The sequence below is a fragment of the Amblyraja radiata genome, chromosome 21 (assembly GCF_010909765.2).
Source record: "Amblyraja radiata isolate CabotCenter1 chromosome 21, sAmbRad1.1.pri, whole genome shotgun sequence".
Classification (NCBI taxonomy): domain Eukaryota; kingdom Metazoa; phylum Chordata; class Chondrichthyes; order Rajiformes; family Rajidae; genus Amblyraja; species Amblyraja radiata.
Genome location: NC_045976.1, coordinates 34,528,453 through 34,653,316, shown reverse-complemented (window position 1 = coordinate 34,653,316; position 124,864 = coordinate 34,528,453). Strand labels below are relative to the sequence as shown.

The following is a 124,864-nucleotide window of genomic DNA, read 5'->3' as shown; positions in this document are numbered from 1 at the left end:
CTGCGACCCGACCCCCGGAGATTCGGAGGCTGCAACTGCGGGTTTGGCGGGCGGCACCGGGAGCCCGCGGGTCCCTGGAGGGAGACCGCTTTTCGGGGCTTCCGCAGCGGCGACTTCTCCCGCCCGAGTTGCGGGGTTGAAGAGCTCCTGGAGCGGGGCCTTACATCATCGCCCCGCGCGGCTTGGAATGGCGGCGGGTCTCTGCGAGCGCACGCCGGGGGCTCTAACATCAAGACCCGGTGTGCGGCCTTGCATCACCCGGCGTGGCTTTAATGGCCGCGGGACAATCGCCATCGCCCGCCGGGGGCTTTGACTTTGACTCTGACATCGGGGGGGGGGGGGGAGTACAGTGGAGAGAGAAGTTTTTTTGGCCATCCATCACAGCAATGTGATGGATGTTTATGTAAATTATGTTGTGTATTGGGTCTATTTGTTTGTAATGTATGGCTGCAGAAACGGAATTTCGTTTGGACCTCAAGGGGTCCAAATGACAATAAATTGAATTGTATTGTATTGTATTGTATGTCACTGCAAAGGCTCTCTGAGATAGGCAACATTACGTGGAATTACTGTCACTGGACACTGATGGGCTAGGCCCTGCATAATTAGCTCCCAAATAGTTGGGAAATTAAGAAAAGACGCATTGATAAAATACAACCACCGTAAAAAAATATATGGATGTTGGATATACGAAATATATAACATAAATGAAAATGTTAGATATTGCGTGCTGACAACCCAATATCTTATATTATGTTGTTTTCCCATTTTATGGGACCTCTTTATTTGAAAAATACTAGCAGAAATAATTCTGCCAGTATTTTAATTTTTTCTTCGTAGAGTATTCCTTCGAAGAGCTTTAATTTTTTTAAAGCATTTCCCAAACCAATTAACCTACAAACCTGTACATCTTTGGACCGTGGGAGTAAACCGAATCTTGGAGAAAACCCATGCAGGTCACGGGGAGAACGTACAAACTCCGTGTAGACAGAACTCCGGTGATACATTCGCTGTAAGGCAGCAACTCTACTGCTGCACCACCGTGATGTAGAAAAGAAACGTTTAAGGAAGTTGTTTCAGAGGAAGTGATGCAGGGGTATGGAGCTGCAACACATTCTCCTTGTCTGGAATATCAATCATGGTGACTTTGTTCTTCTGAAGATATTTGTTAATATTTGCGTTTATCTTTCCTATCCTTACCCGGGTGTCTACATCAGGTATGGTACTCTCATCTCCCAGGTCTTTCAGAATGGATTTCAATATTTTGCACAGCCACTCTGTGCCGTAACTCTGCTCAAGGGAGGGAAGCATTTGAACATGATTTTCAACTCGGAGTAAGAGCTCTTCATCGTCTCTGATTTTAGTGATGATCTTTAGCCCGTGACACAGCTTTTCGACTTGTTGAATGTTTTTCTGTTCAACGTCATCAAGTTTGTTTGCACATAAACTGAAAGCAACAAGGCAATGAAAATTAGCGAATGCTTCAATCGTATTTAAATCAGGAATTAGAAAATTAAATTCCAACCATCTCATTCACGTTGTCTTAATAATCATCAAATTCTACAATGAGGAAGTGGCCATTCAGCATCATGACTGTGCAGACCTATAGGGAGCTTTGTACTTGCTCACTCTTTCTACTCTTTCTCTAATCCATGCAAATGTTTCTTCAAATTATTATTATTCCCGTTTGAAAATTTGAACACAAAAGTTCCCTTATATCCCAATTTCATTTTACTCATCTAAACTATTTCCAAACCCACAACCCGTTTCTTTTATTTATTACTCAATTAAGAATGTGCCTGGTTCCTTCCGAAAGGCGTAATCTTTGTCAGCTAATCTTAGTACAAATGCTAATGGTGATTCAGCCACAGTCTTGAGTTAGAATGCTCTCTCAATCATTGCTCCTTTCCTGCCGCTCCTTCACACTGAAACAAAAACATATGGACATTTCTGGAACAGCAGTGTTCCTTGTGTGGTAGAGGGTCCCATGGAGACAGGGAAAGGGAAAAAAAGCCACATTTATACAAGGAAAGACACAAAATGTTGGAGTAACTCAGCTGGTCAGTCAGCATCCCTGGAGAACATGGATATATAATGTTACTAGTCGGGATCCTTCTTCAGTTTAATCAGTCTGAATTGATCAATCAGATCTAACTGATCAATCAGATTCATCAAACTTGCAGGTCGGGACACTTCTTCAGACTAATCGGTCTGAGCAAAGGGTCTTGTCCCAAAACGTCACCTATCCATGTTCTCCAGGAATGCTGCCCGACCCGCTGCAATACTCCAGCTTTTTGTGTCTTTCCCGGGTAAACTAGCATCTGCCGCGCCTTGTTTCTACATGTTCACATTTACATAACACTACTCAAACTCACCAACGCCAACACAATTGCACATAAACCAATCCGTGTGAGCATTTATCAAATATACTGCTTATGTTCTCACATCTACCAGCTACTTACAAGAGTTTCTGGAGAGTTTTGTTGCATGTCAGGTACTGAGTCATGTTCTCTGTGCATTCAACTGTGATCCCATTGTCATACAGGCGAAGGATTTTGAGACTTCTGTTTCGTGCCAGAGCTTTCCACAGAATCTGAGCTCCCGCCGAACCAAAAGAGTTTGTACCACACCTGAAAACAGAACCAAATGGCAAATGTCAGCGATTAGAAGCTCTATAGAAACTTGGAGAATTTTACAAGAGGATTTATGTGATGAAAAATCTCACGATAATGTCTCAATCCTGCACTTTGGGTCTTCAAGGACGGCACTCAAACTCTTTGCTGACTTTACAGTCAGTTTGTTGGAGCTTACCCTGGAAACACAAGACGTTGAAAACAATTAGTGACCTGAGTGCCTGGGGACAGAACACAATCCTCACAAACTGCTGCCTGCAAAGGCAGCTGCAAAATAAACAGTTGTGGCACTGCTGGGAGTGCAGAGCCTAACCGTGGTCTAACACGTGTGTCTGGGCAATGATTTTTGAACGATAGTGCAAATAGGGCTTTAAATGACTTCAGGTAATTACATCGTTTAAGAGATCCTTTGTTTCTGCTTGAGCACTTTCTAATACACAAAATCAATTCAACCTTGTTTATAATAATCAATGTTTGGATATTTGGATATACAAGAGACAGCAAACGCAGGAATCTGGAGCAAAAACAAACTGGTGGAGGAACTCAGCGGGTTAAGCAGCATCGGTGGCGGCAGACAGACAGTCGATGTTTGCGGTCGAGGATTTAGAGCATAAAGCCAAGTCAAGTCAAGTTTATTCGTCACATACACATACGAGATGTGCAGTGAAATGAAAAGTGGCAATGCTCGCGGACTTTGTGCAAAAAGACAAACAAACAAAGAAACTACAAACAGAATGGAACAGAATCACATATTCTTTTACATATTGTGGGCGGAAGGAAAAAGGGAAAAAAACAGCAATTTTTAAAAAAGCAGTAGAGTGGTACAGTAAAAGAGGAAACAAGGAACTGTAGATGCCGATTTACACAAAAGAACACAAAATGCTGTAGTAACTCAGCAGGTCAGGCAGCATCTCTGGAAAACATAATAGATTATGTTTCATGTCAGGATTCTTCTTCAAACTAATGATCAGTCTGCAGTGGGGTCCCGAACTGAAACGTCAGCGATCCGTGTTCTCCAAAGATGCTGCCTGACCCGCTGAGTTGCCCCAGCACTTTGTGTCCTTAAGTAACAGGTGGGTCCAGATGAGGAATGCTGAGATGAACCTGTAGCTGAGGAGGTGATAATGGGTACAAAGGACTGTAGATTATAGAATCTGATAAGAAAGGATAATGGTGAGTGGAACCACATTAGGGTGGGATGGTGGGCAAAAGGGGAACAGTGGAGGGAATTGGGAAATCAAGTGGATGTAATGTGCAAGTGATACACTGATGGAATCATTTGGGATGGGGTAGGGTGATTACAGAAACTGAGAGTAAGAGGGGTTGGGTTTGAAAAGAAGGGGCATATGAGACAAGTAAGTAAGTTAGTAAGTAAGTTTATTGGCCAAGTATTCACAAACAAGGAATTAGCCTAGGTGCTCCGCCCACAAGTAACAACATGACATACAGTGACATACAGACAATCTAGGTGTATCAGGAGACAACAAATAGACAGAGGGGTTACGTGAATTTGATGTTCATACCATTAGGTTGTAGACCACCCAGGTGAGATAGGAGATGCTGTTCCTCTAGATTCATGAATACCTGTCCATTGACACTGCTGCGTTGGAAATGGGGTGGGGCAAGATTTACAGAAAGGTCAAACCCCCAACAGGTGTATTTGCAGATAAAGCAAACTGCCCCCAAGTCTTTTTATAGTGATCAATGCAAGTGTGTTCATAAGAACAACAACTAGAGTGAATGCATAGAATTAAATCCCTGCCCTTGTGGTTATTACAATGCAGCTCTGTGACTCATCGCAGCTCTGTGGCTCTACAGGGCAACATTGGAGGAGGGTGGGGTTACCATAGAACAGTGTAGTTGAGGGAGATAATTGCACAAATTGTTTCCATTCTAGTCTTGAAGAGTAGTATCTCCATTTGTATATATTTCACTACAACTTTCAGGCACAAATATTAGCTGGGCTAGAATAAATCAGGACATGCAGAGCATAAAATGTGACAAAAATATAAAACATGTCGACAAACATTGTGCATGCAAGAAGGTAGATTTGTGCAACTGGAGCTTAATATTCTGTTGAAAATCATTACTCACAAAAGAGTTCTGCACTTGACTAGTATTTCTTGGAGCTGCTTTATTCCTTTATCACCAATGCTACAGAGCCTCAAATCCATCTCCTCCACGGTGGAATGATTGAGACAGTAGCACAAAGCACGCAGATCGAGTGGGCTCAGAGAAACGTTGTGAAAATCCACATGTTGCATGCAAGGAGATACTTCTGCCGTTACAGTGGCATCATTCAGTTCAAAGAGACAATGCATCAAATTCAGCAATTCTGCCTTCTTAATGTCTCGCTGAAGGCTGTTTTTGAACCATGTTGTGAGAGCTCTGGCTGTAGAAGGGGGGAGAGGAGTTGTATAGTTCCACAACTTGCCATCTCTTCCTGCGGTTAAGAAGCCAGTGAGAAACCTCAGAAAATTGTACAGTTTCTCTGTGTGGTCAGGTTGAAAAGATTGCAAATAAAATTGGCTCATTTGATTTAGTGGCCTTTTCCCAAAGCACCACAGATCCAGACACTTGACCAACTCTTCAGCTTCATTGTTGAGTAAAGTAGCGCAATATAAAGCTGCAAATTGTTCCTTCAGCACTGCATGGTGGAACTCAAAGACTCCTTGGCATTTACATTCCAGCACAAGATTTGAGAGATATTTTGAAAGGATGTCTGGGTCTATTCCATAGGTCTTCAGATCAGTCACATTTATTTTAAGTTTCCCTGATAGCAGAGAGTTGAAGGATAGTTCTCCCAGTTTCAGGATGGTGTCTTTAAACAATTTCTTCTCCTCTTCACTCTTATTCTCAGCGTCTGTTTCTGTACTCGTGCTGCAGTTAAACCGACTGTACAGCAACAATGTAAACACTTTGCTATTTGTCACTGGTACATTTGCAGGCACTCGTTGAGAGCTGGTACACTTGTCCAAAATATTGCACAGAATGAAGCTGTTGAGGGGATTGGAAGCCAGACATTTGATGGTCGCATTTTCTGTAATGCATTGAAACATTTCTTCCGCCTTTTGCTGCTCTCCACAAAACACCTCACAATATCTTTTCAGCTGATCATTGGTAAAGCCAGAGATAACAAAAAGCTGATCAAAGTACTTCTTGTTAAATTCAATCTGCTTGGTATTCCACCGGGAGGTAACCAACACCTGGGCTTCTGGAAGGAGGTTCTTGGATATTAGTTTGGAAACAAGAACACCTACTTCAGCCTCACCATCCAGGTTGAAATCACAGCCTGAAGGATTCCATTGCAACTGATGGGCGAATTCATCCAGCCCGTCCAAAATGATCAACACATCTTGAGGGTTCGAGAGGAGTTCGGTTAGGACTGATGACAAAGGTGTGCAATGCTTCTTCAGCAGATCCCGGAGAGATGTTTTTCCTTTAACCTCATTCAAGTCACGGAATCTGAGAACAAAGACGCACCTCAAGTGGTGGGTTGGTTGAGATGCCCACTCTTGCTCCATGCTGACAACAGTCCAACTCTTCCCTACTCCTGCATCACCTACCAGCAGGACTCGCTTTGAGAAGTTTTCTTCCCGAAGCAAAGTCAGCAGTTGTGAAATTTGTACTTCTTGTGAATTATTTGAGTCATCGCTCCTGATAAGATCACCATCTAGGTCTTGTTCCTTCGGGTTGGTAACGTTGATGGTTCTGGCAAGCGAATAGTTTGCTAATCGCCGTTGTGATAATGGACAACATAAATGCATTTTATCTTTCAAGATGTACTCTTTATAGTTCTGAATGGCATCTGAAGGAAAAAAACACATTTCTCAGAACGAGCAAGTATTTTATTATCATGGATTAACAAAATGTGAGAACTGTGAGCATCAGATATCCATCAAGTTGCTGATCCCCTTTAAGAGTTGTGTTATTAATAGTTTATTCTATTTTTCTAATTTCTTTCTTTCTTTATTTTCTTCTATCGATAAATATAAATAAACCAGACCAAGTGCAGACCCGTTGGGTCTGTTCCCCCAACGTGCGGTTGTGGGGGGGGAGGCGGCATGCAGCGTCACACACACTAACTACCCCCCCCCCCCCCCCACACTAATGGAGGGGAGGAGGGGGGGGAGAGAGAGAGAGAGAGAGAGAGAGAGAGAGAGAGAGGGGGGGGGGGAGGGGAGAGGGGGGGGGAGAGAGGGGGATGGGGAGAGAGAGAGGGGGAGAGGGGGGCGAAGAGAGGGTGGGGAGGGGAGAGGGGAGGGGGAAGACGGAGAGGGGAGGAAGAGGGGAGGGTGGAGTGGACATGAGGGGGATGGTGAGAGGAGGAGGGGGGGAGAGGAGAGGAGAGGGAGGGTGGGAGAGGAGAGGCGGGGGGAGAGGAGGAGAGGGGGAGGGGCGAGAGGATAGGGAGGGGGGGCAGAAGGCAGAGGGGGGAGCGCGGGAGAGGGGAGGGGGGAGAGCGGAGGGAGGGGGGGAGAGGAGAGGGACGGGGCGGGAGAGGAGAGGGAGGGGAGAGGAGAGGAGGGGGGAGGAGAGGGGGGGAGAGGGAGGGGGGGGAGAGGAGAGGGGGGAGGAGGGGAGGCGGGGGGAGAGAGGGGAGAGGGGAGGGGGGGGAGAGGAGAGGCGAGGGGTGGGGGAGGAGAGGAGAGGGGGGGGGAGGGAGGAGAGGAGAGGGGGGAGAGGAGAGGGGGGAAGAGGAGGGGGGGGGGGGAGAGGAGAGGGAGAGGGAGAGGAGAGGGGGGAGAGGAGAGGGGGGGGAGAGGAGAGGGAGGGGGGGAGAGGGGGGAGGGGGAGAGGAGAGGGAGGGGGGAGAGGGAGGGGGGGAGAGGAGAGAGGAGAGGAGAGGCGAGGGGGAGAGGGAGGGGGGGGGAGAGGAGAGGGGTGGAGAGGAGAGGGAGGGGGGAGAGAAGAGGGGGGAGAGGAGAGGGGGGGGGAGAGGAGAGGAGAGGGGTGGGGAGAGGAGCGGGGGGGGGCGAGGAGAGGGGGAGGAGAGGAGAGGGGGGAGAGGGGGGAAGAGGAGAGGGGGGAAGAGGAGAGGGGGGAAGAGGGGAGGGGGGAAGAGGAGAGGGGGGGGGGGGAGAGGATCGAGGGAGAGGGAGAGGAGAGGGAGGGGGGAGAGGAGAGGGGGTGGAGAGGAGAGGGAGGGGGGGGAGAAGAGGGGGGAGAGGAGAGGGGGGGAGAGGAGAGGAGCGGAGTGGGGGAGAGGAAGTGGGGGGAGAGGAGAGTGGGGGGAGAGGAGAGGGAGGGGAGAGGAGAGGGAGGGAGAGGGGGAGAGGAGAGGGAGGGGGGGGGAGAGGGGAGGGAGGGGGGGGAGAGGAGAGGGAGGGGGGGAGAGGAGAGGGAGGGGGGGGAGAGGAGAGGGAGGGGGGAGAGGAGAGGGAGGGGGGTGGAGAGAGGGTGCCTTTTTATTTCAACCCAAACAACCATTTGCAGGCAGTGCTTTTTTACCTCTAACCATATTTTCATTTTCAAACCAAATTAAGGGTACTCACACTGCTGTAGATATTTGTCAGTGTCATTCAGAGCTCTGATTGAGGCACACCACTTGCAGAGACTGATTGAGGCACACCACTCCCTGGTTTTATAGTCCCTCCCCCTCCCTCCAGCAGGGGCAGCAGAGAGAATGGGGAATTTTATAACAACATTAATATCTCTGTCAATTTTCATCGACGGGAAACATCCTCGGCACACATGCGGCGGAGGGGGGCTCTGAGCGAGGTGGCCAAAAATGACGGCCGTAGGTGGCGGCGTACTCTCAGAAATCGCAGCACAGAAAGCCAAAACCGGTCAAGAACAGACTTTTAGTAATATAGAAGATAATTAGAGGCAATGTTAATAGGTAACCGATAAAGGGGGAGGATCCCAGCTACTTTGGTAACTGGGTCCCTGGATACCTGGATACTTAATATGTAACCGATAAACAAAGTCTGTACTGGTTTGGATTATGATATGCAGATGCCTCTAATAAAAAATTTAAAAAAAGAATTCTCACATCGCTTCAGGTTTAAGTTGTCAGAGTTATGCAGCACAGAAACAGCCTCTTCAGCCCACCTTGTCCATGCCAATCATCAAGTAACCATCTATACTATTCCATTTGCCAACTGTTGGTCAGTATGTCCTGCTGACCCAAGTATTAAAATCTTGCAGATTTTCCATTCGTCATGGTCACCAGCTTTTGGTTGGCACTTTGTTACACAATTCAAAATATCCATATTATGAAAATATTTCACATAATACAATCTGATACAGTTTGAAGGTGAACCTTGGATTGCTGGGTGCTTGGGGATGATGCAGAATGACGATCCTCCTGCCAGATAATACTCAATGGCTAGATTATGGTCTTCCAGCATGCAACTCCATTGTAGAATAGATCCATGATTTGGAGGGCAGCAAAACGGAGTGAGAAACAAGGGACTATCCTTGCACCCAACACTACAGTACCATTCAGGGCATACTGGTGGGACTCTACGTTGGTCACCGTATGATTACACCAAACCAAGGGGTGAGGGACACTGATTGAACCAATGGTGTCAAGGTTCACTATGAGGCTGTACAGAGAGGAGTAGGGCAAGCAGTGGAGTATGCTGGCATAGTGATTAACATCTACTGGCTTGGACCATTGATCAAGTGACATCGGCCTAAATCCCACCACTGCAGCTGTGGAATTGAAGATTCAAACAATCTCAGTAATGGTGATCCATCTGCATCAATAATTTCAGTTATCTGCCATTCTAGCCTGATGTGGCTTAAAAAGTCAAACAGCTGCTGAATGAGCTGTGAGACTGGATGGGCTTCCTGAAAAGAATAAAATTAATTTCTTGTTAAGATACTTTGCTCAAACATGTCTGGACATGTCTCGAAGGGCCGAATGGCCTACTCCTGCACCTATTTTCTATGTTTCTATGTCTATGTTTATATATATTTTGTATGTTCTTTGTTTCAACATTCATAATTATTTAATTGTTTTATTCATTCAACGACCACATTCTAAAAACAATTATTTCACACCCTTCTGAAGATTCATTCCATGGCAGATTCCAGTAGTGGACAAGGAGACCACTTCTACTATTGTGGGCAGAAACTACTGCATAACTTAAGAAAATCTCAATGGAGGTTGGTTCTTTACCTTTTATATTGTCTTCCAGTAAATGAATCACTAAAAAGAAATAGAATAAACCACATGTTAGAGTATGTTCCTCTCAAAGGATGTCATATACACTGTGGCTGAAAGTGCCTAGAAATCCATTCCCAATGGAGTGTTCTGAACACATTCTCGAATAGGTATTCAGTTTGTGTGATTAATGGCCAAAATCTTAAACATTTTACTCACTCTCTTCAATATCAGGTTTCTTCTTGTTTTTCATTTGCCAAAACAAAATTCCAACTGCAATTAAAATGACAAGTAGCACTGGAAGTACGAGTACAAGCTTTTTCCTTTCTGAAGCTGGATCGGGGCCACCGGATGTATTATTCTCCGATATATCTACGATGTTCAGAACACAAAAGAGCAAATGGTTAGTATTCAATTAAGAATTGAGCTAAACCACGCTTTCAAATGTAAGATATATTATAATGTAATTAATTGTATAATTCGCATTTGGGAACAGGATTGTGAAAATCTGATGGACCCTTTTTTATTGCAAGTGTAATAGTAGTGTAAGTCTTCTATTTTGAATACAACTTTTTATAAGCAACAAGTGCTCACACGATACAAACCTGTCACAAATGGACCATGACCATAATCTCCAGATCAACAGTGCAGCTATGTGCGTTCACATGGGCTAAGCTATGCCTGTCTTTTTGTGGGATATAGGAAGCTGTCACTGTTTTGGGGGCAACTCTGGCACATCCCTCAACTCATCTTCTAGTACATCGACGATTATATCAGTGCTGCTGCCTGCACTCAGGCACAACTCAAATGCCTTCCTTTTTGCTTCCAATTTACAGCATCCGACACTCCCCTTCTCCTTCTGGATCTCTATCGTCAGTTCAGGGCTTAGTCTAGCGACAAACTGATATTGCAGTCTGAACAGAAAGGTCTCGATCTGAAACGTCACCTATTCCTTTTCTCCAGAGATGCTGCCCGACCCACTGAGTTGATCCAGCTTTTTGTGTCGATCATTGGTTTAAACCAGCACCTGCAGTTCCTTCCTACACAACAGTTCCCTGGACCCAGTTGTCTCTCCGTTCAATGGATCATCTTTGCCAATTCCAGCAGCTCCAACAAGACTTGACCACCAAACATATATTTTCCTCTGTGCAGGAAAGAACTGCAGATGCTGGTTTAAATCGAAGGTAGACACAAAATGCTGGAGTAACTCAGCAGGGCAGGCAGCATCTCTGGAGAGAAGGAATGGGTGACGTTTCGGGTCGAGACCCTTCTTCAGACTGCTTTCCTCTCCTCCCTTTTCAGCATTTTGAAGAAAGTTTGAGTGCAGGCAGAGGGCAGTTATTTTAACCTGACATCATGTTTGGCGTGGACATTGCAGGCCGAATGTCCTGTTCCTGTGCTGCACTGTTTTACATTCTATGTATTTCCCTGGTCTTCTGTATTGATCAATCGCTCCCAAGATTGGGAAACTCTCTCATGCAACCGCAGAAGTTGCAAAACCTGCCTTTTCATCTCTTCCCTTCCCACTGTCCAGGGATACAGTCTTCCTAGATGAGGCACTTATTCACTTGCACTTCCAATCCTATCACCAGAGATAGCAAAACACAAATCGGATGGTCCCTTTGCTTTCATAGGCCAGGGCAATGACTGCAAGAGTTGGAACATCATGTTGGAACTGTACTAAACACTGCTTACACTGCATTTGGAATACTGAGTGCAGTTCCAGTTGTCACGTTACAGGAAGTGTTATTGTAAAAGCATTCACAAGATATTCAGCACATGTCGCCCAGAATAGTGGACTGTAATTATAAGGAGAAAATGGAAAGGCTGGTTTTTCACTCACTGGAATGCCAGACAACAGGGTATTCTGCCTCTACCAGTTTAAATTGGATATCAATGGGATATAGTCAGAGTCTTTTTCCACAGGGAGCCAGAACTAGAAGGCACAGGTTTAATGGGGATGCAAGTTGTGACAGATGCTGGAATCTTGATCAAAATACAAAATGCAGGAGAAACTCGACATCCACGGAGGGAAATGGACAGATAAGATTGCGGGTCGAGACAAAGGTGAGAGGGGAGACTTTTAAAAGAGATCTGATGCGAAGGTTTTCACATAGGACGATAATGTCTGGGATGAGCTTCCAGAGGAGGTAGTAGAAAGTGATACTATGACAATGTTTGAAAGACATTTGGAAAGGTACTTGGATGGGAAAGACACTGGTCTAATGCAGACAAATGGGATTTGCAGAGAATGGCATTAGCATGAGACGGCCAAAAGATTCCCTTTCTGTGCTTTATAATTCTATGAAATTTACACAACAAAACATCGATCTATCTGTCATAAGATGCACTCACCATTTAATTTTAGTTCCACCACGTTCTTAATGTGTGGCATTCCATCGTCCACAGTTACAAAGCAAGTGTAGTTTCCCACATCCGATAACAACATTCTTTCCAATTTCAGGCTCGCATTCCCTTTGCAGAATTCGGAGAGAAATAGTTGAGTGCGGCCCAGGAATGCTTTGTCGTGATACTCCGGATGGATTGTTCCAGAATAGAAACTGTAAACCACGGCGAGACTGTCTGTCCGCTGCCATGTGATGATGAGATTTTTCAGATTGAAGTTGGATGAAGCATGGAAGGCGCTGGGCAGCAGGATGTCTTTATTCAACATCCCGTAGGATCGAGAGAAAGACCCTTCAGCTGGGAAAATAGAGGAAATGAAAATGCATGCGTTAACTTGCAGATAAAGTTGGAGTCATCTACCTCCAAACTTCCTGTGCTCCAACCGAATATCACTCAGTTCAGTTTATTTATTGTCACATGTACCGAGGCACAGTGAAATACTTTTGTTGCGTGCTATCCAGTCAATAGAAAGACAATACACGATAACAATTGAGCCAGACAGTGTACAGTTTATTTACAGTGTATTACAGTGCAGTACAAGGGAATAATGTTTTGTGCAAGGTAAAGCCAGCAAAGTCCGAACAAGGAAAGTCTGACGGTCACCAAAGAGGTAGATAGTATTTCAGCACTGTTCTCTGGCTGTGGTACGCTAAAGCTTCCAGCATGCCACAAATCCAATCCACTGACATGTTTCCATATTGACTGACTCTATCACACTTTACAAGATATTACTTTAGTTACAAAAGGAAATGAAGGGAAAAAGGAATGTTAGGGTTGAAATTAAGGTAAAAGCAGGGAATAATGTCACCGCAATAGGCAAATAAGCAATGAAAGAAAAATTGTGAGTATTTATTATATTGTTGAGCAAAGGGTTTACACTTCAATCTTAAATTAGGCAATGAATAAAACAGGAAACTTAATTGCCTAAAGATCAGATTCATAACAGATCAGAAGCAGCCAGCGAGCGGATGACAAATGTACACAATCTCCCCATTGAGATGAACACTCACCCAAGCTAGGGAACAGCAGCAATGACAACAGCATCTTTCTCAACGTACAATCCATTGCCTTGAAGATTAAAAATAGAACAAGTTATTTTTTTGAGCATCTTCTCCAAATCTTCAGGAACAGTGCCTCGGGAGCGATGGATAACAACCCAAGTTGATACGAAATTTCCATCAGAAGAATGCTCTAAAGAACTAATAATGGTCCCATTCCTCCAGGGTCACAGGGTTAACCTATTGTCAGAGGGGCACTGCTTTTGACACGGCTGGGCTAACACTGGCCCCTTGCCCTGCGGATGTGATCCTAAGGACTCGATGATCTCATGTGCTTCAGTGCATGTCAATACTCATGACTGTGCATGAGCCAATACCACATGGTAGGCTGCTTCTGGAAGTTTAATTCACATGGGATCCATGGAGAGATAGTTGAATGGATTAGAAAATTAGCTTATTGGAAGGAGCAGATGGTGATGGTGGAAGGCTGCTTCTTGGTGGACTGGAGGTCTGTGACTAGTGGTGTGCCTCAGGTTAAGTGCTGACCCTTCATATTTGGTATCATTTCAATGATTTGCATGAGTATCTCAATTGCCAGTGGCGGACTGAGTCTAAAATATGGTTGCCAGGAGACCAAGGGGGGCCCACTTGATATCCCCCCCCACCCCCTCCCCCCCAATTGCCTCCCCCCCCCCCCCCCCCACATGTACATGGCAACGTTAACAATTTGCGATGAACCGCCAACCCTCCTCGTTCTGGAACTTGAAATGTTCGGGGCGCGAATGCGAAGGTGAACCCAACAGCGAACTATCGGCGTTAAAGCAAGATGATCCAAACACAAACTCACAAAGTATTTTGATCGCATTTATCCTCTCCCTTTGGGTTGTCCGGAGCCTGGTGTCGTCTTATTAAATCAGCTCGACTACATCTTTCATTCGCGGCAGGGGACTGTCCGGAGACGAACCCGAAAGACGCTCAACGACTCCACCTGTTTATTAGTGTTATAAATGAACAAAAGGCTGGGGTCAGGCAGCTTCTCTGGAGAACATAGATAGGCGACGTTTTGTTTCGGGACCCTTCTTAAGATTCGTTTATCCATGTTCTCCAGAAATGCTGCATGACCCGCTGAGTTACTCCAAAACTATGTGTCTCTTTCTCCAGCATCTGCAGTTCCTTGTCTTTTCTTGCTTTTCTTGTCTGACTACTTTCAAACGGCCTAACACTCAAACATTTTTATAAAATGCGACTCATTTACCAATATCTGCAGTGGTCGGCGGATCATAGGGTCACACATGCTGTACCAATCCCTGAACACTGTACTAAGTCGTTAACTCCAAAGATCCTATAGCGGAGCTATAATATCTTTGGTTAACTCGCTCTCATTGCAGTAGTTTATTGTGTCCGGGCATTTGAAAACAACATTGTTTGCGGTCCGTTTGCAGTCAGACATTTTGCTGCCCCGCCTATAGAAAGTGGCGGGGAAGAGCAGGACTCAACCTTGTGTGGAGCCCGAGGTCGCAAGAGAGGATTAAACATGTTTATTTGTATTCGCCATATTAGTTGATACGTTTTGTGAGGGCGTATCAGACAATGCCCTATGCTGTAAATGGTGGTACAACCAATACTGAGAAACAAAGGGACCTAGAGGTCACATTTCACAATCACCAACGGCAGCAGCACAGTTGTTGACACAAGGAACTGCAGATGCTGTTTTTACCAAAGATCCTATAGCGGAATACACAAACTTCTGGAGCAACTCATCGGGTCGCGCAGTTTGTAAAGTGTTCTGGTGAACAACACGGCCTCGCTAAACACCAGTCTGTGGAATCTGTTGCCTATTACTATATAGTTTCATCGCGTCCCTCTTTCCCCACTCGCTCTTCATCCTCCCCTCTGTCCTTCTCCCCATGTACCACCTTCTCCCCATGTACCACCCCCTCCCCATGTACCACCCCCTCCCCATGCCCCGTCCCCGCTTCCCCCTCCCCATGCCCCGTCCCCGCTTCCCCCTCCCCTTGCCCTGTCCCCGCTGTCCCGTCGCCTTTCCCTCCCTGCCCATTGCCGCCCGTCCCGCGCAACTCTTCCTCCCCAAACTCTTACCCCTCGTCCCCCTTTGCTCCGTCACCCGCTCACCCTCCTCGCCCTTGAACCTGAAATGTTCGAGCCGTGAATGTGAAACCAACAGCGAACTATCAGTTTCCTGCCACGTCAACCGAAACACACTCACTAATTGTGTTCAAAAGGGAACTGCAGATGCTGCATCCGCACTCACTAATGATTCGGTTTGCATTTGTCCTCTCCTTTTGGGTTGGCAGGACACTAAAACCCTCATTTGAAAAATCGCGGTCATCTCTACAGCGTTGGATACGTTTTCGCAACAGCAGGACGCGGTGCAAAGTAAATAAAGCAAACCGGGAAACAAACAGCTATATATATATATATCAACGGCAAATATGCGACACGCCCACTTGTTTTTCTCTGACGAATTTCAAAAGTCCTGAGCCGTCACATTTCATAAAATGCGTCTCATAGACAATTTCTGCAACGGTTGAGGGAGCCTTTTTCCGGGCACTCGAATCACACGCTGCACCATGCCCTGACAATGCTGCACTAAGTTCTTAACTAGGTCTCATTGAGACAGTTCACTGTTCGGGCAGTTTCCGTGGAGCACAATCGAGCCGAGTGTGTAGCCATTAGCGTGGACTTGGCCATTTCTCATCTGTATTCACCATGTTAGGGGATGTGTTTTGAGAGACGGGGAAGGCCATATTCGGTAAAATGTAGAACTCCGCAAGTACAGAGGGACAGACGGACTTCAGTGCGCATATGAAAGGATCCCCAACTGTAACAACACAAGTAGATACATTATAGACACAAGGAGCTGTACATGTTGGTTTACAAAAAGTGACACAAAGTGCTGCAGTAATTCCGCGGCTCAGACATCATCTCTGGAGAAGGTGGAAAGACCACACTCTGGTCAGGACCCTTCTTCAAGTCGAATAACTAAAATTGTCCAGCAAGCACTTTGGATACTAGTTTTATTCGCTTTGTAAGGGTAGAAAGGGTACCGTACAACTATTTAGAAGTTCGTAAGTTCATAAGTTATAGAAGCAGAATTAGGCCATTTGACTCATCGAGTCTACTTCGTCACTCAATGCTGGCTAATCTATCACTTTCAATTCCATTCTCCAACCTTCTCCCTGTAATCCTTTGACACCCTTATGCCAATTTCTGTTTTAAAATACCCAATGACAGCCTCCATAGCCGTCCTGTAACAATGAATTCCAGATTCACCACCCTCTGACTAAAGATATTGATTTTTATTCTAAGGTCTGGTCCCAGACTCCCCCATTAGTGGAACTATCCTGTCCACATCCAATCTATGCAGGCATATCTTTGCTTTTCACTATTCAGTAAGTTTCAATTAGGTCCCTCCCTCATCCTTATAAACTCAAGCAAATACAGGCCCAGTGTCGTCAATCGCTCATCACATGTTAATCCATTCATCCCCAAGATCATTCTCGTAAACCTCCTCTGGACCCTCTCCAATGCCAGCACATCCCTCTGCCAATACGAGGCCCAAAACCGCTCACAATATTCCAAATGCGGTATGAGCAGTGCCTTATAATAGCAATGTTACAAAATTTTGAGATTTTAAAAATCAAGTCTGCAATTTATCCCATCAGATAAAGCATAAACATAAGTTTAATTTGACACCTAATTCACTTTCATATCTCAAGTATTTAAAAAGTTATGGCCATTTTCATACTGGGAAATGAGCATCTTGTTCCCTATTGATTTTCTATGGACATAACAAAAAAGCTGTGATCGTGAACAGTCAAAAGCCCATAACTTTCTTAAAAATTAAGAGAACTGAATGAAATTTTCAGTTATCATAGATTGAAGCATTCTGAAACAAATATAAAATAATCTTACTTGGATGACCTGAAATTAAAGCATATAATTAGTTAGTTACCCAATTGTAGCTAATTTCAAACTTCAATTACTAGATCTAAACATCTATCCGTTTCTTAATAAATGATTAACATTTTTAAATAGCCTAAATGTCCAAATAATATTCACAAATAATTCACAATAAAACATGATTTTTAAATCTCATTTACATTAATTTATAGGCCAAATGGAAGGAATTTAGTGTTTAATTGCTGTAAATAAATGCCCATTTAAATCAGCTTTCCAGTGGGTCCCTGTGGAACGCGCTGGTTTAGAACGTTCACATTGCGGTAGATTTGTGCCTCAAATGCCGAGAAAAATACTGCGCGATGTAATGGGCCCAAATGAGCTGCTCGCAATATTAAACTTTGTATAAAGGGATCTTTAGAAGCCCTTTTTAATGTAAAAATATACAGCTTACCTTCAGTTGGCTGCTTTATGAGACCCTGCGGTTGCTGGTGTTCGCGGGTTTAGAGGTCGATTTTTAAACTACTATAACTATTTTACGAGGCCTTTAAAACTAATAATAGCTCTTGCGACGGGGTCTTCCAGCGATTTTTCGTTAATAATTAACTAGGCTGAAAAACCTCGATTTGAACAGCCTAGAGAAAATCGCGTTTTAAACCCGCCCCCTCTAAACGGCGCCAAAATCGCGCACACGGGCTGGGGCAGAATTTCAACGACGCTTCAGGTAGGCTTTGCAACATACCTACTTATAAACCCTCAGCATTCCCATCCTTGTTTTTATATTCTAGTTCTCTCCAAATAAATGCTAACATTGCATTTGCCTTCCTTACTAACAATTTAACTTGCAAATTAACCCTTTGGGAATCGTGCACCAGCACTTCCAAGTCCCTTTAAACGTCCAATTTCTGAATCCCCATTTAGAAAATAATCTACACCTTCATTCCTACTACCAAAGTGCGTGTCCGCACACTTTGCTACACTGTATTCCATCTGCCACTTCTTTGCCCGCTGTCCCAACCTGTCTTAGGTCCTTCTGCAAACTCCCTGCTTCCTCAATACTACCTACTCCTCCACCTATCTTTGTATCATCCACAAACATGGCCACTGCCATCAAATCCATCATCCAAATTATTTGATTGATTCGTTGAAAAAAAAACCTAGCATCAAGTACTTTGTCGCAACTCCATGCTGACCTTCAATCGCCCATTCACACCAGTTCTAACTCGTCACATTTCCTCATCCACTGCCTACACAAGAAGGGTAATATACAGAGCCCCATTACCTTATTGTAATAGGGAGGTTGCACGAAAGGTCACTGGGTCATAGGGCTCGACGCACGGAGCCGCTAAATCCAACTGGAAGACATCCCGGTATGTGTTATTATATAAATACTTCCGGTATGTGTTATTAATGCTAGAAACGCGTACTTTCCTACCTGTTAAAAACCGCCAAAATGTTGAATTTTTGCGCTGAAAAAAATTGTGGGAGTCGGGGTAAGTGTGAGAGACATGTACCCAACTTCAGAATTCCAAACGTGAAGCGAAATGAAGGTATAGAGAAGCGAGAACTGAAGGGACAACAGCAGCTAAAGTGCTTGGTAAACATTGAAAATATTGGGAATTATCGCTTTTGCTCACTGCATTTCATCAAGTAAGGCATTATTTGTGTTTTTTCTTGATTCCTTTGGTATCTAAAAATTCTCAGAAGTGATAAATCTGGCTGCAAATTTTTCTTCAGATGCGTTTTCATTTTGTATGTAAAAACCCACGAGAGCCATGGGCGATTAAAAAAAAATACAGCCAGATTTATCACTTCTGAAAGTTTTTAGATGCCAAAGGAATCAAGAAAAAACACAAATAATGCCTTACCGTTGATGAAATGCAGTGAGCAAACGGCCAATGTTCGCCAAGCACTCTGGCTGTTGTTGTCCCTTCAGCTCTCGTTTTTATCTAACGTCATTTCTCCTCACTTTTGGAATTCTGAAGTATGCTAAATGTCTCTCACGCTTATCCCGATTAACATAATTATTTACAGCGCAAAAATTGACAATTTCAGCGGGTTTTAACGGGCCCGCTACGCTGGAAATAATGGCAAGTGCCTACCTGCAGTACATCGCGTGTAATCCATTTGGAGTAGCGTAGCAACAGTACGGGTCATGGGTCGTGACCCGACTGCCGTGAAACCTCCCTATATGTCAGTCTATAGTCTGTCCCCTGTTATGAAGACAGATCAAGAAATGGGGAGAGGTAGAATTTGGGGGCAGAGAGGTATCAGAGACTATTTTTCACCCCTCTTCCCTAAAACTCGTGCACATCCAACACGAGGATACTTCCCCTGATCTTCACAACCACCCCACCAGTCTCTGCATCCAACACGTCTTTCTCCGACATTTCCATCACCTTCAACATGATCCCACCACCACTCACATCTTCCCATCTCCACTTCTTTTTGCCTTCCACAGAACCGCTTCCTTCGCATCTCCTTGCTTCACTCATCCCTTCCCTCCCAATCCACTCCATTCCCAGGTATTTGCACCTACATTCACAGGCGATCCAACCTCGTCTCCATCCAGGCACCCAGCAATGCTTCCAAGTAAGACAATGGTTCACGTGCGCCTTCCCTGCAGCGGCAGCCAAAGCGCGCCAGCGTCCACTCTCTCTTCACGGCAGCCATCTCATCATCTGCATCTGGTGTTCCTAACGTGGCCTCCTGCATATTGCCAAGAGCAAGCCCAGAATCGATGACCATTTTGCCGAACACTTGCGCTTGGACAGCAAAGGCCTACTGGATCTCCCGGTGTCTCACCATTTTAACCCCTCCCTCCCCCTCACCTCTTCCCATTCCCACACTGACCTTTCTTTCCTAGGCCTCCACCATTGCCAGAGCGAGGCCACATACAAACTGAAGGGACAACACCTCATATTCTGCTTGGATAACTTACAACCCAGTGGTATGCGCATTTAAATCTCCAATTTTAGGTAACCCCTATAAACCACCGCCACCCTCCTACCCCTCCTTTTCTACCACGCTTTTTTTTAAAAAACCATCGCCAGAGTCTCCCCATCACCTGCCACACTGCGTCCAGCGTCTCCTCGCTCCCTGCTTTCTTTTACCCCCATTTCAATCCGCCTGAAGAAGAGTCCTGACTGAAAAGTCACACGTCCACGTTCTCCAGAGTTACCGCCCGACTCGCCGAGTGTCTCCGGCACTGAGTCTGTTTTGTCAGCCACAGTGTGCAGTTCCTTGCGTTTCAATGAATTTGTTTTGAAACACAAGCACACAGAAACATTATAAGCAAGAGGTGGAGCCTATGGACGTATCCTATTGGTCCCGTTCGTAGTCTCCACCTCTTGTACCACTCTGCTGAGAAACATATACTCTGGTAAACAACACACGTTACTGAACACCAGGCTGATGCGCGATAAAATCTGTTGCGCCCTTCCCGTCCGTCATCTCTACCTCGTCAACCCTTGTGCCTGCCCCGCGCAACTCTCTCCCTCCCCCCTCCCCCTTGTGCCCCGCTTACACTACCCCCCCCCCCCCCCCCCCCCTTATGCCCCGCTCCTATTTCTCGCCAACCCTCCCCGCCCATGAACTTGAAACGTCGAGGCTGTGAATGTGAAGGCGGGATCAACAGTGAGACACAAAATGCCGGAGTAACTCAGTGGGACAGGCAGCATTTCTGGATAGAAGGAACGGGAGACGTTTCGGGTCGAGACCCTTCTTCAGACCGTCAGGTCACCCATTCCTTCTCTCCAGAGATGCTGCCTGTCCCGCTGAGTTACTGCAGCATTTTGTGTCTATCTTCGATTTAAACTAGCATCTGCAGTTCCTTCCAACACCGTGATCTATCAGCTTTTATCCACGGTGATCTAAATACACACGTTATTTTAATCGAATTGAGCCTCTCCCCCTTGGTTTGTTCGGACACTAAAACTTCCTGAAACAGAAATAACTCGGCCACCTCCACAAAGTTAAACACTTTTTCGTTTACAGCAGGACGCTGTGCAAAATAAATAAATAGCTAATTTTGAGTGCGCAATGGCAACACGGAAGCAGTTCTGCGGATCCACCCTTTCACATTTAAGAAAATAGAACTCATGGATAATTTCTGCAACGACTGAGGTAGCATTTTACCGGGTACTTGGGTCACACGCCGAACCATGCCCTGAAAACGGTGTACTTAGTTGTTAACCCGGTCACATTACGGTAGAGTTCATTGTGTCCGGGCAGTTTCAGTTAGGGCCCCGTCGAGACCAGTGTGCCCGACGTGAGGATGTGGACGTTTCACATCCGCATTCACCATGTTAGGGGACATGTCTTATGTTTTAGGAGGACTGATAAGGCAATACACAGTAAATGGTAAGTATTGAGGAACAGACGGGCTTCAATGCCCATATCTAAGGATCCCCAACTATAACAACACATGTAGATAAATTGTTGCCACAAGGAACTAGTTTACAAAAAGAGGCATAAAGTGCTTCAGTAACCCAGCGGGTCAGACACTATTTCTGGAGAACTTGGGAAGACGACGTCTCGGGTCAGGCGCCATCTTCAGCCAAATAGAAGAATTAAATAAATTATCAAACATGAACATTGGACACTTGTTTTCATTAACTCTGCAAGTGCAGAAAGTTTATGGTACAACTATTTGATTGAAAGAAAGAGCATTAAAACAGGCCCTTTATCCCACCAACCGCCTATTCAAGCCAGATCAATGTTATTCCACTTCCTCATCAACTCCCTACACGAAGGGTGATTTGCAAAGGCTAATTAACCTAATTGTTTGTAGTGGACGTTAGTCCGTAGTCTGTCCCCTGTGATGGAGACAGAGAGATCAAAAAAGGGGAGAGAGGTTTCAGAGATAGTCTCTGATAACCCCCTGCTCTGATCTCTGACACAAAGCTAGACTTCCCCTGATCCTCACCACCACCCATTCAACACATCATCCTGCAACATTTCCATCACCTCCAACATGATCCCACCACCAGTCACATCCACCCAGTCTTTCTTTAGGCACATTTATTCACTTTAGAATCTCCTGTATTAATCAGCTCTTCATTTAAACTTGGTTTCAAAGTAAAGGAATAAACTGAAGCCATGGTTTGGAAAAGCAGAAGTTCTCCAGGGGAAATTGCTTCTCTTGATCTTTGCTGTAAAACTGAACAAAGGCTGAAGGTTTATTTGTTACCCCTGACTTCTATGCTTGTGGATTGCAATGCAGAATAGTAAGATTAAATGAGAACTTACCAGTTTGAAGTTTGATCTTTATTTTATGAGGAGTTACGTCGAGGGACTACGTGAAGAAGGCCGTCCAGGCGCACGCGCGTCAAACTTCAAAGCAGCAGTGTGAAATCACAGATGATATATACCGAAGCCTAATAGTAAGGTACATGATACAAACTTAACTTGCCTTTGATCTTTATTAGGGTGGGAGCGGAGGGCACGTAGTCCCTCGACGTAACTCCTCATAAAATATAGATCAAACTTCAAACTGGTAAGTTCTCGTTTAATCTTATTATTTTACTTCGGAGTCACGTGAGTGACTACGTGAAGATTTTAAAGCTTCTGTGATTTCAGGCCGTAGATTCAATTCCGGCGTATCACTGCATTTAGATTGACTCTATGAGTGAAAAACAGTCAATAACATGCAACCATAACATTTGTTAATCAGTTAATGGTTTGTTTTATGATAAACATTATGTCCCATTTTAATCACTGGGAACATTTAATACTGAATCCAAACTGTACCACCAATTACACCAGGGTCTGCAATCTCTTTGTGGTAATATTTGTAAACATCCTTTCATTTGACCATCCTGCGGCCGTGAGGATATGGTCTATTGGAACGTCCAAATCCTTGGCCGCCGATGTTGCCATCGCCCTGGTGGAATAAGATTAAAACATTTTCAGTATCAATTCCTGAATCCAATAGCACCTTATTCAACCATCTTGAAATTGTTTGTGTTGTCACTTTTTTGTGTGGTTATTTATGGTTGATAAATAATGCAGATTCTACACCTCTAAGGTGCTTGGTGGTCTCAATGTAGTGTTTCAAATATGTAACTACACCTAGTCTTTTCTGTAGGATATACTGAAAACCAATTTACACCCCGAGACTCCTGGTCTGCTCTGTTTTAGCAGGTCATAGACATAGAATGTAATTTCCTCTTCTGCCATTCCCATTCTGTCTACTCGTAACTTGTGTAAAGTTTGTACTCTTTGGGCTGAGACTAAAGCCATTAACATGACTACTTTCATAGTGATTTTGTCTAAAGACAAATTTGAGATGGGACTCCAATCCCTAAGTAGTGTGAGTACATCCCTTACATTCCAGATTTCCGTATATCTCGGTCTGGGAGGTTTAGCATTAAAGATGCCCTTCATATATCTACAAATCAAGGGGTGTGATCCTAGAACTTGTTGTTCCGATGTTCTCGATAATATGCAGAGAGGGCACTCCTTGCAGCGTTGATCGCACTATACTTAAATTAGCATCAAAATGTAATGTTGACAAGAATTCTACAACATCTGACTTGTGTGCAGTATGATAATATTTTGTGTTGAACAAACTGCTCCCATTTCTTAATGTAAGAGATATACTGCTTCTGGGTATTATCCCTCCAGGATCCTGTAATTACATACATACTGCGATCCGTTAGTCTCTTCCAAGATATGGCCTTTTTTGAATCTGCAAATCAATAAATCAATACGATCATGTAAATGATGAAATCACCAGTTACAGGGTGCACGAGTAGGTTTTCTTGTCTTGAGACATGCATTATAGGTTCTGTCATCATTTTTAACACTAGTTGATACCATGGTTGTGTGGCCAGTCTGGAACCACGAACAATCCTGAAGCATTATCTTGTTTGATCTTCTGTAGACTCTACTGATCAGACAAAAGGGAGGAAATGCATATAAACATTCCACCCCAATTTAACGTAAACACATGTACCCTTGTTGCACCTAGGTCTGGTTCCCACAACCATATTGAGGTAACTGGTGGTTCAATCTGGATGCAAACAAGTCAATTTCTGGTTTCCCAAATTTATTCACAATCTTATGGAAAATGTCACCGTTTAACAGTATACTGCGTTGGATGATCAGCCATGATCATATTGAATGGGGGTGCAGGCTCGAAGGGCCGAATGCCCTACTCCTGCACCTATTTTCTATGTTTCTAACATCCATTCTGTATTGTCATTAAATTTTTGTGACCTAGTGTCTGCAATATATTGAATTTACCTGGTAGGTAAATTTCAGAACCAAATGTCTCTCTTAATGCACCAGTGCCAATTCCTGTTTGCTAATCTGTCAAATGCTTCTGATTTGATTCCACCCATATGATTGACATATCCAGATAAATTTCAAATATCTACGATCTTACCTTGCACAGCTGTGTCACATAAATTTCAAATATCTACGATCTTACCTTGCACAGCCGTGACACGTTGTCACATTTCCTTCTTCCAGGTCTCTGGCAATGCCGTGATGCTTGACCACATTCTTAGTACCCGCTGTAATCTCATTTCTTGAATGCATACTACAGTGCCCATAACTCCACACTTCACTGTTGACAGATAGGACTACTAGCAGATCGCAATTCTGCGGGATTTCATATTTGTTCTCAATCTCATCCATCCTTGGTTCTTCCAAATGATGGGAAAGCAAGTATTTCACCTGGATATTCATCATCAGGTATTTCATGCGATGGCTCTCTCATAAGCCTATGCTTTTTTTGTCCCTCTTTGGAGTACATCAAGCTCTTCCATTGAGCTGTATATTGGCAGCCCACTTTTGGGTGCTGCTCCATATTCTGGGTCTCCTGTAGACCAACGCCTGTATTGTCTTTCAGACATTTCTGGTGCTGCCTCCGTGTCAGGTCAGCCCATATATTCATCTTTATCATCAGGCATTTCGGTCGCTGGCTCAAATCTGGGCCAACGTTTCCCAGAACCTCTTCTGGGTGTTCCATGCGGTTGCTCTTTAAGCCCGCGTTTTTTATACTCCTTCTGGAGATTGTTGTACCCATGAGGAATTCCAGTTTATAAATTCTATAGTTCAGACTCCTTTGAGTCTTCCAGGCCTATTATTTCTTTATGCCCTTGCTCCCTGTGGGAGTTACAACGGGACTTTTTCCCCCGTGTAAAATAGTTATTACTTTACAATCGACTTTACAATCGACTTTACAATGCGTCTGACAAGACGACGCGTGTGCGCCTGGACGGCCTTCTTCACGTAGTCACTCACGTGACTCCGAAGTAAAATTCAGAAATTTACTGCAGATCACATGCTGACAAATGTAACCGCTTTTGACTGCAGTACTAATTTTAAAGTGGAATTTGGAGTGGGGTTTGGGGAAGAGTAGGCTGGTGTGACGATTATGCTCAATATGTGAATAGAGTGATCACTGAATGTCAGTAAGCCTTGGCAATCTTTAAAAACAGGGCTCAACGTAGAAGTAAAATTTATAGATGGTGATGCAGTTCAATTTTGTTCTTATATGTAACCCATAAAGTGGCGATCTGCCAGGTCTTGAGTTTGGCTGTGACGGACTGGCTCAGCGGGCTCCCCCTAAGGCCGCGATCCATCGGTTCTTGAGTATGGCCACACAAGAGCCGCAGACTCCTGGGGGCTTAAGCTGTGCACGTCCAATTGCCTATCAAAGTGGTTTTGTGGGTGGGGTTGCCCGTTACAAACAGAAAGGTATTTTTGGCTGTGTTGGGCTTCGCTGTGTTCACCTGATATCAGCTGACCTGAAGAGGTTCACATCTGTGATTTACATCAAGAGTGTGCTTTAGTGGGCAGGGAAATAATCGCAGCAAGTTGCTCCTTGTTAGGATTTATATTTAATTCTAGCTGAAGCACTTAGATACTTGGTTTTAAAGATTCTTAAAATAAATATTTACACAGTGGCTAAAATAATCATTGTTTTATGTTACATGTTCATGATTGTATGCTTGTACATAATAATAATACATGACACTGGGACACCACTGATGACAAAACTAGAACTTCCAGCACATAACCGATCCATAAAGGTGAAAGGAGCACAAAGGCAGCTCATACAAAACAGGCAAAATATTCATCCAAGCACAGCTCAAAGAGGAATGTTAGAAAACCTACAAACATGACTTACATCTAATCAACGAAGTAAACAGAATTAAGAGAAATACATTGAGAATGATCACATAGGAAGATTTGGATGCAAAGGTTTGATCCAAGGTTTATTTGTATTGAACTGTTTCATTATTTGCAGCTGCCCTCTCCATTAGTCTTTCACTGAAGAACTGGGCTGTACACAGTCTCCTCCTCCTCCTCCTCCTCCTTTCTAGCTCTCCGTGTCATTGCCCATTGCAGTTTGGCATAGCAGATCTCTTCCTCATTGGTTTCATTCTACAAAATAGGCAAAACACAATGCATTAACTTTTGTCTTTGTCTATGGTTTAATGTGCCAACCACTCAGCATGTTCTCAGTCATCTTAGTCTCAGTCATCAACAAAGTGTTGGGAAGCGCCAGTGAAGCTGCACTGACTCTCTAATAAATGGTTCACTGATGTCCAGTTTAGGTTTTGCCAGATTTTCACAGCTTCTGTCCTCACCACCTTTCAGAGGTGAGAAGATTGACTTTGCAGATGGCCAGGTACGATATTCTAGATCCTTGGCCAGTCAAAAGTTAATGGGCATCAACGAGAAAGCACTCCAATATGCAATCATACTTCAAAGAAAGCAAAATGGTACTGTTGCTGATCACTTATACCAGTCATCAGATATCTCATCAGGGGTTCCTCCAGGCAATGTGCTATGCCCAACAATCGTTTGCCACTTCAAGCGAAATTAACCATTTGCACTGACCATATCCAACAAGTGTGACAGTAACCACCTACCCGTGACATTTAATGGCATTACCATTGATGAATCATCTAGTTTTGTTTCATTTATTATTGTTATATTATTTACCAAAAAATCCATAGGATCACTCATTTAATTACTGTTTCCTCACCATGTGATACATAGTAGCATGACTAACCTACCAGTAGCAGGCACGGGTTATTGATTGGGGACGATCAGCCATGATCACAATGAATGGCGGTGCTGGCTCGAAGGGCTGAATGGCCTCCTCCTGCATATTCTATGTTTCTATGTTTCTATTTCTAATGAGTTGTTTGCTTGATTTTGTAATTGCAATTAAAACTTTGCAGGAGTATCCAAGGTCCACATCAGGCTTTTAAACATTGCCATACATACATTCAAACTCACAAGCCTGCTTCTCCTGGTCTGTTTATGTGGAAATCCCAGAGAATTCTGAGAAGGGACAGACAGTCCAACATTTGCGTTGAATAAGTAACCAAAGAAGACTAAATATACATTATCTTTTTTAAAAATCAAATATTTACCATGCTATTCCATTCAAGGTTCAAAGTTCGATTACTTTGAATTCTTGTTTGCTCTTGCATTCCTTTCCTTTCTATGAGAAATAATAATGAAGTGGAATAATTAGTTTTAAAGTCTTTGTAGTAAAGTGAACTATAGAATAAGTAAGTAAGTAAGTAAGTAGGTTTACTGGCCAAGTATTCACACACAAGGAATTTACCTTCGTGCTCTGCCCTCAAGTAACAACATGACATACAGTGACAGTTACGAACGACTCAAAAAACACTAAACAATAATAATAAAACATTAATGATAAAACACCATTGATCAAGCATGTAAATCAACATAAAACCAGATATCTTATGTCATGTTAGGAATATATTATGTAGCTTCAAAAGTAGACATATCTAATAATTTACTTCATATTATTATGTCAATTTTAAAAAGTGGGGCAATAGATGCAAACACGGAATTAATGAAGTGAGAATCACTGTACAGAATCAGGATAACACCTAAAAGTGGATTGTTTGCTTTCGGGAAAGTTGGCTGTGAAGTCACTTACTGCATGCACATTTTATAAGGAAGAACACAAGAGGGAAAAGGCAAGCTGTTCCTCCACTTATGGAAAGTAAAATGGAAATCCAGGTACTCCATTTATGATCTGTGGAAAATTGGAATTGTTAAATCACGTTATGCATGGTCCATTTAAACAACTCTCCAGAACGATTTCAAGTTCAATACGTTTAATCATTTTATTTATGGAAACTTTTATTAATTTCCCTGCGCTTTACACTTTCTTTTCTCTACCAATTAATCATTACCAAAGTATAATTGCAGTATTAATAATAATTTATAGTTTGCGTCGTCTCAAAGCCGTTTTCCTTTTGTATAAATGTACAAAGTTCTGTACAAATATAATTTAAGTTATCAATCAGAATATTTTGGCTTGGCCAGTTTATAATGCCATTTCACCCCATTTGAATTTGATAAAAACTGGAGTTTGATTTCAACTTGTAAAAACCCATTGGGCCTGAAAAGCCAATGAAGATCCTGGGAAAAGTTCTCAAAGAGTGAGGCTTCATTTGTTGTTCAAAATAATGAAAATACAGATTAGATTATTGTTATAGACTCCAGCAGGACACTGAAATTCTTAGTTTGCATGAAGCTCATAGAGTAAACAATAAATACATGAACAATAAATGCAGTGGCGAATGCAAAACATGAGAATGGTGTAAAGATTATAGTGCAATCTGAAAATAGTACAAAAAAAGTGTAAAAGTGGAAAACCGAGTGAGATAGAGTTAAGAATAAGATTACATGGCAGCACCTCTGGGGAAAGGGGTGTGAAATGAGATGATTAGTTCAGACGTTGGATAGCAATGGGAAAGTTGTTGTTATTAAGTCCGGATGTCTGAGCTTTCAAGGTCCAACTGGGAATGATCAGGATGGCATGTTAATGACTGATCTTTTCTGCTTCTATAATATCATCAACATTAACAAGAGTGGGTTAGCAGATTACCTCATTCAGCAAAGCAAGGGCGTACAGTTTTATAAAAAGCAAAGTCCATCTGACAAAGACGTGGATCTGAATGGTTCTCTGAAAGATTGCGGAAATCATCTTTCTGAAAACAGCTCTCCCAAAATATCTCAGATGACGTTACAGTTTCAGGGTAAGTCTATTTATGGTTGAGGTTGTGCAGCGGAGATGAGCACCACCTACACAAAACCTTCACAGAGGTTCTGACACATGCTCTTAACTCTTCCTCATTTGGCGATTCCATTATCTAGTCCCAGGACTGTTACCAAAGTTGATCGTTGACCTAAGGAAATAGGGCTGGTGAGGGGATGAACCCAACCCTGTCCTCATTAACTGAGCGGCTGTGAAGATGGTCGACAGCTTAATGTTTCTTTGTATCTGTATCAGCAACAACCTAACCTGGTCCTTTGACACTAATGCAGTGATCAGGAAAGCTCATCAGTACATTTACTCTCTTATGTGCCTGAGAAGATTCAACGTGTCTTTTTCATGAGGATTTTCTTAAACTTCTATAGATGCATTACCGGATGCATTGTGAAGGGTGCATCTCAGAATGGTATGGGATCTGCTCTGTTCTTGACCATCTGAACCTGCAGAGAGTACTGAACACAAAACAGTCCATCACAGGACACAAAATGCTGGAGTACTGTAACTCAGCAGGTCAGGCAGCATCTTTGGAGAAGATGGGTAGGCGCTGTTTCAGATCGGGACCCTTCTTCAGACTCACTCACCCTGACCGTTATTGTTGACTGTTACACTGTGAGCTTCATATGAACAAGGAACAAGGAACACCCTCTTGGAGATGATAATAAACTAATCTGATCTGAACTTGGGACCAAACATTTGAAGGCTTTTTATTTATAACTTCCACCACATTTAAAAATCAATCCACCTCTCCATTCAAATGTTGTGCTCAGGTTTTCCATTTTCTATAACTATTTTCAATTGTTATGTTCATTTAAGTCCTTTTCTTTCTTGCTGTTAGTTTATGAAATTATTTTATAGTGAGATCTTTAATTTTGATTACATAAAGTTATTTGATTTCACTAATTCCTAGTTAATTTATTTTTAAAAGCTTTAACATATTTGAATTATTTCATCAGTATATTCACCTTCCAGATCGGGGTTTATGCTTTTCATTTTCTTTAAAAATAACAAGTGCACAAAGTTATTTGACTGGATTAGACCTGGTCATACATAAACTGAACTAAAAGATCAATTTGCTGACCTTTAGAAATAGCACAACACCAAAAACCACAAAACATGTTTTTCATGAATAGAGGAAATGGAAATGTGTGCGGAAAATGTTTGCACAATTTGTAGGTCATGTAAAGTGACGAAGTTTCGTAATTCCTCAATTTAGTTTAGAGGGGTTGAGAGGAGAGGGAGGGGGGAGAGGAAAGGGAGGGGGAGAGGAGAGGGAGGGGGGAGAGGAGAGGGATGGGGGAGAGGAGAAGGAGGGGGGAGAGGAGAGGGAGGGGGGGGGCGAGTGCCTTTTTATTTTTTTATTTTATTTTTTAATAATATTTTTATTAGAAGTAGACATATTATAAAGTATAGTTGCATATTATAGTAAAAAAACTTTTCATATACATCAGTCATACATTATTAAAATTTTCAATTGTCGATTACTTCTACTTCTAGTGGGTTTTTTTATATAGAAAAGGAGAGAAAGAGAGAGAAAAGTTACAAATATCAAAAAAACAAAAAAGGTGGAATAGATTACTTATAATACATCATTGGAGATAGGTTCGTAGATTATAAAGTATGACTTTTCATCTAATCCTGAGTTCAAGTTTCAGTTGGGTTTTCGTGCCGGGCCAATCTATCCCGTCAGATAATTAATGAATGGAGCCCATATTTTATCAAAAAGTTCTTGTTTGTCCATTAAGACAAGTCTAATTCTTTCTAGATATAGGGTCTCCGACATTTCCACAATCCACATTTTAATTGTGGGGGTCGTAGAGCCTTTCCAAAATTTTAATATTAATTTTTTCCCGGTTATTATACTGTAGTCGAGGAAATTTATTTGGCTTGTTGTGAGTGTTAAACTTTGCTCTGATATTCCAAGTATTATTAATTTTGAGTTTGGATCCAGTTTTGTATTAATAACCTGAAATTATTTCAAAAATATCAGTCCAGAAATGTTTAATTTTTATACAATTTGCAAACGTATGTGTTAAATTAGCATCTAGATGTAGACATTTATCACAAATAGGAGAGAGTTGTGGGAAGATTCTATTTAGTTTTATTTTAGAGTAGTGTAATCTATGTAAGATTTTAAATTCTATTAAAGCATGTCTGGCATTTAACGAACATTGATGTATATGTTGTAAACTTCCGTCCCACAAATCTTTCGTTATAGGATGACCTAATTCATTTTCCCATGTATGTCTATATGGTTCCGTCGGTGGTACCTCGTTGTTTAGGAGGGTGTTATAAATATAAGCTATTAATTTTTCAGTGTTAGGATGCTTGTTCAAACATTCATCAAGGATTTCTGGTTCCCTAGTCCTGTAGACTTGTGTGTTAGATTTAACATAATCTCTAATTTGTAGATATCTGAAGAGATTATTTGAGTGCAGTCCATGATTCTGTTGTAACTCCTGAAATGAAAGTAAAGTGCCTTCCCCATAAAGATGTCCAATCTTTTTAATTCCATAATTTTTCCATTGTGTGAAACCCTTATCCAAAAAGGATGGTTTGAATAAGGGATTATTTACAATGGGAAGGCATAGTGGTATATTATTCAATTTTAAAACTTTTTTAAATTGTTTCCAAATTCGTATTCCACTATGTATTATGGGGTTTTCCTTATAGGTTTTTTTGTGCAGTTTTGTGGTAGCAAATATGATCGGTCCAATTTCAAAAGGTAAACAGTCTTCCTTTTCCATCCTTAACCAATCTGGTTGTTGATCCAATTCTTCCAGCCAGAAATTCATGTTTTTAATATGGACTGACCAGAAATAAAACAAGAAATTTGGCAAAGCCAAACCTCCATTTATCTTTGACTTACATAAATGTTTTTTACTTATTCTATGATTCTTATAATCCCAGATAAAACTTGTAACAATGGAGTCGACTTTTTTGAAAAAGGTTTTTGGGATATACAGGTGCACAACCTTTTATCCGATGATCCAAATAACGAAAACCTCCGAATAGCGGACATTTTTTCGGTCCTTGAAGAAAGGTCCTTGAAAACGTTCACCGAGGGCGGCCCGCAGAGGTGACAGCGGAACCTCCGGTCGGTCCTCGAAGAAAGGGGAACTAAATCCCCATTCATAAAAGAGAAGGTGAGGGTATATTGCGCGGGAGGGTTAATAATTGACAATATGCTGCTGCCTGCCCGCTGAGTTAAAAAGTATATCGGGATTAATTGAAATAGGTACAGTAGTTGCGGTAAGAAGATCATTTTTATAGCATTAATTCTACCAAGCATTGAAATGGGAAGTGTTTTCCAGTATTGAATATTCTTGTGTAGTTTATTCAGTAAGGGTGGAAAATGTAGTTTAAATAAAGAGGTATATGTCTTAGTTACATAGATTCCTAAGTATTTAAATCTATCTTTAACTATTTTAAAAGGGGATTGTTGTAATGTATGTAGATTGAGTTTTGTTATTGGCATGATTTCGCTTTTATTCCAATTAATTCTATATCCTGAGAACTGACCAAATTGAGTTATTAAATTTAATAGATTTGGAATACTAGTTTCTAACTTTGTAATATATATTAGTACATCATCTGCATATAAGGAAATTTTATTCCTTGTTTCTCTAGTGTTATATCCGTATATTCCTGTATGGGTTCTAACGCTTTCTGCTAAGGGTTCGATTGCAAGAGCAAATAATAGTGGGGATAGTGAACATCCTTGTCTACAACCTCTAGAGAGGTTAAATTTAGTTGATAACATTTGGTTTGTTAATATTCTAGCTGTTGGATTAGAGTATAACAATTTAACCCATGTACAGTACTTCTCTCCCAATTGAAATTTTTCCATCACCGAAAATAAATATGGCCATTCAACCTGGTCAAATGCTTTTTCAGCATCTAACGAAATAATTGCTAGATCTGCATTAGGAATTCTTTTGGAGTATATAATATTGAATAGTCTTCTCAGATTATAAAATGAATAACGTTTTGGAATAAAACCTGTTTGGTCGGGGTGTATTAATTTGTTAATCACTAAGCTCAATCTATGAGATAGAATTTTAGTTAGTATTTTCTGATCAGTATTTAAAAGGGCTATTGCTCTATATGAACCTGGGTCTTCAAGATCCTTATCCGTTTTTGGTATGAGTATGATTGTAGATTCATTTAGAGTTTCTGGGAGTTTCTGTTGAGTGTAAGCATATTTGTACAGTGTCTGTAGGCGTGTAGAAACCAGATCATAATTTTTTAAATAAAATTCAGAACTTAGACCATCAGGACCTGCAGCCTTTCCATTTTTTAAAGATTTAATTGACTCTTCGATGTCTTTTATCGTAATTTCAGTACCTAGTGATTCTCTCTCTTTCTGATCTAAACCCAAAAGCTTACATTTCTGTAGAAATGTTTCCATTCCTGCTGATTGTTCTGTCATTTTAGACGAGTACAATTTTTGATAGTATTGTAAAAATCTATCATTAATATCTTTAGGCAGTGTTAGTGTTTCTCCCTTGTCTGTTCTAATTTTGTAAATTGTTTTTTCCCCGTCCAGTTTACGAAGTTGTCGCGCTAATAGTTTGTGGTTTATCACCAAATTCAAAATTTAATTGTTTTGTATGTTGATAAAGTTTTATAACTTGGTCTGAGTATATCTTGTTCAATTTATATTTCAGTACTGCAATTTTATTGTGTTTTATCATGGATGGTGCTGCTGCATTTTCTATGTCTAATTGCCTTATTTCCATTTCCAATTTCTGTTGTTTGGCCCTATTCTCTTTGTTAAGAAATGATTGAGAAGAGATTAATGCTCCTCGCACAAATGCTTTAAATGTTTCCCAAAGAAGGGAAGCAGAGATTTCAGTGCTATCATTAGCCTCAAAAAGCATATTAATCTGTTTTACGAGGTATTCATTACATACCCTTTCTTTTAAGATTTGGGGATTAAGTCTCCATTGTGGCTGTGTCTCTACCATTCCGTTTAGTTTAATCATAAATGTTAATGGAGCATGGTCTGAGATTATGATATTGCGAGTTATAGGTAAATGGGATAAGTTTTGAGTCTACTAAAAAATAATCTATCCTTGAGTAGGTTTTATGTACTGGTGAGTAAAATGAATATTCTCGACCCGATGGATTTTCAATTCTCCAAACATCCTTAATGTTGGTAGTATTAATATATGAGTTTAGAAATTCACTTGATTGGGATTTTAGTTTTCTTTGAGTTGATGATCTATCCAAATAAGCATCCAATGTACAATTTAAGTCTCCACCGATTATTAAGTTTTGTTGTGTACATTCCGGGATATTGTTGAGTATTCTCTTAAAAAACAGGGGGCTATTAAAATTTGGTCCATACACATTAAGGAGAGTCACCTTTTTTGAGTATAACCCCTATTATTACAATATATCTGCCTTCAATATCTTCTATCGTTGATATATGTTTAAAGGGTATACCTTTACGAATTAATATTGCAACCCCTCTAGATTTATGTGTGAATGAGGAGTGGTATGCTTTAGCAATCCATTTTGCTTTCATTCTATGTTGTGCTTCCTTTTTCAGGTGTGTCTCCTGGAGAAATATTATATCTGTTTTCAATGATTTTAAATGAGCTAACACTTTGCCTCTTTTAATAGGTTCATTAATTCCCTTAACATTCCAACTACAGAATTTAATTCCTTCACCCCCAATTTTCCTATTCACGTCTTGCATCTTGTGATTAGAGTGGTTAGAGCAGATGGCTCAGCACCCTCAACCCTACCTTATACTCGAACATCAGGTTAAGTCTCGTCTGTTTTCCATCCGAACATATCTCCCTAAATAAAATATGTAATTCCACTCCAAATACAAAATATAATATATCATAAGGTAGAAGAGGTAATAAAAAATTGTATTAGTAATGTGTAAGATGGCATCCCAGGGAGAGTATTGCGGGACTGTGCAGACCAGTTTGCGGAGGTTTTCAGCGACATCTTCAACCTCTCTCTGTCAACGTGCACTGTCCCTAAATGCTTTAAGACTGCTACCATCGTGCCTGTACCCAAAAAAACAGCCATTACCAGCTTGAATGACTATAGACCTGTTGCTCTCACTTCAACGGTAATGAAGTGTTTTGAACGGCTGGTCCTGGCCCACATTAAGTCCTCACTCCCATCCACCCTGGATCAGCATCAGTTTGCATATAGAGCTAATAGGTCAACGGAGGATGCCATCAACATAGCTCTACATTCTGCACTGACACATCTGGAGCGTCCTGGTTCATATGTGAGGATGTTATTTGTAGATTTTAGTTCTGCATTTAATTCAATCATCCCCAGCAGAATGGTGGACAAACTGTCTGATCTGGGTGTTAATGCAAACACATGCGGATGGATTAAGGACTTTTTAACAGATCGCCCACAGACTGTCAGGATGGGGTCCAATTACTCCCCAGTCCTGAAGCTCAGCACAGGAGCGCCACAAGGTTGTGTGCTGAGTCCCATCTTGTATACAATATACACTTATGACTGTATACCAACACACAGTACAAACAGGATCATCAAGTTTGCGGACGACACGACTGTGGTGGGACTGATAAACAACAACGACGAGTCTGCCTACAGGGATGAAGTCCAAAAACTGACTGTCTGGTGTACCAAAAACAACCTGGTACTCAACCCATCAAAGACAAAAGAGCTGGTTGTTGACTTCAGGAGGAAGAGGAGAGAGGAACCTGCTCCCTTATACATCAAAGGAGACATGGTGGAGAGAGTCACTGGCTTTAAGTTCCTGGGAATAAACATCTCCCAGGACCTCAAATGGCAAATTAACACCGTCACTCTCGTGAAGAAGTCACATCAGCGGCTGTATTTCCTGAGGTCTCTGCGGAGAGCAAACGTCTCACAGCCGCTGCTGTTGTCCTTCTACCGATGCGCCGTGGAGAGTATCCTCTCCTATGGAATCCTGGTGTGGTTTGCTAGCTGTACTGTGGCTGAGAGGAGGGCGCTGCAGGGAATTATAAAAACTGCGCAGAGCATTACAAACGCTCAACTGCCCTCCTTGGATGACATATATAGGGCCCGATGCTTGCGCCGGGCCACAAATATCAAGCAGGACACATCCCACCCTGCCAACCACCTTTTCACTCTGCTACCCTCTGGGAGGCGATTCAGGACTCTGAAGGCTCGCACCGGTAGACTAAAAAATAGTTTCTACCCATGTGCGATAATAGAGCTAAATTCCAACAGAGAACGCTGGGGAAGCAAAATGTAATTCCAAGAAATGCCGCCAAATTCTTTTAAATTCTTTTAAAATACCTATTTATTATTTACTAATAAGTGTACATATGTGTTAATGGTTGTCGTGTTTGTATTTTTTTTAACCGGAGGAGATGTAATGGAATTTCGTTGCACAGTATTGTGCAATGACAATAAACGTATTCATTCATTCATTCATTCATTCATAAAAGGTTGAAAAAGAAAAAAACTACAGCTAAGATTAGTGCAGTTAATGATAGCCACCCTAATGTGGCTAAGCATCTAAGGACTTCCGTAGCTTTTGGTAAAAAAAAAAAATTTACTAGCTCCGTACTTTCCTTAAAAGAAAAGTTTCAAATTCAGTGCAAGCAATTTATGGGGGGGGGGGGAAGGAAATAATGGTTATATTCCATTAATTATATAATTATTAGTCTCAAATTGAAATGTTAGTCTCGTATAACATAAACATTTATCAAAGAATACTCAAAATCAAAAATATCAGAGAGAGAACCACTATACATTTTTAATTATAAAATACCTGGATCATACTTTACTTATATTTCATACTTTTAGAGAGTGCCTTTTTGAAAAAGTTACTTTTATAACTACTAAACCAGGTTCGCTTCTTAATAAACAGACACCACACAACTGTTTGGTAGACCAGTTCAAAACTTTACTTAACATCGGCCGATGGAAGGGAGGGAGAACTCCAGTCAAGTGACCAAGGTAGACACTTAACTGTGCTCAGCCACCTTCTCTGAGCAACAGAATTACATTGCATTAAATAGGGGTTTTTTTGTCCCCTTAGCACATTCCACAGACATTAGTCATGGTCAGAGGTACAGGAAAAGGTTTCCACAGAATGCATCACATCAAAGGCCTTTTGTTTACATAGTACAAGATAACATTGGCCATTTGGTTTACGACATTTTATCTTCACAGAGATCACCCTAGCTCTTTCGCTGCTTCCTCTCTGTCATTTGGTCCTTCATAAACATAGGCCATTTGGTTTATGGCATCTTACTTCAAAGATGTGACTAGCTCTTTCTCTGCTTGTCACTTGGGAGACAATGTTATAGGATTTATTATCTCACACACCGCAACCTGAGGCAAGCCTAATTTGAGACTAAATATAAGCTGTAAGCTAGCCCAGAAGCCAATTTAATATCTTCTTATATTTTTAACTAAAATTCGGCTTCATCATTCCATCCTTTTATCAAAATGTTGATAACAACTACAGTCCTTGCTGAGTACATACGAAAGACCATAAGCATCTCATCAGACAAATTAATAGTACACTAGTAACACAATCAATTCATAGTGGACAATCGTTCCACAAGTCCCTCCAAACATTTTAAATGGCCACCAACCTCCCCCGAACGTGACACTAAGATACTACCATAGGACAGGAAAAGGATCATAAAAATTGCTCAGCCTTTATTCGGCTTCGCTTGGAACTCCCCTTGTGCTGGTGTAACTGGTTCATGCTTCTTTTGTGTGGCACCGCATTTGCAACATAACAATGCCCTGTCACAAATATACTGTTTCCTAAAAATACACCAGTGCCTTGGTTGTGGCAAAAACAGGTAGATTTAACTGGCCTTTGCAGACCTCTTACGGTCTGTAGTCAGGATATCTTTGCCGCGCTTGTCATGTTTGACTTCAATCTTGTTTAAAAGGAGGTGTGTACCATCCTTTAAATGTGGGTTAGTCCGCAAGTTTTCCATTCTGAAGAAAGTTCAGTCCATGTGGGCTGGGCCACCCCAGAATAAAGGGAGCATCAATAGCCCATCGTCCTTGTTTCCACAAACTGTTCACAGTCAATCAAATGTATCCAGCGACGATGATCTTCAATCTTTACAGCAGTTCATGTTGTTAGCAACACTTGGTTGTTCTTTTCAACACAATCTCAATTTCTTCTTGTCCCTGCACCATCATCGTATAGCTTTTATGGCCTTGGTCACCGGTTTCCAGCAAAAACTCCTCCAACCTGGGAATGTAGATCTGGCAAGACATGGGTTAATTGCCGACCATACATAATTAGTTAATTGCCCAGGGCCTGTAAGTGGCTTTTCCTGTATCAATAAAAAGTTGTAAATCTTGTTCCCAGATGAGTTTCTCCAGCACTTTTGTCTTCCTTTGATCTGCCAGCATCTCCAGTTCCTTCTTAACACTTCCCTGTGAACTTATTCTTTAATCCAATTATATCCGAAGAGGCTCTCTCCACCTGAATATTCAATTCTCCAAATATGTTCTCTTCCCCAATCTACTTTATCCTCTCACCTTTCATCCCTCATTGTGAGTTCCCTCAAACCCTCTTTTGTAAGTCATGACAATTTTTCATCTACCTAATTTCCCTCACACAGCACATGCTTCAACATCTTTTTGTTTGCTTGAAAACAGTAATCTTGCTTCATTTGCATTTTAAAAGACAACCTCTGTTATCATATCAAAACAATCTTTCCCAAAAGAACTCACTCAGAATCAGTAATCAATAATACATTTTCTTTTTCTCTGTAATTTTGACATTTCCAATCTCATTTAACATTTTAATCGGGATGAGTCTTTTTTTTTTAAACTTGGTTCAAAAGATTTATAATCAACCAACATTTTATCATTCGAGTATAGCTCCGCCCCCCATTCATGCCTGTTTCTTAACGGAGCACACCATAAACTGTCCATTTGCATTTTAAAGGACAAACTTCTTAAAGCGACACACAACTTTGCTCATTGCTTCGAATTTCACACATTCCGCATACAAAAAACATTGCTTTACAATCAGTACATATACAAAAACATTGTTTTACCAGCAGTATATAATTTCATCTTCAAAGACGTCTCTTTGTAATTTACTTTCCCTTTTTCTGACAAGACTTCTGTTTACCAAAATCCTGGTTACCTAACCCTAATTGGACATTGATCCAGATCATGATTAGTCAGACTCCCCTTGACTTTTCAGTCTCCCTAGCTCTTTCCTCATTTCTCCATCAAATTTCCCTTCATCTCCAATTTTTTTTATAACATAGTTGCCTGTCAGAAAAAGGATTTACCTCCGGGGTAATTTTGTTTTGCAATCCCCATTGACTCTTTCCACCATCCCAGACGCCTGTGGGTGGTGTATACAGTGAAATTGCTGTCGAATATTACAATGTGCACATTTTTCCTTATTAATAGTGGCAATAAAATGAGGACCATTGTCTGAGCTTATGGCAGTAGCTAGGCCAAACCTGGGAATAACTTCTCTTAACAACAATGTTACCATAGTTTCAGCAGTATTATTAGTGGTTGGTAGAGCTTCACTCTACCTGCTAAATAAATCTAAAATCACTAAGCAATATTTATAACACTAGGCCCTTGGCATTTCAATAAAATCAATCTGTATGCATTCAAACGATCGTGATGGCATTGGCGTCACCGCTGAGGGTATCTTAAAATGGTTTGCCTGGATTACTTCGTTGGCAAATTTTACATTCAGAGGCCTGCCACCACATTTCCTTTGTTATCCTATCATTCCCTCCTTACCAGCATGGGTAAGACGGGTAAAAATATATTGTATACACCAACTTGTCCAAGCGGGGTGTGCTGAATCAATGGCACAGCCCTCTTGTTTCCATAGTTATTTTTATATATAAGAGGCGTCCCTCTGTAATGTACATACCTCCTTCATGTTTGGCAGGACCGTTCTATTTGCTAGCATCTGTTTACGTGCTGTCACTACGCATTTGGATGTACAGGCTGCCTGTTTGGATACACTATCAGCAACTCATTGCCTTTTGCTATAGGGTCCCCAGCACCAGTGTGTGCAGTACATTTAACAATGGCCAGCTGTTCTGGTAGCATCAATGCCTTAAACAAATTACGCACAGAAAGGCATTCCCGTGCTCCCAATCCTGGGGAGCTTTGTAAGGTCAGAACTTCAAGGTATAGGGATGTTACTGACGGAACTGTCCCAGGTAAAGATGCCATTGCTACTGGTAGGGCAAAAGTGGACATGTGGACATCTCCCAAAATTATCTAACTCCTCATCTTCACTACCAAATAGGGTCGTCGTGCCAGACATGAAGTCTCCTCCAGAGGATTTACCAGTACTGGGTTTATTTTTTACTAACCATCACCTGTTTCTCACCTCCTGTTTGTCTTTTAATTCTTTTCTCTTGTTCCTCTGCCCACTGGCATTCTAGTTGCAATACGTTCCATCCTTTCCGAGTGCTATCCTTGTTTCTTAACTCTATCCCCTTCTTACATACAGCATTCATCCAACTTCAAACTCTATACTCTCCTCATGCTTCTTCACTGCGTCTGCGTCCCATGTTTTAATTCCTTTCTTCCATTTCTTTCCTGCCTTCCTTTCCCATATAAATGTCTCTACATTCCATGTTCCCCCTACTGGCCAGGCTTCATCCCCTAACCGTTTGGTCAACTTGTAACTTAACATTCTAAATTTCTTATTATACCTAGGATTCAAATAACACATATGTTGGACTGTTATCCAGAGCATTCCCCGTAGATAGATAGAAAGAAAGAGAAAGAGAAAACAGACTTCTTAATTCCGAATCGTTCCAAATATATCAACTAGGCTGACCCGCTAATGAGACCCCAGTTTCTCAATTTGGCTGACTTTTTAACTCTTTAATATACGACCCAAGTGTCTCAACGAGGCCAACTCTATAGACCCCAGTGTCAACCTGGCAGACGTTTTAAACTTAATATACAACGCCACTTATTTCTCAATCCGACAACTCTGCGGATGTCTCAATAAGCCAGACGCACACCTCACCCCCCCATTCAACCCGACAAATCACGGATGTCTCAACGAGGCCGATGAGCCCTTAGTAGAGAGAGAGAAAAAAAACAAAGAGAGATAGACAGAGAGAGAGAAAGAGAAACCGCTCAAGTCCTTCTTAAAAAGATACACAATTCCTTCTTAAAAATACATACACTAATCTGTCTTAAAAATACATACACAAATCTGTCTTAAAAATACATACACAATCCCGTCTTAAAAAAACCCCCATATAAAGCCCAACTGGTCTTACCTTTGTCTGTTTCTTAAGAACCTCGGCAGGGAACCAATTCAATGTCTGATGAAGGATCACAGACGTTCCCGGGAGTTTCTAGGGAGTCGGTCTTACAAGGGGGCCGATAGAGCTCAGTTATCTCCCTTCCAATCCCGGCAACCTCTGCAACCTCTTGCACAGTCAGCTGTTGATGTGGTCCCAGCGAGGCCTGCATAACTACGCCAATGAAAAAGTTACTTTTATAACTACTAAACCAGGTTCGCTTCTTAATAAACAGACACCACACAACTGTTTGGTAGACCAGTTCAAAACTTTACTTAACATCGGCCGATGGAAGGGAGGGAGAACTCCAGTCAAGTGACCAAGGTAGACACTTAACTGTGCTCAGCCACCTTCTCTGAGCAACAGAATTACATTGCATTAAATAGGGTTTTTTTTGTCCCCTTAGCACATTCCACAGACATTAGTCATGGTCAGAGGTACAGGAAAAGGTTTCCACAGAATGCATCACATCAAAGGCCTTTTGTTTACATAGTACAAGATAACATTGGCCATTTGGTTTACGACATTTTATCTTCACAGAGATCACCCTAGCTCTTTCGCTGCTTCCTCTCTGTCATTTGGTCCTTCATAAACATAGGCCATTTGGTTTATGGCATCTTACTTCAAAGATGTGACTAGCTCTTTCTCTGCTTGTCACTTGGGAGACAATGTTATAGGATTTATTATCTCACACACCGCAACCTGAGGCAAGCCTAATTTGAGACTAAATATAAGCTGTAAGCTAGCCCAGAAGCCAATTTAATATCTTCTTATATTTTTAACTAAAATTCGGCTTCATCATTTTTACTTCAACCCAAACCGAAACAACCATTTGCAGGCAGTGCTTTTTTACCTCTAACCACATTTTCATTTTCAAACCAAATTAAGGGTACTCACAGTGCTGTAGACATTTGTCAATGTCATTCAAAGCTCTGATTGAGGCACACCACTTGCAGTGACTGATTGAGGCACACCACTTTCTGGTTTTATAGTCCCTCCCCCTCCCTCCAGCGGGGGCAGCAGAGAGAATGGGGAATGTTGTAAAAACATTAATATCTCTGTCAATTTTCATCGACGGGAAAAATCCTCAGCACACATGCGGCGGAGGGGGGCTCTGAGCGAGGTGGCCAAAAATGACGGCCGTAGGTGGCGGCGTACTCTCGGAAACCGCAGCACAGAAAGCCAAAACCGGTCAAGAACAGAGTTTTAGTAATATAATAAAGATATGAAAATGTTGGATATTGCGTGCTGATAACCCAATATCTTATATTATGTTATTTGCCCACTTTATGGGACCTCTTTATTTGAAAAATACTAGCAGAAATAATTCTGCCAGTATTTTAATTTTTCCTTCGAAGAGCGTTCCTTCGAAGAGCTTCAATTTTAAAAAAAACATTTACCAAACCAATTATTTAGAAACCAAAGATCTCGGAGAAAACCCATGCAGGTCACGGGGAGAACGTACAAACTCCGTGTAGACAGAACCCGGTTCTCCGGTGATACATTCGCTGTAAGGCAGCAACTCTACCGCTGCGCCACCGTGACGTAGAAAAGAAACGTTTAAGGAAGTTGTTTCGAGGAAGTGGTGCAGGGGTATGGAGCTGCAACACATTCTCCTTGTCTGGAACATCAATCATGGTGACTTTGTTCATCTGAAGATATTTGTTAATATTTGCTTTTATCTTTCCTATCCTTACCCGGGTGTCTACATCAGGTATGGTACTCTCATCTCCCAGGTCTTTCAGAATGGATTTCAATAGTTTGCACAGCCACTCTGTGGCGTAACTCTGCTCAAGGGAGGGAAGCATTTGAACATGACTTTCAACTCGGAGTAAGAGCTCTTCATCGTCTCTGATTTTAGTGATGATCTTTAGCCCGTGACACAGCTTTTCGGCTTGTTGAATGTTTTTCTGTTCAACGTCATCAAGTTTGTTTGCACATAAACTGAAAGCAACAAGGCAATGAAAATTAGCGAATGCTTCAATCGTATTTAAATCAGGAATTAGAAAATTAAATTCCAACCATCTCATTCACGTTGTCTTAATAATCATCAAATTCTACAATGAGGAAGTGGCCATTCAGCATCATGACTTTGCCGACCTATAGGGAGCTTCGTACTTGCTCACTCTTTCTACTCTTTCTCTAATCCATGCAAATGTTTCTTCTTCAAATATTATTATTCCTATTTGAAAATTTGAACACAAGTTCCCTTATATCCTAATTTCCTTTTACTCATCTAAACTATTTCCAAACCCACAACTAGTTTCTTTTATTTATTACTCAATTAAGAATGTGCCTGGTTCCTTCCGAAAGGCGTAATCTTTGCCAGCTAATCTTAGTACAAATGCTAATGGTGATTCAGCCACAGTCTTGAGTTAGAATGCTCTCTCAATCATTGCTCCTTTCCTGCCGCTCCTTCACACTGAAACAAAAACATATGGACATGTCTGGAACAGCAGTGTTCCTTGTGTGGTAGAGGGTCCCATGGAGACTGGGAGAGGGAAAAAAAGCCACATTTATACAAGGAAAGACACAAAATGTTGGAGTAACTCAGCTGGTCAGTCAGCATCCCTGGAGAACATGGATATATAATGTTACTAGTCGGGACCCTTCTTCAGTTTAATCAGTCTGAATTGATCAATCAGATCTAACTGATCAATCAGATTCATCAAACTTGCGGGTCGGGACACTTCTTCAGACTAATCGGTCTGAGCAAAGGGTCTTGTCCCAAAACGTCACTTATCCATGTTCTCCAGGAATGCTGCCCGACCCGCTGCATTACTCCAGCTTTTTGTGTCTTTCCCGGGTAAACTAGCATCTGCCGCTACTTGTTTCTACATGTTCACATTTACATAACACGTCTCAAACTCACCAACACCAACACAATTGCACACAAACCAAACCGTGTGAGCATTTATCAAATATACTGCTTATGCTCTCACATCTACCAGCTACTTACAAGAGTTTCTGGAGAGTATTGTTGCATGTCAGGTACTGAGTCATGTTCTCTGTGCCTTCAACTGTGATCCCATTGTCATACAGGCGAAGGATTTTGAGACTTCTGTTTCGTGCCAGAGCTTTCCACAGAATCTGAGCTCCCGCCGAACCAAAAGAGTTTGTACCACACCTGAAAACGGAACCAAATGGCAAATGTCAGCGATTAGAAGCTCTATAGAAACTTGGAGAATTTTACAAGAGGATTTATGTGATGAAAAATCTCACGATAATGTCTCAATCCTGCACTTTGGGTCTTCAAGGACGGCACTCAAACTCTTTGCTGACTTTACAGTCAGTTTGTTGGAGCTAACCCTGGAAACACAAGACGTTGAAAACAATTAGAGATCAGAGTGCCTGGGGACAGAACACAATCCTCACAAACTGCTGCCTGCAAAGGTAGCTGCAAAATAAACAGTTGTGGCACTGCTGGGAGTGCAGAGTCTAACCTTGGTCTAACACGTGTGTCTGGGCAATGATTTTTGAATGATAGTGCAAATAGGGCTTTAAATGACATCAGGTAATTACATCATTTAAGAGATCCTTTGTTTCTGCTTGAGCACTTTCTAATACACAAAATCAATTCAACCTTGTTTATAATAATCAATGTTTGGATATTCGGATATACAAGAGACAGCAAACGCAGGAATCTGGTGCAAAAACAAACTGGTGGAGGAACTCAGCGGGTTAAGCAGCATCGGTGGCGGCAGACAGACAGTCGATGTTTGCGGTCGAGGATTTAGAGTATAAAATCAAGTCAAGTTTATTCGTCACATACACATACGAGATGTGCAGTGAAATGAAAAGTGGCAATGCTCGCGGACTTTGTGCAAAAAGACAAACAAACAAACAAACTACAAACAGAATGGAACAGAATCACATATTCTTTTACATATTGTGGGCGGAAGGAAAAAGGGAAAAAAACAGCAATTTAAAAAAAAGCAGTAGAGTGGTACAGTAAAAGAGGAAACAAGGAACTGTAGATGCCGATTTACACAAAAGAACACAAAATGCTGTAGTAACTCAGCAGGTCAGGCAGCATCTCTGGAGAACGTAATAGATTATGTTTCATGTCAGGATTCTTCTTCAAACTAATGATCAGTCTGCAGTGGGGTCCTGAACTGAAACGTCAGCGATCCGTGTTCTCCAAAGATGCTGCCTGACCCGCTGAGTTGCCCCAGCACTTTGTGTCCTTAAGTAACAGGTGGGTCCAGATGAGGAATGCCGAGATGAACCTGTAGCTGAGGAGGTGATAATGGGTACAAAGGACTGTAGATTATAGAATCTGATAAGAAAGGATAATGGTGAGTGGAACCACATTAGGGTGGGATGGTGGGCAAAAGGGGAACAGTGGAGGGAATTGGGAAATCAAGTGGGTGTAATGTGCAAGTGATACACTGATGGAATCATTTGGGATGGGGTAGGGTGATTACAGAAACTGAGAGTAAGAGGGGTTGGGTTTGAAAAGAAGGGGCATATGAGACAAGTAAGTAAGTTAGTAAATAAGTTTATTGGCCAAGTATTCACATACAAGGAATTAGCCTAGGTGCTCCGCCCACAAGTAACAACATGACATACAGTGACATACAGATAATCTAGGTGTATCAGGAGACAACAAATAGACAGAGGGGTTACGTGAATTTGATGTTCATACCATTAGGTTGTAGACCACCTAGGTGAGATAGGAGATGCTGTTCCTCTAGATTCATGAATACCTGTCCATTGACACTGCTGTGTTGGAAATGGGGTGGGGCAAGATTTACAGAAAGTTCAAACCCCCAACAGGTGTATTTGCAGATAAAGCAAACTGCCCCCAAGTCTTTTTATAGTGATCAATGCAAGTGTATTCATAAGAGCAACAACTAGAATGAATGCATAGAATTAAATCCCAGCCCTTGTGGTTATTAAAATGCAGCTCTGTGACCCATCGCAGCTCTGTGGCTCTACAGGGCAACATTGGAGGAGGGTGGGGTTACCATAGAACAATGTAGTTGAGGGAGTTCATTGCACAAATTGTTTCCATTCTAGTCTTGAAGAGTAGTATCTCCATTTGTATATATTTCATTACAACTTTCAGGCACAAATATTAGCTGGGCTAGAATAAATCAGGACATGCAGGGCATAAAATATGACAAAACTATAAAACATGTCAACAAACATTGTGCATGCAAGAAGGTAGATTTGTGCAACTGGAGCTTAATATTCTGTTGAAAATCATTACTCACAAAAGAGTTCTGCACTTGACTAGTATTTCTTGGAGCTGCTTTATTCCTTTATCACCAATGCTACAGAGCCTCAAATCCATCTCCTCCACGGTGGAATGATTGAGACAGTAGCACAAAGCACGCAGATCGAGTGGGCTCAGAGAAACGTTGTGAAAATCCACATGTTGGATGCAAGGAGATACTTCTGCCGTTACAGTGGCATCATTCAGTTCAAAGAGACAATGCATCAAATTCAGCAATTCTGCCTTCTTAATGTCTCGCTGAAGGCTGTTTTTGAACCATGTTGTGAGAGCTCTGGCTGTAGAAGGGGGGAGAGGAGTTGTATAGTTCCACAACTTGCCATCTCTTCCTGCGGTTAAGAAGCCAGTGAGAAACCTCAGAAAATGGTACAGTTTCTCTGTGTGGTCAGGTTGAAAAGATTGCAAATAAAATTGGCTCATTTGATTTAGTGGCCTTTTCCCAAAGCACCACAGATCCAGACACTTGACCAACTCTTCAGCTTCATTGTTGAGTAAAGTAGCGCAATATAAAGCTGCAAATTGTTCCTTCAGCACTGCATGGTGGAACTCAAAGACTCCTTGGCATTTACATTCCAGCACAAGATTTGAGAGATATTTTGAAAGGATGTCTGGGTCTATTCCATAGGTCTTCAGATCAGTCACATTTATTTTAAGTTTCCCTGATAGCAGAGAGTTGAAGGATAGTTCTCCCAGTTTCAGGATGGTGTCTTTAAACAATTTCTTCTCCTCTTCACTCTTATTCTCAGCGTCTGTTTCTGTACTCGTGCTGCAGTTAAACAGACTGTACAGCAACAATGTAAACACTTTGCTATTTGTCACTGGTTCATTTGCAGTCACTCGTTGAGAGCTGGTACACTTGTCCAAAATATTGCACAGAATGAAGCTGTTGAGGGGATTGGAAGCCAGACATTTGATGGTCGCATTTTCTGTAATGCGTTGAAACATTTCTTCCGCCTTTTGCTGCTCTCCACAAAACACCTCACAATATTTTTTCAGCTGATCATTGGTAAAGCCAGAGATAACAAAAAGCTGATCAAAGTACTTCTTGTTAAATTCTATCTGCTTGGTATTCCACCGGGAGGTAACCAACACCTGGGCTTCTCGAAGGAGGTTCTTGGATATTAGTTTGGAAACAAGAACACCTACTTCAGCCTCACTATCCAGGTTGAAATCACAGCCTGAAGGATTCCATTGCAACTGATGGGCGAATTCATCCAGCCCGTCCAAAATGATCAACACATCTTGAGGGTTCGAGAGGAGTTCGGTTAGGACTGATGACAAAGGTGTGCAATGCTTCTTCAGCAGATCCCGGAGAGATGTTTTTCCTTTAACCTCATTCAAGTCACGGAATCTGAGAACAAAGATGCACCTCAAGAGGTGGGTTGGTTGAGATGCCCACTCTTGCTCCATGCTGACAACAGTCCAACTCTTCCCTACTCCTGCATCACCTACCAGCAGGACTCGCTTTGAGAAGTTTTCTTCCCGAAGCAAAGTCAGCAGTTGTGAAATTTGTACTTCTTGTGAATTATTTGAGTCATCGCTCCTGATAAGATCACCATCTAGGTCTTGTTCCTTCGGGTTGGTAACGTTGATGGTTCTGGCAAGCGAATAGTTTGCGAATCGCCGTTGTGATAATGAACAACATAAATGCATTTTATCTTTCAAGATGTACTCTTTATAGTTCTGAATGACATCTGAAGGGAAAAAAACACATTTCTCAGAACGAGCAAGTATTTTATTATCATGGATTAACAAAATGTGAGAACTGTGAGCATCAGATATCCATCAAGTTGCTGATCCCCTTTAAGAGTTGTGTTATTAATAGTTTATTCTATTTTTCTAATTTCTTTCTTTCTTTATTTTCTTCTATCGATAAATATAAATAAACCAGACCAAGTGCAGACCCGTTGGGTCTGTTCCCCCAACGTGCGGTTGTGGGGGGGAGGCGGCATGCAGCGTCACACACACTAACTACCCCCCCCCCCCCCACACTCACACTAATGGAGGGGAGGAGTGGGGAGAGAGAGAGAGAGAGAGAGAGAGAGAGAGAGGGGGGGGGGGAGAGGAGAGGGGGGAGAGAGAGGGGGGGGGAGAGGAGAGGGGGGAGAGGGTGGCGAAGAGAGGGTGGGGAGGGGAGAGGGTGGGGAGGGGAGAGGGGAGGGGGGAAGAGGGGAGGGGGGAAGAGGGGAGGGGGGAAGAGGGGAGGGTGGAGTGGCGAGGGGGAGGGAGAGGAGAGGGGGGGAGGAGAGGGGGGGAGGAGAGGGGGGGAGAGGAGAGGGGGGGAGAGGAGAGGGGGGGGAGAGGAGAGGAGAGGGGAGAGGGAGGGGGGAGAGGAGAGGGAGGGGGGAGAGAGGAGAGGGGGGGGAGAGGAGAGGGAGGGTGGAGAGGAGAGGGAGGGGGGAGAGGAGAGGGAGGGGGTGGAGAGGGAGGGGGGAGGAGAGGGAGGGGGGAGGAGAGGGAGGGGGGAGGAGGGGGAGGGGGGGAGGGGGGGGAGGGGGGGAGAGGAGAGGGAGGGGGGAGGAGAGGGAGGGGGGGAGAGGAGAGGGAGAGGGAGAGGAGAGGGAGGGGGAGAGGAGAGAGAGGGGGAGAGGAGAGGGAGGGGGGAGAGGAGAAGGGGTGGAGAGGAGAGGGAGGGGGGAGAAGATGGGGGGGGAGAGGAGAGGGGTGGGGGAGAGGAGAGGGGGGGGAGAGGAGAGGGGGAGGAGAGGAGAGGGGGAGGAGAGGAGAGGGGGCGAGGAGAGGGGGAGAGGGGAGGGGGGGGAGAGAGAGAGAGAGGGGGGGCGGAGGGGAGTGGGGGGGAGAGGAGAGGGGGGGGAGAGGAGAGGAAGGGGGGGAGAGGAGAGGGAGGGGGGGGGGGGAAGAGAGGGTGCCTTTTTACTTCAACCCAAACAACCATTTGCAGGCAGTGCTTTTTTACCTCTAACCATATTTTCATTTTCAAACCAAATTAAGGGTACTCACAGTGCTGTAGACATTTGTCAGTGTCATTCAGAGCTCTGATTGAGGCACACCATTTGCAGAGACTGATTGAGGCACACCACTTGCAGGGACTGATTGAGGCACACCACTTCCTGGTTTTATAGTCCCTCCCCCTCCCTCCAGCAGGGGCAGCAGAGAGAATGGGGAATTTTGTAAAAACATTAATATCTCAGTCAATTTTCATCGACGGGAAACATCCTCGGCACACATGTGGCGGAGGGGGGCTCTGAGCGAGGTGGCCAAAAATGACGGCCGTAGGTGGCGGCGTACTCTCAGAAATCGCAGCACAGAAAGCCAAAACCGGTCAAGAACAAACTTTTAGTAATATAGAAGATAATTAGAGGCAATGTTAATAGGTAACCGGTAAAGGGGGAGGATCCCAGCTACTTTGGTAACTGGGTCCCTGGATACCTGGATACTTAATATGTAACCGATAAACAAAGTCTGTACTGGTTTGGATTATGATATGCAGAGGCCTCTAATAAAAAATTAAAAAAAAGAATTCTCACATCGCTTCAGGTTTAAATTGTCAGAGTTATGCAGCACAGAAACAGCCTCTTCAGCCCACCTTGTCCATGCCAATCATCAAGTAACCATATATACTATTCCATTTGCCAACTGTTGGTCAGTATGTCCTGTAGACCCAAGTATTAAAATCTTGCAGGTACACAAAATTGCTGGGGAAACTCAGCGGGTGCAGCAGCATCTATGGAGCGAAGGAAATAGGCGACGTTTCGGGCCGAAACCCTTCTTCAGACTGATGGGGGGTGGGGGAAAGAAAGAAGGAAAAGGGGAGGAGGAGGAGGAGCCCGAGGGCGGGCGGATGGGAGGAGACAGCTAGAGGGTTAAGGAAGGGGAGGAGACAGCAAGGGCTAGCCAAATTGGAAGAATTCTATGTTAATGCCATAAGGACGCAAGGTCCCCAGACGGAATATGAGGTGCTGTTCCTCCAATTTCCGCTGTTGCTCACTCTGGCAATGGAGGAGACCCAGGACAGAGAGGTCGGATTGGGAATGGGAGGGGGAGTTGAAGTGCTGAGCCACCGGGAGGTCAGGTAGGTTATTGCGGACTGAGCGGAGGTGTTCGGCGAAACGATCGCCCAACCTACGATTAAAATCTTGCAGATTTTCCATTCGTCATGGTCACCAGCTTTTGGTTGGCACTTTGTTACACAATTCAAAATATCCATATTATGAAAATATTTCACATAATACAATCTGATACAGTTTGAAGGTGAACCTTGGATTCCTGGGGATGATGCAGAATGACGATCCTCCTGCCAGATAATACTCAATGGCTAGATTATGGTCTTCCAGCATGCAACTCCATTGTAGAATAGATCCATGATTTGGAGGGCAGCAAAACGGAATGAGAAACAAGGGACTATCCTTGCACCCAACACTACAGTACCATTCAGGGCATACTGGTGGGACTCTACGTTGGTCACCGTATGATTACACCAAACCAAGGGGTGAGGGACACTGATTGAACCAATGGTGTCAAGGTTCACTATGAGGCTGTACAGAGAGGAGTAGGGCAAGCAGTGGAGTTTGCTGGCACAGTGATTAACATCTACTGGCTTGGACCATTGATCAAGTGACATCGGCCTAAATCCCACCACTGCAGCTGTGGAATTGAAGATTCAAACAATCTCAGTAATGGTGATGAGGAAGTGACAAGACTGCCGTAAAATTCCATCTGCATCAATAATTTAAGTTATCTGCCATTCTAGCCTGATGTGGCTTAAAAAGTCAAACAGCTGCTGAATGAGCTGTGAGACTGGATGGGCTTCCTGAAAAGAATAAAATTAATTTCTTGTTAAGATACTTTGCTCAAACATGTCTGGACATGTCTCGAAGGGCCGAATGGCCTACTCCTGCACATATTTTCTATGTTTCTATATATTTTGTATGTTCTTTGTTTCAACATTCATAATTATTTAATTGTTTTATTCATTCAACGACCACATTCTAAAAACAATTATTTCACACCCTTCTGAAGATTCATTCCATGGCAGATTCCAGTAGTGGACAAGGAGACCACTTCTACTATTGTGGGCAGAAACTACTGCATAACTTAAGAAAATCTCAATAAAGGTTGGTTCTTTACCTTTTATATTGTCTTCCAGTAAATGAATCACTAAAAAGAAATAGAATAAACCACATGTTAGAGTATGTTCCTCTCAAAGGATGTCATATACACTGTGGCTGAAAGTGCCTAGAAATCCATTCCCAATGGAGTGTTCTGAACACATTCTCGAATAGGTATTCAGTTTGTGTGATTAATGGCCAAAATCTTAAACATTTTACTCACTCTCTTCAATATCAGGTTTCTTCTTGTTTTTCACTTTCCAAAACAAAATTCCAACTGCAATTAAAATGACAAGTAGCAATGGAACTACGAGTACAAGCTTTTTCCTTTCTGAAGCTGGATCGGGGCCACCGGATGTATTATTCTCCGATATATCTACGATGTTCAGAACACAAAAGAGCAAATGGTTAGTGTTCAATTAAGAATTGAGCTAAACCACACTTTCAAATCAAGATATATTATAATGTAATTAATTTTATAATTCGCATTTGGGAACAGGATTGTGAAAATCTGATGGACCCTTTTTTATTGCAAGTGTAATAGTAGTGTAAGTCTTCTATTTTGAATACAACTTTTTATAAGCAACAAGTGCTCACACGATACAAACCTGTCACAAATGGACCATGACCATAATCTCCAGATCAACAGTGCAGCTATGTGCGTTCACATGGGCTAAGCTATGCCTGTCTTTTTTGTGGGATATAGGAAGCTGTCACTGTTTTGGGAGCAACTCTGGCACACCCCTCAACTCATCTTCTAGTACATCGACGATTATATCAGTGCTGCTTCCTGCACTCAGGCACAACTCAAATGCCTTCCTTTTTGTTTCCAATTTACAGCATCTGACACTCCCCTTCTCCTTCTGGATCTCTGTCATCAGTTCAGGGCTTAGTCTAGCGACAAACTGATATTGCAGTCTGAACAGAAAGGTCTCGATCTGAAACGTCATCTATTCCTTTTCTCCAGAGATGCTGCCCGACCCACTGAGTTGATCCAGCTTTTTGTGTCGATCATTGGTTTAAACCAGCATCTGCAGTTCCTTCCTACACAACAGTTCCCTGGACCCAGTTGTCTCTCCGTTCAATGGATCATCTTTGCCAATTCCAGCAGCTCCAACAAGACTTGACCACCAAACATATATTTTCTTCTGTGCAGGAAAGAACTGCAGATGTTGGTTTAAATCAAAGGTAGACACAAAATGCTGGAGTAACTCAGCAGGGCAGGCAGCATCTCTGGAGAGAAGGAATGGGTGACGTTTCGGGTCGAGACCCTTCTTCAGACTGCTTTCCTCTCCTCCCTTTTCAGCATTTTGAAGAAAGTTTGAGTGCAGGCAGAGGGCAGTTATTTTAACCTGACATCATGTTTGGCGTGGACATTGCAGGCCGAATGTCCTGTTCCTGTGCTGCACTGTTTTACATTCTATGTATTTCCCTGGTCTTCTGTATTGATCAATCGCTCCCAAGATTGGGAAACTCTCTCATGCAACCGCAGAAGTTGCAAAACCTGCCTTTTCATCTCTTCCCTTCCCACTGTCCAGGGATACAGACTTCCCAGATGAGGCACTTATTCACTTGCACTTCCAATCCTATCACCAGAGATAGCAAAACACAAATCGGATGGTCTCTTTGCTTTCATAGGCCAGGGCAATGACTGCAAGAGTTGGAACATCATGTTGGAGCTGTACTAAACACTGCTTACACAGCATTTGGAATACTGAGTGCAGTTCCAGTTGTCACGTTACAGGAAGTGTTATTGTAAAAGCATTCACAAGATATTCAGCACATGTCGCCTAGAATAGTGGACTGTAATTATAATGAGAAAATGGAAAGGCTGGTTTTTCACTCACTGGAATGCCAGACAACAGGGTATTCTGCCTCTACCAGTTTAAATTGGATATCAATGGGATATAGTCAGAGTCTTTATCCGCAGGGAGCCAGAACTAGAAGGCACTAGTTTAATGGGGATGCAAGTTGTGACAGATGCTGGAATCTTGATCAAAATACAAAATGCAGGAGAAACTCGACATCCACGGAGGGAAATGGACAGATAAGATTGCGGGTCGAGACAAAGACCAGGTTCAAGGTGGGAGGGGAGACTTTTAAAAGAGATCTGATGCGAAGGTTTTCATACAGGATGATAATATCTGGGATGAGCTTCCAGAGGAGGTAGTAGAAAGTGATACTATGACAATGTTTGAAAGACATTTGGAAAGGTACTTGGATGGGAAAGACACTGGTCTAATGCAGACAAATGGGATTTGCAGAGAATGGCATTAGCATGAGACGGCCAAAAGATTCCCTTTCTGTGCTTTACAATTCTATGAAATTTTAACAACAAAACATCGATCTATCTGTCACAAGATGCACTCACCATTTAATTTTAGTTCCACCACGTTCTCAATGTGTGGCATTCCATCATCTACAGTTACAAAACAAGTGTAGCTTCCCACATCCGATAACACCATTCTTTCCAATTTCAGGCTCGCATTCCCTTTGCAGAATTCGGTGATAAATAGTTGAGTGCGGCCCAGGAATGCTTTGTCGTGATACTCCGGATGGATTGTTCCAGAATAGAAACTGTAAACCACGGCGAGACTGTCTGTCCGCTGCCATGTGATGATGAGATTTTTCAGATTGAAGTTGGATGAAGCATGGAAGGCGCTGGGCAGCAGGATGTCTCTATTCAACATCCCATAGGATCGAGAGAAAGACCCTTCAGCTGGGAAAATAGAGGAAATGAAAATGCATGCGTTAACTTGCAGATAAAGTTGGAGTCATCTACCTCCAAACTTCCTGTGCTCCAACAGAGTTCAGTTTAGTTTATTGTCACATGTACCGAGGCACAGTGAAATACTTTTGTTGCGTGCTATCCAGTCAATAGAAAGACAATACATGATAACAATTGAGCCAGACAGTGTACAGTTTATTTACAGTGTATTACAGTGCAGGACAAGGGAATAATGTTTAGTGCAAGGTAAAGTCAGCAAAGTCCGAACAAGGAAAGTCTGAGTCACCAAAGAGGTAGATAGTAGTTCAGCACTGCTCTCTGGCTGTGGTATGCTATAGCTTCCAGCATGCCACAAATCCAATCCACTGACATGTTTCCACATCTTCTGACTCTATCACACTTTACAAGATATTACTTTAATTACAAAATGAAATGAAGGGAAAAAGGATTGAAATTAAGGTAAAAGCAGGAGAATAATGTCACCTCAATAGGCAAATAAGCAATGAAAGAAAAATTGTGTGAGAATCTTTGTTATATTGTTGAGCAAAGGGTTTACTCTTCAATCTTAAATTAGGCAATGAATAAAACAGAAAACTTAATTGCCTCTAAGATCAGATTCATAACTTGTGAGAAGCAGCCAGTTAGTGGATGACAAATGTACACAATCTCCCCATTGAGATGAACACTCACCCAAGCTAGGGAACAGCAACAATGACAACAGCATCTTTCTCAACGTACAATCCATTGCCTTGAAGATTAAAAATAGAACAAGTTATTTTTTTGAGCATCTTCTCCAAATCTTCAGGAACAGTGCCTCGGGAGCGATGGATAACAAACCAAGTTGATGCGAAATTTCATCAGAAGACTGCTCTAAAGAAATAATAAATGGTCCACATCCTCCAGGGTCACAGGGTTGACCTTTATTGTCAGAGGGCACTGCTGTTGACATGGCTGGGCTAACACTGGACCCTTGACCTGTGGATTGTGATCCTAAGACCGATGATCTCATGTGCTTCAGTGCATGTCAATACTCAATGACTTGCATGAGCCAATACCACATGGTAGGCTGCTCTGGAAGGTTAAATCACATGGGATCCATGGAGAGATAGTTGAATGGATAGAAAATTAGCTTATTGGAAGGAGCAGAGGGTGATGGTGGAAGGCTGCTTCTTGGACTGGAGGTCTGTGACTAGTAGTGTGCCTCAGGGTTCGGTGCTGGACCCATTACTATTTGATATCTATTTCAATGATTTGCATGAGTATATACATGCAGTGGCGGACTGGGTCTAAAAATATTGGTTGCCAGGAGACAAAGGGGGCCCACTTGATATAGGGGGCCCACTTCATCAGGGGCCCACTTGCCATCGGGCAAGTTGACACCCTGGCCAGTCTGTCACTGTGTACATGGCAAGATTAACAAATTTGCAGATGATACAAAAGTGGGTGATATTGCAGATAGTGAAGATGGTTGTCAATAATTGCAGCAGGACCTTGATCAGTTGGCCTGGTGGGCTCAGAAATGGTTGATGGAATTTAATACAGAAAAAAATCAGTTGTTGCATTTTGGAAAGTTTAATACAGGTAAGACCTACAGGGTGAATGGTCAGGCTCTGTGAATTGCTGTAGAGCAGAGGGATCTATGTGCAGGTACATCATTCCTTGAAAGTAGCATCAAGGTGGTCAAAAAGGCTTTTGGAAAATTGGCCTTCATCAGTCATAGTATTAAGTATAGAACCTGGGAGATCATATTGCAATTATACAAGATGTCAGTGAGACCACATTTAGAGGATTGCATTCAGTCCTGGGCACCGTGTTATAGAAAATATGTTTAGTTGGAAAGGGTGCAGGGAAGATTTACAAGAATGTGGCCAGGACTCGAGAATCTGAGCTGTTGGGAGAGATTGAGCAGTCAGGGACTCAATTACCTGGAGAGCAGGATGACGAGGAGTGATCTTATAGAGGTGTATAAAATCATGAGAGGAATATATCAGGTGGACACACAGAGTTTCTAGCCCAGGGTGGGGGAAATCGTGAATCAAAGGTCATAGTTTTAAGGTGAAGGGGAAAAGATTTTATAGGAATCTGAGGGATAACATTTTCAGGCAAGGGGTGCTGGGTGTATGCAACAAACAGCTGGAGGAGATAGTAGAGGCAGGGATTATAGCAATGTTTAAGGAGCAATTAGACTGGTATGTGGATAGGACCGGTTAGAGGGATATGGGCCAAACAAACGCAGGCAAGTTAGACTAATCTAGCTGGGACATGTTGTGACATGGGCAGGTTGGGCCCATTTGCACACCATATGACTATAATTCTGGTGTATTAAGAGTAACTCAGTGGGTCAGGCAGCATTGGTGACATTTCAGGTTGGGATCCTTCTTCAGACTAACCAGTTATCCATGTTCTCCAGAGATGCGCTCAATCTGCTAAATTACTCCATCATAAGGTCATGTGATTAGGCCATTCTGCCTATAGGGTGATTTCACGAAAGGTCACTGGAGCGTAAATCCCCACTCACGTTACCGAAAATTTTAACTGGGGGACAAGCGTCACTTCCGGTACATGTTAGTGGATGGGAAAACACGCACTTTCACACCCGTTAAAAACATCGAAAACGGCCAGGTTTTGAGCTGCAATTTACTGAGCCAGTCGGGGTGACCGTGAGGAACAGCTACCTAAATTTACAGTCCAAAAAAAGATAGAAACTAAGGTAAATACAAGAGCGAGCTGAAGGTGTAAAAAAGGCGGAAGTGCTAGGGGACTTTTTTCTTGGAGATTTAAAGATCCAAAATATCGGGAATTATCGCGTTTGCTCGCTGCATTTCATCAAAAGTGGCATTATTGACTTTTTATCTTTATTCATTTGTTAGATGAAAACTATTAAAAGTTAGAAACCCGTCAGTAAAATTGCAAAATCGCCCATGGTTCTCGGGTGGGTTTTAACATGCAAAATGAAAACGCTTCTGAAGCTCCATTTACCATTTAAATAATCGTAAGCTATCAATGCGTTTTGAAATCAATTTTACTGAGATGCAAGCTAAGGAATGGGATAATTGTCAGCTGTTGAACAAAAGCAGGACATTTTATTATTTGCCAAAATATATTTCTCAATGTTTCTTGTTTAAAGCCTGCACAATCACCCAAACTACTTATTTATTTATTTATCATCTAATAACAGACAAGCCTGCAGCATGGAATGATGTCAACAATCCTGATTGGGCACCCACTGTGAGCAGGATAGACAATGTGCACAAGAACGCCATGCACGTGCAACAAGAAGAGTATTAACGCAGATTTGGTTGCAGCTCAAGCATCTATAGCTCTGCAAGTTGATGGCGTTCTTGTGCACATTGTCTATCCTGCTCACAGTGGGTGCCGAATCAGGATTGTTGACATCATTCCATGCTGCAGGCTTGTCTGTTATTAGATGATAAATAAATAAATAAGTAGTTTGGGTGATTGTGCAGGCTTTAAACAAGAAACATTGAGAAATATATTTTGGCAGATAATAAAATGTCCTGCTTTTGTCCAACAGCTGACAATTATCCCATTCCTTAGCTTGCATCTCAGTAAAATTGATTTCAAAACGCATTGATAGTTTACGATTATTTAAATGGTAAATGGAGCTTCAGAAGCGTTTTCATTTTGCATGTTAAAACCCACCCGAGAACCATGGGCGATTTTGCAATTTTACTGACGGGTTTCTAACTTTTAATACTTTTCATCTAACAAATGAATAAAGATAAAAAGTCAATAATGCCACTTTTGATGAAATGCAGCGAGCAAACGCGATAATTCCCGATATTTTGGATCTTTAAATCTCCAAGAAAAAAGTCCGCTAGCACTTCCGCCTTTTTTACACCTTCAGCTAGCTCTTGTATTTACCTTAGTTTCTATCTTTTTTTTGGACTGTAAATTTAGGTAGCTGTTCCTCACGGTCACCCCGACCGGCACCGTAAATTGCAGCTCAAAACCTGGCCGTTTTCGATGTTTTTAACGGGTGTGAAAGTGCGTGTTTTCCCATCCACTAACATGTACCGGAAGTGACGCTTGTCCCCCAGTTAAAATTTTCGGTCACGTGAGTGGGGATTTACGCTCCAGTGACCTTTCGTGAAATCACCCTATAAAGTCTACTCCACCATGGCTGATCTATCTCTCCCTCCGAACCTCAATCTCCTGCCTTCTCCCCATAACCCTTGACACCCGTACTAATCAGGTATCTATCTTTGTGTCAAGATCATTAATGCAAGATCACTCTTTCTCTTTTTTTGTAAATCAGTATCTGCAGTTCCTTATGTCTCAACGACTTAATCTTGAAACACAAGCACACAGAGCCGTCACTTGCTCACTGTCGCTCAGAGTGTGTGTGTGGGGGGGGGGGGAGGAGGTGGTTGGTATCTTATTGGTCCCGTCCATTAGCTCCACCTCTTGGCAATTGCATACCAATTCCGAGAAATATATATATATATAAATGTGTTCTGGTAAACAACACGCCTCACGGAAGTGCCAGTGCTGGTTGCTTTCACACTTTACCCTACATATCTCAATTCTCCCTCTCCCCTGACTCAATCTGAAGAAGTGTCTCGACCACAAAAGTCACCCATTCCTTCTCCCCAGAGATGCCACCTGTCCCGCTGAGTTACCCCAGCATTTTGTGTCATACCTCACTGAACACCAGGCTGGTCCGCGGTGGGATCCTTTGCCTTCTATTTTATTTTTAGGGTCTCTGGCGCTGTGAGGCAGCAACTCTATCGCTGCGCCACTGTGTCGACCAGGATTGTTTCATTACATTGCGACCCTTCTTCACTTCCCTGCGCCCTTCTTTCACCCCCCCCCACCCCCCCGCTCCCCTCTCTGCCCGGTTTCCCTCTCCCTCCCCCACCGCTTTACTTCCCTCCCCCCCCCCCCCCCCCCCCCCCCCCACATCCCCGCTCACGTCCACGTCCCTCTCTTGCTTTACCCCCCTCCCCCGCCAACCCTCCTCGTTCTGGAACTTGAAATGTTCGGGGCGCGAATGCGAAGGTGAACCCAACAGCGAACTATCGGCGTTAAAGCAAGATGATCCAAACACAAACTCACAAAGTATTTTGATCGCATTTATCCTCTCCCTTTGGGTTGTCCGGAGCCTGGTGTCGTCTTATTAAATCAGCTCGACTACATCTTTCATTCGCGGCAGGGGACTGTCCGGAGACGAACCCGAAAGACGCTCAACGACTCCACCTGTTTATTAGTGTTATAAATGAACAAAAGGCTGGGGTCAGGCAGCTTCTCTGGAGAACATAGATAGGCGACGTTTTGTTTCGGGACCCTTCTTAAGATTCGTTTATCCATGTTCTCCAGAAATGCTGCATGACCCGCTGAGTTACTCCAAAACTATGTGTCTCTTTCTCTAGCATCTGCAGTTCCTTGTCTTTTCTTGCTTTTCTTGTCTGACTAGTTTCAAACGGCCTAACACTCAAACATTTTTATAAAATGCGACTCATATACCAATATCTGCAGTGGTCGGCGGATCATAGGGTCACACATGCTGTACCAATCCCTGAACACTGTACTAAGTCGTTAACTCCAAAGATCCTATAGCGGAGCTATAAGATCTTTGGTTAACTCGCTCTCATTGCGGTAGTTTATTGTGTGCGGGCATTTGAAAACAACATTGTTTGCGGTCCGTTTGCAGTCAGACATTTTGCTGCCCCGCCTATAGAAAGTGGCGGGGAAGAGCAGGACTCAACCTTGTGTGGAGCCCGAGGTCGCAAGAGAGAATTAAACATGTTTATTTGTATTCGCCATATTAGTTGATACTTTTTGTGAGGACGTATCAGACAATGCCCTATGCTGTAAATGGTGGTACAACCAATACTGAGGAACAAAGGGACCTAGAGGTCACATTTCACAATCACCAACGGCAGCAGCACAGTTGTTGACACAAGGAACTGCAGATGCTGTTTTTACAAAGCAAAATACACAAACTTCTGGAGCAACTCATCGGGTCGCGCAGTTTGTAACGTGTTCTGGTGAACAACACGGCCTCGCTAAACACCAGTCTGTGGAATCTGTTGCCTATTACTATATAGTTTCATCGCGTCCCTCTTTCCCCACTCGCTCCTCATCCTCCCCTCTGTCCTTCTCCCCATGTACCACCTTCTCCCCATGTACCACGTTCTCCCCATGTACCACCCCCTCCCCATGCCCCGTCCCCGCTTCCCCCGTCCCCGCTTCCCCCTCCCCTTGCCCTGTCCCCGCTGTCCCGTCCCCTTTCCCTCCCTGCCCATTGCCGCCCGTCCCGCGCAACTCTTCCTCCCCAAACTCTTACCCCTCGTCCCCTCGCCCCGCTCCCCCCTTTGCTCCGTCACCCGCTCACCCTCCTCGCCCTTGAACCTGAAATGTTCGAGCCGTGAATGTGAAACCAACAGCGAACTATCAGTTTCCTGTCACGTCAACCGAAACGCACTCACTAATTGTGTTCAAAAGGGAACTGCAGATGCTGCATCCGCACTCACTAATGATTCGGTTTGCATTTGTCCTCTCCTTTTGGGTTGCCAGGACACTAAAACCCTCATTTGAAAAATCGCGGTCATCTCTACAGCGTTGGATACGTTTTCGCAACAGCAGGACGCGGTGCAAAGTAATTAAAGGAAACCAGGAAACAAACTGCTATAAGATCTTTGCACACAACGGCAAATATGCGACTCGCCCACTTGTTTTTCTCTGACGAATTTCAAAAGTCCTGATCCGCCACATTTCATAAAATGCGTCTCATAGACAATTTCTGCAACGGTTGAGGCAGCCTTTTTCCGGGCACTCGGATCACACGCTGCACCATGCCCCGACAATGCTGCACTAAGTTCTTAACTCGGTCTCATTGAGACAGTTCACTGTTCGGGCAGTTTCCGTGGAGCACAATCGAGCCGAGTGTGTAGCCATTAGCGTGGACTTGGCCATTTCTCATCTGTATTCACCATGTTAGGGGATGCGTTTTGAGAGACGGGGAAGGCCATAGTCGGTAAAATGTAGAACTCCGCAAGTACAGAGGGACAGACGGACTTCAGTGCGCATATGAAAGGATCCCCAACTGTAACAACACAAGTAGATACATTATAGACACAAGGAGCTGTAAATGTTGGTTTACAAAAAGTGACACAAAGTGCTGGAGTAATTCCGCGGCTCAGGCAGCATCTCTGGAGAAGGTGGAAAGACCACACTCTGGTCAGGACCCTTCTTCAAGTCGAATAACTAAAATTGTCCAGCAAGCACTTTGGATACTAGTTTTCATTCGCTTTGTAAGGGTAGAAAGGGTACCGTACAACTATTTAGAAGTTCGTAAGTTCATAAGTTATAGAAGCAGAATTAGGCCATTTGACTCATCGAGTCTACTTCGCCACTCAATGCTGGCTAATCTATCACTTTCAATTCAATTCTCCAACCTTCTCCCTGTAATCTTTGACACCCTTATGCCAATTTCTGTTTTAAAATACCCAATGACAGCCTCCATAGCCGTCTGTAACAATGAATTCCAGATTCACCACCCTCTGACTAAAGATATTGATTTTTATTCTAAGGTCTGGTCCCAGACTCCCCCATTAGTGGAACTATCCTGTCCACATCCATTCTATGCAGGCATATCTTTGCTTTTCACTATTCAGTAAGTTTCAATTAGGCCCCTCCCTCATCCTTATAAACTCAAGCAAATACAGGCCCAGTGTCGTCAATCGCTCATCACATGTTAATCCATTCATCCCCAAGATCATTCTCGTAAACCTCCTCTGGACCCTCTCCAATGCCAGCACATCCCTCTGCCAATACGAGGCCCAAAACCGCTCACAATATTCCAAATGCGGTATGAGCAGTGCCTTATAATAGCAATGTTACAAAATTTTGAGATTTTAAAAATCAAGTCTGCAATTTATCCCATCAGATAAAGCATAAACATAAGTTTAATTTGACACCTAATTCACTTTCATATCTCAAGTATTTAAAAAGTTATGGCCATTTTCATACTGGGAAATGAGCATCTTGTTCCCTATTGATTTTCTATGGACATAACAAAAAAGCTGTGATCGTGAACAGTCAAAAGCCCATAACTTTCTTAAAAATTAAGAGAACTGAATGAAATTTTCAGTTATCATAGATTGAAGCATTCTGAAACAAATATAAAATAATCTTACTTGGATGACCTGAAATTAAAGCATATAATTAGTTAGTTACCCAATTGTAGCTAATTTCAAACTTCAATTACTAGATCTAAACATCTATCCGTTTCTTAATAAATGATTAACATTTTTAAATAGCCTAAATGTCCAAATAATATTCACAAATAATTCACAATAAAACATGATTTTTAAATCTCATTTACATTAATTTATAGGCCAAATGGAAGGAATTTAGTGTTTAATTGCTGTAAATAAATGCCCATTTAAATCAGCTTTCCAGTGGGTCCCTGTGGAACGCGCTGGTTTAGAACGTTCACATTGCGGTAGATTTGTGCCTCAAATGCCGAGAAAAATACTGCGCGATGTAATGGGCCCAAAATGAGCTGCTCGCAATATTAAACTTTGTATAAAGGGATCTTTAGAAGCCCTTTTTAATGTAAAAATATACAGCTTACCTTCAGTTGGCTGCTTTATGAGACCCTGCGGTTGCTGGTGTTCGCGGGTTTAGAGGTCGATTTTTAAACTACTATAACTATTTTACGAGGCCTTTAAAACTAATAATAGCTTTTGCGACGGGGTCTTCCAGCGATTTTTCGTTAATAATTAACTAGGCTGAAAAACCTCGATTTGAACAGCCTAGAGAAAATCGCGTTTTAAACCCGCCCCCTCTAAACGGCGCCAAAATCGCGCACACGGGCTGGGGCAGAATTTCAACGACGCTTCAGGTAGGCTTTGCAACATACCTACTTATAAACCCTCAGCATTCCCATCCTTGTTTTTATATTCTAGTTCTCTCCAAATAAATGCTAACATTGCATTTGCCTTCCTTACTAACAATTTAACTTGCAAATTAACCCTTTGGGAATCGTGCACCAGCACTTCCAAGTCCCTTTAAACGTCCAATTTCTGAATCCCCATTTAGAAAATAATCTACACCTTCATTCCTACTACCAAAGTGCGTGTCCGCACACTTTGCTACACTGTATTCCATCTGCCACTTCTTTGCCCGCTGTCCCAACCTGTCTTAGGTCCTTCTGCAAACTCCCTGCTTCCTCAATACTACCTACTCCTCCACCTATCTTTGTATCATCCACAAACATGGCCACTGCCATCAAATCCATCATCCAAATTATTTGATTGATTCGTTGAAAAAAAAACCTAGCATCAAGTACTTTGTCGCAACTCCATGCTGACCTTCAATCGCCCATTCACACCAGTTCTAACTCGTCACATTTCCTCATCCACTGCCTACACAAGAAGGGTAATATACAGAGCCCCATTAACCTTATTGTAATAGGGAGGTTGCACGAAAGGTCACTGGGTCATAGGGCTCGACGCACGGAGCCGCTAAATCCAACTGGAAGACATCCCGGTATGTGTTATTATATAAATACTTCCGGTATGTGTTATTAATGCTAGAAACGCGTACTTTCCTACCTGTTAAAAACAGCCAAAATGTTGAATTTTTGCGCTGAAAAAAATTGTGGGAGTCGGGGTAAGTGTGAGAGACATGTACCCAACTTCAGAATTCCAAACGTGAAGCGAAATGAAGGTATAGAGAAGCGAGAACTGAAGGGACAACAGCAGCTAAAGTGCTTGGTAAACATTGAAAATATTGGGAATTATCGCTTTTGCTCACTGCATTTCATCAAGTAAGGCATTATTTGTGTTTTTTCTTGATTCCTTTGGTATCTAAAAATTCTCAGAAGTGATAAATCTGGCTGCAAATTTTTCTTCAGATGCGTTTTCATTTTGTATGTAAAAACCCACGAGAGCCATGGGCGATTAAAAAAAATACAGCCAGATTTATCACTTCTGAAAGTTTTTAGATGCCAAAGGAATCAAGAAAAAACACAAATAATGCCTTACCGTTGATGAAATGCAGTGAGCAAACGGCCAATGTTCGCCAAGCACTCTGGCTGTTGTTGTCCCTTCAGCTCTCGTTTTTATCTACCGTCATTTCTCCTCACTTTTGGAATTCTGAAGTATGCTAAATGTCTCTCACGCTTATCCCGATTAACATAATTATTTACAGCGCAAAAATTGACAATTTCAGCGGGTTTTAACGGGCCCGCTACGCTGGAAATAATGGCAAGTGCCTACCTGCAGTACATCGCGTGTAATCCATTTGGAGTAGCGTAGCAACAGTACGGGTCATGGGTCGTGACCCGACTGCCGTGAAACCTCCCTATATGTCAGTCGATAGTCTGTCCCTTGTTATGAAGACAGATCAAGAGATGGGGAGAGATAGAATTTGGGGGCAGAGAGGTATCAGAGACTAGTTTTCACCCCTCTTCCCTAAAACTCGTGCACATCCAACACGAGGATAGTTCCCCTGATCTTCACAACCACCCCACCAGTCTCTGCATCCAACACGTCTTTCTCCGACATTTCCATCACCTTCAACATGATCCCACCACCACTCACATCTTCCCATCTCCACTTCTTTTTGCCTTCCACAGAACCGCTTCCTTCGCATCTCCTTGCTTCACTCATCCCTTCCCTCCCAATCCACTCCATTCCCAGGTATTTGCACCTACATTCACAGGCGATCCAACCTCGTCTCCATCCAGGCACCCAGCAGTGCTTCCAAGTAAGACAGTGGTTCACGTGCGCCTTCTCTAATCTCATCATCTGCATCTGGTGTTCCTAACGTGGCCTCCTGCATATTGCCAAGAGCAAGCCCAGAATCGATGACCATTTTGCCGAACACTTGCGCTTGGACAGCAAAGGCCTACTGGATCTCCCGGTGTCTCACCATTTTAACCCCTCCCTCCCCCTCACCTCTTCCCATTCCCACACTGACCTTTCTTTCCTAGGCCTCCACCATTGCCAGAGCGAGGCCACATACAAACTGAAGGGACAACACCTCATATTCTGCTTGGATAACTTACAACCCAGTGGTATGCGCATTTAAACCTCCAATTTTAGGTAACCCCTATAAACCACCGCCTCCCTCCTACCTCATAGCCCTCCTTTTCTACCACGCTTAAAAAAAAAACCATCGCCAGAGTCTCCCCATCACCTGCCACACTGCGTCCAGCGTCTCCTCGCTCCCTGCTTTCTTTTACCCCCATTTCAATCCGCCTGAAGAAGAGTCCTGACTGAAAAGTCACACATCCACGTTCTCCAGAGTTACCGCCCGACTCGCCGAGTTTCTCCGGCACTTTGAGTCTGTTTTGTCAGCCACAGTGTGCAGTTCCTTGCGTTTCAATGAATTTGTTTTGAAACACAAGCACACAGAAACATTATAAGCAAGAGGTGGAGCCTATGGACGTATCCTATTGGTCCCGTTCGTAGTCTCCACCTCTTGTATCACTCTGCTGAGAAACATATACTCTGGTAAACAACACACGTTACTGAACACCAGGCTGATGCGCGATAAAATCTGTTGCGCCCTTCCCGTCCGTCATCTCTTCCTCGTCAACCCTTGTGCCCGCCCCGCGCAACTCCCCCTCTCCCTCCCCCTTATGCCCCGCTTACACTACCCCCCTTATTTCTCGCCAACCCTCCCCGCCCATGAACTTGAAACGTCGAGGCGGTGAATGTGAAGGCGGGATCAACAGTGAGACACAAAATGCCGGAGTAACTCAGTGGGACAGGCAGCATTTCTGGATAGAAGGAACGGGAGACGTTTCGGGTCGAGACCCTTCTTCAGACCGTCAGGTCACCCATTCCTTCTCTCCAGAGATGCTGCCTGTCCCGCTGAGTTACTGCAGCATTTTGTGTCTATCTTCGATTTAAACTAGCATCTGCAGTTCCTTCCAACACCGTGATCTATCAGCTTTTATCCACGGTGATCTAAATACACACGTTATTTTAATCGAATTGAGCCTCTCCCACTAAAACTCCCTGAAACAGAAATAACTCGGCCATCTCCACAAAGTTAAACACTTTTTCGTTTACAGCAGGACGCTGTGCAAAATAAATAAATAGCTAATTTTGAGTGCGCAATGGCAACACGGAAGCAGTTCTGCGGATCCACCCTCTTTCACATTTAAGAAAATAGAACTCATGGATAATTTCTGCAACGACTGAGGTAGCATTTTACCGGGTACTTGGGTCACACGCCGCACCATGCCCTGAAAACGGTGTACTTAGTTGTTAACCCGGTCACATTACGGTAGAGTTCATTGTGTCCGGGCAGTTTCAGTTAGGGCCCCGTCGAGACCAGTGTGCCCGACGTGAGGATGTGGACGTTTCACATCCGCATTCACCATGTTAGGGGACATGTCTTATGTTTTAGGAGGACTGATAAGGCCATACACAGTAAATGGTAAGTATTGAGGAACAGACGGGCTTCAATGCCCATATCTAAGGATCCCCAACTATAACAACACATGTAGATAAATTGTTGCCACAAGGAACTAGTTTACAAAAAGAGGCATAAAGTGCTTCAGTAACCCAGCGGGTCAGACACTATTTCTGGAGAACATGGGAAGACGACGTCTCGGGTCAGGCGCCATCTTCAGCCAAATAGAAGAATTAAAAAAATTATCAAACATGAACATTGGATACTTGTTTTCATTAACTCTGCAAGTGCAGAAAGTTTATGGCACAACTATTTGATTGAAAGAAAGAGCATTAAAACAGGCCCTTTATCCCACCAACCGCCTATTCAAGCCAGATCAATGTTATTCCACTTCCTCATCAACTCCCTACACGAAGGGCGATTTGCAAAGGCTAATTAACCTAATTGTTTGTAGTGGACATTAGTCCGTAGTCTGTCCCCTGTGATGGAGACAGAGAGATCAAAAAAGGGGAGAGAGGTTTCAGAGATAGTCTCTGATAACCCCCTGCTCTGATCTCTGACACAAAGCTAGACTTCCCCTGATCCTCACCACCACCCATTCAACACATCATCCTCCAACATTTCCATCACCTCCAACATGATCCCACCACCAGTCACATCCACCCAGTCTTTCTTTAGGCACATTTATTCACTTTAGAATCTCCTGTATTAGTCAGCTCTTCATTTAAACTTGGTTTCAAAGTAAAGGAATAAACTGAAGCCATGGTTTGGAAAAGCAGAAGTTCTCCAGGGGAAATTGCTTCGCTTGATCTTTGCTGTAAAACTGAACAAAGGCTGAAGGTTTATTTGTTACCCCTGACTTCTATGCTTGTGGATTGCAATGCAGAATAGTAAGATTAAATGAGAACTTACCAGTTTGAAGTTTGATCTTTATTTTATGAGGAGTTACGTCGAGGGACTACGTGAAGAAGGCCGTCCAGGCGCACGCGCGTCAAACTTCAAAGCAGCGGTGTGAAATCACAGATGATATATACCGAAGCCTAATAGTAAGCTACGTGATACAAACTTAACTTACCTTTGATCTTTATTAGGGTGGGAGCAGAGGGCACATAGTCCCTCGACGTAACTCCTCATAAAATATAGATCAAACTTCAAACTGGTAAGTTCTCGTTTAATCTTATTATTTTACTTCGGAGTCACGTGAGTGACTACGTGAAGATTTTAAAGCTTCTGTGATTTCAGGCTGTAGATTCAATTCCGGCGTATCACTGCATTTAGATTGACTCTATGAGTGAAAAATAGTCAATAACATGCAACCATAACATTTGTTAATCAGTTAATGGTTTGTTTTATGATAAACATTATGTCCCATTTTAATCACTGGGAACATTTAATACTGAATCCAAACTGTACCACCAATTACACCAGGGTCTGCAATCTCTTTGTGGTAATATTTGTAAACATCCTTTCATTTGACCATCCTGCGGCCGTGAGGATATGGTCTATTGGAACGTCCAAATCCTTGGCCGCCGATGTTGCCACCGCCCTGGTGGAATAAGATTAAAACATTTTCAGTATCAATTCCTGAATCCAATAGCATCTTATTCAACCATCTTGAAATTGTTTGTGTTGTCACTTTTTTGTGTGGTTATTTATGGTTGATAAATAATGCGGATTCTACACCTCTAAGGTGCTTGGTGGTCTCAATGTAGTGTTTCAAATATGTAACTACACCTAGTCTTTTCTGTAGGATATACTGAAAACCAATTTACACCCCGAGACTCCTGGTCTGCTCTGTTTTAGCAGGTCATAGACATAGAATGTAATTTCCTCTTCTGCCATTCCCATTCTGTCTACTCGTAACTTGTGTAAAGTTTGTACTCTTTGGGCTGAGACTAAAGCCATTAACATGACTACTTTCATAGTGATTTTGTCTAAAGACAAATTTGAGATGGGACTCCAATCCCTAAGTAGTGTGAGTACATCCCTTACATTCCAGATTTCCGTATATCTCGGTCTGGGAGGTTTAGCATTAAAGATGCCCTTCATATATCTACAAATCAATGGGTGTGATCCTAGAACTTGTTGTTCCGATGTTCTCGATAATATGCAGAGAGGGCACTCCTTGCAGCGTTGATCGCACTATACTTAAATTAGCATCAAAATGTAATGTTGACAAGAATTCTACAACATCTGACTTGTGTGCAGTATGATAATATTTTGTGTTGAACAAACTGCTCCCATTTCTTAATGTAAGAGATATACTGCTTCTGGGTATTATCCCTCCAGGATCCTGTAATTACATACATACTGCGATCCGTTAGTCTCTTCCAAGATATGGCCTTTTTTAAATATGCAAATCAATAAATCAATACGATCATGTAAATGATGAAATCACCAGTTACAGTGTGCACGAGTAGGTTTTCTTGTCTTGAGACATGCATTATAGGTTCTGTCATCATTTTTAACACTAGTTGGTACCATGGTTGTGTGGCCAGTCTGGAACCACGAACAATCCTGAAGCATTATCTTGTTTGATCTTCTGTAGACTCTACTGATCAGACAAAAGGGAGGAAATGCATATAAACATTCCACCCCAATTTAACGTAAACACATGTACCCTTGTTGCACCTAGGCCTGGTTCCCACAACCATATTGAGGTAACTGGTGGTTCAATCTGGATGCAAACAAGTCAATTTCTGGTTTCCCAAATTTATTCACAATCTTATGGAAAATGTCACGGTTTAACAGTATACTGAGTTGGATGATCAGCCATGATCATATTGAATGGGAGTGCAGGCTCGAAGGGCCGAATGCCCTACTCCTGCACCTATTTTCTATGTTTCTAACATCCATTCTGTATTGTCATTAAATTTTTGTGACCTAGTGTCTGCAATATATTGAATTTACCTGGTAGGTAAATTTCAGAACCAAATGTCTCTCTTAATGCACCAGTGCCAATTCCTGTTTGCTAATCTGTCAAATGCTTCTGATTTGATTCCACCCATATGATTGACATATGCTACTGCCGTAGTATTGTCAATCTGAACCTGTACATGCAAATTTTGTACCTTGCGGTAAAGGGCTTTAAGCCCATGAAATACACTTAGTAATTCAAGATAATTAATGCCATGTGTCTCGAGCAAAGGTTCTTCCTCTGCATACGATCTATCTCCACAGCTTGAGATGGTATCAGCATCTCCCCAATCTAGTGCACTTGCATCGTTTTGTTGGCTGATAGCTGGTGATTCAACCAGAATTTTTCTGTAAGATCAATCAACATTATTAATCCACCATTTTATATCATAATTGCTGTGTTTGGTAGTTACATACCCGAAATGTCTTTTAACCTTTGCTCACTGCAGTTGTTGGTAATGCAGTGGGCCAAGCTGAACAGCTGGAAAGAAACAATTAGTTTCTTGTCACTTGCCTGATTGACGGTTGTTTGCCTTCAATTAGTTCCTTACAACCCTCAATTCACTGAAGCTTTAGTCCTTGGGTAAATCACTTTCATGTGCTCTGAATGAATAGTGAACCCCAAGTAATCAATTGTATTGTTAGGTGTCAATCTAGATTTATCTGGAGATAAAGAAACCCAGATTTTGAATGTTAATTTGACTATTAAAACTGATGCTGTTGTTACGGCTTCAGTGCCACAACTAAATGTCATCCAAATAAACCATTATCAAATGGCCTTGGGCTCTTAACAATGCTAAGATTGGTTTTTAGCAGTTTAGTAAACAATCTAGGGCTGAGGTTAAATCATTAGGCAATGCTTTGAATTGCCACTTTGATGCATCCAGATAAATTTCAAATATCTATGATCTTACCTTGCACAGCCACAGAGTAATACGCATCTTGGAGATCTATGCTTGCCATATAGCCTCTTGTTGAATTTAACTGCAAAGCATAAGTAAATGTCTCCATTTTGAAATGTTTATACTGTACAAAAGGGTTGAGACTTGTAAGGTCGAAATGATTCTACTGCCACCATCCTTTTTTAGGTATAGAGAAAATGCTAGATATGCACTGGTGGTTTTGATAAGTTGTTTTCTCAATTACCCCTTTTTTACTCAATATGTCAAGTTCTACTTGAATAATTCTAATCTCTTCCTTAGAGAACATGTATTCGTCTTGGAATATGTTGAGTAGGGGAATTTTCATTTTTTGGTAGAATTCAATTCTAAACCCCATTATACTGCACAGTATATAGGCATCAGATGTTATTTGTTGCCCTTCTATTAGGAAGAATTGTAATTTCCCCCCAATTTGTGAATAGGACACATTTGATATGTTTGTCTCAGAACCAGAACCACCTACCTCAGGATTTGCTGGTGTCACTTTTTGTACCTTGCCCCTTGTGGGAATAACCATGTCATCCACATCCTGGGGTCGTACGCCAATATCGTGTATGCGGGTACGAGCGACTTGTTCCTTCACCAGTTCCAGCCACCCTTTGGTATGAATATTGCCTTCATTATGGCAATTGTATATTAGATGGTTTACAGAGCCCTGCAAACTTAGGATGTATGTTAGGTCTTATCGCATTTTTGCGAATACAGATTATTTCAAATTGTGCATTACACATCATTCCCATAACATCCTGATGTGACGTTGTCACATTTCCTTCTTCCAGGTCTCTGGCAATGCCGTGATGCTTGACCACATTCTTAGTAACCGCTGCAATCTCATTCCTTGAACGCATACTGCAGTGCCCATAACTCCACACTTCACTGTTGACAGATAGGACTACTAGCAGATCGCAATTCTGCGGGATTTCATATTTGTTCTCAATCTCATCCATCCTTGGTTCTTCCAAATGATGGGAAAGCAGGTATTTATACTTCTGCTATATCCTCTTTTAGAGGTTGGCCCTTTTTCTGGGACTAGAGAACTTATGGACCAGCCCTGGTACATTTCTTTTTTGTGTGGGCTCTGGTCCTTATATGATTCGTTATCAGAGTATTCTGGATATTCCTCCTCATAATGGGTTTCACCTGGATATTCATCATCAGGTATTTCATGCGATGGCTCTCTCATAAGCCTATGCTTTTTTTGTCCCTCTTTGGAGTACATCAAGCTCTTCCATTGAGCTGTATATTGGCAGCCCACGTTTGGGTGCTGCTCCATATTCTGGGTCTCCTGTAGACCAACGCCTGTATTGTCTTTCAGACATTTCTGGTGCTGCCTCCGTGTCAGGTCAGCCCATATATTCATCTTTATCATCAGGCATTTCGGTCGCTGGCTCAAATCTGGGCCAACGTTTCCCAGAACCTCTTCTGGGTGTTCCATGTGGTTGCTCTTTAAGCCCGCGTTTTTTATACTCCTTCTGGAGTTTGTTGTACCCATGAGGAATTCCAATTTATAAATTCTATAGTTCAGACTCCTCTGAGTCTTCCAGGCCTATTATTTATTTATGGCCTTGCTCCCTGTGGGAGTTACAACGGGACTTTTTCCCCCGTGTAAAATAGTTATTTCTTTACAATCGACTTTTTAGTCGGGCGCCCGCTACTATCAGACACTTTGTCTTATTGAGTGCTTGCTGCGGTGCACTTACCATTCTTCCTCCCACCTTTCTCCATACATAAGACTTGCCTGTGTCTCTGCACGCAGTTTCCACGGAGAAAAGCAGCCTGAAATGAAAGTAAAATACTTACGTTCAAGTTTTCTTTCACTCACCGCTTGGAGGTCCGTCCTCCTACCGCGGTCGCAGCGCAATGCGTCTGACGAGATGACGCGTGTGCACCTGGACGGCCTTCTTCACGTAGTCACTCACGTGACTCCGAAGTAAAATTCAGAAATTTACTGCAGATCAGATGCTGACAAATGTAACCGCTTTTGACTGCAGTACTAATTTTAAAGTGGAATTTGGAGTGGGGTTTGGGGAAGAGTAGGCTGGTGTGACGATTATGCTCAATATGTGAATAGAGTGATCACTGAATGTCAGTAAGCCTTGGCAATCTTTAAAAACATGGCTCAACGTAGAAGTAAAATTTATAGATGGTGATGCAGTTCAATTTTGTTCTTATATGTAACCCATAAAGTGGCGATCTGCCAGGTCTTGAGTTTGGCTGTGACGGACTGGCTCAGCGGGCTCCCCCTAAGGCCGCGATCCATCGGTTCTTGAGTATGGCCACACAAGAGCCGCAGACTCCTGGGGGCTTAAGCTGTGCACGTCCAATTGCCTATCAAAGTGGTTTTGTGGGTGGGGTTGCCCGTTACAAACAGAAAGGTATTTTTGGCTGTGTTGGGCTTTGCTGTGTTCACCTGATATCAGCTGACCTGAAGAGGTTCACATCTGTGATTTACTTCAAGAGTGTGCTTTAGTGGGCAGGGAAATAATCGCAGCAAGTTGCTCCTTGTTAGGATTTATATTTAATTCTAGCTGAAGCACTTAGATACTTGGTTTTAAAGATTCTTAAAATAAATATTTACACAGTGGCTAAAATAATCATTGTTTTATGTTACATGTTCATGATTGTATGCTTGCACATAATAATACATGACACTGGGACACCACTGATGACAAAACTAGAACTTCCAGCACATAACCGATCCATAAAGGTGAAAGGAGCACAAAGGCAGCTCATACAAAACAGGCAAAATATTCATCCAAGCACAGCTCAAAGAGGAATGTTAGAAAACCTACAAACATTACTTACATCTAATCAACGAAGTAAACAGAATTAAGAGAAATACATTGAGAATGATCACATAGGAAGATTTGGATGCAAAGGTTTGATCCAAGGTTTATTTGTATTGAACTGTTTCATTATTTGCAGCTGCCCTCTCCATTAGTCTTTCACTGAAGAACTGGGCTGTACACAGTCTCCTCCTCCTCCTCCTCCTTTCTAGCTCTCCGTGTCATTGCCCATTGCAGTTTGGCATAGCAGATCTCTTCCTCATTGGTTTCATTCTACAAAATAGGCAAAACACAATGCATTAACTTTTGTCTTTGTCTATGGTTTAATGTGCCAACCACTCAGCATGTTCTCAGTCATCTTAGTCTCAGTCATCAACAAAGTGTTGGGAAGCGCCAGTGAAGCTGCACTGACTCTCTAATAAATGGTTCACTGATGTCCAGTTTAGGTTTTGCCAGATTTTCACAGCTTCTGTCCTCACCACCCTTTCATTTTTTATTTCTTTCTTTTTTTTCTTTTTTTTTTTTCTTTTTTTTTTTCTTTATTTTTTTTAATTTTATTTTAATTTTATTAGAAGTAAGTACAGTCATATGGCACCAAAGTGCCTAATATATATTTTCATAATACATTTTATGTACAACTTCTTTTTTTTTTTTTATTACACTGAAAAAAGATTAGAATAAGAAAAAGAAGTTAGATAGTAAAGGATAGAAAGATGTGAAATATATAGTGTGTGAAAAAAAAAACGAGTAAATGAAGAAAGTTGAGAGAGAGAATAGAGAAAAGAAAAGAAAATAAAAAAAGAAAAGGAGATCATTATTTATAGTCTTGACCAACCCTCGTCCAGTCCTGAAACAGTTATTTTTTACAATTGTGTTGCACCATATGATTCCAAAAAAACGACGAATGGAGACCAACTCGTTATGAATTGGTCTGATTTATCCATTAGGAGGAATCGCATTTCCTCAAGATGAGCGGTGTCCAACATACTTGCAATCCACATTTTAAGCGTTGGTATTGATGTACCCTTCCAAAATTTAAGAATTAATTTTTTTGCTATTATTAAACCATAGTTAAGGAATAGATTTTGAGATGTGTTCAATTTATTCCCATCTTCCATTACGCCAAATATAATCATTTCAGTATTAGGTTCCATTCTTGTCTTGAATAATTTTGTAAATATTTCAAAAATATCATTCCAAAATTTATAAAGTTTTATGCAGGAAACTAAGGAGTGTGTTGTAGTTGCCTTTTGGGCTAGACATTTATCACAAGTGGCGGATATATTTGGATAAAATTTGTTCAATCTTGTTTTTGAATAATATAATCTATCTCACCACCTTTCGGAGGTGAGAAGATTGACTTTGCAGATGGCCAGGTACGATATTCTAGATCCTTGGCCAGTCAAAAGTCAATGGGCATCAACGAGAAAGCACTCCAATATGCAATCATACTTCAAAGAAAGCAAAATGGTACTGTTGCTGATCACTTATACCAGTCATCAGATATCTCATCAGGGGTTCCTCCAGGCAATGTGCTATGCCCAACAATCGTTTGCCACTTCAAGCGAAATTAACCATTTGCACTGACCATATCCAACAAGTGTGACAGTAACCACCTACCCTTGACATTTAATGGCATTACCATTGACGAATCATCTAGTTTTGTTTCATTTATTATTGTTACACTATTTACCAAAAAATCCATAGGATCACTCATTTAATTACTGTTTCCTCACCATGTGATACATAGTAGCATGACTAGCCTACCAGTAGCAGGCACGGGTTATTGATTGGGGACGATCAGCTATGATCACAATGAATGGCGGTGCTGGCTCGAAGGGCTGAATGGCCTCCTCCTGCATATTCTATGTTTCTATGTTTCTATTTCTAATGAGTTGTTTGCTTGATTTTGTAATTGCAATTAAAACTTTGCAGGAGTATCCAAGGTCCACATCAGGCTATTAAACATTGCCATACATACATTCAAACTCACAAGCCTGCTTCTCCTGGTCTGTTTATGTGGAAAACCCAGAGAATTCTGAGAAAGGACAGACAGTCCAACATTTGCGTTGAATAAGTAACCAAAGAAGACTAAATATACATTATCTTTTTTAAAAAATCAAATATTTACCATGTTATTCCATTCAAGGTTCAAAGTTCGATTACTTTGAATTCTTGTTTGCTCTTGCATTCCTTTCCTTTCTATGAGAAATAATAATGAAGTGGAATAATTAGTTTTAAAGTCTTTGTAGTAAAGTGAACTATAGAATAAGTAAGTAAGTAAGTAAGTAAGTAGGTTTACTGGCCAAGTATTCACACACAAGGAATTTACCTTCGTGCTCTGCCCTCAAGTAACAACATGACATACAGTGACAGTTACGAACGACTCAAAAAACACTAAACAATAATAATAAAACATTAATGATAAAACACCATTGATCAAGCATGTGAATCAACATAATACCAGATATCTTATGTCATGTTAGGAATATATTATGTAGCTTCAAAAGTAGACATATCTAATAATTTACTTCATATTATTATGTCAATTTTAAAAAGTGGGACAATAGATGCAAACACGGAATTAATGAAGTGAGAATCACTGTACAGAATCAGGATAACACCTAAAAGTGGATTGTTTGCTTTCGGGAAAGTTGCCTGTGAAGTCACTTACTGCATGCACATTTTATAAGGAAGAGCACAAGAGGGAAAAGGCAAGCTGTTCCTCCACTTATGGAAAGTAAAATGGAAATCCAGGTACTCCATTTATGATCTGTGGAAAATTGGAATTGTTAAATCACGTTATGCATGGTCCATTTAAACAACTCTCCAGAACGATTTCAAGTTCAATACGTTTAATCATTTTATTTATAGAAACTTTTATTAATTTCCCTGCACTTTACACTTTCTTTTCTCTACCAATTAATCATTACCAAAGTATAATTGCAGTATTAATAATAATTTATAGTTTGCGTCGTCTCAAAGCCGTTTTCCTTTTGTATAAATGTACAAAGTTCTGTACAAATATAATTTAAGTTATCAATCAGAATATTTTGGCTTGACCAGTTTATAATGCCATTTCACCCCATTTGAATTTGATAAAAACTGGAGTTTGATTTCAACTTGTAAAAACCCATTGGGCCTGAAAAGCCAATGAAGATCCTGGGAAAAGTTCTCAAAGAGTGAGGCTTCATTTGTTGTTCAAAATAATGAAAATACAGATTAGATTATTGTTATAGACTCCAGCAGGACACTGAAATTCTTAGTTTGCATGAAGCTCATAGAGTAAACAATAAATACATGAACAATAAATGCAGTGGCGAATGCAAAATATGAGAATGGTGTAAAGATTATAGTGCAATCTGAAAATAGTACAAAAAAAGTGTAAAAGTGGAAAACCGAGTGAGATAGAGTTAAGAATAAGATTACATGGCAGCACCTCTGGGGAAAGGGGTGTGAAATGAGATGATTAGTTCAGGCGTTGGATAGCAATGGGAAAGTTGTTGTTATTAAGTCCGGATGTCTGAGCTTTCAAGGTCCAACTGGGAATGATCAGGATGGCATGTTAATGACTGATCTTTTCTGCTTCTATAATATCATCAACGTTAACAAGAGTGGGTTAGCAGATTACCTCATTCAGCAAAGCAAGGGCGTACAGTTTTGTAAAAAGCAAAGTCCATCTGACAAAGACGTGGATCTGAATGGTTCTCTGAAAGATTGCGGAAATCATCTTTCTGAAAACAGCTCTCCCAAAATTTCTCTATCGCAGATGACAAGTTACAGTTTCAGGGTAAGTCTATTTATAATAATAATAATATATCTTTTATTGTCATTGCTCGTCAGTGCAACGAGATTTAGTGTGCAGCTCCACTGATGTACAAGAAAGGTAAATAAATACAATACATAAATAAACAAGCTGAATTGATTGACGTGACCATCTGAGGGAGACTGTCCAAAGGGGGTGGGTGGGGGGGCACTCATTAGGGCCGGTTCAGAGCCGCTATAGCTCTTGGGATGAAACTGTTCCTGAGTCTGGAGGTTCGGGCGTAGAAGGCCTTGTAACGTCTGCCGGAGGGAAGTAGTTGAAACAGACCGTGGCAGGGGTGTGATGAGTCCATATGGATGCTGAGGGCCTTCCTGAGGCACCGCGTGTGGTAGATGCCCTCCAAGGCTGGTAGCTCTGTCCCGATGATCCTCTGCGCTCTGTTGACGACGCGCTGAAGAGCTCTCCTCTCCGCCTCCGTGCAGCTGAGATACCACACAGAGATGCCATACGTTAGTATGCTCTCTGTGGTGCAGCGGTAGAACGTTGTCAGCAGCTGTTGGGGCAGACCAGTCTTTTTTAATGTCCTCAGGAAGAACAGTCGTTGCTGTGCCTTCTTGACCAGCGCGGCGGTGTTTGTGGACCATGTGAGGTCTTCTGAAATGTGAGTGCCCAGAAACTTAAAGCTGGACACTCTCTCCACACTTTCCCCATAAATGGAGATTGGGGCGTATTCTCCAGAATGGGACCTCCTGAAGTCAATAATCAGCTTCTTGGTCTTGGAGGTGTTTAGTGCCAAGTTGTTATTGGCGCACCAGTCCGCCAGGTTCTGCACCTCTGCTCTGTATTTTGTTTCATCACCGTTGGTGATCAGCCCAATCACTGTTGTGTCGTCTGCAAACTTCACGATGGTGTTGGTGTCGAATGCAGGGACACAGTCGTGAGTGAAGAGGGAGTAGAGCATGGGGCTTAGTACACAACCCTGTGGTGTGCCAGTGCTCAGGGTGATGGTGGAGGACAGGTGCGGGCCCAGTCTCACTGCCTGCGGTCGCTCCGTGAGAAAGTTCCGGATCCAAGCGCATATCGGTGAGCTGAGGCCTAGCTGGTGGAGTTTGGTGGTGAGCTTGGTGCGGATGACCGTATTGAATGCAGAGCTATAGTCAATGAAGAGCATCCTCACATACGTGCCCTGTCTGTCCAGGTGAGTCAGGACAGTGTGAAGGGCCAGAGAGATGGCATCCTCTGTCGATCTATTTGCCCTGTATGCAAATTGATGGGAGTCCAGTGAGGCAGGGATGCTGGATTTAATATGGGAGAGGACCAGCCTTTCGAAGCACTTCATGGGGATTGGAGTCAGGGCAACCGGCCGGTAGTCGTTGAGGTTGGTGATTTTGGACTTTTTCGGCACCGGCACTATGGTGGCTGTTTTCAGGCACTTGGGGACCGTTGCCAGAGATAGAGAGAGATTGAAGATTCTCGTGAATACCTCCGCCAGCTGTCCAGCACAGTCCTTTAATACTCTTCCCTGTACACCATCCGGGCCTGCAGCCTTGCGTGGATTGATCCTACGCAGAGCGCACTGTACCTCCTGAGTGCTCAGTGTTAAGGCCTGTCCCTCCGCTATGGCCGGGGTTATTCCACACCTGGTGGTGTTGCCAGTATCGAACCGGGCAAAGAAGGTGTTTAGTTCGTTGGCCAGTGTGATATCACCGTGGGGGCAGGCGGGGCTGCTCTTGTAGTCAGTGATGTCCCTGACACCCTGCCACATGCTTCTGGTGTCCGCGGTATTGAAGTGGTCTTCTACCCTTTGCCTGTGGATGACTTTGGCCTTTTTTATGCCTCTGTTCAGGTTCGCCCTGGCCGCACTGCAGGCAGAAGTGTCCCTGGATTTAAAGGCGTTGTTGCGTGCCCTTAGTAGATCCTGAACCTCCTTGTTCATCCAGGGTTTCCGGTTTGGGAACATCTTGGTTCACCTGGTTGAGGTTGTGCAGCGGAGATGAGCACCACCTAAACAAAACCTTCACAGAGGTTCTGACACATGCTCTTAACTCTTCCTCATTTGGCGATACCATTATCTAGTTCCAGGACTGTTACCAAAGTTGATCGTTGACCTAAGGAAATAGGGCTGGTGAGGGGATGAACCCAACCCTGTCCTCATTAACTGAGCGGCTGTGAAGATGGTCGACAGTTTAATGTTTCTTTGTATCTGTATCAGCAACAACCTAACCTGGTCCTTTGACACTAATGCAGTGATCAGGAAAGCTCATCAGTACATTTACTCTCTTATGTGCCTGAGAAGATTCAACATGTCTTTTTCATGAGGATTTTCTTAAACTTCTATAGATGCATTACCGGATGCATTGTGAAGGGTGCATCTCAGAATGGTTTGGATCTGCTCTGTTCTTGACCATCTGAACCTGCAGAGAGTACTGAACACAAAATAGTCCATCACAGGACACAAAATGCTGGAGTACTGTAACTCAGCAGGTCCGGCAGCATCTTTGGAGAAGATGGGTAGGCGCTGTTTCAGATCGGGACCCTTCTTCAGACTCACTCACCCTGACCGTTATTGTTGACTGTTACACTGTGAGCTTCATATGAACAAGGAACAAGGAACACCCTCTTGGAGATGATAATAAACTAATCTGACCTGAACTTGGGACCAAACATTTGAAGGCTTTTTATTTATAACTTCCACCACATTTAAAAATCAATCAATCTCCATTCAAATGTTGTGCTCAGGTTTTCCATTTTCTATAATTATTTTCAATTGTTATGTTCATTTAAGTCCTTTTCTTTCTTGCTGTTAGTTTATGAAATTATTTTATAGTGAGATCTTTAATTTTGATTACATAAAGTTATTTGATTTCACTAATTCCTAGTTAATTTATTTTTAAAAGCTTTAACATATTTGAATTATTTCATCAGTATATTCACCTTCCAGATCGGGGTTTATGCTTTTCATTTTCTTTAAAAATAACAAGTGCACAAAGTTATTTGACTGGATTAGACCTGGTCATACATAAACTGAACTAAAAGATCAATTTGCTGACCTTTAGAAATAGCACAACACCAAAAACCACAAAACATGTTTTTCATGAATAGAGGAAATGGAAATGTGTGCGGAAAATGTTTGCACAATTTGTAGGTCATGTAAAGTGACGAAGTTTCGTAATTCCTCAATTTAGTTTAGAATCAAACCCAGCTTTTGGATCCTTATTCTAATGACATGTTTTACTTTTTAATTAGAAATTATATCTATATACTAGACCAAGGACAGACTCGTTGGGTCCAAAGATCAAAGATCCTCTATGATCTTTGGTTGGGTCTGTTCCCCCAACGTGCGGTTGTGGCGGGGGAGGCGGCATGCAGCGTCACACACTAACTACCCCCCCCCACACTCACGTTAATGGAAGGGAGGAGGGGAGAGAGAGAGAGAGAGGGGGGGGGGAGGGGGGAGGGGAGAGGGGGGGAGGGGGGAGGGGGGGAGGGGGGGAGCAGAGAGGTGGAGGAGAGGGGGAGAGAGAGGGAGTGCTGAGAGGGGTTTGAGGGGAGGGGGAGGGAGGGGTGGAGGGAAGGGGGTAGGGGTGTGTGGAGGGGAGGGGGGTTTAGGGGAGGGACGGTGGGGGAGGGGATGGAGGGGAGGATGGGAGAAAAACAGGGGAGAGAGAGAGAGGGGAGGGGGGAGAGGAGAGGGGGGGAGAGGAGTGGAGAGGGGGGGGAGTGGAAAGAGGAGGAGAGGGGGGGAAGAGGAGGAGAGGGGGGAAAGAGGAGGAGAGGGGGGGAAAGAGGAGGAGAGGAGGGGGAAAGAGGAGGAGAGGGGGGAAGAGGAGGAGAGGGAGGGGAAGAGGAGGAGAGGGGGGAGAGGAGAGGGGGGGAGAGGAGGAGAGGGGGGGGAGGAGGAGAGGGGTGGGGGAGGAGGAGAGGGGGGGGGGGGGAGAGGAGAGGGGGGGGGGGGAAGAGGAGAGGGGGGGGGGGAGAGTGCCTTTTTACTTCAACCCAAACCCAAACAACCATTTACAGGCAGTGCTTTTTTACCTCTAACCATATTTTCATTTTCAAACCAAATTAAGGGTACTCACTTAATTAACCTCACTCACTTAAGGGAGAGGGGGGGGGGGAGGGGAGGGGAGGGGGGGGGAGGGGGAGGGGGGGAGTGGGGGGGAGGAGGGGGAGGGGAGGGAGGGGGAGAGGAGAGGGGGAGAGGAGGAGAGGGGGGGGAGGAGAGAGGGGGAGAGGAGGAGAGGGGGGAGAGGAGGAGAGGGGGGGAGAGGAGGAGAGGGGGAGAGGAGGAGAGGGGGGGAGAGGAGGAGAGGGGGGAGGGGAGGAGAGGGGGGAGAGCAGGAGAGGGGGGAGAGGAGGAGAGGGGGGGGGGGGGGGGGGGGGGGAGAGGAGGAGGGGGGAGGGGAGGAGAGGGGGGGGGGGAGGGGAGGAGAGGGGGGGGGGAGGGGGGGAGAGGAGGGGAGAGAGGAGGAGAGGGGGGGAGAGGAGGAGAGGGGGGGAGAGGAGGAGAGGAGAGGAGAGGAGGAGAGGAGAGGAGGAGAGAGGAGAGGAGGAGAGGAGAGGAGAGTAGGGAGAGGAGGAGAGGAGGAGAGGAGGGGGAGAGGAGGGGGGGGAGAGGAGAGGGGGGGGAGAGGAGGAGAGGAGGAGAGGAGAGGGGGGGGGGGGGGGGAGAGGAGGGGGGGGGGGGAGGAATAGAGAGTGCCTTTTTACTTCAACCCAAACCCAAACAACCATTTGCAGGCAGTGCTTTTATACCTCTAACCATATTTTCATTTTCAAACCAAATTAAGGGTACTCACAGTGCTGTAGACATTTGTCAGTGTCATTCAGAGCTGCGATTGAGGCACACCACTTGCAGAGACTGATTGAGGCACACCACTTGCAGAGACTGATTGAGGCACACCACTTCCTGGTTTTATAGTCCCTCCCCCTCCCTCCAGCAGAGGCAGCAGAGAGAATGGGGAATTTTGTAAAAACATTAATATCTCTGTCAATTTTCATCGACGGGAAAAATCCTCGGCACACATGCGGCGGAGGGGGGCTCTGAGCGAGGTGGCCAAAAGTGACGGCCGTAGGTGGCGGCGTACTCTCGGAAATCGCAGCACAGAAAGCAAAAACCGGTCAAGAACAGAGTTTTAGTAATATAGATATATGTAATTTCTAATAAAAAAGTTTAACGTAATTAGAATAAGTATATATATATATATATATATATATATATACCTCTTCGATGACTCTCAGATTATCCTTGATCGGGTATTGATGGCTTTACCTTGCACTAAACATTATTCCCTTAGCATATATCTATCTATACACTGTAAATGGCTCGAATGTAATAATGTATTGTCTTTCTGCTGACTGAATAGCACGCAACAAATGCTTTTCTGTACCTCGGTACATGTGACAATAAACTAAACAAAAACTAAAATAAATGTCTTGAATTGTAACAAAGGTAAATGTCGTGGCTGATTCATACTCAACAATGTCTGGAAAACAACAGCATGATGTATACCAGATCATGTATGGATGGAATGTTTTCCGGGATAATGTTTACATGCCATTAATGGAGTTTAAACTTCAGACTTGAATTAGAATGTTGCCAAGTGAATTAAGCTGAAAGTAGAAAGGAAATATCCTGAGTTCTCTCAGAGTGGTGTGTCACATTGCTTCTACTAGAGTCGGGTTGCAGAGTGGCTGAGCAGTTTGCGCGGAGTTTGAGTAACTCACACACACGATGCAAACTGGTCCAATCGTCAAGTCAACTGGATCTAAACCACATCTAACAATAGATGACCTGTGGAGGAGAGAACTGTAGATGCTGCTCTTTATGGATGGAGGGAGGGAGTGACTGAGGGTAAGGGAAAGGAGAGGGAGGGAGAGGTGAGGGAGGGATTGGGGAGGGGAGGAGGAGAGGTGAAAGATCTGGGGAGGTGAGGAGGGAGAGTGCGGGGATTGAGGGAGAGGAAAGGGTAGGGAGAGAGAGGGGGAAAGTGGGGGAGGTGAGGAGAGTGGGGGAATAGGGGAGGTGAAGAGTGGGGGATAGAGGGATAGGAGGGGGGTAGGGAGGGGAGAGGAGTTGTGGAGGGAGGGAGTGACTGAGGGTAGGGGAAAGTAGATGGAGGGAGAGGTGAGGGAGGGATTGGGGGAGGAGAAGGGAAAGAAGAGGGAGGGTGAAGAGGGGGAGGGAGTGCTGGGGGATGAGGGGAAATGAGCCGTGCCTGCGCAGTTGAGGACTATGCATGAGTGGTGCAATATTGAGTTGGGGGGACAGGTTGCATTGGGGGAACGGGTGAGTGGTGGACTATTGTGTTGGGGAACCGGTTGCATCCCGTGATACCATCCTACCTTGAGCAATCTAGTTTATCACAAAAATTCTGCTAATATGGTATGATTGAGCCATTTGAGAAGATTCTGGTAAGTGAGGAGCTACCTATATGGCAGAAATGAATGGCCTTGTCATCCCCAAATCCATTGGTGGCCATGTGATGCTATGACTGTCTGTTCCATCAGACTGTATATGCTGGCATGATATTCATAATATGCATACTATCCATGTGTTGCGGTATCATATGTCCTTGTTTCCACTTGCCAATTTTATGTTTATTGCTGATGCTCAAGCACTGAAACACAGTGCATCACCAAAGAATAAAGGTGTTTATACTGCTGCCAGAATACTGGGTATGCTTGTGCATGCACTGGCTATTAAGGGAATAAATTTTATACCAGTTGTGGTACATCCCTGTGTTGATATGTGAATCCTGCAATGCAGCATGGGTGCGTCAATGACATTCAGCAGCATTGAGAAGACAAGAACCATTCCAAATGTGTGTGCTCAATCCACTTGCTTGTCTCTAGCAAGAACAAATATGTGATCTGCTGGAAGGCAACGGTGACTTCCCTTCAATAAAAGTGGACGGCAAATCAGGAAATAACATGAATATTTCCAGCTCTGGCCTGAAAGGAACCCAACATGTATAAATTTGTTAGCATGGAGTCCTAAGCAGCCACAGGCAAAGCAGCTCACACAGGGCATCAGATCCTACCTAAACAAAGGACACTCATGGCAGTATTTTGCAGTCACAGTGTTTACATGTAGTTTATCGTAATGAAGGTTTTTGGGTTAAGAATAATACATTCGGATAGAGAGCACTGATAAGCTTTCTCTTAATTCTTCAGCTTGCAGCAGCCGGCATGTTAACCTGTTAATTTCCAGAATTGAATGTTAAACTCCAGAAGTCTGGTGACTTTGCTTTAAACATTTCTTTCCCCAGTATGCATGGTTCTTCACCAGGAATCTAGCGTGTGAACTCTTATTCTGATTACAATCACATAATTATAAATTTTTGTTCATTTCCACAAAGGAGGCACAACTTTATTTCTTGATATCCTTTTGTTGATATCAGGAAATAAAACTGTGCCTCCTTTGAGGGTGTCATGAATCAGGAAGAGCAGAGATTGTATGACAAGGATGTAATTCAAGTGGGAAACAACAATTAGCTAGCCAGAAAAATAAGGTGTGCCTGTTAATAAGGTAATATTATAAAGCGAGTTTGATTTGATTTAAAAAAAGTAAATTTGGCCTTCTTTATTTCTATCACACTTTCTTTATATCTAGTAAACATTTATTTTACAACACATTCCAGCAGGGGCCTTGTTGGCCTTCCTGCTGAATTGATTCTATGATACCATCCTACCTTGAGCAACTGTATGAACATCTATGATGATAGTAAAATTTAGCTCGGTCTGTGATGCTGGATGTTGAACTACACACGTGAATTCAGTGGAGTTGGAGCAATTTTCTGTGGAGATGCTAAACGTTGCAGTGTAGTTATAGGTTCCATTGGGATTGGTTGGGTTGCTTGTACTGATGAGCCTGTAGGTGAGACAGGTTGGTTGTATCCAAAATGTAATAATATTTGGATAAAACCCATATGCTAAGCATGTAATGATAATTGATGGTGAAGAAGAAATCTTGTCGTAAGATTCCATGAGCCAAAAAGAAGGACAAGCTGGTAATAAAAAAAAGAGATAGATTAGCAATGGTATAATTCTGAAGTGGCATATCATTCTTCAAAGGTATCCAAATTACAAAGGTACTGAGGTTCATATTTAATTACACGAACAGTACTAATTATAAATATACATTTCTTGAAATCAGTTATGATTTTTCTATGCAGAACTGAACACCTGAATATTTTCTGTTTGCTTAATCTACAAATATATATGGAGCTCTATAATTATACAAAATGTTTTGCTCTTATTTCCTCATTCTAAAGCATTCATCCCCATCTCAGCCATCCTATTCCCACTATTGTTCCAATCCTGTAAGGACTGACATATAACTAGCCACTTTCACACATTTCCAGCCTAACTCGAATACTGTGTAGACACAAAATGCTGGAGTAACTCAGCGGGACAGGCAGCATCTCTGAAGAGAAAGAATGGATGATGTTTCAGGTCGAGACCCTTCTTCAGACATATGTGTATAGTCATGTGCTTATTTTTTGTTTTACTCATTCACTTATTTTAATTGGCCTTCTCTGACTGTGGGTCTTGATCATGTTGACTATGCTGTTCTACGATCATTCTTGGCCTCTTGCTTTGGTTGTATCAGCCTTTTCAAATTTCCTCTTCCATCGATGTCAATTGAAGTTAACCTACTATGTTCTCACACAATACTACAACCAACAACCAAATCCTAAATGCTTCCTCACTCCACATAAGAGTGTCATTTAATACAACAATCTAGTTATCATTTTCAATCCATTCTAATGGTTAATCGGAGATGAACTGAATTAAAGTTACTTATTTGTTTATCTTCAAGGTAGATGTGTTTGCTGCAGCCTTCAATAGATGCAAATCTACTTTCATTTTTTCTTGTCATAAATGAGCCAGTTGGATTTTTGTAGATCTTAATCAGGAAAATTGACAGTTTTGTTCATAAAGATTCTCTTTTCTCTTCAAAGCTGATCCATAAGCAGTAGAGAATTGACCATTAAGCACATACCATAATTGAGACAATGAAGTACCAATTAAATATTGACACAATTTATACATTCGGTAGCAAAATGCAACAAAATCTGATACTTGTCAACCATGATGGTATGTGCAAAATGTACAGCACGAATAAAACATATCTTTTATACAAAGGACAAAAGGTCTCCGCTGTGCTGTAAATTTAAAGCAAAATATTTTGTTACCATTCTGTTAAAGAACTACAGATGCTGGTTTAAACCGAAGATAAACACAAAAAACTGGAGTAACTCAGCGGGACAGCAGTTTCTCTGTAGAGAAGGAATGTGTGACATTTCGGGTCAAGAAGTAGGGTCTTGACCCGAAACATCACCCATTCCTTCGCGCCAAAGATGCTGCCTGTCCTGCTGAGTTACTCCAGCTTTTTGTGTCTATTTTGTAACCATGATGAGTTCGTTATGTCAATTAAATTCCTGTCTCTAGTATAACAGCATCATAAATTAGGATTCTGGTCTGATTTGGCTATAAGCCTTGACTATGCCCGATTCTACTGTGCTTCCTCTCTTTGCTGATAAATTAACTTGAAATGATCTCACTGTCAATCTAAATCAAGCACAACTACACTGTCCATTTGAAACACATTTGGCCTCATGTCTAATTCAGACCACCATACTGCTGTAAGAACAAGCATGACTGATGTTAGTCCTATATTTGTGCCTTTTGATGAAAATTAAGTTAAACTTCCTTTATTTCTCACAACAGTGAAAGCTATGAATAAAATAAAGTCCTTAATAAGATCATTATCATTTGGAAGTATGGTTATCATTGAAATTGATAAATCATGCTACCTTCAATTTTCACACAAACAGACACAAAAAGTAATTTCAAATATTTCCTTGTTCTGACAAAAGGAGAAAGATATGAAATATATATTCTGTTTCCTTTTCTACAGGCTCTGCCTGTCCCATTATATCCAGTGTTTCCTGTTTTTATTGGTTATCTCAAAAGTAGGTCCAACCTGCCAAAAATGTGTGTCCTAAACCTTCCTATTCCGGACCACTAAGGACAAATTAAGAACTTCAGCCAGCATGCTGATTTAGAGCTAACTCACTGCCGTGCGATGATCATATCTGACACATTTCTCATATAACTGACACAACTGTACGAAGTTAATTGCTGCAAAAGTTTGCATTAATGTTCCAAGTAAAACTGCCAAAAAACCTTTTAAAGAATTAAAAAAATAATTACCAGTTACATTCAGTAGGGTGCCATTTCCCTTGCCTGTTAAAGTTGGCGGTGGTGCCAACCGAATCACCTCACAGCAGTAGATTCCATTGTCACTGACTTGAACATCGATAATTGTTAAGATGAATGCCTTCAATGTAGAATTATGCCTTACGCAATATCGAGAATGAGAAACCCAAGGTTTATCGGTAGATAGGTTTGCGATTATCGTTGAAGAATATGGGCTATCATTGCATAAAAACCACTTTACTGTAAATCTTGATAGATTATGCATAGAATAGGAACAATGTAATGAGATCGAGTGTCCTTTTGCGATGGTAAGGGTATCAGGTTGTTGTAAATCATTATTTGTGTTGTGTACAGCTGAGAAAAGAGATTCAGAAAATGTAATTAAAATGCCGTATTTCTAAGTTAATCTTTCCCGCGGTAATAATTGTAATAAATGTAACTGTGCTTGTTTGAACCTCCTCTGCGATTGCCATATGTGGTCAACACATTAAATTTCTTTGTTTAAGTAGAGAAACTTCATAGCTTAACACTTCATATTAGTACATTTGCAGCTGTATTTGGAGTACAATTTTAACACTGCTCCTGCATGTTTTAAAATGTAAACAGAGGAATTTTAAACATTCAAATACCATAGAACAGAATTGCTTTCAAGATATATTCTATCTCTGTTGCAAGAACAATACTTCCCAAAACAAATCCATTAGGTACCATGTAACAACACAATAAGGCATGGAATGGAAAAAAATGCCAGCTGTAGCCATTTTATGAACTGAGACTATTATGGTATTTTAACAAAATATCACCAGATTGAAACAAATGAACAAAGCAAGCAACATAAGAACAATGAGGTATACAAACGATAAATGCACAAAGGGTCTCAACACCAGGGGATCATAGGTTTACATGGAATACCACATTTCTGAATTACAATGAAAGTTTTGGAAAGTTTAAATTAATGCTCTTTAAGTTTAAAAGCTCAAATGGCTGTGGCATGCTATATCATGAAATTTAAAAATGTCAATATATATTAGTCATTTCAACTTAGGAAAACAAAAACACAATTGTGAATGTTCAAGATGGTTTGAAAATAAAGTAATAGCAAACATTCAGTGTTGCTAACCCATTTCAATTTCATCAAGTAAATTCAACACAAAATGCACAAACAAAAGTAGAATCACATCAATTTTGCTATCATTCACTTTGACTGTTACATTCCATGCAATTGACAACATATAGTATGAACTTAATGCCTATCCAAATTTGATAAAATTAAAGAACACAACGTTGGAAGAAATCAGTGGATCAACAGCATTTGTGAAGGCAAAAAAAATGGTACTTTCACAATATTAAAAAAATAACATTTGGACAGATACATGAATAGGATAGGTTTAGAAGGATATGGGCCAAATGCAGGTAGTTGGGACTAGTGCAGTCAGCGTGAGCAAATTGGGCCAAAGGGCCTGTTTCCACGCCGTATGACTATGAAAAAGTGTAGGTCAATGTTTTGGTTCGAGCCCCTGATCAGGACTGATTTAGAATTTCATCATGAAATAATGACTTACACTTTTTGCCTTGATCACCAAGTTCTTTCAGCACTCTTTTTTCAATTCTAGATTCCAACATCAGCAATCTCCATTTGCTTGGTGAAATCAAATTCTGTATAAAGTATTACACTTGGGTCTCATACCTGCAAAAGGTATTAACAGCTGTAGGATAATGTAAAATGATGTCTCCATGTCACCGTAGTCACCAGCTGGACCATGAAACTCTCAGCAACCACAACGCAGCTCACCCTATTATTTCTTGTAAATCATCAGATGATCCGTTTCTTTACATGCAAAGGAATAGAGTAATGTGTGAAGGCAGACGAGTATAATGGTTGCAAGTTTTGTTAGACCACTAATTCCTCTTGGCTTTTATGCAAAGGCATTGGGCACTTGTGATTGGTATAATTTTTGTACGTCACGGTCTTTGACTCTGATCTTTACCACAAAATAAGATTGAGAATGCTCAAGGAACTTTTAGTGTGGCTAAGCTGGTAACTTTTTAAGCAAAGTTGCATGAAAAATATTTGCATTTTTCAATGCAGCATAATTGAAAATGTAATATTTAAACATACCAATTAATGCTGGGGATTCAGAATTTCACATATACAAGTTGGTTGGTGGGTTGATCTTACATGCAGAATTTTTTGTTCAGACAAGCTCATCCGATTTAAACGGGTTCCATGCCAAATTGTCCCGCAAAAAAGACAATCAGACTCTGAAGGTTTACATAAGACCAACATAACTTGTACGGCAGTAACTGTTGATTCAATCATGCGTCCATAGAAAAGCTGTGAGGTACAATGGAAGAAATTTGAAGAAAGATCTCACCAGAGATTTGCAGTTGCATTTTGCATGAACTCCTAATTAGTTTTATTTCACTTCTGTTATTTTCCCCTTGTTCCTAGTGTTCAGTTTTAATTTAGTTTAGAGATACAGTGTAGAAACAGGCCCTTTGACCCACCGAGAATCCACGCCAGCCAGCAACCACTCGTACACTAGTTTAATCCTTCACACTATGGACAATTTACAGAAGCCAATTAGGCTACACACCTGCATATCTTTAGAATGTGGGAGGAAACCAGAGAAACTGGAGAAATTTTCAATCAAAGAGAGAACGTACAAACAGTTACAGAGTCACAGAGAGAACGTACAAACTATTAAATCCCGTGGTCGGATCAAAACTGGATCTCTGGCGATGTGAGGCTGCAATTCTTTCGCTGCACCACTGTGCCGCCTTCACCCAATGAACTGGTGAACAATTGTTGTGATAATTCTTTGCATAAGAGTGGCAGAATTAATTTTGTAATATAAATCCCATAGTGCTTTCTGAAGGAAAAAGGAGAATTGAAGTATAATCAGGTATGAAATAGCTCAAAAGAATAGTTGAGTGGCTCACTGATTGCATCTTTCAAATTACCCATAATGAGAGTTTTATCGCATTGCATTCCAATCACCTCTGATGTGGATGAAAATGCTGGAAGAACTCAGTCAGTCAAAACACCATCGTCCTCAGAAGAGTTCCATTTACTGGTTTCTCTTTTCACACTTGTTGCTGGACTTGCAGAGTTTTGTTTTCTGAAGCAGGTCAGTTCAGTCTAATTCCAATGTGATGCTTTATTATCCTTTGCAAAGGATACGTATAAAATAAATGCAATTTTTCATATATCTAACTCATGCATTATAACATTCACTTTGTTTGCCCTAAAATGGGAATGAGCTGTTAGCTGCTCCATTGTCTGCTTACAACTCCAATCTAGGTTTCTTTAATATATGATTTTTGACCAGTTGTTATTTCCTGCCTCAATGTTGTATTTATATCCTAATTCAAAATTTGAAATGTGTGATCTGATTCATAGACAATGATGAAGTCGCAGGGAGGCTAGTGATGAAGCTGATAAGATGTATTTGGTGATCTTAACCTCAAGTGTGCGGTCACTGAATATTATGCAACACAGTATATTTGCCAACACTGCCTGCCAATGAAAATATATCTCCACTTTAAGAGACGCAGCCTGATATTAGGTAGCAGTAAAATCAGCCCACAAAATGGCAGGCATAAAGCCCTGAATCCCCAGCTTCACCTGAGAAATTTAAATCTGTTTATGTGGGCAATTGAATTTGGCCTTTAAAATCTCAGCTTTATTTATTTTTTTGGCAGTTTATTGGGATTAAATGATTGGAAAATCAGGTTTTGTCTTCAAAATTAATTTACCCCTTTAGTAATGCCTGGAAATTTCAATCTTATAGAGATTCTACATGCATCTGTGATGGAACAAGGTACCAAAGTTAACAACCTTTAACTTTGTAGAAAGAGAAGCTGATTGGGGAAAGTTTACATGCGGTTCAGACCTAGCTTTTAAAGTTGTAAAAATGCCAGCATTTTTTAAACAAAACAAAAGCAAAATTATCACTAATTGTGGACAGTATGGCCGCCCATTATGTACACTTAATGGGCGGCCACGGTGGTGCAGCGGTAGAGTTGCTGCCTTACAGCGTTTGCAGCCGGAGACCTGGGTTCGATCTTGACTATGGGTGCTATCTGTATGGAGTTTGTACATTCTCCCCATGACCGCGTGGGTTTTCTCCGAGATCCTCGGTTTCCTCCCGCACTCCAAAGACGTACAGGTTTGTAGATTAATTGGCCTGGTGTAAATGTAAAATTTTCCCTACTGTGTGTAGGATAGTGTTAATGTGTGGGGATCGCTGGTCGGTGTGGACTCAGTGGGCACTTGCTCAGATTCTTAAGAATGGAATCCCATCATAACCTCGAGAGGACATGTAATAGGTGAAGCAGAAATTGGTCTTCAATTATATGATCTGTTTGGAGGCCAGGTTGATGGAAACTTATGTAGGTGGTGATCCGTTTAGCTGTTGTTGGCACTTGCTATTGTGCAAATAATGTGAGCATTCTCTCAAACACATGTTCAGAAGATGATAGTGGGGCTCCTGCCCATCTGCATAAACATCTTGCTCCCCGGTCTCAATGACAAGACCCAATCACCATCCTGCTGCCCCTCAAACATCTCAGTTCCTAGGAACCATATCACCTTTAGTACCATCAGTATATGTTGCTTAACTACATTTTCAGAAAGCCTTTGATAAGGTGCCACACGTGAAACTGCTAAGGAAGATGAGAGCCCATGGTATCAAAGGGCAGATACTAGCATGGCCTGCAGGTTGGCTGGATGGCAAAAGGCAAAGACTGGCAATAAAGGAGGCTTTTTCTGGTTGGCCGCCAGTGACTGGTGGAGTTCTGCAGGGGTCGATGCTGAGGCCGTTACTCTTCATGATGTATATTAATGATTAGGATGATTGAAGGCTTTGTGGCCAAGTTTACGGATGATACCAAAATAGGTGAAGGGGCAGGTAGTGTGGAGAAAGCAGGGACTCTGCAGAAAGACTTGGACAGGTTGGTAGAGTGGGCAGAGAAGTGGCAGATGGAATATAGTGTAGCAAATTGTGCAGGTGTGCATTTTGGTAGTAGGAATAAAGGCGTAGACTATTTTCTAAATGGGGAGAGAATCCAGGAATCGAAGGTGCAAAGGGACTTGAGAGTGCTGGTGCAGGATTCCCAAAAGTTAATCTGCAAATTAATCATGTACATATATCTACACTGAATTCCATCAGAAAACTTTCACTCTATAAATCAGGGCTAGTTTTCACCAGTGACTTATTTTAGCATTATGAAGGATTTCAAGATAATCAGGTAGCACAGTGACCTCTGTTATGTTTTTAAACATTCTGTTAAACTGTAAACCTGAACAATGACATTGAAACTCCAGGTTTGGAAACGTACTGAATCCAGCATTAATGAGTAAGGGAATTAACAGATATACATTGCCGAATCTTCCTGAGGTGGCTGATTGTGGGAGTAGATGTTTGAACAAAAAAAAATTAAAGAGCCAGAATTTGAAGAAACAGAACTGGAAGAAATTCTGAGGGGGTATAAGGATATGGCAAAGGGGTTAAACAAATACTTTGTGTGTATGACTAATTCCCCTTGTGAAGTGGTGCTTTACAAACTTGAAATGGTTCAGATATTTCCACAGTACAGTTGTGAAGGGGAGGAGTGGATCATTTCAATTTAATGTCAACAAAGGAACATTAATATATTTCTGGAGCAGGATGGTGTACGTCTTGGAGTGAAGCATGCAGGTAATGATGTTCCCTTGCACTTGATGCTCCTCTCCTTCCCAGTAGCAGAGGTATCTGGTTTGGGAAGTGCTGACGGACAGCCTAGGGGAGCAACAGAAATACATTACGTAGATGACACACGCTGCAGCAACTTTGTCAATGCTGGAGTCAATTAATTTTTGGGGTGTTGGATGGGGTAGTAATCAAGGGAGCTGCTTTTTGTGGGCAATGTTAACATTATTGGGTGTTGTTGGAACTGCAGTCATCAAGACAAGTGGAGAGTGTTCCATCACATATATCTGACATATCTTTCAGATGGTGGGAAAACTTTGTAGTGCTCTTGTAATCACAGTATTTATAAGACCAAACCATTTTAGTTACTGGTAGATCGTGATCCCAAGGATGTTGATGGTGAGCCACTCAGCAATGGTAATATCAATGGTAAATAATTGGAACCTCGTGCTGAAGAACACTATGGACTTGCACTTTTGGCCCCAATGTTACTTACCACTCATCAGTTTTTGTCTAATGTTGCTCAGATTTGCAGCATGCAGGCATGGACTAATTCACTTGTCAAGAAGCTGTGAATGAAATTATAAATGGTATGACCAGAAGGGAACATCCTCACCTCTGTGCTTGACGTGGAAGGAAAATATTTGCTGAAGCAGCTGATGATGGGACTAGGACACTGACTTGAGGAACGTCTGCACTGACATCCTAGGATTATTGATTTCCAGCATCCACAACCATCTTCCCGGTGCAAGATAAAACTCTAATCATTGAAATGTTGACTTCAATTTTACTAGGTGCATCTATGACAGGAGGGGGAGAACACATTTACTAAAGAAAGTGGACATCTGGGATGTCCTACAATGGAAAGCCTAATCTTGGGAGCACATGTGCCAGAGATGGAGAAATTGTGAGTGGGGCATAGTGTCTTTGTAAGAGGCAGGTGGGAGGAGGAGTCTAGATTACTGTGGGAGTCGGTGGGTTTGTAGTAGACATCAGTCGATAGTCTGTCGCCTGTGATAGAGACAATGAAGTAGGTGGGCGGTCAGGGCCGCTCTCTAGTTGGTGATAGGATGGTTCAGTTGCCTGATAATAGCTAGGAAGAAACTGTCCTTGAATCTGGAGGTATGCGTTTTTACACTTCTGTACCTCTTGCCTGATGGGAGAAGGGAGTGATCGGGGTGAGACTCATCCTTGATTGTGCTGCTGGCCTTGACGAGGCAGCGTGGTGTAGATGGATCAATGGAAGTGAGGTCGATTTGCATGATGGTCTGGGCTGTTTCCACAATTCTCTGCAATTTCTTGCAGTCTTGGATGGAGAATGCTGTGATGCATCCTGATAAAATGATTTCCATGGCACATCTGTGGAAGTTGGTGAGAGTTGTTGGGGACATGCCGAACTTCTTAAGCCTCTGAGGGAAGTAGAGACATTAGTGTGTTTTTGTGGCCATTGCTTTGATATGGCTGGCCCAGGACAAGTTGTTGGTGATATTTACACCGAAGAACTTTAAGCTTTCAACCATCTCTACTTCAGCGCCATCAATATGAATGAATGCTTTATTGTCACATGTGACAAGTCACAGTGAAATTCTTTGCTTGCACACCTTGGGTATGCAAATAGTCACCACATAAAAGGCACTGACAAAGTTACAAAGTATCCCGCACCAGGTCCTCCTTTGTTCTCCCCCCCCATGCCGGGTCCTCCTTTGTTTTCCTCTCCCTCCACCCCCTCACAGCAGTCCCCCCCATACTATGTGTAATGCTTTGCTTGGTGAATTTGATCAATCTCCTTTGTCTTGCTGACATTGAGGGAAAGGTTGTTGTCTTGGCACTAGGTTACGAGGTTGTCAATCTCCTTCATGTACTCCGTCTCATCATTATTTGGTATCTGACCCCCTACGATGTTGTCTGCAAATTTGTACATTGTTGGTTTTGCATTTGGCTGCACAGTTCTGGGTGTACATGGAGTGAACAAGGGGGCTGAGGATGCCTCTTTGCAGGGCATCGGTGTTGAGGATTGTCGTCGAGGATGATTAGTCACCTGTCCTCAGGCCCTCTCATAGATGAACTGAGGCCCAGGACAGTTTCAATTTTAGAGGCCTCCAAACCAAGATCAAGCAGAGGCCCCCAAATCAGGATTCCTTTGAAGCTTTGAGGCCCATGCCAAATGGCACTTGTTGCCCCCACCCCCCTGCCTGTCCTCCCTGCTTGTGGTCTGTTGGGCTGGAAGTGAGGTTGGAAGCCAGTTGACTCCAACATCCACGAGTTTGTAGATGAGCTTGAATAGGACAAAGGTATTGAAAGCAGAGCTGTAGTCTACAAATAGAAGTCTGATTTTCCACATGGCTAGGTAAAATAAATGCCATATTGTGTCTGTACTGAAACAGCCGGGCTAGACGTGTGACCAGCTCTGAAGTAAAGATTTCGCCCACTACAAGCAGATTGCTGACAGCTTCCATGAACCGAGCTGGCTAAGCACTGAGCGCTGGAGTAACCGCAGCGGGTGGGTCAGGCGGTTTTGCATCTCTGGAAGAGCGAAACGTCGCTTGTGCAAAGAGTGAACGTGTCTCTGGAGGACGTGGATCGGCAACGTTTGATGTTGGTCGGAAACCGTTAAACGGGCGGTCGCGCTCACGAGGCCTGGAGCGCGCGGGCGCGTCACGTGACGGCTGCTGGGAGCGGCGGTTCATTCCTCCATTCGTCGCCGCCGCCGCCATCGCCATCACCCAGCGCCACCTGCAGCAGCGGGCCATGGACGAGCACTGGGCTGGCAGAAACATGAATAGGTGGCAGGATGCCAGGTATGTACAAGCACGGAAACCTAGTGTTATATGCGAGCCCGCCCCGAGAGACTGAGTGCGCATGCACATCGAGATGGTTTTATCATTGAAGTCGGTCGGGGCCAGCTGCTGCAAGGGGAGGTTCAGGTCAGTCACATTTATTTTGTACCAAAAAAAAATTTGCATTCCGTTACTAATAGCTTCATAACTTATCACCACTGAGCACCGTCTACCTGTAGTTTCCTGCTTTTGGTAGCCGGCCATTTCCGCCTCCAGGTGAACTGATACACGAGTATTTCATGTGAGGCTGGTTGAGAGTCATACTTTAAAGCGAAGAAGGTCGAGTGTGCTTTTGAATCAATATTTTGGCTGAGAGATCGAATGTTGGTCTCCGGACTACCAATACCCAATTCAATTCGCAGTTTCGCAGCAAATGAAACAATTGTAGCTGCATGACAGAATACCTCAGTAACATTCACGAATGGGCTGACAGGTGGCAAATGATATTTGTGCTGCCAAAGGGTTGGAAAATAAGAGAGTCTAACTTCCTGAGACAATTTTGCTGAGTCCTGCACCATCAATATCCTGTGGTCAGGATTTGACCAGAAATTCAACTGGACTGGCTGGCAAAGCAGGTCAGAAGTTGATTATACAGTGACACAAGATCCACTGGAGAGGAACCTATATCCTGACAGGCAGGTTTGTTACTGTTAGTGTTGTGTTTAAACTAGATTGGCAAGGGTGTGGGATCCAGTGCAGGTGAGAGGCTCAAAGTTGGTATGGAAGGTGATTAAAGAAAATTCAGTGGACAGGCAAGGAGCACAGTGGGATTAAATTGTACGTAATTTAATGCAGGAGGCGTGACGGACAAGGTGGATGAACTCGGGGTCTAGATAGGTATGTGTGACTGGGATGTTGTAGTTGTTATGTAAACCAAGCTAAGGCAGGACTGGCAGTTTAATGTTCCAGGGTACAAGTGCAATGGAAGGAGAGGTAAAAGAGCTTTATTGATTAAGAAGAATGTCACGGCAGTGGTCTGAGACGATAGTACCAATATCAATCAGGCTATTTGGGTGGTCAGACTCATGCAACGGTGAAAGCAACAGGTCTCCTAAATTTTCTGAGATGCAACTTTCATCATTGTTCAACTTCTGTCAAGGAGAAGCTATACTTCACCCTCGTTAGACCTCATTTGGACTAAGCAATTGCAGCATGGGACCCATACACAAATAAAAACAATTCTTCCACCAAACGTGTCCAAAGACAGGCAGCTCGATTTGTTACTTATACCTATGAGAGAGAAGCGAGTGTTACCAAACTTCTGAATTCACTGGGATGGAACGCTCTCCAAGACAGACATGAAGCTCACCGTTTGACCTGTTTTAACAAAATGCTAAATGGCAAGCTCGACATAGATTACAAAACCTACACCAAACCCAAACCAATTAGGAGCAGACGAGGGCATTCGATCTAATTTGAGATACCAGTTACCAAGGCAGATGTGTACAGCAATTCATTCTTCCCCCGCACAATTAAAGCATGGAATAGTCTTCACCCTACCATAGTTACCCAACCAGATGCAATAAAATTTAAGGTAGCTCTTTCTTCCCAAGAACCCTTTCTGGCTTAAGTCCTCCCTCCACCACCTCCAATTCCATTTTGAATATTTTGGAGGACCAGGAAACCAAGAAACCAAGCTGAGAAATATAAAGCAACATATAGTCTGAAGAAGGATCTCGACCCAAAACGTTGCTTATTTTCTTCGCTCCATAGATGCTGCCTCACCCGCTGAGTTTCTCCAGCATTTTTGTCTACCTAATATAAAGGAAACTATCACCTTGTTGAGAATGTACGATAGGTCCTCAAATATCAGCGGGAATTAGAAGAAAAAATATAGGCCTGGATATTACATGCAGCTATAAGACAAATTGTCATAGGGGATTTAAATTTTCCCAATATAGTTCGGAAATTGGTATGGGCAAGTGACTGTTGTGTCCATGGGTGAGCCATTTGGGACCAATGACAATCATTCTGTTAGTTTTAAAATAGTTATGAATAAGGCCACAAGTTGAAATTCAGTCTATGAAAGTAAGCATGCAGGTACAGCAGGCAGTGAAGAAAGTGAATGGCATGTTGGCCTTTATAACAAGAGGAATCGAATATAGGAGCAAAGAGGTCCTTCTGCAGTTGAACAGAGCCCCAGTGAGGCCACATCTGGAGTATTGTGTGCTTTTGGTATCCTAATTTGAGGAAGGACATTCTTGCTATTGAGGGAGTGCAGCGTAGGTTTACAAGGTTAATTCCCGGGATGGCGGGACTGTCATATGCTGAGAGAATGGAGCAGCTGGGCTTGTACACTCTGGAGTTTAGAAGGATGAGAGGTGATCTCATTAACACATATAAGATTGTTAAGGGTTTGGACACGCTAGAGGCAGGAAACATGTTCCCGATGTTGGGGGAGTCCAGAACCAGGGGCCACAGATTAAGAATAAGTAGTAAGCCATTTAGAACGGACACGAGGAAACACTTTTTCTCACAGAGAGTGGTGAGTCTGTGGAATTCTCTGCCTTGGAGGGTGGTGGAGGCAGGTTCTCTGGATGCTTTCAAGAGAGAGCTAGATAGGGCTCTTAAAAATAGCAGTCAGGGGATATGGGGAGAAGGCAGGAACGCGTTACTGATTGGGGATGATCAGCCATGATCACATTGAATGGCGGTGCTGGGTCGAATAGCCTACTCCTGCACCTATTGTCTATTGAAATTCTGAATTGAGGAAAGGCCAACTTTAATTTAAAGGTATGAGACAGGAGCTTGTAAAACTTGTTTGTGGGCAAAAGTGGGTAGTTTTTAAAAGTGTGATGATGAGTTCGAGCATGCATGTTCTGGTGAAAGTAAATGTCAAGGCAGGCAGGAATAAGCAAGCTTGGATGTCAAGAGAAATTGAGGCTCTGGTCAGGAAAAACAAGAAAGCCTGGGACAGGTGTAGGCAGTGGGGCACACGTGTACTTGGAGGATTTTCGGAAACTGAGGAGCATACGTAAGAAGGAATCAGGGCAAAAAAGGGGTAGGGAATGGCTCTAGCAGATTAAGGAAAATTTGTGGAAAATATTACTGGCGATGGCATTGGCGGCCGGCTTTGGGTATTTTTAAAGCAGAGATTGACAGGTTCTTGACTCGTAAGGGTGTCAAAGGTTATGGGGGGGGGGGGGGGAAGCCAGGAGAATGGGGTTGAGAGGGAAAGATGGATCAGTCCTGATTGAATACCTGAGTAGACAAGATGGCCAAAAGGCCTAATTCTGTTCCTATGTCTTATGAACCTTTATCTTATGAAAATCCTAAGAGACTTTGTAAGTACATTCATGGAAAGAGGGTAACTAGAGAGAATAGGGCCCCTCGGAAATCATAGTGGTCATCTCAATGTGGAGCAGCAGGAGTTGGGTCAGGTCGTCAATGAGTATTTCTCATTACTGTGGAGAAATACATGATTGGGGAACCTAGCACAGTTAATGGAGATGTATTGAGGACTATCTGTATTATGGTTGAGGAGGTGCTGGATGTCTTGAGACATATGAGGGTAGATGGCATGTCAGTCACAGTGCTCACCAACTGCGGCTCTGAGTCCAAGCCCTTCACTGTGGAAACGGGGGTCAAACACGGATGCATCATCGCACTCACCCTGTTTGTCGTCTTCATTGCTGCCCTACTTCTTCATTGGTGAAGAGCTGCCACGGGATCCTTCATCAACCTCCACCCAACCAGCCGTCTACCCAGCCGGTAGTGGACGACACCACTCTTGAAACGTTGACCACTTCCCCTACATTGGCAGCATTCTTTCCTCAAAAGCTGACATTGACTCTGAGGTCAACCATCGCCTGAGTTGTGCCAGTGGAGCCTACGCCAGACTCAGGAAAAGAGTCTTTGACCTAAAGGCTCAAACAAAACTGCTGGTCTACAGACCGTTGCCTCCCCACCCTGTTGTATGGAGCCGATTCATGGACTACCAAAAGCAGGCACCTGAGAGCCCTGTAACAATACCATCAAAGATCCTTACGAAAGATTCTGAGGATCAGCTGGGAGGACAAACGCACCAATATCAGCGTTTTGGAGGAAGCCAACATGGCCGGCATCACCACCACAATAATGCAGCAGCAACTTCGATGGACTGGCCATGTCATCCGCATGTCCAACACACGTCTCCCTAAACATATCCTGTACTCTCAATTGAAGGAAGGTCGGCGAGACCCCGGCGGGCCCAAAAAACGTTTCAAGGACAACATCAAGAACAGTCTGAAGAAATTTCACATCGCATCGAGCAACTGGGAGCACATTGCACTGAACACTCCTTGCTCTGGAATATTGTAGAGCAACTCGTCATGAAACGGAACTACGCCGTGTCACAGAGACAAAGCGACAGCACCGTAAGGAGAGAGTGAAGGGGGCTCGACGACTACCAACCACCGCCAGTCTCCACTGCCCACATTGCACCAAGGTGTGTGGATCGCGGATCAGCCTCTACAGACATCTACAGATCCACAAGTAGACGACCCTATGGAGAGGAGAGGACAGTCATACTCGTTTTGAGTGACTGATGATGATGATGATGATGAGAGTAGATAAATCTCCTGAGCCTGATCCGGTATATCAGTGGACACGGTGGGAGACTAGAGAAGAAATTGCAGGCGCCCTGGGTGAGATATATGAATCATTATTTGACGTGGATGAGGTGATGGAAGATTGGAGGGTAGCTAACATTGTTTCTCTATTTAAGAAGGGCTGCAATGAAAATCCAGGAACTATAGATCAGTGAGTCTAACATCTGTGATGGGCAAGTTATTCGAGAGGATTCTGAGGAATAAGATATATATGCATTTGGATAAACATAGGTGATTAGGGATAGTCAGTCTGGTTTAGTATGGTGGGATCTAGGAATGCAGGTATTTAGTTCCCTGAAAATGGTGTCACATGTAAGGTGATGGTGCCTTACGAACCTAATGGAGTTTTTCGAAGAAGTAACCAAAAAGGTTGTCAAAGGCAAAGCTGTAGGGGTGTTGCCTATATGGACTTGAGCAAGGCATTCGATAAGGTTCGCAGGGTAGGCTGCTCTGGAAGGTTAGATCGTATATGAGCTGGGGCAAACTAGCCGATTGGATAGAGAATTGGTTTCATGGAAGGAAGCAGAAAATTATGGTTGTTTTTTCGGCCTGGAGGCCTGTGGCTGTGGGGATGTTTCAGGGATTGGTATTGGACCCATTGCTGTTGTGATTGAAATCAATGATTTGGATGGAATGCAGAAGGTATGATTAACAAGTTTGCACCCCAGCGGTATGAACATTGACTTCTCCAATTTCAGGTAGTCCTTGCTTTCTCCCTCCTTCCTCTTCCCTTCCCAGCTCTCCCACAGCCCACTGTCTCCGCCTCTTCCTTTCTTCTTCCCGCCCCCCCCCCCCCCCCCCCCCACCACATCAGTCTGAAGAAGGGTCTCGACCCGAAACGTCACTTATTCCTTCGCTCCATAGATGCGGCCTCACCCACTGAATTGCTCCAGCATTTTAGTGTACCTTCGATTTTTCCAGCATTGTATAGACATTGGGTTATTATGTCACAGTTACATTGATGAGGCCGCATTTAGAGTATTGTGTTCAGTTTTGGTCACCCTGCTATAGACAGGATGTCATTAAGATGGAGCTATAGGAAGAAGTTGGGCGGGCTAGGACTTTATTCCTTGGAGTGCAGGAGGCTGAGAGGTGATCTTATAGAGGTGTATAAAATTATGAGAAGACTAAAGAGGGTGAATGCACAGTGTCTTTTATCCAGAGAAGGGGAATCATGAACCAGAGGATGTAGGTTTAAGGTGGGATGGGAAATACTTATTAGGTGGCATTGTTTAAGTTATTTGGTCTATTTTCATTGTCACATTATTCTTTCCTTTACTAGATAATGAAATATTTTTTGATACTGCGATTCTTAAGAGGCAGCTATTATAGCAATTCCTATAAAATAAAACCATCTATTAGAAGACTGCTCACTTCAGGTACAGTATTGTACGGTAGGACCTCACCTTTTTGATCTAATGAAAAATGATATATGGTTTGTTAATTTTTTAAATGCTATTTAATGATATCTTGCAACATAATCAATTTTAATTAATAAATCCACTGAAAGGAATGAGAAGACGCTGTTAAACCCGCCATAATTTCCAGTTCATTTACATAATATCACATAATGTAAACTGAGTTCTGTAAACGTTTATAGTGAAAGTGAATGATGTGGATGTAGTGTAATAGATTTTTAAAAGCTCATAAAAAATTATTTGAAATTCAATTCAACATATACAGAGCATTAGGTTACATTTTCGTTTTAGTTCCCTTTTCTCCCTCTTCTCCCCTCTCAAATCGGGCAAACTGTACAGACGAGTGACAACGCACACCTCCAGATTCAGGGACAGTTTCTTCCCAGCTGTTAATCAGGCAACTGAACCATCTTACTGCAACTAGAGAGCAGTCCTGAACTGCTATCTCCTCATTGGTGACTGTGGAAGAAATTAATTTAGAGGAAAATGAAAGCGGAGACTTCGCAGGTCAAGAGACTTTATTACATGATATCATGGAGAGATGGCGGCAGTTAACTGCTCAACAGTTCCCTGACTTCACAGCAGAATTAGCCGACAGTTACACTGTGCAGTAAACAACTTTTGTTTTTTTGTTAGATACAACTATACGAAAATTTACTATCTACTACATGGGTACCAATTATTTCATTAGTCATAACATACTTTTTGTTAATGTCAATCTTATTCAACAACAGATGGTTAATACAAGTCAAACACAATAATAGGGCATCTTGACATTATTCTATCTCACCTTTTAGGTGACGGCGCCACAATCCCCTGTCCGAGCCAATCATAAGCCCCCCATTTACTGCAATGTATCTACGTAACTAGCGGTAGGGGGCGCGGGTGGTCTACTGTAACACACTGCTGAGAGAAACAAGCTTCCTTATCTCCGTCTACTATTTCATGTTCACATTTACCATCCACCCTTCAACACATTCCTAGATAAGAGGTAATACGTCTAATCTTACTTAGCCAATTCCAACGAACCTCTTCTAAACCTGGTCAACGATAGATGCCAATTGTCACATCCAAACACCCTTTCGTTACCTTGTTCAATTCCAATCAAGTCAACTTTATTTGTCACATACACATACAAGATGTACAATGAAATGAAAGTGGCAATGATCTGCGGGATTGTGCAAAGCAACAGAACAACAGAACAGAACCAGTATTTACATTAAAAAAAAGACACAACAGTAATTACTCCCATGTGAGATCAGAGTTTACAGTCCTATTCCAAATTAAGTAAGAAAGGATATTAATATTTTCTTCCACAGTGACCCTCGGACTATCTTTGATCAGACCTTGCTGGGTTTATCTTGCAGTAAATGTTATTCTCTACTGTACACTGTGAATGGCCCGATTGTAATCATGTATTGTCTTTCCGTTGACTGGTTATCATGCATCGAAAGCTTTTCACTGTACCTCGGTACACGTGACAATAAACTAAACTGAACTGAAACTGAAACTTTTCTCTTCTTGGAGGAGATATTGAAGTGATGCAAAAAATAAGGAGCACCATTTATGATGTTTTCGGATTGCAATATTTTTTTAAACAGCATGGAGAACTACAGTTTAAAATAAAGCAGAAATAAATGGATGGGTTAGTCACGCAAGGGTTCCCAATGTGGGGTACATTTACCCCGAGGCCTACCCGGGGGTGAATTGGTGATTCTGGATTTGTACATTTTTTTTTTTCCATTGACTGATTGTGTTTGGTTCTGGTATGCCGGTATCTGTTCATCATTAGTTGTTCATAAATAAGTGAAATAACATTGTTATGTGCTATTATATGGATATTCCCATGGATATTTGTTCTTTAAATTTAGGTATAGCAATGAGTAATAGTCTCGGTGTGGCACCGATAATCAAAGCTGAGCCAACAAGGGGGCTTGTGGATGAACCAGTCAAGCTTGAGATTGCACATTTAGTTCCAAACCACCAGGTTACACTGCACTCGCAGCTTCTGTCTGAGGATGACGATAGGTGGATGGCGTATGCCCACTACATCAGTGATTCGAAGGGGATCGTCCGAGGTTCGTACAGCTAAATAACACCATTCACATTTTGCCTTTTACTGAGAAGTTTTGCATTGCTAATACTTGGGACAATGTTATGCTTGACAGATATTTTGAACATAGAGAGGAAATAATAGTTTTTATAAATCTCTCTGGTTTTATCAGAGGTGGCACAAACCTGTTTCTGTGATCTATGGTTCTTGTTTTTGCAATACTATGTAATGGTTATGCAACTAAATAGAAAAACATTTTCGTGATCAGTCTGGTGTGACTAAGACTAAAACACTACACACAACTAGCTTGTTCTTGTGCGTTTAATGGTGACATAAGATGAGGGGAGGAAAGAAAATAAGTTTTCATTTGATTTTTATCTGTTTCCAAGTCAATATGAAAATGATCATCTACCCCTATCATTAAACTTTGTAACATTAAACTTTGTAATATGGCTTGTCTCCGGGGGAAAAAACATTGTTACATCAATAAATAAATCATGTAGATCCACACAGTTCAACATTTTCATCTGGATGGAAGTGTAAGTAAAACTTTGGTAAGTTTAAAAAAAAATGTTATTTTTAATGTTATAGCCAGCCAAGATGAATCATTGGGAGGCACCTACACTGGTCAAGAGTCAATGGGCTTAATCTGGAGCATGAAGCTTGCACCTGATAATCGTCCAGCAATGAGGTATTGTTTTTTTATGATGATTAAATGGATGGAACATGGAGTTAATTTTCTGTGTTGTTTTTTAATTTGTTTTGGCGGCTTGGTGACTGTTGCTGCATTTATTTTCTTCCACTCATGAAATGGGGACATTCTGCCAAGGAGAGCATTTATAGAGTCATATAACACGGAACCTTTTTGGCCCAACTTGCCCATGCCGATCAAGATGCCCCATCTACATTCATCCCACCTGCCTGTGTTTTTCCATTTATCCCACCAAACCTTTTCTATTCATGTACTGGCCAAATGTTTTTTAAATGTTGTTATAGTACCTGATATATTACCTCCTCGGGCAGCTCGTTACACATACACACCACCGTCTGGTGTGGAAAAATAGCCCCTCTGGTTTTTATTAAATCTTTCTCCTCTCACCTTAAACCTGTCCTCTGGTTCTTGATGCCCCTAATCTAGGTAAAAGACTCTGTGCATTCACCCTATGGATTCCCCTTATGATTTTATACACCACTTTAAGGTCACCCCTCAGCCTCCTGCACTCCAGGAATAAAGTCCTAGCTTGCCTAACCTCTCACTGTAGCTCAAGTCGTCGAGTCTTGGCGACAGCCTCGTAAATCTTCTCTGCAATCTTTCCAGTTTAACAACATTATTCCTATAACAATGAGCACAGCTGTAATATAACATCCCAGTTTCTCTATTCAATATCCTGACTGATGAAGGCTGATGTACCGAAAGCTATGTACCAGGCTATCTACCTGCGATGTACCAGGCTATCTACCTGTGATGTCCCTTTTCAAGCCACCATGTACCTGTACTCCTAGACCCCTCTGATCTACAACATTCCCTAGGGCCCTGCCATTCACTGTGAAGGTCCTTCCCTGGGTTGACTTCAGCATGCAGCACCTTGCACTTATCTGCATTAAACTCCACGATCCAGTCCACAGCTCACTTGCCCAATTGATCAAGATCCTGGTGTAATTCTTGATAACCATCTTCACTGTCCACAATACCACCCACTTTATTATCGTCTGCAAACTCAACCCAAGTACATTCTCATCCAAGTCATTGGTATAGACCACGAACAGTAATGGGTCCAGCACCAATCCCAGAGGCACACCACTAGTCACAGGCCACCAGTCTGAAAAACAACTTTCCACCATCACCCTCTGCTTCCTTCAATGAAGCCAGTTATTTATTCGGTCAGTTGGCTCTCCCTTGATCCCATGTAATCTAACCGTTCAGAGCAGCCTACTATGTGGAACCTTCTCAAATGACTTGGTGAAGTCCATATGGATGATGTCTATGGCTTTGCCCTCATCAACTTTTTTGGTTACTTAAAACTCAAATGAGATTTGTATGACACAATCTCCCACCTACAAAAAAGCATGCTTACTATCCCTCATCAGCCCCTATCTGTTCAAGTGCGTATATCTTATGGCTCAACGTGCTCTCCTGTTACTTGCTTATGGCAGATGTTAGGTTCACTGACCTATAGTTCCCAGGCTTTTCTTTTAAGTCTTCTGAAATAGAGGCACAACATTAGCCAATGTCCTATCATTCTGAAACTTCCAGGGATACATTTGATTCTAGCTGACTATACATGTCCCATACCTCCTTTCCCGACCAGAGCCTCAATTCCTCTCACCCTTCACTCGTAACAGGAACATGCATGGCCTGAACTCTTGATGTCACACTTTTAAAAGAATCCTACTTATTGGACGTTCTTTTGCCAGCAAACCGCCTACTCCAATAGACTTCAGCAAGTTCCAGTTTAATACCATCAAACTTGGCCCTGGCCCAATTCAGAAATTTAAGTTGTGGGCCCGCCATGTCTTTATACATAACTGTTTTAAAGCTAATAGAACAGAGATTGCTAGTTCCAAAAGTTTTTGAAAAGAATGTTGTAGTTCATGTGATGAAGCTACTCCAAAAGTGTTATTAGGTAGGGAATTCCAGGATTTCTTATGATGACGAAAGTATCTTTATATTTATGAATAAGGCTGTTTTGTGACATGGAGGGGAGCTGTCATTAATGATGTTTCCATGTAGCTTCTGCCTCCTCCAGACAGTACACATGAGTTTGCAAGATCCCATTGAAACCTTACAAGGTGCAATTAAGCACCTTGTGTATGGTGGGATGATTGTGTGTTTTAGATCGTAATAATAATCATACTTTATTAGTCAAGTATGTTTTGCAACATATGAGGAATTTGATTTGCCATATAGTCATACCAATAAGAAGCAACAAAACACACAAAATACATTTTAACATAAATATCCACCACAGTGACACCCCCACATTCCTCATTGTGATGGATGGCGAAAAAAAGTTCAATCTCTTCCCTTCTTTGTTCTCCCGCGGTGAGGGGCCTTGAGCCTTCCGTTGACGGGATGATCTTGGCTCCCGTAGCCGGAGGTCAGGCCCTCCGCATCGGGGCGATCATTCTCCCGCATCAGGGGGATCTCAGCTCCCCACGCCGGGTGGCCGGGGTGTGTCAAACATTCTGCGACTTCCCGACATCAGGCTCCTCAATGTTGAAATCCGCAGGCCGCAGTTGGAGTGACGATCCCAGGCAAGGCTCCGATGGTAAGTCCCCGCGGTGGGGCTCAAAGTCAGTCCCGTGCAAGGCGGCCAGCTCCATGATGTTAGGCCGCAGAGCGACCGGAGATACGATCCGGAAAACAATCGCATCTCCGGCAAGGTAAGAGATTGAGAAAAAGTTTCCTCCAACCCCCTCCCCCCCTCCCCCCCACATAAAACAAACCACAGAACATTAACACATACTTTTTAAAACACCCTAAAAATAGCAAAAAGACGAATAGACAGACAGACCGTTGGCGAGGCTGCCATAACTGATGGCGCCGCCCGGTGGTGCATAATATATAAATTGAGCAATTTGCATTGCACTTTGTACTGCTCTTGGTCATCCAATTACTTCTGAACAGCTTCCAGTGCATTTCTATCCATAAATAAGACAAATACTATACTCTTATGCCGTACATATTTGAAACATAAATTCTCAATTATTATATTCAATGTTCCTAGTAATAAATAAAAATAATTGGTCAGCTTTCCTAATTATTTGCTGGAGCTGAAACTTAAAGCTTTTTGATATAATGTACAAGAATACTTTGATACCTCTGTAATACCTCAGCATTTAGGTAATGTTATTTATTTTTCTTAAAGATGAATAATTTTACATTCTCCAGCATAATTCTCCATTTACCAGGTCTTTGGCCAGTCAACCTATCTACAGTACCCTCCATAATGTTTGGGACAAAGACCCAACATTTATTTATATTGCCTCTGTACTCCACAATTTGAGATTTTTAATAGAAAAAATCACATGTGGTTAAAGTGCACATTGTCAGATTTGAATAAAGGCCATTTTTATACATTTTGGTTTCACCATATGGAAATTACAGCAGAGTTTATACATAGTCCCCCCATTTCAGGGCATCATAATATTTGGGACACAGCAATGTCATGTAAATGAGAGTAGTCGTGTTTAGTATTTTGTTGCATATCCTTTGACTGTTTGAAGTCTGCGATTCATGGACATCACCAGTTGCTGGGTTTCTTCTCTGGTGATGCTCTGCCAGGCCTGTATGGAGCAGCCATCTTTAGCTTATGCTTGTTTTGGGGGCTAGTTCCCTTCAGTTTTCTCTTCAGCATATAAAAGGCATGCTCAAATGGATTCAAATCTGCCACAGCCAGACATAAAAACAGCTTTTTTCCACGAGTAGTAACTCTACTCAATAACCAAAAATTTGTAGCCTCCTTTTGTTCTGGTATTTTATTTAATTCACATGTTTAATCAATAATGTTTTTTTTATTAATGTTTAATGTTTTGTGTATCATTCTTATCTGTCACTATGTCATGTTGTCACTTACGGGTGGAGCACCAAGGCAAATTCCTTGTATGTGAATACTTGGCCAATAAGCTTATTAATTTATTCATTCATCGGGTGATTGACTTGGCCACTCAAGAATTGACCATTTTTTAACTTTGAAAAGCTCCTTTGTTGCTTTAACAGTATGTTTGCGATTATTGTCTTGGTGTAGAATGAACCGCCGGCCAATGAGTTTTGAGGCATTTGTTTGAACTTGAGCAGATAGGATGTGTCTATACACTTCAGAATTCATTATGCTACTATCATCAGCTGTTGTATCATCAATGAAGATAAATGAGTCAGTACCTTCAGCAGCCATATATGTCCAGGCCATAACGCCCCCACCACTGTGTTTCACAGATGAGGTGGTATGCTTTGGATCCTGGGCAGTTCCTTCTCTCCTCCATACTTTGCTCTTGCCATCACTCTGATATAAGTTAATCTTCGTCTCATCTGTCCACAAGACCTTTTTTCCAGAACTGTGGTTGCTCTTTTAAGTACTCTTGGCAAACTGTAGTCTGGCCATCCTATTTTGTGGCTAACCAGTGGTTTGCATCTTGCAGTGTAGCCTCTGTATTTCTGTTCATGAAATTCTGTTCATTGACAAATCCACACCTGACTCCTGAATAGTGTTTCTGATCTGTCAGACAGATGTTTGGGGATTTTTCTATATTATAGAGAGAATTCTTCTGTTATCAGCTGTGGAGGTCTTACTTGTGAATAGTCCCTTTGCGAATAGTAAGCTCACCAGTGCTCTCTTTTTAATGATGTTCCAAACAATTGATTTTGGTTAGCCTAAGGTTTGGCTGATGTCTCTTAACAGTTTTATTCTTGTTTCTCAGTCTCATAATGGCTTATTTGACTTTCATTGGCACAACTTTGGTCCTCATGCTTATATACAGCAATGAAAGTTTCCAAAGGTGATGGAAAGACTGGAGTAAAGACTAGGTGCTGAGAGCTCTCTAATATCCGCATTAAGGAGGTAATTAAACACACCTGAGCAATTACAAACGCCTATGAAGCCATGTGTCCCAAACATTATGGTGCCCTGAAATGGGAGGGACCTGTATAAACACAGCTGTAATTTCTACATGGTGGAACCAAAATGTATAAAAATGGCCTTTAATAAAATCTGACAATGTGCACTTTAACCACATGTGATTTTTTTTCTATTACAAATCTCAAATTGTGGAGTACAGAGGCAAATAAATAAATGATGGGTCTTTGTCCCAAACATTATGGAGGGCACTGTATATCTTTGCAGCATCCCTGAGTACTCTTCACAACTTATGTGCCCGTTGTGACCCTTTAAAATTATCAACTGTACCCATTTGTTGCATTTTGCCAATCAGAAAAAGGCCTATTAATCCTGCGTTCTTTTTTCTATGAGCCAAACAATCATCTAGCATCTGCAGTTCCTTCTTGAATCATCTATCTGTGCCTATATGTTTTCTCCGAGACCATCAGTTTTTGTTGTTGTAATAACTGGATTATCAAATGCATTATCAAATGCCTTCTTCGAATGCAAATATAGTATCTCTACTAGTTCCTTTTTATCCACAGGATATGTTACTACTTTAAGGAACGGCAAAAGAATAAGTTTATACAATTCCCCACTAGCCCTTTTCCCATTTTTAAACCTTTGATGTTCAGATACAGGTTTTATGTCTTAAATTTGCCAATTTACCTTTTAGGTTAAGGAAGAAGAATATGACCACCCCACTTACAGTAACTGTTTCAGTTTATGATGGTTGGATTTCCAGTAATTTTGACAAGGCTGTAGTTCTGGCATCAGTTGTATTAGAACGCTTTTATATGGCCCCAGGCACCACCAGGTTAGAGTTCAAAGAGGGCCGTGTCGTTGGAACACTATTCTTTCCACCAGGTAATGGAATGCTGTGCTGCAGAGTGATAATATTCCATCATTTGTCTTTATTTCCTTTCACCTAGTGTTCCTCGTGGAATTTACTGCAATTATTCTCAAACTATGTCATTTTCTTTCTTGTCCTTACCTGATTCCATACCATGAAAAATGCAGAAAAATATGATGTTATGTAGTTTAGTATGTATTCATGTATACCAAGACTTCATATTCATGTATACCAAGGCTTGAATTCAGTGAATTACATTGAAGGATGTTTACTGTTATTTAGGAAAATACGTCAAACAGTTCTTGTATAGCAAGGTCGTGTGTTCAGATTTTTGAATTTTTTGCCCAAAATGTTTCTGTTGATGATGCAGCCTAGCAAAAAATTTAGGCTGGCGAACCCTAAGACCCTGCCATAGCAAGAGGCAAATAATGATCCCTCAACGTGGCAACATCTTGGAGGATGCAATTTATTCTCACTAATGATTCAGATGATATACTTGTTCTCGCAAGTAAAGTTTAAGTTTCAACCTATTTAGGGAGACACGGGTGTATTGCCTCAATTTTTTGACCTTTGAAATAGTGTTGATGCACTAACTGACTATTTTGCATTTTACCCTTTTCATTGAAAATCCAGTAAAAGTTCATTCCTCGAGCAAGATTGTTCTGAGCATTCCGATCTTGGAATAGAATACTTTATTGTCACATGTGACTAGGCACAATTAAATTCTTTGCTTGCATACCCAATGTATCTTAAAAATAGGAAAGGGAGGTTGGAGAAGGATTAGTAAGGTGTTTGATTCAATTAATTTCATATAGAAACATAGAAAATAGGTGCAGGAGTAGGCCATTCGGCCCTTCGAGCCTGCACCACCATTCAATATGATCATGGCTGATCATCCAACTCAGTATCCTGTACCTGCCTTCTCCATTCCCCCTGATCCCTTTAGCCACCAGGGCCACATCTAACTCCCTCTTAAATATAGCCAATGAACTGGCCTCAACTACCTTCTGTGGCAGAGAATTCCACAGATTCACCACTCTCTGTGTGAATTTTTTTTCTCTCATCTCGGTCCTAAAAGACTTCCCCCTTATCCTTAAACTGTGACCTCTTGTTCTGGAATATGCGTTACATTACCCCAGTGTTCAGAGCTGACAGATTTCATGGCATCTTGACCTCTGTTATGGTATATTTTATTGTGGTGGTGTTCTCTGAAATTTCCTCTTGTTGTTTCTAAGCTCCAAAAAGAGCCATCAGCACATTCTTCATCCCATGATACAATACAATACAATACAATTCAATTTATTGTCATTTGGACCCCTTGAGGTCCAAACGAAATGCCGTTTCTGCAGCCATACATTACAAACAAATAGACCCAAGACACAACATAATTTACATAAACATCCATCACATTGCTGTGATGGAAGGCCAAAAAAACTTCTCTCTCCACTGCACTCTCCCCCCGATGTCAGAGTCAAAGTCAAAGCCCCCGGCGGGCGATGGCGAATTGTCCCGTGGCCATTAAAGCCACGCCGGGTGATGCAAGGTCGCACACCGGGTCTTGGTGTTAGAGCCCCCGGCGTGCGCTCGCAGCCCGCAGCCATTCCAAGCCGCGCGGGGCGGTGCTGTAAGGCCCCGCTCCAGGTGCTCTTCAACCCCGCAACTCGGGCGGGAGAAGTCGCCGTTGCGGAAGCCCCGAAAAGCGGTCTCCCTCCAGGGACCCGCGGGCTCCCGGTGTTACCGTCCGCCAAACCCGCAGTTGCAGCCACCGAATCTCCGGGGGTCGGGTCGCAGCAGCGTCCACCACAGCTCCACCCGCTCTGGACTCGGCCAGCTCCGCGACGGTGAGGTGAGTAGTCGGCACCAGAGCCCCCGGTCTTCCTGTTGGAGGCCGCTCCTCATTGCAGCCCCAACGACAACGGAGACCCGACAAAGAAAAGGTCGGGTCTCCCGTGCAGGGAGAGATTTAAAAGTTACCCCCAACCACCCCCACCCCCCCACACACATACCCCGACAAAAATAACAAAAACTACATAAAAACATAGACATAAAATAATAAAAATGCAGACGGACTGCAGAGGCCGCAGCTGACGAGAGTCGCGCCGCCTACCGGAGTATTGAAATTGATGCTCTACAGAAAGCCTCATTCGTCACTATCAATTTCCCAAGACTTCAATACACTGCATGTCCTACCCCCAGTCCTTCCTTCCTTCCTTCCTTCCTTCTGATGACTCGGGCTTCATACCGTATTATTTAATGTGTATGTCTTCTGTTTTACTCTTTTCAACTTTGATATGGTATTGTTTAATGGGTTTAAGTTCCTTAGTTTCTTAACAATGTCCTATAGTTCTGATGTCAAGGCTAACAAGGGTCATTCATATATTCCAAAGTGAATCTCTGGGAAACAGCCATCTCAATGACCCTCTGCCCCTGCCCTGGGTAATCAAAAATTGGGCGTGAAGATTTTTCAGCTCAACAAACTTTCTTGAATGTTACAAATCAGTTCTTGGTCTTGAGAGAAGTTAATGTTTTCAATAGCTTTATAAATTGCCTTGTGATATAAAAATATGTGTTAAAAAAAATACAATTGCAATTAATGGAAAAACATGAGAAAATAAATCCTGGAGATTCCAACTTAATTTTTAATTCCCTTCCAAAGTTATAAAACCCAGAACAAGTAATGTAATATTTGCATGATCTGGACATGTACAAAGTATTCACATAGATTATATGCTATAAATTTACTCTTTTTGATTCTGATATGATATAAGGTTGAGCTCTTTACTTTAGGGGATCAATGATATTAACATACAAATTATTACAATCATTGTTTTAGTGATGTAGTCTAGTGATGTTACCTTCCATGTCCATGTTCATCTTTTCTTGAATGCCACGTTTAATCCCTGTAATTGGATGTATTCTCATGCCACAGCACTGAAACATTACTGTTATCAAAGTTACAAAGGACATTATGCCAAGAATAGATTATCCCTCTTTATTCTTCTTGACTCGCCACCATTCTTTGGTCGATTTAATTACATCTTTTTTTATTGTTATCTGTTATTTGAAACTGCACCCAAGATCAGAGAATCCCAGCATTGATTTTTATTCCAGCTCGCACACCACACTGTTTTGGTGTCTTTGATGTCATGAAGTCTTAGTGTGGAAACAGGCCTTTCGGTCCAACTTACGCACACCGGCCAGCATGTCCCATCTACATTAGTCCCACTGACCTGCGTTTGGCCCATATCCCTCTAAACCTGTCCTGTCCATGTACCTGTCTAAATGTCTCTTAAACATTGCGATGGTACCTGCCTCAACTACCTCCACTATAAATTCCACTTGTCATTCAAGGATTAATGCCTGGCCCCTTCCAAATGCTTGCAAAACCAACAAAACATTTCAGTACATTGATTCAACCTCATTCTCAACCCCATCATCTTTCAATTGCCTATCTGCTTGTCTGAAATCCAGTCACAGATGAGCAGATATTTTCTCCAATTATTAAATATTTGGAAGTCCAAAGTCACTCAGATGAGCCATCAAACTGCTTCGAATTTGGATCACTTCATACTGTAGCCTTAGAATTCTTTAACAATGCAGATATCAGCAAAATAGAAAACAAGCACCTGCAGATACAAAATTAGCTATACTTGGCAATTTTTATTTAAAAAAATGTAACCGTTTTAATACGTGGGAAGTAAAACCTACTAGCATGAACTACAATTCTGTCATGCAGCAATTGATGATTGAGAGCTTCTGTGTGGAAATTGGCTGCAGCAATCTTCATATTACAATAATTTAACTTAAACGTAATTAGAGGTCGGAGGAGGCTTATACAGCCCATGTATACTCAGCCAATCAATACATTACGGACTTGGCTTCATTTTCCTATCTGTTTCCTATAACTGATGATGTCCCTATAAACCAAACATCTATCTTGGCCTTCAATATTTATCGGTAAAAATAGAAATTCAAAAACTCTCAAGAAATTCCCCATCATCTTTCTTGCATGGATGCCTCTCATTCTACTTTTCAGATTTTGCCACCACCAGGAGAATTAATTTCTCAATATCTAATTTTCCTTTCTTTCTTCTAAACTTCTTTGAGCATAGTCCGAAGTTGCTTGACCTTCCCTCAGCAGTCAGTCCCTACATCCCATTAATTGACAGAGAACCTACCCTAGACTGTCTCTAATTCAGATTCAGATTCAACTTTAATTGTCATTGTCAGTGTACAGTACAGAGACAACGAAATGCAGTATATGCACATATGTTCCTCCTTAAATCAGAAGAGCAAAATTGTACAAAGTATGCCATACATACGTCTCTACTCCATAAACCAAACTATTTTAGGACATAGGTTGAGTTACATGAAATGTTTGGATGTTTATCTGAAGGGTCTATAGGTGCTATATAAATGGATGTTTTTCACAGTGCAGACATCATGATTAAGATGCTGTACATATTGTTCTATGTTCAAACAGTCTGTTGGCTGCATTTCAGAACTGCATATCCTGATGTATTTATTAGGCCCTGGACCATTTCCTGCAATCCTGGACATGTGGGGTGGTGGAGGAGGTCTATTTGAATACCGAGCAGCTCTACTTGCATCCAGAGGATATGCAGTGCTCGCCTTGGCTTACGCAGAACATAAAGACGTTCCACCGTCAAAGGAAGTCTTTGAACCAAAACTTTCTTATTTCGAGGTAAGGAAGGTAAAATGTGGCAGTCCATGCACAGGCAAAGCTTGGCAGAAGTCATGTTGGTCTCTCATGATTCCAGGATCAAAACTATTTAAGTGTTTGATGTGTACTATTGTTGGATTTGGTGATGTTGCTGTTAAATAACAAGATACTGCAATATATTATTCACTGACATACAGGAGGCCTTTGTTGCCTTGAATAACCATCCAAAGGTTGCCAAAGGCAAGGTTGCCCTTGTCGGACTTTCACTTGGAGTCACAATTGCACTCTTAATGGCAACAGAGCTCACAAATATTCAGGTAAGTTAATCAACAATGAAAACAACTTGCAAAAATAAAGTTGCGTTTTGCATCTCATAGATACTTTGTAGAAGATTGGCACAAATGACATGGGTAGAAAAGGGGGTGAGGTCATGCAGAGTGAATATAGGGAATTAGGCAAAAGGTTACAAAGCAGGACCTTGAGGGTGGTAATTTCTGGATTATGCCTGGTGCTTTATGCTAATGAGGGTAGGAAGAGGAAAATAAAACAAATGTGTGACTGAGGAGTTTGCGTGGCTGAGGAGCTGGCACAGATTCGGATTTTTGGACCATTTGGTTTTTTTTCAGGACAAGAACAGATTGTACTTGAACTGAAGGGGAACCAATATCCTTGCAGGAAGGTTGGCTGATGCTACTTGGGAGGGTTTAAACTAGAGTGGCATGGGGTGGGAACCAGAGCAGGACAGCAAATGGAAGGACTGACGGGAAGGTACAGGTTATGACTAGTAAGTCTCAAAGAAAGGATAGGCTGGGAGACGTTAAGGAATTTGGTGAAATGAATAGGCTGAAGTGTGTTGATTCCAACAACATGGTGTGGGTAAAGCAGATTAACTTAGAACCTGGATCAGTGCTCAGAATTGTGTGGTTGTAGCCTTTGCAGAGACTTAGCTGTGAGAGAGGTGGGACTGATACTCAACATTCCAGGGTTTCAATGTTTCAGACATGATAGTAAGGAAGGTTAAAGAGGCAGAGAAGTTTAGTTTAGAGATACAGCGTGGAAACAGACACTTTGCCCACACCAACTAACGATCACCTGTTTGTACTAGTTCTATGTTAACCCAGTTTTGCATCCTATCCTGAGGGCAATTTATTGAGGCCAATTAACCAACAAATCTGCACGTCTTTGGAATGTGGGAGAAAACCGGAGCACCCAGAGCAATCCCACGCAGTCACAGGGAGAATGTGCAAACTCCACACGGATAGCACTCATAGTCTGGATTGACCCCCAGATCTCGGGTGCATTGTGGCCGCAGCTCTACCGCTGTGCCGCTTCTAGTTGCTTTACTATTCAGGGAGACTGTCACATGGCACTCAGTGAACACCTGCTGGAGGGTTTGTCCACCATGCAGGGCTCTGCCATTCACTATGAATATCCTGCCCTGGTTTGACTTCCCAAAGTGCAATACATCGCGCTTATCTTCATTAAACTCCATTGACTATTCCTCAGCCCAATTGCCCATCTGATCAAGGACCTGCTGTAATTTATGATAACCGTCTTCACTATCTATGATGCCACCTAATTTAGTTTCACATGCTAACTTACTGTTATTGAGCAAGTCGACCTCTGACATGTGGAAGTCGTGTTTGATCAGAGTTCAGGAATTACATGTTCCAGTGAGGAGGAGAGATAAGGTTAGCAAGTTAAGGGAAACTTAGATGACCAAAGAGGTTGTAAATTTGGTCAAAAAGAAAGGGAGCATATGTAAGGTTTATAAAGATGAAATCAGAAAGGCAATACAGTATTTGAAGTCTTACAGTATTTTAAATATTGCGAGATCTAATCTGTTCACTATTGTATAGTGTATAGTATATATTGTATGTAAGAAATTTGCAGTGTTGTGGGTCAATCTGAAAATTGGAAGATTTAAATTTTCTTTCAGATTGTTTATGTGTAGCCTACAAAATTAAAATTCTATGTACTTTGGAAAAATATATATATTTATTAGGCCTTTGCAAAGCAATTAAACTTCTGACAAAAGGATATTTTCCCAATTAAATGTCCCCTAGTTCTGAGCTTGTGTGCAATGTTATTAAATGTTCTACGATCATGACTGGGTAGTGTAATTGATGCCAGCAGTTAATTCATTTGCTGGAAATTTGCATTGTTCATCTGTTACTCAGCTTTAAGTTTCATTTTTTTACAAAGTATTAAAACATTTCTGTTGATATTAATGGTTCATCCACTGCACCTCTTGCACTATTTCTTCAGCCGAAATGCGTAATTTGCATCAGTGGAACTCATTTAAACATTATCTGGAATGGAAATGCTGATGTAATTGGAGATGAGAATGAGTAAGTTGATATTGGAATTTTCCTTTTATGTATAATTGTTCTTCAATGGGTATTCCCTCCTGAGGGCGAAGACCATGATGTGAGTGTGGTGTATTTAAATATCAGGAAGAATTGGTTGCCTTCTGAAAAAATATTTCAAATCTAGACAGTTTACAAATGCGAATTGGTAGGTTATGTAAAGCTATATTAATTTAAATAAACAATGGATTAATGGATTTAACAATCAGAATAAAATATTATTTTGGGCTTCATTAACTTGTCTGCTTTTTCTTTTCTCTACCTTTTCACCTAGAGCCGCAGGTAAAATTAGGTTTACAGAAGACGGTGTTATGATATGGAAATACCTTTCCTTACCATTCACGAATGTTTCAAAGTACATTGTGCCGGTAAATGATTTTATTAACTACGGGAATAATATGTTAGCAGTGTACCATAAAAACCTTACCATAAAATTAGGTTTTACCATAAAATCAGGCAAGTCATGGATGTTGAAGGGGAGTGCTCCTTTGGAGGGGGTGATGTCAATAGATTGTATTTTATTAATGCGCCATATTTTAGTGCGGCAATTGTATTTGTAATTCAAATGTTTAAATTCCAATAGCTTCTTTATAGGAAGGCTAATGTAGAGAAAATTCTGTTAAAATAATGGCAAATGGCTATTTGTCGATTTATTTCTATGTTTTAGTTTAGATAATTTCATGCAGACAATTAACTGTTGTTAATTCTTTACAACATACATTCTTGTCTTTCATTGAAAGGTTGATAAAATCAGATGCCCCTTAATGAATATCTGTGGTGAAGATGATCAAAACTGCCCTTCAGCTGAATCTGCTGATGAGGTAAATGCATAATGTCCAAAATGCATGTGAGATTTTGTGGTTCTTGGCTGGAGGTATTCGTAGGCTAAAACCTGTTTGCTTTTTTCTCTCAGATAAAGAAGATGATGAAGGCTGCAGGAAATGATCACTTGCTCACAACAATCTTGTATCCTCAGACTGGACATCTAATTGAGCCTCCATATAGTCCACATTTCAGGATAACCAAGTTTAAGATACGTTCAATAAATAAAACAGGTGAGCTCATTAGCTGAAGTACCACTTTATCTCACCAATCCTGATGCACATTGGCAGTAATTAGACTATAGGTGTGTTTGGTGTTGCAATATAAAACTGTACTGGCAGTGAGCATTCTATTCCCTTATGAAGTTGAATATAAATTTGAATATGTATTGTTCATTTCTAATTATTGAAAGACGGAACATTGACACAGTTAGAGAGCTACTCTACTGCAACCCAGATTCAGTCCTAACTTCTGGTACTATCTGATGGGTGTTTGTATGTTTCCCTGTGACTCCCTGTTTCTCCCATGAGTTTCAGTCTCCTCTCTCATCCCAAAGACCTGCAGGTTGGTAGATTAATTGATCACTATCAATTGACCCTACTGTCTAGATGGGGAAGTTGATGGAAATTTGGGGATTGCTGTTAGGTTAGAATTAGTGGGCGTTTGATGTTCAGCATGGATTTGGTAGGCTTCTTCTTGTGTATGGCGCGCACAGCCTAAAGTTGTAAGACAACTTGTTCCGTTTGATCTTCACGCCAGGTTGATTGCATTCGTCGAAACAGTGTGGACCACGTGAAGGTTGCAATCTCCCACCCCATTGGGTAGGCTGAAGGGCCTGTTTCCATGTTTTATAAGCCTACTTACACTTTTGCCTTTGGATCTATTATTTTCCATTTATGCATATGCTGGTTCTTCAGTAACATTTGCTGGGTGTGTTATTTGAAACCGAATCTTTAGATATGTGAAGAGGAAAAGATTAGTGAAGACAAATGTAGGTCCCTGACAGTCAGAAACAGGTGAATTTGTAAGGGAAACAAGGAAATTGCAGACCAGTTAAACAAGTACTTTGGTTCTGTCTTCACTAAGGAAGACACAAACAATCTCCCAGAAATACTAGGGGACCGAGGATCTAGTTGGAGGAAGGAACTGAAGGGAATCCACATTAGTCAGAAAATGGTGTTAGATAAACTGTTGGGACTGAAATCAAAAAGGATACTTTACCCCCTAGAAGTTTCTGTAATTGGCTTACAATATCTTTTGAATGCTTTTATTTCATATGGGGCAATTAAAAAAAGTAAGCTACTTGAGCACTGAAGCCTGGTGCTCCATTAAGTCGTCTTCTTATTGAGTCCACACACAAAGTTAGAAGTTGTTCAGCCAGAGCTGGACACACTTCTCGGCATCTGCATACAATGGTGTCTGTCTTGTTGCTTCTTGTGCGTGATGGTGGAAAGATTGTTGGAATCAGGGCCGAGACGTGAACGCTCTTTCCTTGACTCCGCTCCATTAAATAAGATCACACTAATCTGATTGCAACCTCTTTTCTATATCAGTGGTTGCTTTTCCCTTGTTTATCAAATATCTAACCACTTCTGCCTTAGAAATATTCAAACTTTGCTTCTACACCTTTTCAATAAGAGTTCCAAATGCTCTCAAATTAAAATGCAGTCATCCTGAATTGGAACTTGGTACAGTTGCTATTATGTAGACACAAGGAACTGTTATTAGCTATGCCACATATTCCAATGTGACCCTGCAGCCAACAAATGCCAGTTGCACAACATCAGTGCTTTCATTGTTAAAACTCTCATTGCTACAACCATCTCCACTTTGTGGGCAGAATGATAGGGGGGGAAATCAGTTGTGAAGCTTTGAGCCCAGCTAATTTAAAATGTTAAATTATTTGGGGTATTTTTCCTTGCATTCTCTCCATCGGCGTCACTATGTAAAGCCTGCTGCCAAAATCCCTCCCTGCCCCTTTCAGTGTAATGTACTTCCCTCCAATATCATTTGAAAGGCACAAAGAAAATGAATATTAGTTTTGTGTACATTTAAAAGCATAATTCATAAATATGTAAGTAATGTGCATCCACTTTACAGTTTCTGGTTGTTTCATTCTCACCTGTATAGAGAGGTTTGCATGTTTAAAAAAAAAATGTTCCTGGGATCTGAACTTCCTTGACAAAGTCTCATTTATTGCTGATCTTAGGTTAGCATTGCAAGGTATGGACTTTACTAGGAAATCCTGATTGTCAATCTCAAATTGGCATTGCAGGAAAATAGGCCTGCTTGTATTGTAATATCCCGTTACATTTCATGATAAGTGTGTTGTATGCTTTTTGAGTTGAAGTTTGGTGATATTCCCTTATGCACCCAAGCCTCTCCCTATCAGCACTAAAAAAAATGCTCTTTCATTTTGTTGCTGACCTGTTTCTGTAAAGTTTACATGGGAAGGCGATAAGGAGCAACGAGGAAGGAAAGTGAGATTAAAAAAATGAGTTTAGACCAGCTTGTACTTGTAGACTACTGGAGAGACAGTTGACGGCACCCGGGAAAGGCTGGCTTACCACCCCAGTCTGTCTCGTTCGTGAGAAAGACACCCAATAAAACTACGGAAGGGCCTAATGAACCACCATGGCCTAAAAATCCATCAGGCGAGAATGAAATGCTCGGAGAAGGAGAAAGAGGTGCCGCGCACAGGCTTTGAACCTAGTGAGACGTAGGAGGAGCCCGGCCAGGACTCACCCCACAGAGACCAGTCCCTCCACGGACTAGAGTCTCCCAACCCCTGCAGCGTAGTTATTAAGATGGCTGATCCATGGGCGGTTGCCGCTGGGACGCACGTCGGGGCCTGATCAACCCCGGCTGGGTTGCCTGGGCGAGGATGTCTGATGTGAGTCCCGGAACACCCGATGACCCCAGGTCACATCACTGAGGATATGTCCCAGCGCATCTAGAAGATGTATATTTTTCACGTCGATTGGCAGTTCTGAAACTCCAGTACCCATATCTCTTTTTCATCTAAATGACACATGCCTTCTTGCTTCAGGGGACAATTGGGAAAATCTAGAAAATTGTGTTGGCTTGTTTAATTAATTGATGACAGATTGAGGATTTATTCTAGGAATCATTAATTATTGCTTAATTCTTCGCGTCATTTTAATTTAATGGTACAGAAATATGAACCATTATGTAGAATTGAGTAGAGAGCACTCTAAATGTTTGCTTTCTTGGCATCCTTGTGAAAGCTGCCACTTTACAGATAGAATTAACAGAAATTGACCAAATTTCAGGAAGTTGTTTTGCTCTGTTCACGAACAAAGGGTTATTTTCTTTTTTTTTAAAGTGAGAATTGCATGAATTGAGCTGTTGGACTTCAGCAGTAATGTAGAGTTGGAAATGATACTCAATCTAATGTTTGTTTTTTGTTATGCCTTTTCTTCTTGCAGTTAGACTTTTGTGGGGAGGAACAACTAAACCTCATGCAGATGCTCAGGAGGATTCCTGGAAAAAGATTCTTGCATATTTAGAAAAGCATCTTGTACATGAACACCCTGCTGTAATCCAGTCCAATCTGTAATTTTCTGCAAAATTACCAATCGTGCCTTCAAAAGAAGCAACTTTGTTACCTACTTTTTTAGGACAGTTAATTAATACCTGGGGATGGATGATAATGCTGTGAATGGAAGGGGACGTTTCGAGCCTTTCATCCCTATAATCAAAGTTTTTTTTAAAAAGAGATAAGGATTAAAGATTTATGAATCTGTTTTTTTTTCTTCCAGAAGGCTGTTGGTATTTGGCCATTGAGAATATTTGTTGCTAACTGTAATGTTATAACACTATATTCTGTACTCTAGTATTTCTCTCTTTGCATTACCTGTTGCACATGTATATGGGTTGATTGTCCTCATGTATAGTATGATTTAAATGTATTGCTCACGAACAAAGTTTTTCACTATTTCTCAGAACAAATGATAACAATAAACCAATATATTCATGGATCAGGTCAAAATAATTTTGTTTAATTGGATGTTGCTCAAGAAAGTACACATTTTTGAGATCATGGGGAAAGTGGCAAGCTTGGTAAACATTTAACTCTAGTTTCAATGAATAAAGACTACTTGCCTGTAATATTCCGCAGGGATTGGTGCCAATGAATTTTTTTTAAAGAGTGATTTAGACTAAAATGTTGAAGCCACGATTATTCTGTAGATAAGAAAAATTGGTTGCATTGGAATATGAGTGAGAAACCTGCAGTGGAACAGATACTCATGCTGCATTTAAAATGGTAACAATTTATAGCATATCTGCTGCTCTTAAGTGATATGGTGCCTTTATACCTATTAAAGTAGGTGATTTGTCTTCCCAAAATGTATGTTTTCTTATGAGAATACCCAATTTATTTAATTATCTTATATACTGTGAAATTATGCATTGAATAAATTACTACTCAAAATCATATTCTTAAGTATTGTGGTTGTGCTCTTGTTTTATGTGTAGTTATTATAAAATCACTAACGCCATGGTTTTGAGGTATCATTCAAAATAAATTATAAATTTTGTGTGAAAAAGTTGCCACTCTTTCTCATCTTATCTTAAACCCATGCATTTGCGTTCTTGATTCCCATACACTGGGGAGTTCAAGTGGGCAGAAAGAGTCAGAAGCATCTAGGAGATAGTTTCAGAAGCATGTATGAGGAAAAGGATCGTTACAACTCAGTAGTCCATGGTTTTGGTTTAGATACGAGGTCTTGATCTTAAAGCATTTTTTTTCCTTGCCAAATCAAAGGCTGTGCTCTCACAACTTTTCCAGTGCCTCATCTGACACGTTTATTGTTGAAAGGCCGTTTTACAGTAGGCATTGATTTGTTGGGAAGGGATCTTTGTTTTTAAGGTTCTTTAGGGTAAAGCCTATTCTCTCACTTTAGTAACTTGATAATGACTTGAAGCTCAGCCTCTGGCTATAAACAAATGTCATATGCTATTGTAGTATAACAGCAAGCTGGAGCGATGTGGGTTCTGCAGTGAATATATCGTGGTTTAAATGGTTTCCCAAGTGTTGGCTCCAGTGAAGTAGGAGTTGGTGCATAAAGGGCAAGAAAAATTGAGATGAGTTCAACCAATGCCACAGCTGTGCTCTGTATTCAAAAGGAATTTCAAGGCCCAGCTTACAGGAATGTTGCAGAATGGGCAAGTGGCAGATCTATAATGCAATGCTGCCACCTAGTGCTGGCACTCTATTCTTGGATTTTAACCAGTCAATAAATTCAGTTGGAGACACAAACTGCAAATGCTGTATTTCTGAACAAATATAAAAGTGCTGGAGGAACTCGGTGGGTCAGTCAGCATCTTTGGACAGAATGGACAAAACAATGTTTTGGATCTGGATCCTCCTTCAGTCCATCTAAAGACTGAGGTATGTTAAGGGACATGGAGGCTAATGATGAAGCTGATACGATGTAATTTTGAAGGTGCATTTGATGATCTTAACCACGTTTGATGATCTTAGCCACAGAAGTTGGGAGAACATGTTGTAGTTGTATAAGACTGGTTAGGCACCATTTAGAGTATTGTGTTCAGTTCTGGGCACCATGTTATAGGAAAGATGTTGCCAAGTTGGAAAGGGTACTTTTCCAGGACTAGAGGGTCTGAGCTATAGGGAGAGATTGAGTAGGTTGGGACTCTATTCCTTGGAGCGCAGGAGGATGAGGGATGATCTTATAGAGGTGTATAAAATCATAAGAGGAGTAGATTGGGTAGATGCACAGAGTCTCTTGCCCAGAGTAGGTAAATCAAGGACCAGAGGTCATAAGTTTAAGGAGAAGGGGAAAAGATTTAATAGGAATCTGAGGGGTGACATTTTCACACAAAGGGTGGTGAATGTATGGAATAAGCTGCCAGAGGAGGTGGTTGAGGCAGGGACTATCCCAACGTTTAAGAAACAGACAGGTACATGGATAGGATAGGTTTGGAGGGACATTGACCAAATGCAGGCAGGTGGAATATGTTGGCCGGTCTGGGCAAGTTGGGCCGAAGGGCCTGTTTCTAAGCTATGTCAATCTATGTGTGTGGCCACTAAAATATTTTGCCACAGTGTCTCTACATTCTGAGGGCACTTATCACCGGAGTTATCACTCACTCCTGCCCTATGAACTTGTCTGTAAGGCCTCCTGATCCCCTGGATATAAATCATAGCCTTTAACCTTTTTAACTCCTTCTCAAAAAGTCTGCAACCAACTATCTGAAAATCTTGGAGCATCTCTTTTTCCTGTACAGGGCCAAACTTTAATATCACCCAAATGAGATTGAGTTACAGAATATTTGCCAACCACTGCCTGCCAATGAAAATATATCCCCACTTTAAGAGATATGGCCCAATATTAGATTATAGATGCTGGCAGTAAGATCAGCCGACAAAGTGGTAGCCATGAAGCCCAGATTCTCCCATCATTTACTTT

At 42.2% G+C, this 124,864-nt stretch overlaps 4 protein-coding genes across 8 annotated transcripts; 1 reads left to right on the top strand and 3 right to left on the bottom strand.

The window, feature by feature from the left end:
• Positions 1 to 1,095: 1,095 nt before the first annotated feature.
• LOC116985319 (protein NLRC3-like) lies at positions 1,096 to 14,248 on the bottom strand (the record flags this gene model as incomplete). The annotated part of the gene is made up of 9 exons (XM_033040030.1): positions 13,999 to 14,248; positions 13,164 to 13,221; positions 12,103 to 12,450; positions 9,967 to 10,119; positions 9,763 to 9,792; positions 4,728 to 6,441; positions 2,726 to 2,812; positions 2,463 to 2,630; positions 1,096 to 1,447 (listed from the first exon to the last, which is right to left on the bottom strand). Coding segments are annotated over exons 1-9 (2,928 nt in total), but the record flags the coding sequence as incomplete, so codon positions are not given.
• A 28,597-nt stretch (positions 14,249 to 42,845) lies between these two features.
• On the bottom strand, positions 42,846 to 65,911 carry LOC116985318 (protein NLRC3-like). 2 transcript variants are annotated; one of them, XM_033040028.1, is made up of 10 exons: positions 65,632 to 65,911; positions 59,539 to 59,679; positions 55,150 to 55,207; positions 54,103 to 54,450; positions 51,955 to 52,107; positions 51,751 to 51,780; positions 46,643 to 48,356; positions 44,646 to 44,732; positions 44,383 to 44,550; positions 42,846 to 43,367 (listed from the first exon to the last, which is right to left on the bottom strand). In XM_033040028.1, the coding sequence occupies exons 2-10, from the start codon at positions 59,554 to 59,556 to the stop codon at positions 42,872 to 42,874; spliced, it is 3,072 nt and encodes a 1,023-aa protein (XP_032895919.1). In that variant the 5' UTR covers positions 59,557 to 59,679; positions 65,632 to 65,911; the 3' UTR covers positions 42,846 to 42,871. The 2 variants fall into 2 exon arrangements, with proteins under 2 accessions (XP_032895919.1, XP_032895920.1); XM_033040029.1 differs by lacking the exon at positions 65,632 to 65,911 and adding an exon at positions 60,957 to 61,401.
• Positions 65,912 to 73,604: 7,693 nt separating this feature from the next.
• Positions 73,605 to 87,852, bottom strand: LOC116985317 (tyrosine-protein phosphatase non-receptor type substrate 1-like). Its single transcript, XM_033040027.1, has 5 exons — positions 87,489 to 87,852; positions 84,962 to 85,276; positions 76,176 to 76,274; positions 75,633 to 75,703; positions 73,605 to 73,774 (listed from the first exon to the last, which is right to left on the bottom strand). The coding sequence occupies exons 1-5, from the start codon at positions 87,757 to 87,759 to the stop codon at positions 73,661 to 73,663; spliced, it is 870 nt and encodes a 289-aa protein (XP_032895918.1). The 5' UTR covers positions 87,760 to 87,852; the 3' UTR covers positions 73,605 to 73,660.
• Positions 77,186 to 122,867, top strand: LOC116985316 (bile acid-CoA:amino acid N-acyltransferase-like). 4 transcript variants are annotated; one of them, XM_033040026.1, is made up of 13 exons: positions 77,186 to 77,291; positions 93,715 to 93,932; positions 101,896 to 101,992; positions 103,903 to 104,109; positions 104,676 to 104,775; positions 110,355 to 110,545; positions 115,061 to 115,236; positions 115,413 to 115,532; positions 117,484 to 117,566; positions 117,859 to 117,952; positions 118,325 to 118,405; positions 118,498 to 118,639; positions 121,856 to 122,867. In XM_033040026.1, exons 3-13 carry the CDS (start codon positions 101,899 to 101,901, stop codon positions 121,984 to 121,986), a joined length of 1,419 nt encoding a protein of 472 aa, XP_032895917.1. In that variant the 5' UTR covers positions 77,186 to 77,291; positions 93,715 to 93,932; positions 101,896 to 101,898; the 3' UTR covers positions 121,987 to 122,867. The 4 variants fall into 4 exon arrangements, with proteins under 4 accessions (XP_032895917.1, XP_032895915.1, XP_032895916.1 ...); XM_033040024.1 differs by lacking the exon at positions 93,715 to 93,932 and having other exon boundaries at positions 77,256 to 77,291; XM_033040025.1 differs by lacking the exons at positions 77,186 to 77,291; positions 93,715 to 93,932 and adding an exon at positions 95,834 to 95,985.
• The last annotated feature ends 1,997 nt before the right edge of the window (positions 122,868 to 124,864 follow it).

Bases quoted from the DNA above. Each gene is read 5' to 3' on its own strand.
- LOC116985318 (XM_033040028.1), bottom strand. The intron at 51,781-51,954 runs GTGAGTAAAATG...ATTTCTTTTTAG, and splicing joins GAAACCTGATATTGAAGAGA to TGATTCATTTACTGGAAGAC. The intron at 48,357-51,750 runs GTAAAGAACCAA...TTTTCCCTTCAG, and splicing joins ACTGGAAGACAATATAAAAG to ATGTCATTCAGAACTATAAA.
- LOC116985317 (XM_033040027.1), bottom strand. From the start codon at position 87,759: ATGCATAATCTATCAAGATTTACAGTAAAGTGGTTTTTATGCAATGAT. The intron at 76,275-84,961 runs GTAGGATGGTAT...AATTTTCCACAG, and splicing joins TGTTCATACAGTTGCTCAAG to ATCATAAATGGAGTACCTGG. The intron at 73,775-75,632 runs GTAAATATTTGA...CCTATTTTGTAG, and splicing joins ACCTTGAATGGAATAACATG to AATGAAACCAATGAGGAAGA.
- LOC116985316 (XM_033040023.1), top strand. From the start codon at position 96,016: ATGCGAGCCCGCCCCGAGAGACTGAGTGCGCATGCACATCGAGATGGT. The intron at 96,112-101,895 runs GTCAGTCACATT...TTCCTTTACTAG, and splicing joins TGCTGCAAGGGGAGGTTCAG to ATAATGAAATATTTTTTGAT. The intron at 110,546-115,060 runs GTAATGGAATGC...TGTATTTATTAG, and splicing joins AACACTATTCTTTCCACCAG to GCCCTGGACCATTTCCTGCA.